The sequence below is a fragment of the Megascapheus bottae genome, chromosome 3 (assembly GCF_031878675.1).
Source record: "Megascapheus bottae isolate mThoBot1 chromosome 3, mThoBot2.hap1, whole genome shotgun sequence".
NCBI classification, from domain to species: Eukaryota; Metazoa; Chordata; class Mammalia; order Rodentia; family Geomyidae; genus Megascapheus; species Megascapheus bottae.
Genome location: NC_143511.1, coordinates 60,014,877 through 60,154,644, shown reverse-complemented (window position 1 = coordinate 60,154,644; position 139,768 = coordinate 60,014,877). Strand labels below are relative to the sequence as shown.

The following is a 139,768-nucleotide window of genomic DNA, read 5'->3' as shown; positions in this document are numbered from 1 at the left end:
TTGCACTGCTCAGCAAGATTCTACTCAGCCTTTAACAAAACAAACTCTTAGGTGAACTCTGCCGGCAGAGCCATTCCTACCTCCTGTTTCTTTAAAAGTCACCAAGTTTTGGAAAGTCTTACAGCTGTTTCCCAGAAGCACAAATACTTTCAAGCCGCACATTCCCCATGTCCCTCAATTCTGGCTGGAAGAAAACAGGACAGATGGGGGTTGCAGTGTCCCTACAGAGAAAGTCATCTGAGTCTCCCTGGCAGCCCAGCTCACTGTTCTCAGAGGAAAACCCTGTAAAAAGAGCTTATGAGTGGCTACATATCTCTGACCTGTCTTGCTGCAGAAAGGAAAGTTCAATGAAAACTTGCAAGCTTCCTCTGCTATTGTTTCCAAGTAAGGAATTTAGTGTAACAATGTTTTTACCCAATGACAGAGTCTACAAGAAGGAATATTTTGACTTATGAATTCAGACAGGGATACATTCATGGGACTATTTTTGGAACAGGAGTTTTTCTAGTCACAGGATATCATATGGTACAAATATGAAAGCCACAGATGGATGAATCTGAAACTCATTGTTAAGTCTGAGAAATAGAGAGGTCGGGAGTGCCTTCTAGAAACTTCTGTGGGCTTTTTATTTAAACAAGTTTTGACACACTCATAAATTTATATTTTCCCTACATGTATTTCTGTTTAGAATTATTGAAGGAAGTATAGTGGGAAAAAAACAATGTTTATTAAAAATGACCTGCTTGCATCTGTGACCTAGTCATAGATTGTCCTTCTTCCTTGAAAAGTAAGATAAACTGCATTATATTACTTATCTACTACACAAACTCTACTTTCTTTTTTGACCAAGATTGGAACTCAAATTTGATATCTAATGTTTTTATTCATTGGCTAGGGTTGAGCCACACCTCCAAACACTCCACTTTTTATGGTCATTCTTTTCTTCTTTTTTTCCTTTTTTATTTTTTGTCAGTCATAGGGCTTGAACTCGAGGTCTAGGCACTGTCCCTAGGCTCTTTTGCTCTAGGCTAGTGCTCTACCACTTTGAGCCACAGCACCATGTCTGGTTTTCTAGTGGTTTATTGGAGTTAAGAATTTTATAGATTTTCCTGCCTAGGCTGGCTTTGAACCATGATCCTCAGATCTCAGCCTCCTGAATAGCTAGGATTACAGGCATGAACGGATTTGAGCTCAGGGACTGAGCACTGTCTTTGGGTTTTCTTAAGGCTAGAGCTCTACCACTTGAGCCTCAGCACCACTTCTGGCTTTTTTCTATGTATGTGGTACAGAGGAATCGAACCCGGGTCTTTGTGCATGCTAGGCAAGCACTCTACCACTAGGCCAAACTCCCAGCCCCAGCCCCTGGCTTTTAATGGTTATTTCTTACATAACTTGTTTTCAAGTCCGTATCTTTTTTCCTTGTTCAACTTTTTCAGTCTGTATATTTTCTATTTGTGAGTGTTAGTATTTGGGTCAGAATGAAATTCATCATAAAATTTCTACTTTCCAAAAAAAGAAAGAAAGAAAGGCCATAAATAAATTAATCTTTTTTTACTCATGATTTTTTCCCCTCCTGAGAAACAGATTTGTCGGAAAGAATTAACATCTTTATGTAAACAAATGATCTATTTTTGAATTAGCAGTGTTTCCCCACAGAGTGAAATTTAAGCCATAGTGCTTTCATGGAGCTAGCTCACAGCAACTGTCTTAGGATCCAGCGGAAGCAGCTGGCAACTTTTACGTCTTTGGGATTCACTGGACCTGTCCCTATTCCTTGCTGTAGACAAAAGGAGCATTCTCAGCATTTTGCTTTGGGGAGGGGGGCAAAGTTTGACTTCTCATTACTAAGAGTAAAGGGCCTAGAAATCCCTCAATTAACAGCCATGAAGAGTCAAGTTAACCTAAAGGAAAATAACATAGCCTCACAGTAACACTCTTAAACATGATAGCTACAGGTCTAGTGTACCAATCTGGAGGAGAGAACCCTTGGCTGTCCTAGGAGCGCTATTCAACAAGGACCTCAGGGTCTCACACTGCTTCCTTTTGCGTTCTATGGTGCAGATCTTATCCACGCATGCCCAGTGTGGATCGCAGGCATCATATCTCAAGGAATGGAATGGAAAGAGTGACGAAGGAGGAAAGCAAAGCCATATGCTTGCCATCCATCACAAAAGGTTCTTAGAGCCAAGTTCAGATGAGTCAATCTGTAATCCTCGCTACAGGGGAGGCTGAGATAGAGTTCCAGGACCACCAAGGTAGAAGAAGTCTTGCCTGTGATCCTAATGATGATGGGAAAGCCTTGCTTAGACCCAGGGGCACACCAGACAGAAAGTGAAACCCAATGTCAAAAATAACCAAACAAAGCCGAGCCTGTTGGCTCACGCCTGTAAGCTTAGCTACTCAGGAGGCTGAGATCTGAGGATCACAGTTCAAAGCCAGCCTGGGCACTAAAGACTGTGAGACTTATCTCCAATTAACCACTGTAAAACAGGAAGTGCGGCTGTGGCTCAAGGGGTAGGGTGGTAGCTTTGAGCTGAAGAGCTCAGGGACAGTGCCCAGGCCCAGAGTTCAAGCCTCACAACTCACAAAAACAAAAAAAACAAAACAAAAACAGGGCTGGCAGTGTGGCCCAATGGTAAAATGCCAGCTTAGCAAGTATGAGGTTCTGAGGTCAAATTTTAATACCCGAAAAAAGAAAAGAAAAGATTCCTAGAAGATATCATCCTTTAGCTCTGCTTATGACCCATTAGCCTTAGCTTAATTGTATAGATATTAAGATTCAGGAATTGCTGAGAATACAGCCTTAACTCTGGGTAATAGCCTAAGCATAAGAGGTAGCCTAGGCTTAAACAACAGCCATTTATTTCTCACAGTTCTGCAGGCTGGGAAGTTCAACATCAAGATGGCAGCTGGGAGCAGGCAGTACTTCCTGACTTCCTGGCACATGGCGGCACTAGCCTTTTGGGTGTGAAGAGGGGTCAGATTTCCTGTTCTTATAAATCCCACTGAGGACCAAATCTTAAATTCATCACCTCGTATAGATTCCTCCCTCCAAATATCTACTGGAGGTGAGGCCATAACTATCTGGCTCACAGCACCTGTGACCTGGTTAATATTTGAAGAAAAGAATACCAGAGATTGAGAGGCAACCAGCAATTTGTATAACTCACGGTTCTGATTCTGCATTGAACTCAGGGCCTCACACTCTCACTTGGATTTTTCATTCAAGATTGGTATTCTACCATTTGAGTCGTGCCTCTACTTAGTCGTATTAAGAAGGATAATCTTACTGTGTGTGTGTGTGTGTGTGTGTGTGTGTGTGTGTGTGTGTGTGTACTTAAGCTTTTGTGCTAAAATGCTAGAGTCCTGCTACTTGAGCCAAGCTCCACTTTAGGCTTTTTGGTGGTTAATTGGAGGTAAGAGTCTCATGTATTTTTCTGCTTGGACTGGCTTTGAACTGTGGTCCTCAGATCTCAGCCTCCTGAGTAACTGGGATTACAGGTTTGGGCTACCAATACCCAAATTGTTCTTACTTTTTTTTCCAGTCCTGGGACTTGAACTTAGGGCCTGAACACTGTTCTTGGGCTTTCTCAAGGCTAGAGCTCTACCACTTGAACCACAGCACCACTTCTGGCTTTTTCTGTGTATGTGGTACTGAGGAATCAAACCCAGGTTTTCATGCATGCTAGGCAAGCACTCTACGACAAGAGCCAAACTCCCGGCCCCTGTTCTTAAATTCTTGATGTAAGAACTTCTATTTCTGAGCTAGGAATAGTGGTACATCCCTGTATTCTCACCACTCAGGAAGAGAAAGAAGGAAGATCTCAAGTTCGGGGTCAGTCTTGAGCGAACAGTGAGAGTTGGTCTCAAAAACAAGACTCAATGCTGAGAACTGTCTAGCATGTACATGTTTCATCCCCAGCACCAAAAACAAAAGCAAAGCAAAACAAAAATGAACAAACACCTGTTACCATACATATGGAAACTTACTCAACTACACTGATAGAAAAGTAAATAAAATAGATATTTCAAGTTTTTGGTTTCACCTGTACTTCCTCGTTTGTCTCACAGTAGTTGAAATTCATCTTCTCAAACACCTGTTAGCTCATGAAAAAAAATCGCTGTCATGTCTTTCAATTGTGGGCAGTAAACTTCCCATTTAGATAACATGAATTACAAATTTCTTGATAAAGTGAACAACCTTCTTTGCCTTTAAGTCTCACTTAGGTTCTGATGAAGCAGACAAGACAACTGCAATTTTCATTATGGGTACTAGTGCGAGTACTTTACTAGCGTATCTAGTACAAGTAAAATAACAAATAACAGGCTTGCATGTGAGATTGGGTTCCTTGGCTGTTTCCATCAATACAGCACATTGTGACATGCTTCTAAAGTGTATGGCAATGAAATATTCTCTTTCGTATCTCTCAGAGAGGTTGTGATGTATTTTGAATAGTTATTATAATCATCATTGCCATTCTGTGTACTAGCCATTGAGCTTCCTGAGATCCCACTGTGCTCTGTGCCACCTACGTAGCTATGCAATAGATGACTGACAGCCAAACAACAAAGGGAGGTGTTGACCTCCTCCCTCTCTGCAGGCCAGGGATCAACAGCTATAAGCATATGTCCAATTCTTAATTTGGGTCCCAAAGCAGAATCCACTCATTATTAATTCTATGAAGTCTGAAAAACAAAGTATTTCAAGGATATCAAATGAAAGACACTGGCTGTCATTTCACAGGGACACCTGACCAGCGCTCCACAAAGCCAAAGCCCACACATACACACACACACCCCGAGAGAGAGAGAGAGAGAGAGAGAGAGAGAGAGAGAGAGAGAGAGAGAGAGAGAGAGAGAGAGAGAGAGAGAGAGAGACCCACATATCACTAGGAATTGACTTTCCTCGTCATTGTTGGCTCATTCAAGGGCAGGCTGCCTAGAAGCCAATCACCAGGCTAAGGAGAGACAGTGGCAGGTTGCATATATTCTGTCTTAACTTTTCCCTAAGAAGATACATCTATGTAGTTTTTCTTCTCTGTACACAAGGACATCTTGCAGTATCTAATGAAACATCTCAGATTTATTCTTTGATTTTCTAATAATATATCTATTGATAGCAGCACCAAAACTAGTCCAGAAGAGAATCAAATCCTATGATTGTGAAGCCTTGGCCTCCTTCCACATTGGCAACTCTCAAAAATAGTCCTCAGAGTGCCTGTTGTAGCTCAACAGAATCTTCTGGTTGAAAATCTCAACTGTATTAAGTCCTGTGAAGTTGTTTGACAACTTCACAGGCAAGGTTGCTGCCAGAACTAAGTGGTGGTTCTGTTTGACTCATTCATGATCACCTACACGAGCCATTTCCATATTATTTAAATTACTTTGGCCCTGAACAGGAACGGTTTCAGTCTGGGACGTGAATGCCATCAATCTGGAACCCTATAACATTGAGTCAGATAGCTGTAGGTGGACAGAAGACACACAGTGGTATAAAATGACACTATCAATTTACAAATATGGAGTATTGTTTTGCTTTTTGCTTATCCCACAGATGCTGACCCACAGACCTTGACACAAGGCTCTTCCTTAGCATCTAGACCTATAATCCAGGTATTTGTGTGTGTGGGGGGGGGAGGTTATGGGGCAGAAACTCGGCCTGGGTGCTGACCCTGAGCAATTCAGCTCAAGGCTACCACCCTACCCTTGAGCCAAGCCACACTTCCCATTTTCTAGAAGTTAATTGGAGATAAGAGTCTTGGGTCCTTTTGTGCCTGGGCTGGCTTTGAACCTTGATCCTCAGATCTCAGCCTCCTGAGGAGCTAGGATTACAGGTGTGAGCCACCATACCCGGCCCACATTTAGTTTTAAAAGTTCATAAGCCTAAAGTACTTCCTTGGTCTCTCTTAAATCCTCACTTCTAAGGGAACTCAAAAGACCTCACCAAAGTTTAGGTGACTTCACTTCCCTGGACCTAACAAAGATACTTGAGAACCTAACTCTACTTCTTTAGGGTGACCCCAGGCTTTAATATCCAAGAGGTGAGCAGGATCATCCAAACCCCACCTGGATTAGCCACCCGTTTGAGGCTCACCTGTGGAACAGAACGATGCTATTGTGAATGTAATACAATGGCTCTGACTCTGGCCTACCTGCATCTGAGCCGATGATCTCGAGACTTCATCGCATCCTTGCTGCTGCCTTTATCAGAGCTGTTGGCACATCTCGCTTACAGGTTTTGTAAGGAGGTGCTCTACCACTTGAGTCATACTTCCAGTCTCTTTTTGCATTGGTGTGTGTGTGTGTGTGTGTGTTGGTCCTGAGGCTTGAACTCAGGGCTTGGGCACTGTCCCCGAATATTTTTGTTCAAGGCTAGCATTCTACCATTTGAACCACAGTTCCTCAGCTTCCCCCCCCCCAATGGACTTTTCTGCCTGGTCTGGCTTTAAACTTCACTCTTCAGAGCTCAGTCTCCTCACTAGCTAGAATTACAAGCATGAGCCACCAGTGCTCAGCTCTGAATTGGTTAATTTTCTGGAGGCACAGTCTGACTTGATGCCTGGGCAGACATAAGCTGCAATCCTCCTACATGCATTTCCTTGAGCTGCTGTGATGACAGGCAATGTACCACTGAGCGTTCCCATATTCAGTATCTGAGAGAACAGGTGCACACCAATATGCCCAGTCATTTGTTGAGATAAAGTTTCACAGATTTTTTTGAGGCCAGGCAGGACTGGCCTCAAACTGTAATCCTCTCATCTCTGCCTGCCGAGTAGCTAGGCTTACAGGATGCAACCACCACACCTGGCTGTTTGTTTTAAAAGAAGACAACTACTAGGATTTCAGACACTTCATGAAAAAAATGACTACTTTTTGGCTAAAATTAATTTTCTGACAGCTTAAAGCCTGTAATTTTGTGAGTTCGTTACAGTGGCCAAGGACGTTATTAGTTCTCCAAGTTATTTTGTTACTTTGTTTTTACATGGAAAGTTCTAGCCCAAAGAAGGAAGCTGACTTTAAAAAAAAAACAAAACAAAACAAAACAAAAAAAACCTATTTCTCATCTGGCCAAAATGTTCAAGCTCAGTGAAAGAAAACAAAATGAAAGGAAGAGGGGGAGAGAGAGAGAGAGAGAGAGAGAGAGAGAGAGAGAGAGAGAGAGAGAGAGAGAGAGAGAGAGAGAGAGAGAGAGAGAGAGAGAGAGAGAGAGATAGTCCAGAGCACCAAGGCTACATTGCTCCTCAAAGTGGCTCACAAACCCAGATCTTTTCTTTTATTTTGCTCTACTACTCCTCTCCATATTTTTCTTATTCCAGTGTATAAAGCTGATTCCATACTTTATGTCAAGTAGTCCAGCTCAAAGAAGAGAATAGAGAAGCTGATTTTGTTTGTTTGTTTATGCGTACCTGTGTTTTCAGAAGGACTTTACCTGGAAGTTGAACACATTGTTTTCATGGAACATCTTACGGGCCAGAACTTATTCAAAGTGCTATGCCCAGATACAAAGGATTGTGGGAAGTGTATCTTGATGAGAAGCCATTCACTCTGCTAAAACTACTGAAAAGAGGAAAGGGGGAAAAGATCTGGATATTGGTTTAGCAGCTTCTGCCCCATGATTTGTTTCATGAGTGATTGCTAGAGCATGGCTAAATTGTTAACCCAGGGCTTGGAAGTGTTTGGAGAAAGTGACATGATCAATTTGAATGCAATTGATTTTTAGGGAGTTAATTAGGTTTAGAGTTAGCAAGGAGAGACTGCTGAGTCTGGATTTGGAATTAATTGTTATATCAGATTATCTGATTATTATAAGGATTATATGATTACATAAGATTATGTAAGAATTATAACTTATGGTTTGATATCAAGGTACAACACAAAGGACTCACCTACAAATTTGGTCATTTTGAGAAGTGCCCTTTTTGTTTTTCCAAATACCAAAACATCTAAGTAGATATTGCTTACAATCAGGTGGGGTTTTTTAAAGTGTTCAATTCTCCTGCCTGTCTCTCTTTGTACATGGTACTCAGTGTCAATATCCATTCCATTTGGGTACCATTTGGTTATCTCCTGAAAAGCCAGTCACAAATAGTTCCCAATAACACCTCTGGGCTTACACCAAAGAAGTAAACCTGACTCTAAGTAAAATCTAATAGCTTGCCAATATTTTCACCAGTTAGGAATTATAGGAATTTAGCCATAGAATTTGAAAATAAATTCAAGTCTCTTTTTAGCCATTTTTTGTTTTTAGTAGAAACCAAGATCCCATTCATTGCAAAACGTTTTCCTAGGGATGAATGCCTGTGTTTGATCCAGGAATAATAAATGATTGAGTGGTACCAGCCGTAGGTGTGGTTGGATTCCTGGCACATTTTTTTTAAGGCAAAGGAAAAAACAACTGTGCTTTTAACAGCTTTTTGTGGAAATGTAGATTAAAGGGAATAGATTTTTTAAAAATCTCTTATTATGATAATTACAGATATGATTGTGTAAATCCAGTGGAAATGTTTTAAGTCAACATAAGTTATCAGACTAGAGACGTTGGTCTTAGGGGCATCAATTAACAAGGCATCTTTAGTCTGTTAACCTTTTTATCTAATGGATTCTGAATCCAAATGTTTTCTTTTCAAATATAAATATTTGCTTTTGCTAAAGTTATGTTGAAATTCTTGAATGTTGACTCAAGTATGAACAGAAAAGAGCAATTTTATTGGAGGTGGCTGCAAAATTCACTGTGGGAATTTAAAAAACAGTGAGTGTAGTATAAATCATTATATTTCCTTGCTATTTAGAATAAATTCTAAGTTCTTTTAAAATAAGACCTTGAAGCTAGTCCTCAGAAAGTTTGTCTCATCTAAAAAGTGTTCTAAACTACTGGTGCCTTATAAGCTAACAAAAATTAATAACTAACATTATTGATTTTGCTGAGGATTTGAGGAATAAAATTTCTGTTACATTCCATGCTAATGTAACTGGTACACGGTGTTCTCTCTCTCTCTCTCTCTCTCTCTCTCTCTCTCTCTCTCTCTCTCTCACACTTTCTATATTCATACACATACATATATACATATGTATACACACATATATTACATATATATATATATATATATATGCGCGCCCATTCCAGCAGACCTCACAGACACCGTCATGTATAGCAAAAGGAGTGTAGGAGTATATTGTCAGCAGGGGCTGACAAGGCCACCTCCCTAGAGAGGAGAGGGAGAAATGGTGCTTGTCTCTCTTTGGGGGAGGGTTGTAACCTAGATTAGCGTAGGGTAGGAATTCATGTGGGGTATTCCAGCAGAGGATTTCATTATAGTGGGCTAAGATTTATGGCAGCTGTCCAAATAGTAGATGAAGGAGTCCACTGTTACCATTTATAGCTGTGACTGATCAAATGAAATATTACTTCAAGGTGAGAGGGAGGGAGCTGGTTCTCAGCTGTCTGTTTCAAAAGGGCCCCCTGTCAGCCAATCTGGGGAAAGGAACATGTCAGGATAACAGTGTGTGTGTGTGTGTGTGTGTGTGTGTGTGTGTGTGTGATGTGTGTTATAACAGTATATATATATATAGAGAGAGAGAGAGAGAGATTATCCTACTATATATTATATATATATATGCCTACACGTAGAAATACATGGATATAATATAGGTAGTTATATAAGACATGCAACCTAAATGATGAAATCTTAATTGTCTTCTATGAGAGAAATTTAAGGAGCCCAAAGATGAAAGTAGAATCCCCATGCATTTAATGTAGGCTTGCCAGATTCCACAAATAAGAACATAAGATAGAGCCAAGACTGACAACAACAAAAATTGCCCTCCTCATTCATGTATTTCTTACCCAATTATACAGTTTTCAAAGTTTTCCTCATAGGAATTCTCTGTTAATTATCTTTATCTTTGGATCTTAAAACAACCTCTAATATCACTCATTTAATTGTTTCTTCTTTCTGTTTCATTCATAAGCTTTTTTTTTATTTTCAAATAACATTTGTCAGCTCCAAGCATATCTAAGACAATTCTTTTATCATCTCAAAACTACTACTGAGGGGCCAGGAGTTTGGCCTAGTGGTTGAGTGCTTGCCTAGCATGCATGAAGACCCAGGTTCAATTCCTTGGTACCACATACCACATAGTAGCAGAGCACTAGTCTTGAGAAAGCTCAAAGACAATGCCCAGGCCCTGAGTTCCAGGCCCCAAACTGGCAAAAACCAACAACAACAAAAACTACTACTGAAGTAAGGAGGCTGTCTCTAAGTAACTTCTTACAGCTGTTGTAGTGCCTTGTTGGGTGGAGGGGGTTTTCCACCCTGTGCTGAAAAAACCTAGAGGTGAAAGAGAGAATTCACTGATGTCAGGCTGTTTAGCCGTCGGGGAGAGCTTTGCTTAGAGAATTCTCTGATTTTGCCTTGACCTCCCTGAATGGTTTCATTCACTCACCTCTGAGGCTAGCTCTCTATATGGAGATAATGAAGTATATACCCCTAAATGGAGATTTCTGCTTGCACCTGAGATACTTCCCAAATAAAGTCTGCTTTGTTAGTCTCCACTGTGCATGTGGTTTTTGTCTTTAAAAGCTTTGTGTACTCTCTGTTCAGGATTGCTGGTCCTTGAGACAATAGTCCACCATGCACATGCTGGCTTTCCAAAAAGAGACTCCCAATTTGACCTCTCAAAATGTGGCTTCTTTTTCTCATGACTGAGATTTACCTTACAACACTATATCAACTGGGTGCTGGTGGCTCATGCCTGCAATCCTAACTACTCAGGAGACTAAGATCTGAAGCTCGAGGTTCAAAGCCAGCCTAAGCTGGACGATGTAGCTCAAGTTATAGTGAGGTCCTCAATCCTTAGTGCCACAAATAATTATTAATAATAATAGTAATAATTTGCCATCTATAACTCATGACTATAATCTCAACACTTGGGTGGCTCAGGCAGGAGAATAGTGAGTTCCAGGTGACATAGTGAGACCTTCCTCAAGATATATACATAGATTGACAGATAATATATACAATACCTGACATAATAAAATGTTAATAATTTGTTAATAAAATGCATTCACAAAACATTTATTACTGTTAGGCGCTGTAAGTGGTTTATAGTCCATATAAGAACATAGACTAGCTGGGCACTGGCGGCTCACTTGAGTCATGCCCTGAGTCTCCTTGGGCGTGTTGTAGAGACCCCAAAAACTCTAAGCCTAATTGCCTCCCAAAGCTTTCACGTGTGCAGACCACATGTCAGGATGTTGGTGGCATATGCCTGTAATTCTACGTCTTGAAGAGGTTGAGATCTGAGGATCACTATTCAAAGCCAGACGGGGTAGGAAAATCCATGATACCATTATCTCCAATTAACTATAGAAGAAACTGGAAGTGGCACTGAGGCTCAAGTGATAGAGTGCTAGCTCTGAGAAAAGAGCTCAAGGGCAGCACCCAGGCCCTGAATTCAAGCCTCATAATGGACCAAAATAAGCTATATGTAAAATATATGTCATTTTATGTAAGGGACTTGAGTATACTAAAATTTTGATATTGTGGTGGAGTCCCAGTCCCTGTATGTACTGAGAGACAAATAACTCTGTCTCGCAAATCCAAAATTCAGGTGCTTTCCCATAGAAAACAAATCCAGAATTAAGCAAATAAAATGACAAAATAGCCATCTTAAGCAATTCTCTGAAACTTACATTATAAGTTAGGCTCAAAATGTTATTTATTCATAAGGGTTAAATGTCTCGGGTTGGCATTCAATGTTTTTGTGAACATAATCTGATTTTTTCACTTTTTTTCATAATCTGATTCTTGATGTGTGCCCTAGTACCTACCCACCATGTATATATCTAACTCAAGCACAAGGCATTGTAGAGTAGGGACTCTGAGTCCTCTGGCTTGAGCATATTGAGGTTAGATGTCCTGTGACTGGGCATGTCCTGCTTTAGATGGATTGAGAAGAGGTGCAATCACATAGTTGCGAGACTACACTGATACAATTTTACAAAGAGTAACACTGTTGTACAGTATGTTAAAGGAGTTGTTACCTTATTGAGAAACATTTTATTTGGGTACAATGGTACAGTGTCTGGGACAGGCTTTGGGGACAAACATCACTCTGTTCAACTTCCAGCTTCAGCATTATTAAAGAAATCTAGACACATTGCTTGACCTTGGGACTATAGGCAATTTTAAACAAATTTTATTATTATTTAAAATAAATAACTGTCCTATTCATCACTTAGCCTCAACAATAACCAGCCTATGGCCAGTCTTCATTTATATCTTTATTTTGTCAGTTGTGGGGACTGAACTCAGGGCCTGGGCACTGTCTTTGCGCTTTCTCAAGGCTAAAACTCTACCGCTTGAGCCACAGCACCACTTCCAACTTTTTTCCATGTATGTGGTACCAGGGAATCGAACTGAGGTCTTTGAGCATATTAAGCAAACACTCTTACCACCAGGCCAAACTCCCAGCCCCTTCACTTATATCTTACTTAATTTCTCTGACTCCATCATCATTTTGAAGCATATCTCTGGCACTGTATTATTATCCTTTAACATGCCTGCCTCCTCCACTGAGGCCATCCCCTTGTTTACTACGACTGGCCCTGGCTAACACTCTTGATTTCCATCTTATTTTATTCTCGATACTGCCAGACAACTTCAAAGGGGTAAATATGAAGGAAATTGCCTTGAAGAATAGTCTCAAGGTCAAGCATCATGAGATACTGGTTCTTAACCTGGATGATTTCCTCTTAGCAAACCATGTATATATTATGCTGCAAGAGCCTCTTTCTGGGTTTCAAGCTAAGTAACAGAAAGAAGGGTGAACTTCTGTCATCCCAACTTGTAGTGAACTTGCCTTTCTGTTGGGAGCCAGAGTGTCGAGTCAGACTGTCCCATGAATCTGCATCACTGCGTAAGATAATCACACAAAGAAGTGAGCTGTCATGTGTGACACCATGCCTATAAATTCTGAGCTATACTGTCAGCATTGTCAACTTCCTGGCTTTATTGATTTATTGCTTTATCTTTCTGTTGAGACTTGATTACCATTTGGTACAAATGTGTTATTGCTTTATCACCTTCTGCTTAATTGATCTGAGATCTGATTACCATTTGGTGCTAATGTAACCCCTGGCAGTTCCCTGGTTTCAAGAAAGTATATAGGACTGGATTTAGAAATAAACGGGGCTACAGTCTTAAGCTCACAGTCTTCTTGGGCTTCTGACTTGGGCTGTAGTCCTCCAGACCCCATCTATTTGTTTCTTGCCTATTTCTTTTCCAAGTCCTCACCCCCTAAATCAGGAATCCCCACTCGCTGCCGGCTTTCCAAAAGGGAAGTTGATGACTCAGGCCCAGTGAAAGAGTAAGGTAGGGGGAAGTGCCACCACATAAAAGGATGGAGTAAAAGACATTAGTCCTGACACACTGAATTTTAAACAGATGATCACTGAGGTCTGTCCTGTCTGCCTGCTCTGAGGCATGGGAGGGCTGAATCCCGTCCAGGGAACACTGGAAGACCATTTCCTTGAGGCCCACAAGGGAGCTGCCCTGAGTCCACATTCCCCACAATACCGCATTCCCTGGGAAGTCAGGACATCGCACTGGTGCCTTGGAGACAATATCACAAATCAAACTTTGACTGACATCTGCCTCTAGTCCTTTTGCTGCTGGAACTGCTCTCACCAACCCGCAGAAGGAGACAGACCAGGATTCCTCCTCCTATTTTGCAGGTCAGAGACAGGAGGTTCAAAGAAAGAATAGAATACCTTGTGGTCAAGGGGGAGAGTGGGAACCAAGACCCTTGGATCAAAATCCTTGTCTATCTGACTCCCAAGGCAATAGCTATCTCTCCATCTTCCCACTTCTTCACTCCTGGGCCAGGCCAAATGATGATCTGGTTCCTGTCTTCATTCCCATCCATCCACACTGACATATTGCTGGCTCTTAAACAGCCACACGCCTTCCTGCCACAGGACCTGCAAGGTACTTCCTTTGCTAACCACACTGCTCTCTCATTCCCCTCGCTCAGGTCTTTGTATGGTAAGGAGCTTCTACCATAGCTGACATGACACCTGTAAGGTTAGGCTGAAAAGGAGACTGCCATACAATCGTTCAGGCAGAAAAGAGTTTACTAGAGGTATCTGAACTGCTGGCCCCCTACAAGGTATAGCTGTGTAGAGGCTAATGCATGGAAAGATTGGGGTTAATGTAGGGAGAAGGCAGGGAGGAGGAGTGGCCATGGCAGAAGTAGATGTGACCTCAAAGTCTGGAAACCTCCCATGGCCAAAGGAGGCGTGACTGGGGCGATCCAGGATGTGACCTCTGAAGAAAAGGAAGTTACTTCCAAGCCTGGGGGAACCTCTCACTGTCCCCAGGTGTGCCAGTCACCTGGGTTCCACAGCTGCTGGGTAGAGATTTCTAGGGAAGGACATGTGCAGTTCCACAGGGAAAACAAAGGAGGAGGAGGATCTGTGTGTAGCTTCACATGGAGAGAAGGAGCCACTTTCCCAGGCTGCCCTAACATTCCAGCCTGTTGATAATTATAAAGGAAAGCTGATTCTCTTTAGCTACATCCCACTGGCAAGGGGTGCAGACATTAGGGGTAAAAGGCAGACATTCTGATATGGTTCAAGAGATGGTCTTTGGTGTTGAACATGCGCATGTGTCTTTGCATTAAATCTGAAAGAAATCTTACAAGGCAGAGTCTGAACAGGAAAAAAAAAACATTAGAGGGTATACAAATAGCAGAAGGAAGTGTTCAGGACAGAAAACTAAAAATTGAATGACTTGGCTAGCTCCTATCGCATGCATTTCAGGCAGTCCTGGAGTTTGTGGAGATGTCCCTAGCTACTTCTGACTAATTAACAGTCAGAACTGGGTAGGGGAAAGCACGGTAGATTGGTTAAGAATAAGCAGTCAGAAACTGGGGCTGGATTGATTGGAGTGATTGAGGGCCCAGCAGGAGGCCTTGGTAAATATCTAGGTTACAGAGTATGTATGGGAGACCCAGTAAACTGCCAGGGCTAACTGTCCTGAGTCTAGGACTCACTGTAGGACAGATATGAACATTAGATAGGCATGGTTACTCTTTTCTTTTGATCTCCCAGCTTTGGTTAGTTTTGAAAGGGTAGGCACAAAGTGACTCCATTTAGGATATGACACCATTCCGCCCTACTCCTCTGCATGGTCCCTCAGTGCCAGGACTAGCTTTGTCCCAGGGTCTGGGTGCTCATTGCTAGGATGATCTGTCGCAGTAATGGGGCTTGAACTCAGGGTCTGAGTACTATCTCTGAGCTCTTTTGCTCAAGACTAGCACTCTACCACTTTGAGCCACAGCTCCATTTCCAGCATTCTGCTGGTTAATTAGAGATGAGTCTCAGAGTGACTTTTCTGCTTGGACTGGCTTCAAATTGTGATCCGCAGATCAAATGGGCCTTTATCCCTTTTCAACTTCCAATTGAAGCAACAAGGAGAGCAATAGAAATAGTTTTTAAGCAGGGATTACCTGGAACTTGTTAAGAATCGACCAATAAATACTTGCAAGAGTTATTTATTCCTCTGTGAATCTGGCTAAATGCTCTATAACATAAGATCTGCAATTAAAAAACTCAGTAGACATGATGAATTTTAACAATCTATTTAACTTTTAACTGAATGGCTCTGACATCCTTAGGAAATGCATATTAAAAACTTGACAAACTTAGTGCAAAAACAATTACTTTCATCATAGATTGACATAAAGAATGAGATGCTAGTTTTATATTAGTGTATTAATCTTGACCTTATTTAAATCACAGCTAACTTAATTACATACTAACTGTACTCCTAAACTCTCTTATACATTCAAGACATACTCCTACCATCTGTTACTTACTGGAACCTTCTGGCGTTTATCTTAATATTCTTCATTTTTCCATTTTGGAATAAACATTTAAAATAGCTTGTATTTTTCAAATCCTTTCTTATTCAAGGAAACCATTTTCCCTCAATTCTTTTCTCTTTCTTTATAATTTCTAATCATCCTTTGAACGCTTGCTAGTGGGTAGGGGCTGCATAAAAGCCCTCCATGTGACCAAGCTGGTGAATTTCTGGATCAGCATACAAATTGACCTTTGAACACTTGTTAGAGGAGTGGAGGTCACGAGAAAACCCACCACATGGTCAAGATGGAAAAAAAAAACCTAACTAAGTCAGCATGGTAAGAAAGCTTGGTAGAGCTTTATTAAGTAAGCAGACAAGCAGAAAGGCAGGGGCACACTCTAAAAGAATATGCTCTTGAGGAAAGAAAGAGAGAGACAGACAGTTTCAGAGAGGGAGAGAGAGAGAACTAGAAAGGGAGAAAGGAGATGGCTGTGTGGCTTATGAAACAAGAGAGACAGGAGTCAGACAGACAGAGACCTGGACTAATGAGGAGAGCCTGAATATATAGAACCTCTGGCCAATCACCATTGTGTTAGCTTAAACTGTGATAAAGATTTGGGGGGGCTTTATGAAGTCCTTTAGCGGTGTCTGGCGATGACATAGAAGGGAGAAGTCCCTGAGGATGAGAAGAGTAGATGGAAGTCATTCACTAGATGCAGACAGTGGATGCATAGCCAGAATAGAGCCCCTGGGGCAGTTCAGGTCCATAAACAGGTGGACAAGATGAGAATTAACCCTCAGGAGAAATAGAAGAGGAAGCTCCTGACACTAACTTCCCCCACACCCGGGTGATGGTACTATTATGTAAGGTTAGGCTCCACTTCCAGCTTGTTGGTTAATTGGTTAATTGAAGATGATTAAGATTAATTGGAAATAATAGAGTTAATTGGAGAGAATTAATTAAGGTTAATTGGAGATAAGAGTCTCACCAGTTTTCCTATCCAGGCTATCTTTTTAACATTATTTTTGTGGGTCGTGGGGCTTTAACACTGTACCTGGGCAGTTGTCTCTGAGCTCTTCAGCTCAAGGCTACTGCCCTGCCGCAGCCCAAGCTATCTTTGAACCATGATCCTCAGATCTCTATCTCCTAAGTAGTTGGGGTTACAAGAATGAGCCATAGGAGCCTGGCACGCGTACTGATGTTTTACCTGGACAGCTGGATGCTGACATCTGGGTGAGGTTGTTTCGAGATCTGTAGGTCTTCTGTCTCCAATTGTGTTTGGCTTTGCAAGTGTCACATCCTCAGGAATGAGGACTTGGTAAAGTACAATGACCCTTTCTTCTCTTTGGAACAAGTGGTTTCCTTTAAGGAAGATATTTCCGGAAAACATGTTATTTCAAGGCCTCCTGATTCCAGAAGGCATAATGACCTGGAGTGTAATATCACTTTGCTTTCAGAGCCCAGAATGGTGGGAAAAGGGCACTTCACTGTCAGACACTGCATAACCAGACTCTGTACAACCAGATCCAGGCCCCAGTGGGAGAGGCTGGGTGAGAACTAGTGTGTTCCATTGTCACTAGTTGTGACCACTGCACTGTCTCGGCACACACAAGGAAACAGACTCTGCTCTGAACCTGCCAATCCAGCATGAGATGCATGGCAAACAGCACGGTGTTTCCTCACTTATCTACAAAATGGAGATTATAGGGGTGGTATAAGTATTTCACAAGATGATGTATGTACAAAGTACAGGCTTGTTGGACACACAGTGAGGCCAAAGGAGAATGTCTTAGAAGAACGCAAAGGTGCCATGTCTGTGTGCATCTGATCATATAATAGAACGTTTATCCAAATAAACTCCAAGAGGTGGAAACAAAAGCTTTTGTCTTTGTTGCTGGTTTTGTTTTCTTTACTTTTTGCTTTGTTTATTTGCCTTTGGAAGGGTAAGGGAGAAGCACAGAAACGGACAGACGGAGGGCAGTGGTTCTCACTAGAAACTGTGTTGAACTTATAGGTAGGAGTGGGAGAGAAAAACTGGGAAAGAGCAAGGAAAGAATGACATTGTTCAAAAAGAAATGTATCTTTACCTGACTTATGTAACTAACCCCTCTATCACCTTTATATTAACAATAAATATATCTGTATAAAAGTATAATTGGAAAGTTAAAGTTTTTGAGAAACGAGTTGAAAATTGGATCTCTTTTAATACTCAAGTTTTTTTTTTTTTTTAAAGGCTTAAAAATTGAGCTTATTTAAAAGGGGGAGGAGGGTTGGGAATTTAGTTCAGTGGAAGAGCACTTGCCTGGCAAGTACAAGGCCCTGAGTTTGGTCCTCAGCTGGGGTAAGGGATGCCCCCCTCCACCGGTGGCACAGGAACCCAGCAGGGGAGATGAGTAGGGAAGCAGTTGCTCCAGGCCCCATGGAGCTTCTCAGCTCCGCTCCTGATTTCAGGGTGGCCCTGAGTTGCTGCTTCCCTCACTCCACCAGATAAACAATCTGGGCTGTGCTAATATTTTGGCACCAGAGGGTTTTTTGCACTGCTACTCTCCCAACTTAAGACTTGTGGGGAGAAGCCTCTCTTTCCCAGAGGGGCATCCAGTGGCCTGCTGGCCCCTCTTCTTACACAATGGACAGCATAGGGAGAAAGGTACACAACACAATACACAACACTCATTCACATACTAAGCACATGCCAGACACAGTCTACCACTTTATACACACCCCCCCACAGACTCACATATCACACACACATCATAATATACACACCTTACATACACCACACATGTGCACGCTCCATGGTGTAGTTATTCACTTTACTCACTCACCAAGGTCATTGTCAACCCCTATGTTGTAAACTTTTCAGGGACTTCAGTCAAACTTCAGTCACGTACACTGACCCAGTCATCCACTGACCCAGCCACTGGAAACCCCTCTGTCCCCCAAGCCTGCCAGGTAAAAACGCAGAGTGCCTAGTGACACTTCATGTCAGACAACAAATAATGCCTTAGTTTCTGTCTCAAATATTTTACATTAAAAATGAATCATCATGTTATCTGAAATACCAATTCGTGCGGACTTTTTGCTTTCTCATTTGTTCAATCTAGTGACCCTATTCCCATGATTCTCTGCCCCCATGTAATCCCCTATCCTTTCTCCTGGCTCTTCGTCCTCCTCTCCATTTGATCATCACAATCACCATCTCTTCTTAAACTCCTGTTCTTCAGGGTCAGCTCCTCCCTTCTCTGAGATCTCTAGTCTTCCATGGACCTCCTTCCACTTCTGCTGTGGAGCCAGCTCACCTGGGCATCAGCAGTAGGTGGCGATGCCCTTACATGGGTCTGGAAACTGCCCCTGCCCAGCTTGATAAGTAATGTGCCTACAGCACATATTGCTGGAAACATAGAAGCCAAATGCAGGAAGAAGTAACCTCCTCCAGAAGCTGTTTCTGTAGCCTACGATGGCTTCAAACTTGCCTCAGCTCTTGAGTGCTGGGATTATATATAAACATGTGCCATCACCCACTGACTCCTTCTCCCAGATTCTTCTTTTTGAAATTCCTTCTCTTCTTCCAGTCCAGCTCGAGAACTTCCTCCTCCCAGGTTTCCCTGCCCCCAGCTCTCCCTCCCTTGAGCCCCCAGAGCCTGTCACTGCTTCCTCACCCAGAGGTTCCCTGCGGGCTAAGACTGGGTCTGATTGACTCTCATCTTCCCTGGCAGGTCTTAGGACTCCATCAGTGCTTAGTCTGTGTTCTTTGGATGGAGGAGTGAAGAACAGAATAGATGAATGATGGAATACAGGTTGGATAGATGGGAAGGTGGGCATGTGAGTATGCACATAGATGGAGTCAGTGGATGAATGGTGGTAGATAGAGTGGGTTGGGGAAATGAACAAGTGAGCAAATGCACATTCTTTAAGACTCAACATATTGCATGCCCTTACCCCACAGGAGAAGGCCAGGCTCTGCCCACCACTCAACCTAGAGAGATTGTCTCAAGGGGGTGGTGACCTCACAGGACAGGGGTTCCAACTGAGTGCTTGGAGCAGAACTGATCCTGCCTGAGGTTAGGGGAGAAGGAGACGCACTCTCCTACTCTCTGAGACCCTTCACTGCTAACTCTCCCGACCCAGGCCTCCTGTTGTCTGAAGGCATTCATCCACCTCTGATCAGTCTAGATGTCTCTGGGATGAGAACCCCGCCCTTCCATCCCAAGTGTCTGTCTGTAGAGTTCCCTTTCTAGGAAGGACTCCAGAGCCTGCCCCAGGTCCAGAGGCCCACTTTGCTTGTCTGAGACCAAACCCTTAGCACAAGCAGCTCTCTGAGAAAAGGTGAGAGGATATTAAGCACCTGACTCACGATTTGATTTCTTGATCAACGCCCTCATAGGCATTCAGCTCTAATAGGCACCTGGCACTCGCTCAGACTTCAGTGTTCACCTGGAGAGGCTGCAACCATAGTGGTTCGCTTCCACTTCTAGCTGGCTGGAAAGCAGCCAGCTTATTTCCCTCCTAGCCCAGATCCCACACCCCTCTATCAGCCTCACTCCTTTCTGTGTAATTTTCCCTGGGTCCTTCTTGTGGCAGCCACGTAGTAGGGAAGCCCTTCTGAAGCCTCAGGCCCACTTGACTCCACTCAACAGACGATAGAGAGACTCATAATTTTGCACCCTCATAAAATATGGCACAGCATTTGTTCCATGGGCACAGAGAAAACAGATTTTTCTATTAATAAAAACTAAACGTCCCTTTATTTGTAGCAAAAACAAGCGCTTTGTTACATGCTCTGAATATAACATCACAGTTTAACTTGTTTTAGAATTATCTTTCAAAGAGTTCATGATTTTTCTATCATTCCAAGCTGACAGGAATCGCTAAGAATAGAAGTAACCTGTTTAGAATAGGGCACTATAAAGTCTCCATCCAAACATGCTGAAAAGCCTGCTTTTCCCCTTTGCTGTTAAGAAAAACATCTTGTACTTTCTAAGACTCTGATTTTTCTCTTCTGTTTCCCTTTTTGTGATTTTCCAAGCCAGATTTGGAAAAATTCATAAAAGGATATACCTTTTCAGAGATCAAATAAATCACTCGTTCCCAGGAAGCAGTGCTCTTTCTGGAAGGTCAGGGTTGATTTCAGGCAACTGGCAGAGGCCAGCAATCAGAGCTGGACATTGGTGATATGTTCAAAAAACACTCAGGGGAAGAAATAGATGGATCCTTATAGTATCTGCTAGAGGGTGTTCCTCTAGCAGATAAAACCAGTTCCAGCAGGCCTTGCTGTCAGTCAGTTCCAGTGTACATCCCCAGAGCTGGCTCACCATGCCATGCCACACTGGCTCTGTCCATTCCTCCTCAGGCACAGTCTGTGGGCCTCCCCCCACCTCCCTGTGGATGAAGCTCAGCTGAGCAATCAGGGCTTAGAACACCCACACCTCAGATCCTCAGGGCGGTGGGGGGGGGCACAACTAGCCAGGATAGGAGGAGATGGGAAGTTAGTGGTACAGGAGAGGAAGCATGGGAGGGCGGGCCTGCAAAGAGTGGGATACCAAGGAAGGCTGGTAGAGGGATAAGTGGTCCAACCCGTCAGCAGAGCAAGTCCTAGGGGGACTGTTCACCTCACATGATGGTCCAGAAGTCCCCAGCACTCAACACCTGGCGAGCAGGCACTGTGAAGAGAGAAGCCTCTTGGTGAAACGTGGCCACCGTGAAGCTGTGGCCAGGCCCCCCCTGGAGATCCTGTGTCTTTGAGTCATAGCTGAAGCAGCAGAGGATGCAGGTGATGGTCACAGTGACCGCAAACAGTACTGCCACCATCCCAATCACAGCCGTTTCCATGCTGTGTCCCCTACGGCAACTGAAGTTACAGCAACGTGGGTGATTTCAGAACCTTAGCTCTCCATTCAAAAATGAGGATGGGGTCCTTGAGCCCTTGCGCTGGACAGCTTCTCCCCCCTGGTCTTCTCAGATGCTAGTTCAAGGCCCTGAAATGAGCCCCTTAGGCCATCAGTCACCCCCCACCAATTCCTCCGGCGGGGATCTCAGATCAGCGCTGAACTGTTTTCTCCAGAGCTGTCACACTGGCGGCTTGTAGAAGAAGCACTGTCACGGCAGATGTAAACACAAGGTGCCCTGGACAAGGAGGGGGTGAGGAGAAGGGTACAGAAGACCTTGCTCAGACGGAACCAGCCAGCGCTGGCCTCTGTGATAATGCCAGATAAGAGCGATAGCGCATACTCCTAAGATCCCTCTGTGGGTGAGGGGGTAGAGCCTGGCTCCTCCCCTTGGGCCAGTCCTGGAACTGACCTCTGTGCTGTCTCCTCCGGGCCCTGGCCTGATGCTGAGGACAGGGACCAAGGTGCAGGGAAAGACAAGTAATCACTCTGGGCAAAGTAGAGGCAGAGGTTCGGGAATGGCCTCAGGTGGCCCTGTGTGCCAGGGGGCATAGGCAAGGGCTGAGGGGAGGGAGAACGTGTTACATTTGTCCTTTTCTCCCCCTTTTCAACATGGGGTGGAGCCTGTGGTTGATAGTGTGACAAGCTTGCTCTGGCCCTTTCAATAACAAGCAATGGGGTTCTCTCCCGCAGAGGTTCTGGAAGAAATGCATCTAGCCCCATTTCTTAGCAGTCTCGCACCACCCCTCACACTAAGGGCCCGGAAGACTTACCCGGGAGTCCCAGAACAGCCCTAGCTGTTCTGATACCGTGGCTTCTGACCTGAGGGCCTCTGTAGGGAGCCTGATGCTCCTCCCTGGATGCTGCAGCTGGTCCTGCCTGGAACTTGGCTCCAGCACGTCTGAGCAGCCGTGAGTACTTCCTGAATCCCTTCCTCCAATTGTGATGCAGGACCCATCACTCTCCCCACCAGCACACATGCTCCAAGGTCATTTCCACTTTGCCTCTTCTGGAGAGGGTTCAGGGAAGTGAGCCAAGGCAGGTCCCTGGAAACTACGGCCAGAAGGATCTCCATTTTGATTTTTCAACATGGCCACCCCTTCCAAGCCACCACTTCCATACAGGAGTCTGGGTGAGAATCAGTAATTGCAGTATCTGACACAGCCAGCACAGGCACATAGCTTCCTTGCAGCTCAAGATGGTGCCACCATTGTAAGGCCCCTCCCCACATGGGTACTTTTTAGAGTCATCGCCTGATTCTACAGCTTTGCTGCTCAGGATGCCAAGGCCCAGAGATGGCAGAAGTCTGGCTGGCCCCAATCATACAACCTTTCCAATTTCTCAAAGGACTAAGAGAACTTTAGTGCTGGTATTAGGAAACTAGCTACGCAGAGTGGGAAAAGCGATGCTCTATTAGCATACAGTCTCATACTTTCCCTTTTCTACCCCGCTTGGACAGTCTGGATTCACTGGGATCTCCCTTCCCCCAGGCACAGAAAGCCAGACACCTCAGATTTTCTCTTGTAACTGGGACAACCAGGACTGGAGAGAAGCTGACTTGATATACAAATCACGGTGCCTTACACTGTCCGATTCAGTCTTCAACAGAGCCTTGTGAATCTAGGTGATGGGGGCTGCTTTTTAAGCATGGTTGATTCTCTTTGCTTGCTCTTTGTTGGCACATGTGACACGGTAGGCACTGGCTTCTGGTAAGAGTTTCTCATTTTTAATTGGGAATCAATGACAACTGGCCAGCCTTGTACAGGCTTGCTTCTTCACCTCCGAGACTGGAGGAAAACTCTTTGCCTTCTTTGATTGATCTGGAAAATTCGAGGCAGGGCCTGCAGTAGGCAGACTGGAGGAGACTGGTATAGGAGCCAGGAGAAGGAAAAGGTGGATTTGAAGGATACTGCAGGGTGAAAACTCCGCATCTGTGGACCTACAGTCCACTTTCTCATCCCGGCCGTCTAGTGTGGCTGTCAATTTGAAGCTTCCATCCCCCACTTCACTCTTGCCCCAGTCCTCAAAAAAGAATCTACTAGGAAAGAGGACATTCTATTCTCGTGAGTCACCAGGCCCCTGGCTTGCTGGCTTGTTCTCCAGCCCCTCCCTGCTGAGCCTTGCCTGGTCTCCATTTCCTCCTGCTCCCAGGGGCAGGGTGAAGGCCTGAGAACATTTCCTTCCTCTCTGTGGACCCCGCCAGCTCTTCGGAGTGTCTGGGAGCATTACCTCCTGGCTTTGGCCAAATTACCCATTTCATTTTAGTGGGCAAGAAGTTGAGATCCAGAGGAGGGGTACAGTCTCCTACAGCCATCCTGCTCCCCAGCAGTTAAATAACCCCTCTCCTTCTTTCCTTCTAGATCCCATGATCATGTGCAGACATCTGGGGGCAGGCTGGTTGAATAAGAAATGGACACATTTATCAAAGAAACACTAAATTCAATGCAGCCTGTGGGTGGGCCCTAGAGAGTCCCGGTATTTAATCTGGCCTAGGCTGAAACTAGAAAGAGCACTGGAAGTAGAGCCCAGGAGACCAATCCCCAAGTGGCCTCAACCTTCCACAGCTCTGCTGAAGGAAAGGTTTGTTTTGTTTTGTGTTGTTGTTGACCCTGGGACTTGAACTCTGGGCCTGGGCCCTGTCCCTGAACTCTTCAGCTCAAGGCTACCACTCTACCCCTTGAGCCACAGGGCCACTTCCGGTTTTCTGGTGATTAATTAGAGATAAGAGTCTCACGTTCTTTAGTGCACTGGCTGGCTTTGAACCTCGATCCTCATATCTCAGCCCCCTGAGTAGGTAGAATTACAGGCATGAACCACGGCGCCCGGCTGAGGGGAAGAACAGCCTGACTCAGGCAGGACCCACCCACTTTCCCACTCATAGTCAGCCTTGAACCCCAGCTATAACTAGAGTCCTACTTTTAGGGGTTCCACCATGTCAGATCTGGCACTCCCAACAATATACCAAGCAAAGAGACAAGTAGTGGTGAAAGGCAGAGAAAGATTTATTCTGTGGCATAGGCTTGCTACAGAATGAGGCACAGGAAGAACCAGGGCAGGAACTATACACAGTTATTAAACAATCATAGTTACAGGTGTAATCCAGCGGTCAGAGATGCAATCTGGTTGGTCATCATCTCAGGACTGGTCAGGTAAGGTCTGGCCCTGACTAATAAGAAAGTCCTAGTGGCTGGGGAGTCATTTCTTCTCTTGTCATAAGAGAAGGTGGCTGCAGGAGAAAATGGCTGAGCAAAGACAAATACAAAATGGAGTCAAGGATTCCAAGCTTTCATCCTGTTTTTCCTTACCCTTTTGACATTTGCAGGCCCAAGAGATGAGTCAGTGCTTTTGGCAAAGTCTGTTTCCAAGGACCTGTGAGAGAGGTTGCCCTCCCACAAGGAGGCCCTCAGAGCCACACAGACGCCGATCTCATGGCTGCTGCTCTACCACCTGGCTGAATTCAGGGTGCTCTCCACACAAGCTTCGTAGATGCTTGTGTTTCTTGCAGCGAAGCACCAGTGATTCCGCCGTGCAGCCTCTCACTGCCTTCTCCACACCTGAAAGGCATTCTCCCAGTCTCTCCAACTCCCCACCTGCCAGACGCTTGTAGCCGAATGACGAAAGCCGGATGAGGCTGGGCACTGGTGGCTCATGTAGCTACTCAGGAGGCTGAGATGTGAGAATTGAGATTCAAAGTCAGCCTGGATAGACAACTTGGAGGGACATGAACTAACCTGCAAAACGCTGGGAGAGGAAATGTGGCTCAAGTGGTAGAGTGCTAATTATGAGCAGAGGATGAGGCCCTGAGTTCAAGCCCCAGTATTGACACACAGAAAGAAGGAAGAAAAAGAAAGAAAATTAAGAGAGAGAGAAGAGGGAAAAGGAAGGAAGGAAGTCAAATGAGCCATTCATATTCATCTCCATGCTGGCTCTGCCAGACATGCTGGTTACCTATGGAGCCACCAAGACCTGGACATCACAAGGTAGGACGTTCGGGCAACCCCGTTCCCCACTTCCGAACCCCAGTGTTCACAGAAGCATCCCAGGTGGTCTCAGCTCTGCTTTGCAGTAGGATGGTATAGTCTAAAAATGATCCATCTGATCAGGGCCCAATATCCATCACTCTCCCCAGAAACACACTTGTCTCCACCAACAACACGGTGCACCTGAGTGATGGACAGCGGGCAGAACAGAGGCAGCTGTCATCCATAGGTATCAGCGGCGGGCTTCATGAGCATGGTGATGGTGATGATGGTGGTGGAGGAGATGGTGATGCTGCAGATGGGGCTGGTGATGATGGAGGCCTGCTCTAGGCACATGAGACAAATGATTCAGATGAGAGTGGTAATGAAAGGTTCTTAAGGGACCCCGGCGCCGGCCCTGAAAGAGTCGAGGCTGGGCTTGCCGGACTTGGTTTCTCCCTGCAGCTGGGCGATTCCTCTCCACGTCATGGCCCCGTGGTCCATGGAAAAGACAGGTAGCCAGCAGAAGCAGCAACAGCAGTACAGCCACAGCAGCACAGGTGATCCAGCCCACGAGTGTCACGTTCCCTGGGAGGCCTAGCATCTGGAAGCTGGACAGTCCCTCTGGCTCAGTGGCTCCAAGCTGCTTCCTCCCCTTCTGCAGCCTCTTGTTCAGTCCTCAGTCACTGAACTGGGTCGTCTCAGCTCTTGCTGATTGGAGAGCAGCCAGGGAATATGGGTGAGGCCTGTTCAGATGGGAGCTGCTTGCCAAGGGCAAGGCCTAAGAGCTGTTAACTTTGAGAAGGCCAGGCAAGGAAGTTGGGTAGGGACAAAGAAGCCGTCAGACACTGTTCTTGAGGTGACAGCCTGAAGACTAGGGGTAAGAGGTCACAATCCATTTTACTCTTTTATTCTTTTTCTTTTATCTTCTTCTCCTGCTCCTCTTCCTCCTTTTATTCTTCTTTTCCTCCTTCTCCTCCTTCATCTCTTCCTCCTTCTCCTCCTTCATCTCTTCCTCCTCCTCCTCCTCCTCCTCCTCCTCCTCCTCCTCCTCCTCCTCCTCTTCCTTCTTCTTACCAGTCCTGGGCCTTGAATTCAGGCCTGATACTGTCCCTGAGCCTCAGGCTAGTGTTCTATCACTTGAACCACAGCACTACTTCCAGTTTTTTCTGAGTATTTATTGAAGATCAGAGTCTCACAGACTTTTCCTGTCCAGGCTGGCTTTGAACTGTGATCCTCAGATAGCCTCCTGAGTAGCTAGGATTACAGGCGTGAGCGACTGGCACCTGGCCTACTCCACTCTTAGCACCTGGGTGACAGAGGAGCCACTTCCTTCTCCAAATTTCAGCTTCCCCTTTTAGAGACAGTACCCACAGAGACAAAGGACAGGGGCTTTAGAACTGCTGTGTGATATGCACAAATTACTTAACCTTTCTGTGCCTTCATTTCTTCATCTGTAAACTGGCTATTGATAGCACCGATCTCATTGAGCTTTATGAGAATCAAAGAAGGTACAATAAAGAGTTTAAGCTGGGTGCTGGTGGCTCACAGAGGCTGAGATCTGAGGTCTGCAGTTCTAAGCCAGCCTGGGCCAGAAAGTTCATGAGACCCTAATCCCAATTAACCACCAGGAAAACAGAAGTGCAGCTGTGGCTCAGAATGGTAGAGCACTAGCCTAAAGGTTAGATTCTGTCAAGTAAGTCATTCGAAGTTCAAGTTATTTCAGGAGCTCAGAAAAATTGATGGCAGTCTTTCTCATCCAGAAAAGTTGTCCCTTTTCTGCAGAGTCTAGAAAGCTAGAAGGTCAGTGATCAGACAGGAAGAAGGCAGCTGAGCTCAGTCAGGCCAGAGGCCAGTCCAGCCTCTAGGATCCCAGGTCAGCAGTCTCAAGGGGCCATGAGCAGCAGCCTCCTTACTCTGTCCCTGCTTCCCTGTGAAATAAGGATACTGGGTTTAAGTAACATCCCCTAGTTCTCACAGCCACCCTGGCACCTTGCTGCATGGTGGTGGCTTTCTACTTAGCTTCAGAAGGCCTAGAGGTAAGATGGGCCATTCTTTGAATTGCATATATCATGCTCTTTAGCCCCAGGAAAGCTTTTCTACAGAGACTGTTTGCCCATGAGTATTTCCCTCAATGGTTTACTTTGCTCAGCCTCTGAGTTTTCCCCTATATGGTCTGCTTCTGTTGGGCTTGGGGCTCTACCCCAAACATGTGGCTTTTGTCTTTAAAAGCTTTGTGCAAGCTCCATTCTGGGCTGCAGGTCTTTGAGACAGGAGTCTACCTGCAGTTACCAGCTTTCTAATAAAGACTCCCCATTTGACCTCTCTAAATGTGTCCTCTGTGTCTTGTGATTGAATTCCCATATAACATCTGTCATGAAGCCTCAGCCATCAACTTGTTCCTTCCTGAGGAAGGAAGTAGGCAGAATCTGCATTGCCCTCAATTCTCTTCCCCTTCTAAATCCCCTCTGGTGACCAGTCAAGCCCTTCTCCTGTCCTATTCACAGATGGAGGAAGAGGTGCCTCCTGTACCCTTCTTGCTGCTGCTGGCTTATTGCTGTAAGTTTTACTGAAAGGAGATCTTCATACATGGTTCATGCAGAAGAGACTTTATTTGGGAGAGCCAAACTGCAGGCCCATCCCAGATGCTGGTGTGCAGAGACAGAATTTATGGGGGAGGGGGAGGGGGAGGGGGACTGTGGCTGCAGTGAATGTGGAAGTGAACTCAGAGCCTGGTGAACCTCTCACTGTCTGAAAGGGGTATAACCTGGGTGGATGAGGAAATGACCCAGGCAGATGAGGAAGTGACTTCAGAGCCTGGGGTCCTTTACTGATTGACAGTCAGGTGATGGACAGTTACAGGTGATTACCGGTTTCAGGCAGGTGATTTCTGCTATCCTTCACAAGGGGGCCTGTTCCCCTGGGCAGCTGGGCCGACCTCACAGCTGGGCCATGCCCAAAGCGTAGCAAGGCCTCCCCAAAGCACCAGCTCTGTCCCTGGATTCTGCAGAGGCCCTGCAGGCCGAGTCCCCAGACCCCTCCCCCAGGATTCTCCTGGAAATGCTCATCTTCCTGCTGCCCAAAGGAGGGCTTGCTAGAGCTACACAATTGGCTCTCAACTCTGCTTCAACTTGGCCATGACCTTTGCAGGGCCCTTCCTCTTTCCTAGACTGTTCCCTCTTCTATAAAGATCCCAGGGTAGAGGTGACCTCCGGAGACCCTTTCCCCTCTGACCTCTGGCTCAGCCACTTTCTCTGAGGGAGACCTCAGACTCTTACAAAATTCCTCATAGGCACAAAAGGCTAAACATTTCCTTCCACAAATTGGACTCAGGGGACAGGTCTAGTGAACCCTGGGGCTTCTCTGGCCCTTGGGAGAAGCCACTTGAACTTTTAATGATGCTTCAGTAAAGAACTTCTGCAGATCTCTGGGGCCCTGGGAGCCAAATGACTTTCCTATGAGGGAATTAAGGCAAAATCTGCTGGAGGTGGGAAGAGGGAGGGCTTTAGACTGGATGTTCCCCTTTTCTGAACTTTTTCAGGGAGCTTCCTTGCCACCTAGTCTGCATAACTAAAGAACTTTTGTAAGCACATAGGCCCTGGAAATCAACCAAGCTGCGCCCCAAGGCGAGTTATGCAAACCTGAAAACCGAGGCCAGAGAGGGAAGGGATTTGCTGGAATTCCCAGCTATAGGCTAGTGTAGCCCCACTAGTGTCATGAGGGACTGGCCAACCCTAATGGGCTGTGCACTCGTGGGGAAGCCTGAGAAGACGGGAATTAAGGAGGATCCTGTCACCTCTAACATCTAGACAGAAGATAGGACCATAAGGTGAGTGTTTTAGAAGATGCTCTAAGCTCTTGGGGATGGCAGACTTTAGAAGCAACTAGTAATTTCCCGTGTGGAATAGTATTTTTCCTTAAATTATTTGGACATTTTACGGATATTTTTGAATGGAGAGTAGTTAAATGGAGGTCTAGCTAAACGTAAAGGCTTGTGGGACTGGTGGCTATGTTTTAAGTAGTTCAGAAAAAACTGCCTTGTGGTTTTTTTTTTCCTCCCCCAAAGTTTTTCTCTTCTGCCCATTCCACACCCAGCCTTCTCCACTGAGGACCAGAGTTCCAGACCACATGGTTCATGGCTAAGCCTTTTGAAGCTCCTGTTATTCCACTTCAATCACACTTCCCAGCATGCCTGACCTACACATGTGCTGGCATGCACATGCATCATTGTAAGCCACCACATTTTCTAAGTACTTGTACACACTCATGTACATATTCACATGTACATGCATGTCTCAAACAAGCTCACAGGAGAGTGCTTACACTGGCTGGGGTTGCCCTTGGTGAGTCAGCGATGGCAACCCCATTGTTTTCACTAATTGGTGGCACCACCTAGTGGTGACACTGTAAATAAATCTCTTTTGTACTCAGACTTCGCAAAACTTCTAGTACCCACCCCGGCTCAGGTGGCTCATACCTGTAATCCTAGCTACCTAGAAGGCTGAGATCTAAGGACAGATATGCAAAGCTGACCCAGGCAGGAAAGTCTATGAGTCTCTTATCTCCAAGTAATTACCAAAAAGGCAGAAGTGGTGCAGTGGCTCAAGTAGGTAGAGCATAGAAGCTCAAGGATAACATCTAGATCCCGAGTTCAGGCCCCAGAACTGGAATTTTCTTTACAGAACTCAGTTTGAATCTATGCATTGAATCCCTCCAAAATGCCTCTGAAATGACCAAACAATTATAAGGAGAACAATATTGTATAACAGGTGTCAGCACAGTCACATTCCTAGCTCACAGGGGTCTCCAACAGGAAATGTCCAGTGCCCTTGAGAACTACTAGTATTTGTTTTCAAAGAAGCTGGCCATCTTTTGGCCTGAGACAAGGACATAAGCCCACAGATTGCTAACTCTGGCTCTCTTGCAACTACAGAAGGGGGAACCTCCTGGCATATTTTAAGAAGCTTACAACACAACAAATTTCTCTTCTCTGAAACTTGCCCCTATACTAGTGATGGCAAACAGGAAATTAATTTGGAAATGAAATCATGAACTTGTTCTCCATTATCTCAAATCAAATAATCTACACAATCTTGTATACAACCCACTTCAAACTCCCATCCCAAGCAAACATCTTAAGTCCCTCCATAAAGTGAGCAATAGAGAAAAACTATTAGACAAATGAAGATACAAGTAATTGTAATTTGTTCCTAGAGTTATATCTAAGAAACAGTAAAATCCTCACATTCCAAAGGTCAATCTATATATGAACATGGAGAAAGATATAAAAACAAACTCCTTTTTTATATTGAAAACACTCTAAAGACACACGACTTTAAGAAATTTCCTTGTAACTCAGTGGGGAAAATGATCTTAAAAGAGATGAAGGGAGGGCCAAGAGTTTGGCCTAGTGGTAGAGTGCTTGCCTAGCATGTACGAAGCACTAGGTTCAATTCCTTGGTACCACATACATAGAAAAAACCAGAAGTGGTGCTGTGGCTCAAGTGGTAGAGCTCCAGCCTTAAGAAAAGTCTAAGGACCCTGGACTGGCAAAGAGAGAGAGAGAGAGAGAGAGGAAGGGAGGTCAGGAGCATGGTCTAGTGGTACAGTGCTTGCCTAGCATGCATGAAGCCCTGAGTTTGATTCTTTGGTACCACATACACAGAAAAGGCCAGAAGGTGCTGTGGTTCAAGTGGTAGAGTGTTAGCCTTGAGAAAACCCAAGGACAGTGCTCAGGCCCTGAGTTTAAGTCCCAAGACTGGAGGGGGGGAAGGGGACTAGAAATGTAACTTGGTGGTGAGCACTTGCCTAGATACATATAGACAGACAGACAGACACGGAGAAAAGAAAGGGCCAGAATATACATACTTGGATAAACATACCAGAAATAGAGATTAGAGCCCATGCAAAAGCAATCATTAAAGGGAAAAAACGCCCGATCCCAAATGAAAGTACACTGAACACAAAGAAAACCATTAAAAAGTGATTAGGCCACCTAAGTAGGATCAGGTGAAAAATCATGTAACAATGCACTTATTAGAATTTACCCAAGTAAATTGGACACATATTAAAAAAAAACTTGCACACAGATGTATAGTGCAGCTTTACTCACAATTGCCAAAACTTAGAGGGGGCCAAGATACCCTTCGGTGGGTGAGTGGGAAATAAATTGTGCTACATCCAGACAATAGCATATAATTCAGCACTAAAGAAAAAGAAAGCTATCGATTCATGAGAAGTCACATGGAGGAAACTGAAATGTATTTTACTAAGTGTAAGAAGCCAATCTGCAAAGATTCCATACTGTATGATTCCAACCATATGACATCCTGACAAAGACCAAACTCTGGAAATAGTCCAAGAAGAGACTGGCAGTTGCCAGGCGTTTGAGGGAGAGAGGGATGGATAAATGGCATGCAGAAGGGGTCTCTGAGACAGTCTTACGATATAGTCTTACGATACATTGCTACGCAGCCCAGAATGATCTCAAACCTCCTACTGTGATATCATGTCTGAGACTATTTTTAATACATGTAATGGGAGATGCATATCATCAGACATTTGTAAAAAACAATAGAATGTACAGCACCACGAGTGAGCCCCGTGTAAACTATGGGCTCGGGTGAGAGAGACATGACAAAGTAGCTGTGACAAATGCTCCTCTCTGCTGAGGACTGCCGTTAGGAAATCTCTGTAGCTAGCATCCACTTGTGCTGCAAACCTAGTTTCACTCATTTAAAATAATCTCTTTTAAAAAATCCCACAAACAGTTATTTCAAAGACTAGAGGAAATAAACCTTATTTGTTAACTTGAATCATTTAACATTTCAAGCGGAGAAAACTGTGATACCAAATCTGACAACTATAGCACAAAACACTCGTACCAAATCTCACAGCTCTTAACAGATGTGACACGCATAGCTCAGCAGCATACGTTATAAACAAGCCAAGTTTATCCTAGGAATGTGAGGCTGCTTCAGTGTGTGTGTGTGTGTGTGTGTGTGTGTGTGTGTGTGTGTGTGTGTGTAATCTATTGATGGAATTGTGTAAGTATAAGAAAAAAAAGTACAGCCATATGATCAGCCCAACAGGTGGGAAAGACATTTGATAAAATTCACTATGCATTCCTGACAAATATGGATCATGTGATGCTACCAAACAACTTGCCACGAACATCTGTTGAAAGACATATTACATGTGGTAGGAAGTTGGGCCTAGTGGTAGAGTTTTTGCCTAGCATGCATGAAGATCCGGGTTCAATTCCTTGGTACCACATATATAGAAAAAAAAGCTGGAAGTGGTGCTGTGGCTCAAGTGGCAGAGCTCTAGCCTTCAGGGGGAAAAAAGCCCAAGGGCAGTGCTCAGGCCCTGAATGCAAGCCCCAGGACTGGCAAAAAAAAAAAAAAAAGAATGAAAGACATACTACATGTGATAGAGGAGATTATGTACTTTTAATTATTTTGCTTTTCCAGATATGAGTTTCATCATAATTGGTCCAAAGCATCTGTCTTAAGAGTGGCTTGAATTCTTACAGAAAGAATGCCCTGTAAGTCAAGCCATTTAACTGATTTTGTTCTTTGTTATTATTTTTAAGAATTATACAAAGGGATTATAGTTTTATGTCAGATTTTGAATACAATGCTTCTTGGTCAATATTTCCCCCTCCTTCATTCTTCTTCTCATTTCCCCTCTCCTGTTCCTAATCTCAAATTTGATAGTTCAGTTTTTAACATAACATACACTGAGTTTCTACATATGGAATACAGAATCAAGCTGAGGCCCCAGTCCCATAGCATTGTCTCATAATACAGAAAGCAGCCTAAGGTAGAGGGAGGCCATGATATTTTTCTGGCCCCAAAGGATGATGGGAAAGGCAAAAGAAAGAGGAATGGAGGGCAGTTTGGAATCTTTCAAGAAGGGTCTTCTAGGCAGATGGGATGTGGTTTGTGTACTGTTGGACCATTCAAAAGCACTTGTTCTGGGTCACGGGGTAAGAAATGCCTGAGCTGGGCTCAAGCTGAAGTCTAGGCCTACTGATGTACAAGCCTACCTCTGGCCCAGCACGATGTTGTGCTAGGCTGGGCTAGAAAAAGAAGCAGTGTCTTATGAATCTACAGGAGAGACAAATGCGGCTAGGGGCATGAGAAAGGAATAAAGAAGGAAAGACCTTTGCTTTAAAAGGTGAAACACTCCTCAATAGGCTTTCGTAGAACAAAGTTCGAAGACATCCATTTCCTGGGAGACTTCTCAATTTACCATACGCACACAAAAACACACGCATACACACATTGCCTATAAAGTAGGCAATAATAAAAAAAATAATGTGGGCCAATAAGACTGATGTATGATTTTAAAAAACATATGTGTTAGATGGTGACTAGTTGTCAGGACTAGATGTTAAACATATGGTAACCATGATAAAATTCTTTCAGTCTTTCTATATGTTTGAAGATTTTCATGCACACTAACTTTGGGAAAAAAGAGGCAGTATTTGAGAATATTGGGAATGTATATTTGAGAATTTAGGATTATAAATAATCTTCTAGTGTTTTCCAATATGGCTACTACTGGTCATGTACTACTGAGCATCTGAAATGTGGCTAGTCTGAGTTGAGATAGTCTGTGTTACATAAAAGAAGAGAAAATATGTCATTATATGAGGCTTCAACTCACAGTCTGGGCACTGGTCCTGAGGTGTTTTTGTTTTTTTTTAACTCAAGGATAGCACTCTATCTCTTAAACCAAGCTCCACTTCTGTTTTTTTGATAGTTTACTAGAGATAAGAGTCTCACAGACTTTTCTGCCCAGGTTGGCTTTGAACTTGTAATCCTCATATCTTAGATCTCCTGAGTAGCTAGGATTACAAGATTATTAATTTTTCAAAATACTTTATACACAGCAAATTAATAGTATATTGGTTGAAATAAATGCATGGTTGAAATTCATTCCCATCTTTCATTTGACTTCTTTAATGCAGCCACTAGAACATATTAAATTACATATGTAGCTTGCATTTCTACTGGACATCTCTCGCCTAGTCTTAGAGCAGGCCTTGGGCTGGGGAAAACACCTGGGACCATCAGGAACACCCAAGGGCTCGGCTATCAGCAGAAAAACTGCCTAATTAAGAAAACTGCCAGCACAATTAGCACAGTCTAATTGATTTATCCCAGGGCTCCAGCATACCAGGTACCAACATCAGGCACTGAAGTGCCACAGCAACAGAGCACTCCAGATCAACCTCGGGGATTGGAGAGATTCAATCTAGGGACTGTGAATAGGTTCTATTCAAACACAGTGCAATAGGCCTAGCCATCCTTAAACTCAACTGATCCTAGAAAGCTGAGGAACATGTAAGGTTGGTTCTCAGAGAAAAGAAAAGATCACTGCTTGTTCACAGAGGGACTTCTATGTAAAAAACAAACAAACAAATAAGCAAACAAAATGGCTCACACCTGTAAATCCTAGCTACTCAAGAGGCTGAGATCTCAGGATCATGGTTCAAAGCCAGCCCGTGCAGGAAAGTCTGTGGGACTCTTATCTCTGATTACCCACCAGAAGCTCAAGTGGTAGAGTGCTAGCCTTTGAGTGGAAAGGCAAAGGGATAGTGCCAGGCCCTGTGTTTAAGCCCAGTACTAGCACTAAAATAAAAAATAAAAACAAAACTTATCCATGAAGAGATGAGAACAGTAGGTAAAGGACAACACTATGTTTAAGAAGGTTTTAGAGTAAATGTTTGAGAAGAATGAGTTTTCTATTCATAGGGGAGTGAGCAAGGGAGAAGGTCATGACTCATGGATGGAGGTCTCTGAAGAAGAAAGAAGGATTAAGGCCAAGGACAGAGGGGGGAGGAGGTGTTTTGAGAGTGACTCTGTCTCAGTACCTGGTGTCATAAGCCTCATCGTGGTCACTAGAACTTTGAAGTGACTACCCTTGGGCTTCCTTTCTCTTCATGCCTGCATTAAAAAAACTATAATAATAAAATGTCTAAAATATAAGACTACAAAAATGTTGAAAGTGAAAGAATACAAAAGATCTATGAGCCAAATACTAAGTAATAAACAAAATCTTAAGCCAAACACATTACTAAAAACAAAGAGGAAAACAAAAGGATAGAAGATTAGATTACTAGAATCATAAATGAAAGAAGAGACATTACTACCAATTTTACAAAACTCAAAAGGATCATAAAGGAATATTATAATATTTATGTGCCTGCCATACCAATGAATAAAATTCTGCAATCTGAAGCAATATGTTTATGTACATGTGTAAAAATGAAATAATAAAACTTGTTGAGGTTGGTTTAGGAAGAGGAGTAATGTCAAATCATGTTCAATGATTTGATGAGTTTTAGCAAGAGTTACCAAACACTTAAAAGTAATACCAATTCTTCAACAAAAAAAAAGACAAGAAAGTACAAGAATACTCAGTGGAAAAGAATAATCTTTTCAACAAACTGAGATAACTGGATACATGCTTGCAAAGTACAAAGTTGAAGTCTTCTTTTACATCAAACACAAAAACAGATCAAAGGCCTAAACTTCAGAGCTAAAACTATAAAATTCTGAGAATAAAACATAGGCATAAATCTTTGTGTCCTTGGATTTAGCAATGGAGTCTTCAATGTGACCCAAATGCCCAACAAGCAAAGAAAAACTAAACTGTACTTCATCACCCAAGTAAAGTTTTCTACTTCAAAGACACATTTTCAAAGTGAAAAGACAACTACAGAATGGAAGAATATAGCGGGGCCTGGTGGCCTGTAATCCTAGCTTCTCAGGAGGCTGAGATCTGAGGATCAAGTTTCAAAGCCAGCCTGGGCACTAAAGAATGAGAGACCTTTAATCTCCAGTTAATCACTAGAAAATGGGAAGTGGGGCTGTGGCTCAGGGGTAGGGTGGTAGCCTTGAGCTGAAGACAGCTGAAGAGAAGAGGAGGCAGCCGATTCATCACATGATCTGTTGGCAGAGCCAGTAAGACTAGTCAGTGGAGCAGCTGGATTGGTCAGGGGGTGGGTGGTGGTTAAGTACTAGAAATGGCGCTGGAAAAGTACCCTGAGATGGAGAAGTGGAGGACTGGGGAGAACACATAGTTCAGTTCTAGCCAAGATAAACGTCAGGTCCATTAGATATCTACGTAGATACCTGATTAAAAGCGTGAAGTTGATATGATAATTGATTCTCTTCTGGAGAGAGAGATACACAGACAGAGACAGAGACAGAGACAGAGATGCTAGGAATGGTGGTTCACACCTGTAATCCCAGGACTTGGGAGAGTACAGCAGGAAGAATGTAAGTTCAAGGCCAGAATGAGCTATAAAGCAAGACCCTGTTTCAATCAGGGAGAAGGAGGAAGAGGAGGAGGAAGAGGAGGAGGAGGAGGAGGAGGCACCACCAGGTGCGAGTGGCTCATGCCTGTAGCTACTCAGGAGGCTGAGATCTAAGGATAGCTATTTGAAACCAGCCCAGGCAGAAAAGTCCCTGTGAGGCTCCTATCTCCAATTAACTACTCAAAAACTGGAAGTGGCAGTGTGGCTCAAAGTGGTAGAGCGTTAGCCTTGATCAAAAAGAGCTTAGGAAACAGCACCCAGGCCTAGAGTTCAAGCACACAAAGAGAAAAAAGTAATGTACTTATAATTCTTTCTACCTGATATTCTTGTTACCTGAATTGGAAATCGTGGGTCTAATATGTCACCTGGAATATGTTCTGGCAGGACATTTGAAAGAATTCTTCAACTGGATCTTCTGGCCTGATAGATAATCCATGCTTCAAATATGGCCATGCTCTCAGCTATTCTGCTTTTCTTCTTTTTTTTTGTAGTGATGGTATTTAGTTTTGTTTTAATTTGTCTTTCATCTTTTGGCAATCAACAAAATCTTTCATTGATTCTGATTTCTTATTAACTCAAAATTATTGCTCTATGAATGAAAAGTCTATTCTTGTTCCTCTGAAGTCTTCTGTTTTGTTTATTTTCATGTTAGTTTCTCTTTGCTGGGTTTCTTTTTTCTTTCTCTCTTTCTTTTTGGTAGTATTGATTTTCCATAAGTGTGTGCTGCTTTTTACTAGAAGCTTTGTCTTCCTACCCCTACCCTAAGATTCCCATTGGCTCGTCTGTGCCTGTGGTATCCATAGACTGTCTCTGAGAATGATGAGGAACTGGAGAGCTAATGAGAGAATCATGTGTGGTCCACCCTTGTCCAGAGACTTCTCTGGGCCATAGAAGGCACCGATGACTGACGTGTTTAAGGACAAATGTCTCTGGTGCACACTGCTTTCACCTGCCCACTTGCTGTGAATTAAATCATAATCTGTTAACCTAACCACTACCAGATGTTTTTCTTGTCCCTCATCACTATTGCCCTGAGCCAAGGAAACCTCCAGAACGCCTCCCCACTCTATAACAGTGTCCTGCCCTAGTTTGGCTGGGGTCTCTCCCCACAATCGAATCTCATCTGCTTACCATTTTTCAGGAATTCATCAACATTTCTAACTGGCTGATAGTACTTCCTCATGTTTTTCAGTCCTGTTAAGCATATACAAGTTCTGTCCTTTCCAGCTTTTCAGAAAGCTCTCCTGAAAACCATGAAGCCTCCACCCTAAGCTGGTGCCAAGATCTTATTTTCTGGAACAAAGATAGGACATAGTTTTCTCATTTGTAAGTTGGCTAATATGAAAATCCATTGAGATTCATAAATGTGAAACTATATTTGAGGGCTCATTTTCATTATAACCATACAAAGTGAGATTGGGATTTTTCCCAATGATAAAGTACTTGCCTAGCATGCCCCATGCCCTGATTCAATACCAAGAAACACCCCCCCCAAAAAAGAAATCAAATAACATAGCATCATTACAAAGCTTAGGGGAAAGGATCAAAGGACATGTTAGAGCATAGATTCTGAAAATATTGGGAGAGGGAGGTTGATACAGGTCAAATAAGAAATTAGCAAAGCCCAAAGATGCAATATTGACTGTGACATATCTACAGTGTAGACACTTTTTATGTCTACCAGATTTCTAGATCTATGTTCCTGCTGCTATTTTGATCCCTTGAAGTCTGAGCCCTGAAGTGCAGGACTTCCCAGCTGTCCATCCCAAAGGTCATGGAGATGGCTCAGTGGCCACCAGGGGGAGCCAGGGAGCTGTCAGCTTTCTGCCAATCAATCCTGCACTGCTGGCAAGAATAAAACAATAGGAGGAAGCCAGTTACCCCAGAAATACAAAGAGATTTCAACATTAGGCAAAATATATATGTTAATGTAAATCATTTCATTAATATATTAGAAAGCAATGCGATATCAGGAGACAGTAAAAAAAATACTTGGCTAGGCAATGTTCTCAAATGAGAAAAATTTGATTTAATAGAAACATTAAATCTGCCCTCGATTAGCCAGTTGATTGAAGGCAAACGATGCCAGAAGTTTTGTGAAGTATGACAAACTGCAAAATTTATCTGGAAAAGAAAATGGGCAAGAATAGCCAAGATATTGCTGATAAGACAGGATTTGAATTCCCAGATAGCAATATAAAGCACACTGAAGTAATCATAGTAATTAAAACAGTGTGGGAGATAGCATGAGAAAATAACATTTCTCTAAGACATAGGAGAGAAAATCCAAAAAATTATAATGTATATGAAAAATAACTTTTTGAGACAAGTTCTCAGTATATAGCCCAGCTCTTTGAATACAGGCATATATTACAACACCTGCCACAAAAGTGGCATTTGAAATCAGGAAGACAAAGGTGGCTTTTATAGTAAATACCAGATAATAGTCAATTTTTTTAAAAAAGACTTTACCCTATTTGCAGATAACATGATCCTCTACTTGAGTGACCCAACAAACTCCACTCCCAAACTCCTAGAATTAATAATCCACTTTAGCAAAGTGGCAGAATACAAAATTAACCTTCAGAAGTCAGTAGCCTTCTTGTACACCAACAATACAGAAACAGAAGGCCAAATCAAGAAAATGATCCCATTCTCAATAGCCCCCAAAAGAATAAAATACTTAGGAATTAACTTAACCAAAGATGTAAAGGAATTATTTAATGAAAACTATAAAAGCCTAATGAAAGAAATTAAAGAGGACACTAGGAAATGGAAAGACATCCTATGCTCATGGCTAGGGAGAACCAACATAGTGAAAATGGCTATACTGTCAAAATTGATATACAAATTCAATGCAATCCCCATCAAAATCCCAAAGACATTGTTTACTGAAATAGAAGATATAATCCAAAATTTCATATGGAACAAGAAAAGACCTAGAATAGCCCAAACAATTCTAGGCAAAAAGAGCAATGCTGGTGGTATTACAATACCAGACTTCAAACTCTACTATAGAGCCATAATTACAAAAACCCGCTTGGTATTGGCACAAAAATAGATGAGGAAATCAGTGGAACCAAATAGAAGACCCAGAAATAGAACCATATACCTATAGGCAACTTGTATTTGATAAAGGAGCCAAAGATATACAGTGGAACAAAGATAGTCTATTCAATTATTGGTGCTGGCAAAACTGGGCAGCCATATGCAGAAAACTAAAAATTGACCCTAGCCTTTCACCACGCATTAACTCAAGCATTAACTCAAAGTGGATCAAAAACCTCAATGTCAGGCTGGAAACCGTGAAACTGCTACATGATAGAGCAGGAGAGACACTGGAACTCATAGGCACAGGCAAAAGATTCCTGAACAGAATCCCAGGGTCACAACAGATTGGAGAGAGACTCGATAAAAGGGACTACCTAAAAATAAAAAGTTTCTGCACAGATAAAAGCATAGTCGCAAAAGTAGAGAGACAGCCAACCAACTGGGAAAAGATATTTACCAATAATACATCTGACAAGTGCTTAATATCCAGTATCTACAGGGAACTCAAAAAACTAATCCCCCCCAAACCCAACAAACCATTCACTAAATGGACAAGGGAACTAAAGAGAGATTATCAGAAGAAGAGATTAAAATGGCAGAAAAACATATGAGAAAATGTTCATAATCCATGGTCATAAAGGAAATGCAAATAAAAACAACCCTAAGATACCACCTTTCCCCAACAAGAATGGCCAAGATTTTGAACTCAGACAATGACAGTTGCTGGCGGGCTTGTGGAGAAAAAGGAACCCTACTGCACTGCTGGTGGGACTGTAAACTAGTTTAGCCAGTCTGGAAAGCGGTGTGGAGGTTTCTTAAAGAACTGAAAATACACCTTCCCTACGATCCCGCCATACCACTTCTGGGCATCTATCCTGAACAGCATGACCCAAGATATGATAAGGACACCTGCTCAGCTATGTTTATCTCTGCACTATTCACAATAGCCAGGCGATGGAAACAATCCAGATGCCCTACTGCAGATGAATGGATACAGAAAATGTGATATATATATATATATATATATATATATGTACAATGGAATTCTACATAGCCAACAGACAAGATAAAATAATGGCATTCGCAGGGAAGTGGATGAATCTAGAGCAAATCATGTTGACTGAGACAAGTCAAGACCAAAGGAACAGAAGGTGCATGGTATCCTTAATATGTGGCTACTAGATCCAAACAGTACAAGAGCGAGGACTCAATATTTGCATACCCAATGCTATGGACATGGTATTGGAAATATAAACACAACTACATAGACATAAAAACATATGACTCTATAGATATAATGTTTTATTTCATAAATTAATATGTACCTATGATATACAAATCCTTAGCCTAATTTTGATTATGTTCTAAAAACTAAGTGCCAGTGAATGTATATAGAGATTCCCTTCTTGAACACTTATTTGTTGAACATATCATTTGAAATATGATGTAAAAATCAATGTTAATAAATTCTTTAATAAAAAAGACTTTAAGAGTATCAGGAAAGTAGAATATTGTTAAAAACCTTTGGGACAGGAAGCAAAAATCAAGAGACAACAAAGAAACAATAAACTTCTACATAATAATACCCTTAAAAGCAGAAAATATGAGTGACATAAAATGTTGCTATACATGTAATAGACAAAAGAACACTATACAGAATAAAGGGCTCCTGGAAGTCAATACTTCTAAAATTAGAAAACTATGAAAGACAATTAAGAAAAGGAAATTTTCATAGCAAATAAAAAGAGAAATTCAAGGCCAGATGGCCTACATGAGATTTTTTTTTTTAAGTGAGGGCTGGAAATGTGGTAGAGTGTTTACCTACCGTGCACTCTAGACCTGGGTCCAATTCCTTGATACCACACACTGTGGTTCAAGTCATAGAGCTGTAGCCTTGAGAAAGTCCAAGGACAGTGCTCAGGCCCTGAGTTCAAGCCCAGTTATTGGCAAAAAAAAATTTTTTTAAGTGTAAAGAATCCAAAAGTCCATCAGCTGATAGATTTTTTTAATGTGGTGGATCTACTCAATGGAATATTACTTAGCAGTGAATAAGTGGCCAAAGGACACGTATCATAAGATTCTATTTATAAAAACAAATGTCCATAAAAAGCAGTTAAGAAGAGATAGAAAGTAGATTTGTGGTTTCCTAGGACTGGAAGAACTTTGTGGGGCAAAAGGGGAAGACTGGAGTTTATTTTAGAAGGATAAAAATGTCCTAACATTGATTGTGGTGATAGTTACACAACTCTCAATATACTAAAATGTATTGAATGATGCACTTTATTTATTATTTATTTATTTAATTTTAGGGGGTATTTTTTAGGTGTTTCCTGCACAGGAAAGAAGAAATGTTTCTTTGTTCTCCATTTTTCTTTATTTTAAGTTGTTATACTTACAATAAACTCTTGCTAAATCTTTTTTTTGCCAGTCTTGGGGCTTGAATTCAGGGCCTGAGTACTTTCTCTGGGCTTTCTCAAGGCTAGAGCTCTACGACTTGAGCCACAGCACCACTTTCAGCTTTTTCTGTGTATGTGGTACTGAGGAATTGAATCTTAGTGCATGCTAGGCAAGCACTCTACCACTAGGCCAAACTCCTGGCCCCAAATTCTTGCTAAATCTTAAGAAAAATCCAGGTGATCTATAGTTACAGAAAGTGGATCAGTAGACTTCTGGTTGGGGTAGAAGGAAAGGGTTATCAGGAGCATGAGAAAAACTGGGGAGGAGGATGATAGACAAATTCACTTGACAGTAATGTCATGACTGCAGACATTAAAATTCATCAACCTAACTTAATTAGGTGCAGTTATACATTAATTATCCTTTGATAAAGCTGTAGCCAATAGGCATATTAAAAAGCTATATAGACACACTGTCACTAAATCTATTTCTGCAGATAGTGTGAGCTTTGCCTCAAGATGTTGGGAAGTCACATAGGAATAAGAACCCCAACTTGAAAGAAACTTGGCAAGGCAAAGTTTATTTTTTCAGAAGGATACACTAACAACCAAAAATCTGGCAGGCAGGCGAGCAAGCAGGCAGGTGCACAGACACAATAGGCTGCTCTCTTTTAATCCCTAACCCAGCAGGTCCCACCCCTCTGCACAGATTGGCTGGTCTCAGGTTCACAGCCTGTGAAGGGTTGTGGCTTAAGTTAAGTAATAGGATGTAACTAAAATTCAAGGAGCTGGAAATAGGATGTGTTCATGAAAATATAGCCTGAAAACAGAAAACGTTGTAACTAAAATGCCATCAACAAGGGCCAAGCTACATGAGCCAAAGCAGGAACTTTTCAGAAAAACAATTTTCACAAGATGGACAGAAAGGAAGCAAGCTCCTTCGATAGAAAAGACAGCTTTTCTCACAATAGACACACATGTGCTGTAACCAGAAGAGTATCTATAGATGACTGTAGATTATAATCAAACTTGCAGCACTCGTCATATCTGAGGAAGGCGTGGCTTGGGATAGTTGCAAGGGAATGAAGAGGGAGTGTCACTTTTGCTGCAAATGCTTCAGTACTATTTAGACTTTTTGCAAGAATGTTTTCCGTACGTTACTTTTATAAATTAATAAAAAGCTAACCTGTAGCTCATGCCTGTAACCCTCGCTACTTAGGAGGCTAAGGATCTAGGTTCAAAACTAGCCTGGGCAGGAAAGTCTATGAGACTCTTATTTCCAAATAACTACCAAGAAAACTGAAGTGGAGCTATGGCTAAAGTAGTAGAGTGCTAACCCTGGAATGATAAATCTCAGGGACCAATGCCCAGATCCTCCATTACTGGCACACACAAAAAAAGAAGAAAAAGAAAGATGGGAGGAAGGAAGGAAAGAAGGAAGGAAAAGAAAGAAGAAAGAGAAAGGAGGGAGGAAGGGAGAGAGAGGGAGGGAGAGAGGGAAGGAAGGAGGGAGGGAGGAAGCAAGCAAGCAAGCAAGCAAGCAAATCAAATTACTTATGATTTAAAAATTGTTACATAAAACTCTAACAATAATACTTACTCCAAAACTTTGATTTCTTTTGGCAATGCTGGAGATAACCCAAGATCCTCGTGCATGCTAGGCAAGTACTCTAGCTTGAGCTATCCCCTCCAGTCCTCAGAGACTGTTCTAATGATGTCCTTAAGGTTATTGAGCTCTGGGCTCTGAAAACTAGAAGGAACCTCAAGGAGGAAGTAGCGGGGTGGATATTCTGAGCACTTAGAAAGAGGGACAAGGGGAAACAGGAAGCAAGCCTGGCCAAGGAAAACCAGCTCTGCACTGAGTGAGGACCCATCGTCAGAAAACAAGGACTGTGATTCACCAGGTGATACAGAGCTGACTTTGAACCTCTTTGGAGCCATTTGTCTTCTGTTTGCACAATGAAGATTGGCCAGAATGGCCTGCTCTAATATTCTAGGATTTTGTCTTATCTTCTTTCATAAGATCCCCACAAGAACTGAGCCAGGACCCCTTGCTTTCCACCTGGAAAGCAGCTCTACCTATCCACTCATTGGTTTATTTTTAAATGTAGTCATTGAACACGGCCTTCGCAGTCATTTAACTGATTGACCACCCAATTATTTATTCATTCCACAAATACTACTGGGCCAGCTCTGCTTGGAGACTGACCCGGGAGGTTGGCTCCCTGCCCCTGAGCTTCTTTCTCCAACTTTTCCATGCCAATTAAGATGTCTAAATAGACTCTGTGTAATTGGGTCTTTGGGACCATCGTCCCTAAAGCACACCCAAAGTTTCTAAACTGGGTGTGCTTCCTCTCCTTGTTCTAAATTGCCTTAGGGGATTTCAAAGTCCCCTAGAACACAGAGAACTTTCAAAAGTGCCACCTCTCCTTGGCTGCCCACTTTCCCTGACCCTGGAGGCTGTCGTTAAGGATGGTGTAGGAACAGCCGAGGCTGTGGAGACCCTGCTGTCCAGAGTAAATTGCTACAGATTCTCCTCAGCCTTCAGCACACTCCTAGTTCTTCCCAGTCCAACACACGAATAATCCTGCCAAATTCTAAAAGCTGCACTTAATTCGATCACATTTCAAAGTCTTCATGAATCCACAGTAGTCTAGGCATCTTTCCAGTTTGGAAAGTGAGGCTGGAGAAATGCCCCGGGTCCTACTTCCCAGAATTCTCTGCATAGGAGGCCCAGGGGTGCTTTTGACCTGTATCTCCCTACTTCCAGCCAGAAAAGGTCCATCTCCTCAGACCCTCTGAAATAGCATCCAGGAAGCAAGAGATCAGAAGAGCCTGAAAGTAAGTGGGAACTGGGGATGAAATTTACTGTGCTATGTTAAGTTAGTCCCTGCCCCAGAATGGATCTCAATTTCCAAATAAATAAATATGGAAACTGAGATATGTATGTGTATATATACAACTGTGTATATATAACTGATGTGTGTGTATGAAGACAGTGGTTTCCCTGAGCTGTGAGACCCCTCCCACTTCTCCCAGAGTGTCATCTAGGCTAGGATCTGCCTGTGCTTAGCAGCTGCCCATTCAAATTACCTGGTCCCAGGAAGTGACAGTTAGGATAGAAGAAGTTAGCTGGGGTCTCACCTGGGCCTTCAGAATCTGAGGGACCAGGACAAGGAAATGACATCCTGTGACATGTGCAGCAGGCAGGAGGTGAGTAAAGAGATGAGCACCAGACACAGCATGCAAAGGAGTAAGGTTCAGGACGGAGGCCTGGAGAGGGGGAGGAAGCTCCCTACAGCAGGGACCACTGAACTGGGCTTTAGGTAGCATTCGGCTGGGAGAGAGGGAAAGGCAGAAAGGACACTGTGGGCTCTGCAGATGAAGTTCCCTGTCCCAGCATCCCTCTACATCCCCTCCTCCTCTTCTCTTTCCTTAGCCTCTTCCCTCAGCTTATGAAGACATGGTACAGGTGAGATCCATCCTTTCCAAGCAGCACTGGAGACCAAACTGAGCCAGTTTTGTGATCTTGTCTCTACTTGGAGTCTCCTTTGTTCTTCTGGTTCCATTCCAAACAACCTTCCCCCTCTACCCTTGGGTCTATTCCTTTCCTACTGATTCCTGCAGTCTCCTGCCTGGCTTCGGTCTCCACCCATAAATTAAACGATTCTGTCTTGCTCTTGAAACACCCAGCCACAACACAAGAGTTTGCTGTGTTCTGGTGGTGGGAGGAAAGGAGCCCTAGGCACATACACTCATGTGAATAGCACACACAAACCTATGTGTGGCATAGACACTCGCAGGCATGTATGTGAGTGTGCTTGTGTATTTACCAGGAGTTTATACCTTCAGTGTAGGTGAATGTGTGTGGTGGATCAAAGGCTGTAGATTCTGCCATTCCCTGGTCACTGCAGGGGATGAATTGTAGTTACAGAGCCACATGAACAAGTGGCTGTAGCCTCAGTCACTGGGACTGCAAGGAAATACTGTGTCACTGCTTAATAGTGTTTGTGTCTGTTAGTGCTGTTAGAAGAGGATACCCTCCCCCAAAATCCCACCCCCAAGTTTCCCTGCTGAATCTCGGAGGGAACTTAGACCTTCCATTGCCCCGAAACCCATGGTGTCCCTAACCACAGTGAAGTTGAGGCCACACCTTCATCTGAGGGCCCAGGATGAGGTCAGCGGTTTCCTTGCTGCAGAAATGGCCTTTGAGTTTCAGATGTAGGGCTCAGGTGGGGGGCTTAGCTCTGAACCCTATATTTATACTGTATGAGAGGAAGGAATATCCACAGAGGCCACTCAGCCTGAACATGCAAAAGATAGACATGAGAAATTTGGATGCACGTAGGAGGGCTTCCCGGCACTAGGGAAGTGCAGAGAGCAGCAGAGTGGAGCCAGAAATGAAAAGGTAAAAATGGGACCGGGAATGTGGCCAAGTGGTAGCGTGTCTACCTAGCATGCAGGAAGCCCTGGGTTCAATTTCTCAGTACCACATACACAGAAAATGCTGGAAGTGGGGCTGTGGCTCAAGTGGTTGAGAAACCTCAAGGACAATTCCCAGGCCATAAGTTCAAGCCCCAGGACTGCTCTTCCTGCCCTCCCCCCCTCCACACACACACACAAAAGAAAAGAGGAAGAGGAAAAGGTTGGTATTCAATGGCCAATAATCACTTCTATCCTTACTTGTTCCCCAAGCACCATGCCTGGCATGTAGGGAATCCTCAATCACTTCTTCATTTTGGAATAAGATAAAAAGGAAGAGGAGGGAATAAAAGAAGGAAATGGGCCGAAGTGAGTAGCTAAGGGATACCCAATGATGCAGGTCCAAGCTCTAGCACTGTGTCCCACAAAGTCGGTGGCACTGCCACCGGTGCCTTGAAACTCTGAAGAGTGGTTGGCTTCTGCTCCTTGAGGAAGGACACATAAGGATGTCTCTAGAGCAGTGGGCCTTGGTGGATATGCTTGGGATATGTGTCACATGCTGAAAGCAGGGCAATGAGACTCTCCTTCCAGAGACTATCATGGGACCTCTGTTTTCCCACCTTCACCTTGGGATAGCCAACAAATGGAACTCTCAGAGTCAATGCAGCTAAAGCAGTCCTGGCTCTGGCTGGGAAAAAAGTAGGCTCACAGCTCTGTCACCAGATCTGACAGATAGATTCTAACTGGAAAGCCTCCAGTTGAAGGCAGATTTTGGAGATTCAACCCACATATAACATATCTGCTAGAGCAGGCCCTGTAGGGGTAGAAGGTCTCGCCACTCATAGGCTTAGAGGCCAGCAGCTCCTCTGACACTAGGCACAGTGTGTTTTGTACACAGACACCAGAGCTAGCCTGAAGATGCTTCCACAGCTGAGGGTTAAATAACATTCTAAATGAAGTAAATACTCTAAGCAACAGCTCAGAGGATTCCTCAAGCCAGGGCCACCAGTAGAGACTTCTAGCCCAAGAGTTCTCAGTGCACAGTACCTGGGCTGCCAGCGGCAGCAGCAGCAGCAACAGCCAAACCTGAGTTGGAAACAGGATGGAACAATCTGTATTTAACAGGTCATCGCTTGTGTGTGTTCAAGTTAGAAGCCTTCTGGTCTATCTCACTGGAACCTAACTAGGTTCGCAGACCATTCATCTGCAGTAGGTTAATGGGTATTCTGTGAAGGAGGGACCAAGGTTTGATCTATTCTGATTTTGGAGAATCGTAAATCAACTAGCCTAGGAAAGGCCCCCAAAAATCTTGTAGTAAATGCCCTCGTTCATGTAAAGACCTTTACTTATTTTTTTTATTTATTCAGTATTGCCTCCAAAGTGATTTTTCAGGTGGTCTATTCATATTCTTTCAGGGAAATGCTAAGCTAAAGTGACCTTCCTTCTTTGCATGGATCAACTATGGCCAAAGGAGGGCAAAAGGATTCCCTTTCCCCAAATCCTCTCTCCTTCCATTCCAGAGGTGTTCCTCTGCAGAGATTGCAGCATGGAGCCCATCAACAGAACAGGAGTCTCTGAGTTCTTCCTGAAAGGGTTTTCGGGCTACCCAGTCCTGGAGCTTCTGCTCTTTCCTCTGTGCTCAGCTATGTACCTGGTGACCCTGATGGGAAACACAGCCATCGTGCTGGTAAGTGTGCTAGACTCCCGCCTGCACACACCCATGTACTTCTTCCTGGGCAATCTCTCCATCCTGGACATCTGCTACACATCCTCCTTCGTGCCCCTGATGCTGGTCCACCTTCTGTCATCCCAGAAGACTATCTCCTTCACTGCCTGTGCCATCCAGATGTGTCTGAGCCTAGCCACAGGCTCCACAGAGTGCCTGCTGCTCACCATCATGGCCTACGACCGCTTCCTAGCCATTTGCCGGCCACTCAGGTATCCTGTGCTCATGAACCGCCACCTCTGCTTCTTGCTGGCAGGAAGTGCCTGGGTGCTCTGCCTCCTCAAGTCCGTGACTGAGACAGTCATTGCCATGAGATTGCCCTTCTGCAGCCAGCACATCGTCAGACACTTCACCTGTGAGATCCTGGCAGTGCTGAAGCTGGCCTGTGGTGACACATCCATCAGTGAGGCCTTCCTGCTGGTGGGCTCCATCCTGCTGGTGCCCCTGCCCCTGGCTCTCATCTGCTTGTCCTATGTGCGGATCCTGGCCACTATCCTGAGGGTTCCCTCTGCTGCTGGGCGCCGCAAAGCCTTCTCCACCTGCTCTGCACATCTCGCTGTGGTGCTGCTTTTCTACGGCACTGTCACCTTCATGTATATGAAACCCAAGAGTAAGGAGGCCCACATCTCTGACGAGGTCTGCACAGTCCTCTACGCCATTGTGACACCCATGTTGAACCCCGTCATCTATAGTCTGAGGAATAAGGAGGTAAAGAACGCAGCCAGGAAGGTATGGGGCAGCAGACAAGCCTGTAGGTAAGACCACATCTTAGCACTAGGTCAGGCCATCAGATGCCAGCATGGAGCAGGGCAGGGGGCGAGTGACAGTACTTCAGCCCTGAAAGGTGGCACCAATTCTACTAATCTGTTCACAGCTTCCGCTCTGCTTCTGCGCTGCCACGGTCCAGGCCCACACCCCTCATCCTTCCCTGGGTCTCCACCGCAGCTTCCGGCCTCAAGACTTGAGTCTTGCTCCTCTTCCCAGTCTCTTCCCCAGGAGGCATCCAGATGGCTGGTGTGGAAAAGCACATGTGGTTGTGTCACTCTTCTGTCAGAAATCTGTAAATGGCCTTGTGCACATGGACAAGGAATTAGGCAGGAGGTTTGGAAGATGAACTGAAGGCTCTTATGGGTCTGTGCTTCACCAGCAGCCAGTGGGCAGTGTCCTACTGCCCTTAGGACAAAGTAACTGTTCTTTAGCAGAGCGTTCAAGGCCTCACAGTTGGCAACACAACCTTCTCCCCCCCCCCCCACCCCATCCCAGTTCCCATCTCACAGCCATGCACCAAATGCCTGGCCCTTCCTAGCACTGCTTGGCTCTGAGCTCTCCTTGAATTTTTCCCACAAGGCGGCGCCTCCCAGCACACACGGCCTGTGTAAATGGACTGTCTAGACTTTCAGGCCTAGCCCCATACCACCTTCAACAGGAAGTCTCTCTCTCACCCCTCCCAGCCTCCCTCCCCCCACCCCGGTCTGCCACCCTGGCTTTGGAAGCGCTTGTTCAGTCCCTCCTCTCCCCATCTCTGGGATGGTACTGCAGCCACTCCTGCCTGGTGCTCTGCCTCCTCTCTGAGAACTCAGGAGCACACAGTGGAAAGGGACTCACCCAGTCACAGAGCACTTCCACTCCCTGACCTGCTCTGGTCTCAGGAGTATCATGTGTATGATGAGAAAGCGGGGCTTGGCCCCCAAGAGCAGCCCAGCCCTCCTGCCCACCGGCTGCTGGTGAAGCACAGACCCGTAGGAGCCCTCAGTTCATCTTCTAAAACTTCCGCCTAACTCCTTGTCCAGCTCCACAAGGCCCCAGAAAGCACCATGACTTAGACCATGTCCAAGTGAAGGCTGGACGAAGCTGAGCTCTCCTGCTTGCGTTCCCAAGCAAAAGTGTGGACTTTAACCTGGGGCAATGGGGAGAAGGGTATGGGTCATTGATTACATATGATTCTTCCTCTAAATACTTGAAGGTTTGTCCCCACTACTGAGAACAAACAATATCATATACGGCTGATGGCGATGGGAATAAATGAACTTCCTGTACAGAAAATTGGAACTAGGAATCAAGAGCCTTGAAAACTCAACCTTTCATCCCACACTGCTATTTCTAAGTATATAGTCTAAGAAAATCACTAGAGGCACAACCAAAGATTTATATATAAGGATATTAACCACAGCATGATTTATAGCAACAAAAATATACAGATCTTGGGCCGGGAGTTTGGCCTAGTGGTAGAGTGCTTGCCTAGCATGCATGAAGACCCGGGTTCGATTCCTCGGTACCATATACATAGAAAAAAGCCGGAAGTAGTGCTGAGGCTCAAGTGGTAGAGCTCTAGCCTTGAGAAAGTCCAAGGACAGCGCTCAGGCCCTGAGCTCAAGCCCAGGACTGGCACAAAAAAAAAATATATATATATATATATATATATATACAGATCTTGAGTCCAGTGACTAAAGAATGCATAAATAAATCTGGTGGAGTCCACTGATAGAATGTTATATTGCTACTAGAAATCTTATTTTTGTGAAGAGTATCTGATGATGGGAAATGTTCATAATTTAACTTTTTCACAAAAACAGAATACAGAACATTGTGTTCAGAACCTTCCTTATTTTAAAAAGTATCTTAACAGATATATGAATAAATGTGTGGGAAACTATGAGAAAATATACTAACAACCATTGTTTACTGTGTGATTGGATAAAAAATGTTTTATTAATCATTCCTGTCAATATCATCCAATATTTCTAAGATGAATATGACTGAACTTTAAAATGTCATGTTGTCCTAGGCTATGTCCCAAGGCAGGGCCTTGCCTGTGATGCGTGAGGCTAGGAGTTCAAGCTCCAGTTTATAAAAAAGTGATGTTTATTCACTTTAAGAAAGGAAACCATGGGCCGGGAGTTTGGCCTAGTGGTAGAGTGCTTGCCTAGCATGCATGAAGACCTGGGTTTAATTCCTCGGTACCACATACATAGAAAAAGCCAGAAGTGGTGCTGAGGCTCAAGTGGTAGAGTTCTAACCTTGAGAAAATCCAAGGAGAGTGCTCAGCCCTGAGTTCGAGCCCAGGACTGGCAAAAAAATAAAATAAAGAAAGGAAACCACCTTGTTTCAGAGGCCAAGAAGGGCTCCAGCCTGAGGTTGAAATGAGGAAGCTGGCACCATAGCCAGGCACTTAGTGAGGTAGAGAAGGTAGAGCTGAGAAACACTGGGAGATTTTGGCATTTAGTATAATCTGAGGGATAGTACATATTATTGGCTTATAATATTTGGGATTGCAGGAGTAGGTGAAGGAAAGGGGGGGGTCTGAGGACTAATGCTCAATTTTCAGAATCATGTGAATGGACAGAAATGCTACCCACAGACACTGGGATGGGAAAACGATCATAGCAGCTGGGAATGGGGTGGAGATGCCGACTTGCTGCAGGCCTGTCTCAGGAATCCGCAGAGCACTAAAGGGCCCTCACTGTTCTAACCCAGATAGAAAGAGAAAAGCTAGCAACCTCCTACTTTGGGGGCTTTGACCGCTGTTCGTGGATAAAATTGCAGAAGAAGCATAGTAGGAAAAACTCAGGTGCCTGAGGAGATTCCTGGTTTTACCTGGCTCCTCACCTGTGCTCCAGGTCTCATATCCTATCAAGCAACTAAGCTTTCTTTACACCATAGCTGAGATGCAGGTCCTCCCACAGTTCTGGAAAGAGATAATCCATCCCACCATCTAGACACCCAGGGAAGTGCTGGGGCTGAGCCCGAGGCACCTGGGGTATACCAGGCCAGTCTTCCTTTTCTCTGTCCAGCCTCTTTTCTGTGCCCACATCACCCCTGTAGCTGCCTCCTGGGATAAGATGAGAAACCTGGAGTCCCCAAAGCCCATGTCCCACAGCTTCCAAAGCTGCAACTTTGCGTAGTTGTAAAGTTTGAACTTTAAATTGGGAAGGGACTTCAAGGTCCCTGAAAGCTAGGAGCAAGCAGGCTATGTGGCAGGGGAATCCGGAGGCTGGTCCTTGGGGCCCCTTGGCCTGGCCCACGCTAGCACAGTGAACTCTCTCCTAAGAAACACAACGCCTCCCCTACAGCTCCCCTAAGCCTCAGGCCAGCTCAGCTGGTTGCAGTGCCCCTGCAGAACACGTACGCCAACAGGTAGAAGATATGGAATGTTAGTTAGGCTGGCATGTTAGTCTACAAAAACTTTTTTTAAATACTTAAAAGCTGAAGGTTTTTTTCCCCCTTGGGGAAAAGGGATGGAGGATAATATCATCATCCACCACACAGTGAAATAGCCACTGTGTGCCAGGCTCTGTTCTAAGAGCTTTGCCTCATCTCATATTGCATTGTCTAAACAACTCTCTCTCTCTCTGCCAGGAAAACACCAAGACTCTTGTTATAGGTGAGGAAACAGAGGTGGAAAAAACTGTTAGCAAGTGGCAGGACTGGTGAGGATCCTGGCTGGTCTGATTCCAAAGCCCACATTCAAGTCTCCTGCCATGCATGCAGAGAGTGATGATATGGGGACTCCAAAGCCAGGCATTTCATGGAAGCTGTATCTGAAACCCTCGGCCTCCTAGGCTCCTTCCTTTAGAATGTGTGAAGCTTGTCGGGGGTTTGGCCTAGTGGTAGCATGCTTGCCTAGCATGCATGAAGACCCGGGTTCAATTCCTTGGTACCACATACATAGAAAAAAGCCGGAAGTGGTGCTGAGGCGCAAGTGGTAGAGCTCTAGCCTTGAGAAAGTCCAAGGACAGTGCTCAGGCCCTGAGCTCAAGCCCAGGACTGGCAAAAAAAAAAAAAAAAAAAAAAAAGAATGTGTGAAGCTTAAAAGAAATATTAAATGTTTGAAATTAGATTTTGTCAATCAATGTGATTGATAGTATTTACTGTTATATTTACCTGGCCTGACAGACTTTAGGGTTAGAAGTGTCTAGAAAGATGTGGGGGAATGATTTGGTAAAGAATTCTAGAAATCATGTATTTGAATACCTGAACAAGGTCACATAGCTGAATAGAAACAAAAATCAAGAGTCAAACTCAGGACCAAGGCTCATTTCATACACCATCCTGCTTCTTAGGAGGTATAAAAAGCAGAGCATGAAACTAGAAACGTTACCCTCAGATATATCTCATATCTTATCATTCTGTATATCTCGTTTTCTGAAACATGACAGTGTTGGGGCTTGAACATAGGGGCTGGGCACTATCCCTGAGCTTCTTTTGCTCAAGGCTCTACCACTGAACTATATTCCCTCTCCAATCCTCAGGTTTCAAATTGACATTGTCTTTTCATCCCAGGCTCACATTCTTGGAGACCAAGAGACCAGAGGGTGGAGGGTTATGTGTGAGATCACTGAGAGGAAGAGAATAAGTGAAGGACGGAAATGCCCCCTTTATAACAGAGAGGGGGAGGACATGCAAAGATATAGAACTGGGAGAAGATAGGATTTGTTTTTTTAAACACTTAAAAGCTGGGGTGGATCTGGAAGAATGGAATTTGGCCACCACACATGTTAAATATAATATAGCAGGAGACATAAGAAGGGGACAAAAAAGTCCAGTCTAGTTGGAGCCAAAGTTGCTTGCTCTTCTGGGACTTTGGCAATCCCGATTGAGGTGGGGGAAAGGTACATCCTAGCTTCCAAATAATAAAAGTTCTGGCTCTACTATTGGGCATCTGAGCCATATGCTTTTCTGGCCTAACAAGACTATTGTGCTAGTACACTTGACCCTAGCCTTTCCTAAGGAGACAGGGAAACCAGCTCAGCAGAACATGGAGGCTGCCCAGAGCATGGGGAGAGGGGTACAGCTTTTCCCCACCCTTCCCTTTCAGAGCTAGCCAGTGACTACTCTGCCAGGTTAGTGCCTGGTTTCCCTCCTCACAAACCTCATTTATGTTAAGAAGCAATATGCAAGCCAAGAAGTAAATCACTGGCTTTCGTGGCAGGAATCAAATCCTGTCACCAGGAGCTCTTACATGTCCAGAATTCATCTCACCTCAAACAAAGGCGGGGGCCAGCAACCATTACGGTAGGAAGTCTTTATATCTACGCATTTTTCTTGCTAGGGTTACTGCGCTAGCACCTGAGATGCCTAGCACAGAGTAGGTGCTATGAACAGATCAGAAATTCTATGGCCACAAGTCAGCTCGATGAAGTAGCAACCAAGAGAAGATGCTTTCTTTGAACAGCCAAGGACATTTTGAAAGTCAGGCATTGTAGTGCTCACTGTATACCCAGCAATTGGAAGGATCTTGAGTTCAAAGCGAACCTGGGCTACATCACAAGACCCTATCTCTAAACCAACCAAACAAAGTGAATCCTCTCAGTGAGTCCTGTGAGTGTCCCCTTGAGAGCACAGCAAGGAACCTAGGGGACCAAAATGTGCCGCCTGCTCCCTGCAGTTCTATTACTAGATCTGCAGAGCTGAGGAAGTTTGCTACAGACCGGAAGTCCACCTTTCCTATTAAACAGATGGTGAAACTAAGTGCTAGACCAGGAGGCTGAGCTGCTGCAGCTCACACATTCAGCCTGCTTGGCCCTCCAACCGGATGAAAAAGGAGAGCGTGTGAGATGAATGGGACAAACCATATTGCTGTGGTGGAATATGTCCTGCTGGGACTCCATAAGCACCATCATCTAGAAATGGCCCTGTTTGTGGTTTGCCTGAGCATCTACTGCATGACTCTGCTGGGAAACGCCCTTCTTATGGGGCTGATTGCATTGGACAATCCGCCTGCATAACCCCACGCACCTTCTCCTTTATGCCTGTCATGCTAATCAACTTCTTGACAGCCCAGAGGCCGTCTTTTTCCCCAGCTGTTCCCTGCAAACGTACTTGACCTTGGCATTGGGTGCTACAGAGTGTCTTCTCCTGGCTGGGATGGCATATGACCGTTATGTGGCTATCTGCCAGCCACTCAGATACCCCAAGCTCATGAGTGGATGGATGTGTAAATGGATGGCAGCATTGAGCTGGGGGACAGGATTTGCCAACTCTCTGCTACAGTCCATTCTTGTCTGGCATCTCCCCTCCTGTGGCCATAATGTCATCAATCATTTCTTCTGTGAGATCTTGGCAATGCTGAAATTGGCCTGTGGGGACATCTCCCTCCGTGTCCTGACAGTCACCATGGCCACAACGGTCCTGACACTGACTCCACTCCTGCTCGTCTGCCTCTCCTACATTTTCATCCTGGCTGTCATTCTCAGGGTGCCCTCCGCTGCAGGCTGCACAAAGCCTTCTCCACCTGCAATGCTCACCTCACAGTCGTGGTGGTTTCGTATGGGACCATCTCCTTCATGTACCTCAAACCCAAGGCCAAGGACCCGGATATGGATAAGATCATCACATTATTCTACGGGGTTGTGGCACCCTCACGGAACCCCCTCATCTACAGTCAGGAACTCCGAGGTGAAAGCTGCTTTTGCAGCTCTGCTGAGGGGGATGTCACCAGGAAATGGCCCACTTTTACTGTTGCGGTCCAGCTCTATCAGTCAGCATGGGCTAGGTTAGGTGATGGAAATAAAAGCAACTTTTCAATAGCCTAAAACCATTGAGGTTGGTTTCTTGCTCATGTTTCAGATCCATTAATGCTTGGCTAGGGTTCTGCTCTGCATCACCAACTTCCTTCCTCTGGGACTTAGGATGACGAAGCAAGCACCATCCATTGCAGGTCACCATGCCAACAGGAAATGGAAGTTAACAGAGCCTGTGTGGACTCATAGCCTCTACTCAGAAGTGAGGCCTAGAGAGCTACTGGTGGCTCATGCCTGTCATCCTCGCTGAGATCTGCGGATCATGGCTCGAAGCCAGCCTAGGCAAGAAAGTCTGTGAAACTCTTATCACCAATTAATCACCAGGAATCAAAAGTAGACCTGTGGCTCAAAGTAGTAAAGCACTAGCCTTGAGCAAAATTACTCCAGCCCCACAACAGACAAAAAAGAAAAAAGAAAAAAAGAAGTGGCATCTGCTACTTCCACAAATATTTCACTGCCAACCCAAGGCACGAGACCACTTCTAACACAAAGAGGGAGTATACGCCTGGAAGGAAAGAGGACTGAGGGGTTTCTGAATACCTAACGACTTCACATCACTCACACTAAGCCCAAGACCCTGTGCTCCCTCTGTCCACCCCTCCATTGGCTGCAGGGTGTCGGGTACTCATCCCAGAAAGCTCTGGTTAGTTTACTTGTGGTAGCTTTGCACTGTCCACCAAACCAGTCTGGAAGTATGCTTCTTCCCCAAACTTCCTTCCGGTGTGGGTCACTTTTTAGGGTTTTCCACAAGAGACGGGCACATGAAGTTGGAAGGCAAAGGTGAACAGCAAGAGCCTTCCTGACTTCTGGTTGCTTATCAGTGCAGTCCATCCTGCTTCAACCTGCTCAGTCCCAGTTTTGTTTGGGCCAAGTTCAACTCCATGCTAAAACGTGTCAGCTTTTCTTGCGGGCCGTCTTGATCACTGAGCTTGAGGGCAGTGAGAGCTGTACACAGGTTCAAGTCTATTGTCCTGAGCTTTTATTCTCCCTCTCTCACCCACTTTTCTTTCTTGACTGCCATCCCTGCAGGCCTGTAGCACCTCCAAGACCAAAGCCAAATGCAGAGGTTCTGCATAGAAGTCCCTAACTGCTCCTGTGTAAATCTAATCTCTATAGTAATAAAGTCCTTATATCCCTCAGAGTGTTTCTCCCTCTTTGGTCAAATTCCAATTGATTCACTACTCTTCTGATCCAGGAACTTTCCTGGCATATTAGCAAAGCATTAAGTCCAAATTCTTGGCTGGGTCCTCCAGAGTCTGTCTCTGCCTGCTTTTTCACTCTGACTTTCCACTAAGCTGTTCATATGGGCTGGTCACGCATCATCTGTGCTGTCTGCATCCATATCTGCTTATGCTACTCTCAAATAACACTGAAGACATCAGCTCTTCATGCATTCCTCCCTGATACACTTTTGCATGAACCTCTTTACGTCCTATATCACTTTGCCATGACATTTTACTTGGAATCCTGTCCAGAGGCATCCGTGACATTTCACAAGAAAGCTCCTTCAACAGCCCAAAGTAGGCAGCGCTGGTTTGAATCTTGAGCTCTTCACAGTGAGACAAGTGAGGAGATATGCAAGGGTTCAAAGCCCACTTCTGCCACCATGCCCAGCCCAGACTCGTTGTTAATCCCTCTCTCTCTCATAGTGTGACAGCTTTGTTACTCCTTGCTCATTCTTCCAACACTCCTTAAAACTTATACCCTGAACCAGCTACCAAAACCCCAGTCTGTTCGTTTTATTCTGTCTAAATCCTCCAGTAGATCTTCATTTCCCATGGGATAAAGACCAGATGCCACCACATCTTTGGCTACTGACTTACTCCATACCCACTCCCCTGCCGCCCAGACCCAGAGCTTTCTTCACAGTTGCCTGGGTAAAGGAAGAGTCTTTTGTGCCTCTGCATCTTCTCCTTACTCTTGCTCCCATGTTCAAAACCCTATGACCTTTGGCTAGCACCTAATGAATACATTCCACATACCAAAAGATGGCACACATAACTACAGAGAACGCCTTCTTGTCTTGGCATTATAGCAATTTGTTGACTTCTCACTCAAGGTCCCTTTTTCAGAAGCCCCTGCCAACCTCTCCTAGCTGGGAGTGGGGAATCCCAGTGCTTTGCCTCTTTGAGACTGTACTCTGCTGATTCAGACCTGAATTCAAGGTGTGTAATTCAAGGGTCTTAGTGACCTGTTCTATCTCTGACTGTGAAAGAATAACATTTACTATAGAGAAAATGATCCCTAGCCCACCCATCCTCATTTCTTGCCACTCATTTGGCCCTGTTATTCTCTACTTGGTATCCCAAGGAAGACATGTGAACATAGTAAGCTATCCTGTTTTTTTCTTTCTTTCTTTTCCTCCCTTCCTTTTTTTTGGGGGGGAGGGGTGTGAAGCTTGAACTCTGCCCCTGGGTGTTGTACCTGAGGTCTTCAGCTCAAGGCTACCACCCTACCCTTGGGCCAAGCCCCACTCTCCATTTTCTAGAGGTTAATTGGAGATAAGAATCTCAGGCCTTTTTATACCTGGGCTGGCTTTGAACCTTGATCCTCAGATCTCAGCCTCCTGTGTGGCTAGGATTACAAGCATAAGACACCACATCCGGCTTCTTTTTCTTTTCTTTTTGCCAGTCCCAGGGCTTGAACTCAGGGCCTGAGCACTGTCCTTGGGCTCAAGGCTAACACTCTACCACTTGAGCCACAGCACACTTCCAGCTTTTTCTATGCATGTGGTACTGAGGAACCGAACCCAGGTCTTCATGCATGCTAGGCAAGTACTCTTATCTCTAGGCCAAACTCCCAGCCCACAATTCTGGGTTTTGAGCTTAAGCCTAAACCCTGAAGAAAACAGAAAGAACTTGAGGCCCAGACAAGATTTGAGAAAGAAGTTTCCCCATCTCCAGATTAACCAATGTGGGGAACAGATAGGAGGGGGGATGCAGAGTGAGCACTGGCACAGATGGCTCCCCAAGAAGAGGCATCATGAACTAAGACCCCAGATATGACTGCAGAATTTAAATGATGGAGCAGTTCATGTTTTGTTTGTTAAATGAAACCCAGAGCTGGACTCCAGCATAGAAATGAGTTTGAATAGTGTCTGAATAGTAGAGGTGTCTGGAACTTCTGAGGGGTTATGCTGACAGGAACAAGAAACCTTCTGACAAGATGATGGAAATCTCAGGAGATAGGTGATGCATGCATGACCACAGAGAATGTTCTCCTAACATCTTGACATTCTGTAAGGCCATTAAAACTCAGCTAAAACCCCCATGGAAACAGAAGAAATTCCAACTGACAAAATATTTCTGGCATTTAGGGGAAAATGGAGGCTCAAAATAGAAACATTCTGGTGGGTATTTTTTTTTTGCCAGTCCTGGGCTTGAACTCAGGGCCTGAGCGCTTGGGCTTTTCTCAAGGCTAGCACTCTGCCACTTGAGCCATAGCATCACTTCCAGCCTTTTTCTATGTATGTGGTACCGAGGAATCGAATCTGGGTCTTCATGCATGCTAGGCAGGCACTCTACCACTAGGCCAAACTCCCGGCCCTCTGGTGGGTATTTTTGTGCAACCTAATTTTTTTACTCCAATGTTCGAGTACTTTGGCTTCTTTTTCTGGGGGTGTGAGTGTCCTAGGGGATATGCATCTGATTTCAACTTGTCTCAATATACATGCACCCATGCACACTCACACCACTTACACACATGCACACATGCTCTTAGCAAGGAGGCTGGAATCCATAGGAATTGAGAAACAGCCAGCAGGAGGTATTAGAAAGGAGAGCAAGAACCAGATGAGAGGGCTGCACAACGGGGAAGTAATTTCATCTTCAGACTGGTCTCCCATCATCCCTGCTTTTTCCTCAGGGGCTCTCTTTCCTTTCCTTCCCTTCCCCTTCCCCTCAACCCTCAGAAAGAAACAAGGCAGCACAGAACCAACATAGACTTCATTGGAGACAAATCAGACTCCATCTACTTCCCTGTCCCACCACCACCATCCCTGTCCCAGCTCCATCTGTCCTGCAACACCCCTTTCCAAGTCCAGCCCAGCCCAGCCTACGTACACTGACTTTAGGAAGGAAATCTGAAGTCAGAGTTACTGAGTCTCTTGCAAAAATCTAGAGACTCAGTTTCCCCCAAGATGGACTCCACGGGAAACAATTCACGTCTGTGGGTGGCTCCAGAGGGCTGGGAGGGGCTTCACATCCTGAGGAGGGATTCCTTTGTCCTGAGTAGGCTCTGCGCCCTGCATAGCTCCAGTCCTTAAGAAGGACTCCATGGACTCGGGAGGACTCCAGGCCCTCCAGAAGCCCCCATGTCCTGGGAAAGCCTCCAGGTCCCTGAAAGAATTCAATGTTCTTGAGAAAGATTCCATGTCCTCAAGAAATACAGCTTGTCTCTCATTCCCAAGAGGGCTCCACGCCCCTAGGAGGAGCCCTAGGAAGGGCTCGAAGCCCCTCTCAGCTAGCACAGATGCTGCTGACAGTGGCCCCACCAGAGCCCACAAGGCCCAACTCCTCCTGCTCATTGATGCACAGCTGGTAACCACAGCCCCGGGTCCGGGCTCCAGATGGGCCCCGGCGGTCAGTCTTGGCACGAGGAGGCAGCAGGAAGCCCACACTGCCAGCGATGAGCATATGCCAGATGCTATGAATGTAGAAGTAGTTGTCCCGCGTTTCCACAAAAGCGTAGAGTAGGACAGCGCTGCCTGCGATGAGGCTCCCTGGGCACAGGTAGAAGAGCCAGCGGCGCCACGTGGGTGGGTAGCAGTGACGGCGACGGACACTACGTACTGTCTGGGGGAAGCAGAGAGGTGGGGCTCAGAACCTAAGCCTCAGCTCATCACTCTCAGGCGTCCCTTGAGTCCTGGCTGTGACCTAAAGGCTTCTGCCCACTAATGAAGCAGGTGCTGGGGCAGATGACACCTCATAGTCCATGGTGCAGACGCCTGGCTGGGCACGGGGATGACAGGCCAAACCCTCCCCCAAATTGGAGACTATGCAGTCAGGACCCTTCACCCAAGTCCTCCACCCTCCTCCTCAGCACTCCCCACCCTTACCCAGGCTGTGGCCAAGATTCCCAGGGCGAAGAGACTGGGCCCAAGAAGGTTCCAGAGTCCATGTCGGTCAAGCTGCAGAGCCATGGACAGCAGCATAGCCCCCAGTAGATACAGCACCTAGGGAAAGAGAACTCCAGGAGCTGGGCTAGAGCCCAGCAACCGCGTTCCCCGAGCGGGACCAGCCTGGTGAGAAGCCCTTCTCCGATGCCCCAGGCAGGAGTGAATTTCAATTTCAAGTAGACTTTGGCTATGGTTATCCCCAGGGCCCACTCTGCACTGACCTGCTTGACCACAGGCTGTAAACGAGCCATAGCAATGACAGTGACCCACACCGACATCAAGGAGCCCAGGAAATCACAGAACTGCAGCACATCATAGTCCATGATGCAGAAAACCACAATGCCTGGCTGGTCACAGGCATGATAGAACTGGAGAAAGAAATGACAGGTGTTAAAAGGGCCTGAAGCATGCGTCCAGGTCTATAGAACAAGAGCAAGAAGCCATAGAGAAAGGTGTTTATTGGAAATATAGAGGTCAGAGGTCACAGGTAAGTGGAATGAGGACATGACTGACACCCCCACTCCTAGAAAGCATGCAGTATAGAGGCCTAGCTGGCTTCATACTCTGTATCTGGCATCTCTGACCCTGGTCCTCACCACCCTAATCTTCCTGCTTCTAGAATGTGCCATGGTAAGTGACAGGCCAAAGGGCCCAGAACTCTCAGGCTGAGGTCAATCCCTTTCAGCTCTCCTCACGCCCACTGTGGGTCCCAGCAGCAATCCCCAACCCTGGCCCAAGCTTTGAAATCTGGCCGTAGCTGCTCTGCTAATCAATACCCCACACCTCCCTTGTGTGTTCTAGTTTTCCCCGAGAGCAGAGTCTGAATTGGCTTCACTCTCATGACTTCCACTAACTGCCCTCTTCATCCTCTCTACCCAATGCCAAGGAGGCAGGGAGCGCAGTACTCAGGAAGGCTGTTGCCATGTAGTATAGCAGGGTTGGGACAGGGTCTGCTATGCCTAGAAGCTTTCTTTATATTTTAGTGCTTTCTCTCAGCTAGTTGAGGGTTAATTTGTTTTCTTAATGCATCAATATTTTGGTCTTTTTCTAGCTTACCTACAGGACATTGGCTATTCTCTACCCCCAAGACTAGACATAAGTACAGGTCACTAGATCACTTTTAATATACATTTATGATTTGGATTTTCAAGCATTACTCTTACATTTCAGGCTTAACCGAGTACTTGTTCCATATGACTGACTTTCAAGTATATGGAAAGAAATGCCCAAAAATTTCTGGAAGAGGGACTTGTAATAGACCCTTCAATCTAAGATAAGAATACAGGCCAGGAGTTTGGCCTAGTGGTAGAGTGCTTGCCTAGCATGCATGAAGACCAGGGTTCAATACCACATAACATAGAATAAGCCAGAAGTGGGACCGGGAGTTTGGCCTGGTGGTAGAGTGCTTGCCTAGCATGCACAAAGACCCGGGTTCAATTCCTTGGTACCACATGCAAAGAAAAAACCTGGAAGTGGTGTTGAGGCTCAAGTGGTAGAGCTCTAACCTTGAGAAAGTCCAAGGGCAGTGCTCAGGCCCTGAGCTAAAGCCCAAGATTGGCAAAAAAAAAAAAAAAAAAAAAAAGAAAAGAAAAGAAAAAGCCAGAGTGGTTCTGTGGCTCTAGTAGCAGCGCTCTAGCCTTGAGAAAAGCCAAGGACAATATTCAGCCCCAGGACTGGCAAAAAAAAAAAAAAAAAGAATACAGAGCAGCAGAATAAAAGGCAAAGCTGAATCTCTAAGAATTAAGTACATATCTAGAGGGATAACAGACCTGACTTTCTTCTCAGAAATTGTCTGCACTTAAAAAAAAAAAAGTGGAAGGAATGGATCTCGTGTCTCTGCAGTAAGGGGTTTTAGAGAGATCTTCTCACTAATGTTCAGTGGCTGACTGTTTTCTTTAAAAAAAAAAAAAGTCAAAGCAATTGCTTAAGGTGGTAGAAAATCCAGATTAAGGTTATTGTTGATTTATGATAACCCCTCTGTACATCACCTAAATAATAACAATATAAAAAATTTTAAAGATTGCTGTGGGAGGGAATGGTTCCACTAAATCTTATGGGCTGATTTTTATATTGGTATTTTTTTTGCCACTCCTGGGACTAGAACTCAGAGCTTGAGCATTGTCCTTGGGCTTTCCTCAAGGCTAGCACTCTGCCACTTGAGCCACAGCACCACTTCCAGCTTTTTTCAGTGTATGTGATACTGAGGAATCAAACCCACAGCATTGTATATGCTAGGTAAGCACTCTACCACTAGGCCAAACTCCCAGCCCCTATATTGGTGTTTTTAAATTGGTATTCCTTTTATCAAAAGCAATAGAAGTATTAGAAATGAAAGGGGGGAAAAAGCTGTGGCTTACACCTATAATCCTAGCTACTTAAGAGATCTGAGGACTGTCGTTCAAAACCAGCCTGGGCAGGAAAGTCTATGAGACTCTTATCTCCAATATACTACCAAGAAATCCAGAATTAGAGCTGTGTCTCAAGTGATAAAGCCCTAGCCTTAAGCAAAAGCAGCTCAGGAACAGTTCCCAGGCCCTGAATTCAAATCCTAGAACTAACAAAGTTAATTAATTGGGAATTATAGGGCTGGGAGTTTGGCCTAGTGGTAGAGAGCTTGCTTAGCATGAACCAAGACTGGGGTTCGATTCCTCGGTACCACATACATAGAAAAAGCCAGAAGTGGTGCTGTGGTTCAAGTGGTAGAGCTCTAGCCTTCAGAAAGTCCAAGAACAGTGCTCAGGCCCTGAGTTTAAGCCCCAGGACTGACAAAATAAAAAAAAAGGAAATTAAAGATACTAAGACTAGAAACTAGATTCTTTCTGTTGTTGGTGGTGGTCATGTGGCTTGAACTCTGGACCCGGGCGCTGTCTCTGAGCTCTTCAGCTCAGAATTAGCACTCTCCCTCTTTGAACCACAGCATCACTTAGGTTTTCTGGTGGTTAATTGGAAATAAAAGTCTCACAGACTTTCCTTCCTGGGCTGGCTTTGAACCAGGATTTTCGGATCTCATCCTCCTGAGTAGCTAGGGTTACAGACATGAGCCATCACAGCCAGGTAATTCCAATCTAAATTGGTCACTTCCCCAGCTCTGAACACTATATCTGAGGTGATTATCTGGGACAAGCATAGGATCATTACCTTGGGCTGGGTACAGAGGCTCACAACTATTACCCAGCTGTTTAGTGGAAGAGATTGGAGGACCAAGGTTCAAGACCACATAAAAAGAGAACAAGAACCCATCTCATAGAAGCTAGGCATGGTAGTATGCATTTGTTATCTCAGTTACATAGAATGCCAACGATAAGAAGATCAAAACATCATAGACAGAAGGATCACAATCTGAGGCTGGCTGGGCAAACACGAGATTTTATGTGAAAATAAGTAAAGCAAAAGAAAGCTAGGTATATCTTATGTGATAGAGTGCCTGTCTAGCAAGCATGAGACTCTGCATTCAAACTTCCATACCTCCCCCAACTACAAAAAAATCCTTATGTGCAATTTTACATTTTTATTACTAAACAGTCCATCTAATGTTCAAAAATGGCATAACCGAATATCAAACAGGAAATGAAAGCATATTTAATCCATGCAAAGAGTGCAATATTTGCAGTCAGGATATAATGAAACTTACTATTGCTCTATTATTTTTGTTTCCTAATTATGTTTTCTGTTAAAAGCAGTTATGTGATTTTGCCAAGAGCCATGGAAAATTACCTATGATGACTGAGGAACCAAAAAAGTAATGAGAAAATAGGCTTGTAGCCAGTGTAGCAGCAATCACCAAGAAAAGCTGAATAGTCTCAGGATGTGGGCTCTACCTGGGTTCTAGGAATCTAATTACAGGACTCAAATACCATTAAGAAAGATCTGTGGATTAGAGTTGTGTCACTGAAGTGCTTTATATATTCTGGGATTTTTTTAAATTTTTGTTTTGTTTTAATTTTTGTTTAGTTTAGTTTTGCTGATTTTGTTTCTGTTTTGGTTTGGTGTTACCAGTGTTGTTTTTTGTTTGTTTGTTTGTTTTGCCAGTCCTGGGCTTGAGCTCAAGACCTGAGCACTGTCCTTGGACTTTCCTCAAGGCTAGTGTTCTATCCTGAGCCACCGCACCACTTCTGGCTTTTTCTATGTATGTGGTACCGAGGAATTGAACCTGGGTCTTCGTGCATGCTAGGCAGGCACTCTACCACTAGGCCAAACTCCCTGCCCAGTGTTACCAGTGTTTTTAAACTCAGGGCCTTGAACTTTTGAGACGGGCACTTTACCACTTAAGCAATGTCTCTAGCCCTTCTTTGCTTTAGTTATTTTTTCAGATAGGTTCTGGTGCTTTTGCGCAGGGCTGGCATTCGATCACGATCCTGCTACCTATGCTTCCTATGTAGCTGGGATTACAGGTATGCGCCCTCATTCCTGCTTCAACTGACTGTGGTTTGGCTCTATTTTATTATCTCCTGACTGGTTCTTATAAATTAGGGAGGGCTAGGATGTGGTTCGGTGACGGAGCACTAGTCTGGTATACATAAGACTCTGGGTTTGATCCCTAGCATCAAAATGAAAGGAGGAACTATGGTAAGAGTTTGAGCAGAGGCCAGGCACTAGTGGCTCACCTGTCATCCTAGCTACTCAAGAAGCTGAGATCTAAAGAACCTAGTTGGAAGCCAGCCCAAAATCTGATTCTTATTTCCAATTAACCAGGGAAAAAGGGGGTGGGGAGAAAGCTGACAGTGGAGGTGTGGCTCAAAGTGGTAGAGCACCAACTTTGAGTGAAAAAGCTAAGCAAGAGCATGAGGCTCTGAGTCTGGTAACACACACACACACACACACACACACACACACACACACACACATCTGAAGCACAGTGCAAGTGGCTCATACCTGGAATCTTAGCAATTCAGGAGGCTAAGATCTGAGGATAGAGCTTCAAAGCCAGCCCATGCAGGGAAGTCCATAAGACTTTCATCTCCAATTAACCACCAGAAAACCAGAAGTGGTACTGTGGTTCAAAGTGGTAGAGTGCTTGAGCAAATGAGCTCAGGGACAGTGCCCAGGCCCTAAGTTCAAACCCACAACCAACCAAAAGAAAAAAAAAGAGGAAAACTACTAAGTTGAAATCATGTATTTCTCTATAATACTTGAGGACTTTTGAAGAACTGAAGTTAGTTTAGAAATTACCAACCCATGTTCACTGACATGTATAACACAGTGATTACATGTGAGGAACCTGGAACCAAGCTGAGTATATAGACTCTTATCATACATGTTCTTAGGCAAAGAATTCAAATTTCAGTCATTTAAAAAATGAGGTTGGAGGCAAGGCTCAGGTGGTAGAGTGTTTGAGTCTTGTCTTAGCCAAAAACAAACAAAAGTGACGAGTAAAAGTGAAGCTGGGTATCAGTGGTTCACACCACTAGTTCTTGCTTCTTAGTAGGCTGAGACCTAGATAATCATGGTTTGAAGCCAGCCCTGGTAGAAAAGTCTATAAGACTTTGTCTCCAGTTAGCCAGCAAAATCCTGGACTGGAGGCATGGCTCAGTGCTTTGTGAGGAACAATGTAAAGGTCTGAGTTCAAGCTCCATTTTCTTGTCCCCAACATAAACACAAATAAAGGCAAGCTGGAGCTCAAGGCTATGAGTTTAAGTGGTGACACCAGCACACATACACACACAAAAATAATAATAAAAGCGACTACCTATATGAAAATGTGTTGAGAGGATTAAATTGGTAGTGTCTAACATAGCACCTATTTAATACGTATCACTTTGCTGCTATTATTAGCTAAACTATTTGGTTACGTACAAAATCAAATGTCAGGTGATAGCCTATTTGTCTATTTTTTTTGCCAGTCATGGGCTTGAGCTCAGGGCCTGAGCACTGTCTGTGAACTTTCTCAAGGCTATAGCTCTACCAATTGAACCTCAGCACTACTTCAGGCTTTTTTCTATGTTTGTGGTACCGAGGAATTGAACCTGAGTCTTCCTGCATGCTAGGCAAGCAATCTACCACTAGACCAAACTCCCAGCCCGTCTTTTTTTTTTTTTTAACATGTTATATGTGTAAATTTCTAAATTACTAGCCTGCTATCTGTTCCTATGCCCAAATATAAACTATTCTGAATTTTAAGACAGGAGAAAAAAAAAACAACCATCTTCTTCTGTCATGGTAGTGTCAACTGCAGTATCACCACTGGTTTCCTTAAATGGGCACTGCTGCGGAAATAAGTCTAACCTAAGGAAAGAACAGGAAGGAGGAGCAATGGAATCTTCCCCTGGAAAACTGGGTACCATCAGCTCTGTTCTGAATCACGTGGAAAAAGAACTAGAATTATAGCATAACTTTAGTCAAAGCCTCAGGACAGCAGCTCTTCATTATTTTCTTGCTTATTTGCCTTCCTTGCGAAAGAACAGATGCTGGGTGCAGTGGCTCGTGCCTGTAATTCTAAATACGTGGGAGGCAACAATTGGGAAGATCATAGTTCCAGGTCATTCCTTGAAAAGAAGTTCTTGAAACCGCCCCTCAACCAATAAAAAGCTAGATGCAATGATACAAGTCTGTCACACCAGCTATATGGGATACGTAAATAGGAGAGCTGTGTTTCAGGCCATCATAAAAAAAAAAGTGAAACTCTATTTGAAAAATAACAAAAGCAAAAAAAGGACTGGAAGTGAGACTCTGAATTTAAACCCCAGCACTGAAAAAAAAAAAGTAATCTTACTAATTGTGAGTTGCATTAGATCAGCCTTGAGCCAGGAGTAGGTTGGTGGAACAGCTGTTGCTAGAGGATTTGGTAAGCAGCAGTATAAAGGGCATCTGACGACAAAATAAATAAATAAATAAATAGTGTCTGATACAAAAATAGAATGAGGCACTATCAGGGCAGGCCTGCAGAGGGGCCCAGTCGAGCAAAACTGGAATGCGTTCTTACCCTGCCAAAAGAGCCATGGTGTCTCTAGAGACTTGGTTATAAGCCTATTCTGTCTCATTCGTGAATGAGCACTCAGGAGCATGCTATGACCTTTACTTTCAGCACAGTTGTCCCCTACTTTTCTCCCAAGGAAATGCAGATGAATTTTTGTGATATCATTATTGCCCAGAAATCAGGAGAGTGTGAATCTCTCTAAGATTTATTTTTTTAGGGCTCATAGATAGGCACTGTGTCACAAGATGCCAAAAATCCACAGATGAGATAACAAGATCCCTAGATGCAGAATTTTGGCAGAAAAAAATACTCAGGGGTGAAGTCCAGCAGATCCTCTTCTCTGCCTTTCCTGACAGTATCTGAGACTTCTGCTTAGAACAGGAATCTTTCCAGTTATGAAGAAAAGAATTGTGGAGCTTCTGTAATGGAATGGAGGGCTTTAAAATACTGTCTTTTCCCCTAATGCCTCAGGACTCTGAGAGCCAGACTTTTCCTACCTCAACTGTCGATACAGAGATTCCCTCTACCTACGAGGCCTTGCCATGGTTAATTAAGGAGGTCATGGTGGCTGGTGGGGTGGGAGGGGCAGGCTTTTAGCCCAGTGAACACTCTAAAGAGTAGAAATCCCCAGTATAGTAGAAGCCATGGCAGAGAGTAGCTAGCCCTTCACACCACACAAGAACAGGAAGAAGGCAGAGGCCCATGCCTGTCTGCATTCCACACAGGGGGGTCAAGGTGAAGGAAGGCAGACACACTTTCACATCCCGGGACAGTTCTTAGCCAAGGTGTTTTCAGTCAAGGTGTCTGTCCTTCACCCTCCAGAGGCAGGGTGTGGAGTGGCTGGATCCACACACTGGTTAGTTATGGTAAGTGGCAAACTGCTTTGGTCATCAACTCAAAGTACCTTGCAAAAAGGAAAGCAGTGCTAGGGAGACCTGGTGAAGACAGAGGTCCCCGCCCCGTGGAGAAGGGGTGGAAATTCAGAACCCCCCCCCCCCCCACACACACACACCAGCGCTGCCAGCCTGACCACCCGCTGACCACCCGCATACCGTGGAGAAGAACATCGTGAAGGCGTAGACAGCCGCTTCCAGCACGTACCGACTCCGGATGGCCAGGACCACGGGTGGCAAGAACATGAGGTTGCTGAGGCAGAGCAAGAGCGTGGACAGCAGCTGGAATCCATAGGTGAGCGCGTCCGCGCTGTCGGTGCAGCCCCAGCCCCGCCACCCTGCGTGTGGGGAGGGCGAGGAGTGGAAGCGGAAGGAAGGCAGCCATGGGCTCGGCCCCCACCCCACCCCGGGCCCGGCCCTGGAGCCCAGGCAGCCCGGCACGCTCACCAGCCTTGCACTCGCAGGCCGCGTACAGGTAGTTGTGCGTGCGCAGCAGCTTGCACTGGCCGTAGGGCCCGCAGTCGTCCACGCACGGGGACAGGAAGGTGCGCAGCCGCACTTCAGCCGTTGCGTTGCGGCACCGCACAAACCTGCGAGTGTGTGCACACACACTAACCATCACCTTGTGCGCATGTGCCACACCCACCCATCCCTGAACCAGCCTGGCCATCTCTTACCGAGGCCCCGCCCCGCATAGAGAGCGGAGGGTCAGGAACCAAGTCCCTGTCTGTGGGAATGGGATTCGAAGCCTGGCCACTCTGGAGGTGGCACTGACGGAGAGCAGGAAGCCGGCTAGAGACTCTGAAGGGAGAAGAGAGGATCCTCCATCAGCATGGAGTACCCAAGCACCCAAGCACCTTCACCCACCCACCTTTACTTCCCAGAGGCCCTAAGGCGGCCTGCCTCCATCCCCTGCCCTGTGGAAACTTCTGGCCTCCTCTCCTTCCCTGTTCCTCACCCCACCTTTGGAACAGGTCACTGCAGCATCACCCAGGCTCAAGGGCACCTCGTGGGTCAAGCATCCGAACACTGTCACATTTTCTTGATGCAGGGAACTCTGGGGAAAACAGGTGTGGACAGCCTTGTGTTAGACTGCTTCCGGACCCATCACACATCTCCATCTGTCAGCCCCTCAGCTCTCACTGGAAAGCTTATTCCCCCACCTCTAAGGCATCCCACACACGCCAAAGCTGCTCTGCTCTGCTCTGCTCTCTTGCCTTGGTTCTCAGAAAGCATCAGCTCCTCCACAGCAGGGATCTTTCACAGAAGACTGATGAAAGGGTTCCCTTCAAAAGGCAGCACACCCTCTTTTCTTCTATCCCATCTAGTTTATTGGGGGACAGGGCAGCTGTGCCAGAGGTTGAACTAGTTGTGGACCAAGGCAATTTAAGGTTCTCTGTCATCTTGCCTTGAGGCTCACTTCTCAGGTAGAGCAATCCTGAATTCTGAATGGTGCTAATGGAATGCCAGAGGGATCAAATGTAGCAAGCTAGTTGGGATTCAAAGAAGTCTGATCTTCTGCCTGATCCTGACACACCCCTGAGTAAATGCAAGCATACAAGTAACAGAATATCATAATCTCACCTGATTCAAGAAGGGTTTAGGGCAGCTTATGAAACACAGAGAACTGAATAAGCATAGACCATGAAAAAAATATTTAAGTCTGAAAAAGGAAAGTAAATGTATCCCTGGAAGTGAGCCATATGTTTGATACCGACTTGTAAGTAAAGAAAGCAGCATGGTAAGTTTCCATATTTGTACATGTATAAGATAAAAGTTAATCAGTCCTTAAGGTTCGGGGAGCTCAAGCTATCTAGCTCCTTGGGCAGCAGAGATGAGAGAGGCAGCTGGCACCTGTCTTTCCAGCAACAGGAAAGGACAGGTAGGATGATCACAGCCCAGGTCACCCAGAGAAGCACAGGCAGAGACTGGGGGCATGGCTAAAGTGGCAAAGACCTTGCATAACAAGCAAGAGGGCCTGAGTTCAATCCTCAGAGAAGCAATACATCCAGAGAAATGTTCACCAAAGAAGCTGTGTGTTGTCATGCTTCCTTGTCCTTAATCCTAAAAGTGAGTTTCTTACAACCTGCCTATCATTCTCCCAGAGTAATATGCTCAAGTGTATTATTCATTGAAAGTCATTTTAGGGAAGCGAGAGTTGAGAAAAATGTAGAGGGAAACAAAGTAGAAATGCTGATATACCTTTCCAAATACATTAAGCAGGCTGTAAAAATGCATACAAATGGACAAATGGAAGCAGATGCTCATTACAATGAGTGGACAGGAATGAAGAGGGAGAGGGTAAAGAGCTGTGGTAGCTTGGGAAGGAATCTGGACTATTCTTCTCGAGATACTCAGGAAAAAGAACAATATGGTGAGGTTGATCTGAGAAGGACTCTAAAAGTTACAGGTCAAATCAAGATCTCTGTCTTTGCCCCCCAGTAGGGCAGTAAGCAAATATAAATAATACAATCTTAGCCAGAAACAGAGTCAGAGAGAAAGAATATGGATATAAGGCATATCTTCTGGCTGAAGAACCAACTCTGTTCTAGAAAGTTCTTGACCATGTTCCATAAATACACAGACACACACACACACACACACACACACCACATCAAGCTATAGTACAATCCTCCAGTTGCCTAATGGGGAGATGTCTCTGGCCTCAGAGATAAGGGATAATATACTTGGCTAGGGGTTAGTACATAAATTATTGGATCAAAGCCTAAAGGAGATTATCAAAGCAGATAATTTCCAAGGGCCTACCACAGGGTTCTGCCCTCATCCTAGTCTTAATGACTCAGACATGAAGAAGCACAGACTTCATAAGTATATGAGTTACACAACGTGGACAAGGCCCACAGCTCTAACCAATCTCAGGCAATGCCCAAAGTATAGACATAAATTTTTCTATTCAGGTTAAAACTCACTGTGAAAACACATAACAGGAATTGGCAGCAGTTCACAATCTCAGGGGACCAAATGTATATGCCCCTGGATTACAGCTAGCTAAACAAAGCCATTAACATGGAGAAGAGCTGTGAGGCAGCATGCCAAAAAGGTGAATAGTTTGGTTAGGAGAATGTTTTCCTCTGTGTCCGAAGTTTTTATATGATTTTGTTACTTTTATTATAGAAATTAGTATATACAACTGATCTAAAAAAAAAGAAAGTAAGCCTTGAGAAAGTCCAAGGACAGTGCTCAGGCCCTGAGCTCAAGCCCAGGACTGGCAAAAAAAAAAAAAAAGTAAAAAGATAAAGACTGGCCCAGATGATCTGATGATAAGATACAGCAAATCACAGATCACTTGGTCTAACCGTACAAATGCAAGGATTGCCTGCCACTCTTGTCAGATTACCTCAGATCATCTACTCCAGATAGACAATGACCAAAAGTATGACCAGAAGAGGTAGTGACAGATGGGGGGCATTCTGAACACTAGAGCCCCAAGATACCAAGGTTAATGTTTTAGCTTTGGAGAGGTAGGGATGATGTATCTGAAAGGCTGTTGGAGGAAGGCTGGACACAGTGGTACATGCCTGTAATCTCAGCATTTGGGAGGCAGGGGGAGAAGGACTACCAGGTCTTGACCAAACCTAGGCTACATAGAGAGACCCTGTCTCAAAAAGCAAATAAAGATTGATACCAGCTGCACACCAGTGGCTCATGTCTATAATCCTAGCTAATCAGGAGGGTGAGATCTGAGGATCATGATTCAAAGCCAGGCAAGGCATGAAAGTCTGTAAGACTCTTATCTCCAATTAACCACCAGAAAACTAAAAGTGGCGCTATGGCTCAAGTGGTAAAGCACTAGCCTTGAGTTGGAGAGCTCAGGGACAGTGCACGGGCCCAAAGTTCAAGCCCCCCAAAAAATGTTAATTATTTTTAAAGAAGAGGATTTATTAGACATAAATCAGTGGGTAAAAGTTTATGGAAGCAGACAATGGCACTTCAAAAATACCATTAGCAATATCAGCAATAGGAACTGTCCAAATACAAACTTGATGGCCTCATGGAGTAATGACCCCTTATTGCAGAAGAGAGACAAGAAAAAGTGAGCAACCACCCCTAAGAGAAGCCTTCCCATGTGGTCAGTCGACAAACCCTGGAACACCAAGGCCACTCTGAATTGCTCTGAATGGCGCCATTCCACTCACAGCAAGCACTCCGTATGCTTATCCACCAAAACTGGGCTGAGACAAACGGAGAGGAACCACCTAGACAGGATTCCTGGAGGAGATAAGACCCCTCGTGCCCTGACATCTTCTCCGTGAGGCTCCCCCACAAGGCAAGCACCCCACTCTTCACAGAGTACCTCATTGAGCTGGAGCTCCAGGCTGAGGACGCCTCCGCTGTCGAGCACTGGCAGCAGCCGCAGGGCGAACACAGCGGGGCGCGCGGGTGGAAGAGTCACGGTGGGGCCGAAGAAGATGTAGAAGTGGACAGAGAAGGTGTCTAGCTCATTGCGTAGAGTCGGGCGCACCGGCCAGCAGTGTTCTGATGGAGATGTGGTCCCAGGTCCCTCCACAGGGGGCCCCAGGGATGGCAGCTCCAGGGGCAGTTGCTGGTTGCCCAGAGACTGAGGCATGTTCATGGCAGCTCCAGGGACCAGGGCTCGGGACAGGCTGGGCTGTGGGCATGCTGTGAAGCAGAGGAAACCAGAACAAAGTGAGATGGGATACAACAACGTGCAGAGAGCAAGAACTCATGTGCCATGTTCCTTGGGAACGCGGGGCATCTAGGGTCGCAGGATAAGGTACAAGGGTTTCCTCATGTCCCCAACTAATAGCATGTCATACTGGAAGAAATCAGGATCACATGTCCCTCCTGAAGGGCAGTGACAATGCTGGCGAAACAGATAAAACTAACTGTGACAGACTGTCTCATGGATTCCCAGGGGTTTTAGCAAGGACTGTATCCAAAGGTCCTGGATACTACCCCTAACTACCCCAGGAAACAGAGAGATTAAATCAAGAAAAATATGCACAATACAGATGCAGTGTATACAGGGGGTGGAGTGGGAGGTGGATAATGAGAGCTTCTCTCATTAGAGTCAGACTTGGAACTGTAAGAGGGGGGACTTCCCCCCTCCAGGGGGGCCTGGAGGGAAATAGCAGAGGGTCTCCTGGCTCACCTCCCAGCTACAGACATCTGCACAGTCTAGGTGACTAGGGAAGTGGAAGGGTTCTGACCTTGCAACCGCACCACCAGCTGGAAGCGGATAGTCCTGCTAGGGCCATGGGATGGCGCCTCCACACGCACATAGACCCAGTGCCCCCAGGGAGGCAGTGCCAGCTCCAGCTGGCATACTGAGGAACCGCCACAGGCCACAGAGCTTGAGTTGTGCAGAGGTGGGGCCTTGGGACGTAGACGCAGTGTCAGAGGACAGGCAGACACCCCTCGGCTCCCGACACACACCAGCTGTGCTGAAACCCTGTAGGTAAAGCTGGGCACAAAGACCCTGGGGCCAAGGAGAGGTTGGGGGCAAGAAAGGGTAGAGAAATGAGAAGGATACCATAGAGAAGAAAACAAAAGGAAGAAGGAACAGAGAAGGGCTAGAGGACATAGAGGAACATGGGGCCTTTTCAGGTCTTTTCTATGTTGGGAATCCAACCCACCCGAGGGCTCTGGATCACCCAAGAAACTCAATTTGACTGCAGAGAGAGCAGAACCAGGCAGGTGGCTAAGAAGCCAAAAGAGACCCTTACCAGCTGTTTACAAACAGAGGAGCCAGATTTGCGGTGGTGGGTGGGGTTCAACTTACTTGTACAGAGCTGAGTGATTGTGGAGAGAAAGCGTTTGCTCTGAGGGGCGGCCAGGAACCAACACAGCAACATCCAGCAAGCGCCGGATGATCAGCTGTGGCTGGAGAAGGTACTGACATTCATCCTGGAGACCCTGAGACAAAAGCAAGGGTGGCAGGAGGTCGGAGGACAGTGAGGGTGCTACTACACCAGGGATGAATCCAGAAGAAAGCTCTCTGGCCTCTTCTAATCCCAGGACTTGGACTATGGTCTCTGAGTTCTGAGCAGTCCTTCTGATCATCTCCACCCACCTGGGTCTGCAAGATCTGCTGGGATCCTCAGTACCGGATGACCAGACCCAGATGACCATCAAGCCCTGCTCATCATACTCGACCTACGGAGCCTGTCTGGCCAGCCCTACACCAAATTAATCTCTAATCCCCCACCAGAACACTGGCTTTATTGTGGACACTGGAAAGCCCCTTCATGACCTCTAGTACAGCTCTTCCAACCACTAGCTAATCTGAGTCCTCGTCTTGATTCCTCACCTTGCCCCTTCCCATGTATTTGTCTAGCCTCTGTTCCAACACACCAGCTACTAATTGGCTCTCAGGCAACTGCCAGATGATTAGCAACTTGCAAATAAGAACGCTGTCTTATTTTATTTTTGTTCCTCCTGATACAAGCCTAACATAGTATGTACAACTCACAATGACTGTTTGCCAAATAAATGAATCAATAATGATTCAGTCCAGCCGAGAATTATTCTGTACCTTGTGAAGTCGTTTTTACTGTCATCTTTACTCCCCTCCCACTACTCTGCCCTTCATGTCCACAGATACAGCTTGTGCCTCCGCTGCACACTATGGCTTCTGCCAGTAGAGGACAACTTCACATCTTTTGTTTTCTCTCCATTTCCCTGGCCCCTTCTGATCTGTTAGGCTGCTACTGCCTCCAGCCTACAGAGACTCATCATTCTTCCTTGAGCACAATTCCTTTTGTTATCATTCCTGTATCATTGTATTTGCAGCCAAAGAAGTCCCATGAAACTTACAGTCAGGGGCACCAGGAACTAATTAGGTTTTCTAACTTTTTGGACAAAATAACCTTTTCCTGGCCCAATATAAATTAGGGGGTATGACTCACTTTTGTTGTTATTCTTCGCAAGATATAATATCCAAGCCTTGTTCTGGGACAAAAGCTCCAAGCCCTGACATCCCACTGCATTCCATGCCAAGAACAACCAGCCCACAGCACTGACTTCCAGCAAAGCTCTAGGAGGTTGGAAGGAGGCTTTGACAGAGTCCAGGCCAGAAGCTCTCCTTGCCATCTGTGTGGAATTTTTCTGCCTTTTCATCAAGGCATCCTCAATGCTTTAGTACACCACGTAGCATAGAGTGGGAGTGGCTGATGATATAGATGGTATATGATGGTACAGATCCTTCAGTGAGCCCTTGAACCAATGGAGATGCTCAGAAATTTCTCTTTGATACCCAACACAGATGTCCCTCATCTTTGGTGGCAACCCCTAAGGATCAGAACTATTCCCACAATGCATGTCAGTGACACCCCCCCCATCTCCTAAGTCAGAACTGTAAAATAATCACAGTAAATAAGTCCCAAGGGTAGAAATTCATGCTTAGAAGATGACCTATTTCCTTGTCAGACAGTTCAGAGGAAAAAAAAACCACTACTCTGTATTTTGGTTTTGGCTGGTTTCAGTAAAAGATCAGGACATGTGACCTCTCTGACAAACGTGTGCTCCTATCTTCAACTGTACAATACACACAGCCAGCCCCCTCAATATGGAGGGAGGACCAGGGAAGTGAAGAAGTGCAGTGAGGGTGGTGGAGCTGAGAAAAGTAAATAGAAATCAGGTCTTTAAGAGCCACTAACACAGAATCCAAACTGAGTGTACACTCTGAAAGATCCTGAAATGGAGAGCCAAGGTAAATAGATTCTGGACATCTCATATGGGTGGGCTGAGTTTCTTTAAAAAGTGTCAGGGCCTGGGTAGGGCCTGAAAAATAAAAGATGCCCCCAAAATACTTAGTCTCCTCTCTGTGAATCACCTAGTACCCAACAAGCCCACAGTTAGCAGCAAGGAAGGTGCTGAAAATGGAAAGACCGTATGGGACAGGAGTGGAAGCAGGAAGATCATTTAGGAGGTTACTGTGGTGGCCCAGGAGAAAGCTGAAGAAATATGTGCTGAAAGTGGAAGGAGAGAGGAGCAGCCACATTTGGGGTATGCTTTAGACTTTCTCTTTAGAGACTGGTTGTAGGGAAATAACATGATAATAGGAATCAAGGATGACACCTAAATTTGAGGCTTGAACAGCTTGGTGGATGATAATGACATTTACTAGAAGAAGAGAATTAGAGAAAGAAGCTTAGACTAGAGGAAGTAAAATGAGAATCAGATTTTTTTAACTTAGTTATTTGATTTGCAAATACCAAGCTTGGGACATTTCTTAGACAGTCAATTGGCGATAACAAATAAGCAGAAAGTTTGGATAGAAAGTTTGAGACTGAATGAAATTAGGCCTAGTTGACTACTCTGAGAAGGCATTAACTCACAGACAGTATTTAAAACCAGTTGTGCTAGACACAACAAGAGATTGGAAAAACACAGAGGAATTTTTCCAGGACCTAATATCACCATAATAGATAAAGACAGAGAAGAGGATAATAGGTAAAAGAGAGGCAAGATATGATACACTATCACAAAAGACAAGAGGATAAAGGTCAAGAAGTGAAAATTAATATAAAGATCTGGCTGGGCAGGGGACATTGTTCAAGTGATAGAATATTTGCCTAGTAAGAATGAGACCCTGGGTTCAATTCCCAGTACCAAATAAATGAATTTTAAAAGCCAGTTACTAGATAACTCTGGGGAGAGGAATTGGGAACTGGAAGGAGAAGGGAAGAGGAAGACTTACTTTTTACTGCATGCCTTTTGTACCTTTCGAATGTTGTACCAGGTGCATATATTACCTATTTGAAATATAAATAAAATAACTTAGGAGGAGGAAAAGCAGAAGAGGCACTGTTAGCAGATTTTAACCACTTCAGCTTCATTACCATTGACTCATGCTTGGTCCTAGTTAACAGACTGAATACAGTCCAGTCTTCTATACCATCTGCTTCTTTGCTTTCCTTCCAAACATTTTCACCATTTTACCTGCTTTATTTACATTCAAATCTTAGACTGGAAAGAAGAAGCCTTCGAGGAGAACCTGTGCCCAGCCATCTGGGTGCCAGCTGGTATTCACAACCCAACAGCCAGTCACTCAAGGATGGCTGGCAACCGGGAACTATCCAATGAACACATGTTCTAAGAGGCAGGAAAGGAAATGGAGGATGGGAGGATAAGAAAGAAGCAGTTGATAGGAAAGAAGGGACAAGAACAAGAGGATAAATGGGATCAGTTTGAGACACTATGAGTTTGAAGAGGTGACAAAAGAGGCAAAAATCTGCCAAGCCCTACCATGTACTATGCTCTGTGCTGAATGCTAGGAATATGTAGTGAATAACGCAGACATGGATTGGAGTTCCGGGGATTGGCCCAGACCAAGAAAGTTGCTTCCTCTTTATAGTCTTCCCAGGCTATTTGTGTCTGGACAGTTCAAATTTCAAGGCCTTTCATGACCTGGGTACTGTTCATTCCAACTCCTTTACTACCTAACATATATCAATCCAGTTCTGCATTCTGAGCTTTAGCTACTCTCACCTCGTAACATACCTTTCCCTGTGACCCTTATGCCTTACCTCCTAAACAAGCTGATTAGCCATCTCTTGATTGTCCTCTTCAAATACCCTGTATACAACTTATTCACTTCAGCTTTTTCTAGCACCCAACCTGGGAACTAGTGCAAAATAGGTACTAAAAGACAAAAGGCTAAGGGAATATCTGAGTTCATCCCCCAAACTGAGAAGTTTCCCAGAAACCAAACTCTTTTTTTTTTTTTTGCCAGTCCTAGGGACTGAACTCAGGGCCTGAATGCTGTCTTTGGGCTTTCTTCAAGGCCAGTCACTTGAGCCACAGCAGCACTTCTGGCTTTACTACATATGTGGTACTGAGGTATCGAACCCAGGTCTTCATGCATTCTAGGCAAGCACTCTACCACTAGGCTGAACTCCTGCCCACCCCCAGACTCTTGGACTTCTTCATACCCTGGAACCCATATAACTTCTTTTTTTTTTTTTTTGCCAGTCCTGGGCCATGAACTCAGGGCCTGAGCACTGTCCTTGGACTTTCTCAAGGCTAGAGCTCTACCACTTGAGTCTCAGCACCACTTCTGGCTTTTTTTCTATGTATGTGGTACCAAGAAATTGAACCTGGGGCCTCGTGCATGCTAGGCAAGCATTCTACCACTAGGCTGAACTCCTGCCCACCCCCAAACTCTTTTCTTATCATTGGACTTCTTCATACCCTTTCAAGGCTATCCTGGAACCCATGTAACTTCTTATGTTTTCAAACCTCACAGGAAAGTATGACTATGATTCACAGAAGATACAAGTGGACAAGATGAAGAAATGTCCTGAACAATGAACCTGTAGGTTTGAATGTGGGAAACTGGCCAGCATCTGGAGACCTTAAGAATCCTTACATGCTCACATCAGATTCCAGAAGGTAACCAAATTCTTAGAGAAGCCATACACAAGATCCTTGCCCCAATCAGTCAGCCTCTAGAACAAGTCTACGTGATATCCAGACCTGCTGCCACTCACGGACAAGATAGAACTGTGTCCTCTTCTCCCTGTCTCGCCACGTCCCAGGGAGCAATACTGGCAGAGGCACTAGTTGCAGTATCAAGTACAATAGGCCTCACTTGCTATGCCCAGATGCAAGTAGGCATGTCAGACCTTGTTCTTTTCTTGCTAACTCCCTTCTGTCTGGGCACTTCAAATCATGCTCTGAGCTTTAGGGCTACCTCTGATTTCTCATTGTCTCAATCTGGCAGCCTAGGCTGTACGTACTTCTTGCTTACCTAGAAAGACTATGACTAAATGGAGATGGGCTGAAGGATTCTCTGTCAGGTCTCACAAAGTACATCAAGGATCAGGGGCAGAACCTTTGAAACTTGGCCAAAGACCTATGAAGAGATTCATTGCAGTAGATGAACACTTAGTTCTAATGCAAGTCAAAGCCTCCCTATAACCTAGACCTGCTTCCAAGTAAGCTCCCAGCATATCTCATTCAGAGGACTGCCGGGCTTTGTTATACATTACTCTCAAGACATGCAGTTTAAGCTGGGCACCGGTGACTCATACCTGTAATCCTAGCTACTCAAGAGACTGAGATCTGACGATCATGATTCAAGGCCAGACTGGGCAGAAAAGTCCCCATGAGACTCATCTCCAATTAGCAACTCAAAACCTCTAAATGGAGCTATGGCTCAAAGAGGTAGAGTGCTAGCTTTGAGCAAAAGAGCTCAGGGACAGCACCTAGGCCCTGAGCTCAATCCCCACAACTGACCAAAAAAAAAAAAAAAAAAAGCAAGCCTATCCCTGAGGTTACCTCAGCCCTCATTTATATCTCTACCAACTGTAGGGCCAAAGAATTGGTTTCTCTGTGATTTTCAGCTCATTATTAATACCTGCTTTGAACACTGGGCTCCAACAAAAGAAGATGAGTCTGTCACAAACAGTCCCATACTTCAAGGGACTCTTCAAAGATATATTTGAATTCAATTTCCACCTGGTAGGAAATTTCTGCCCCTTTCAATTCTCAATGCCCAAAACCCACTACCTTCTTACTCTATAATGTCCTGTTCTTTCAGCCTTATTCTGCTCATGCTCCATCCCTTTACCCTCAGGGCCCACATATATGGCCACCTCATCGCATCCTCCCTCTCTTCAGTGAACCAGAGAAGGGAGCTTACAGGAGGAAGTCAAACCTATATAATATACAATAGTAACAGGAAAATATTTGGCATTTCCTGTCCTCTAAACCATAATAAGCACCTTGACCCCTGAACCTGTCTTTTATAGACTTCAGCAGTCTTTGCTCTTTGAGTTTAGTGCTGATATTCAAAAAAAGAAGGCAACAATCAGAAAGGACATCAGCTGCCTACAGCTTCCTATTAACAGGCATTCCAGAGTTGAAGGAACTGTCTGAAACTATTGACAGAAAAAGAATACACTTCCACATGGATAAGACTGGGCTGTAGCCTGTAATTATTAATCAAAATGTAGAATCAGACCAGTTCTGGGCCTGTGCAGAAGATTCAACCAATCCCTGGTTAGTTTCTAACCACCTAAAGTAACCCCGGTGCCCTCCAGCAGGGCGGGATACTCCTTTCCAGTGCCAGAGCCTGATTCTAGACTCTGGTTCTCCTCTGGTTCCAAGGCTGTCCACTGCGGACCATTCACCAGGTGACTTGCTGAGCTCAACCCTGCCCCACCCAGGCATTCTTATAATGTTGCCCGCCCTGGTACTGATATACCAGGTAACCTGTGCAAGAAATCCAGCAGATGGAGAAGCAGCTTTGACCCCTCCTGCCCCACACAGCATTAACCTACCTTGACAGAGATGTGACCATGGGCCTGAGGAAGGTGGGCAGCCAAGAACCAGTCCCCAGGTAAAGGGCTGCTGACATTAAAGATGCCTGAGGTGCGGTTGGGCAGTGTCCAACTGAGGGTCAGTGAGAAAACCCCGGGCACAGCTGTGTCCCCTGGGAAGTGTGTGTGCAGGGGATTGATGACTGGGGGAGCTCCTGACCGGAAATACCTGGGAGACAAGAATTAGGAGAAGAGGAAAACAGGCAGTAGGATGGGAGAATTGTTACTCAACAGTAGTAAAATAAGTCAAGTAATCCTAGCTACTCAGAAGGCTGAAATGTGAGGATCAAAGTTTGAAGCCAACTCAGACAGAAAAATCTGCAATACTCTTCTCTCCAATTAACCAGCAAAAATTTGGAAATAGGGTGCGGTTCAAGGGGTAGAACACAAACCTAGAGTGGAAAAAGTTGAGAGCTTAAAGCCTTAGTACTGGCATACATACACATTAAAAAAAAAAAAAAAAAAAAAAAAAGGTGGGCACAGTGGCTCGCGCCCGTAATCCTAACTACTCAGGAGGCTGAGATCTGAGGACCAACATTCAAAGTCAGCCCAGGCACAAAAAGACCTGAGACTCTTATCTCCAATTAACCTCTAGAAAACAAGAAGTGGGGCTTGGCTCAAGGGTAGGGCAGTAGCCTTGAGCTGAAGAGCTCAGGGACAGTGCCCAGGCTGAGTACAAGCCCCATGACCCACAAAAAAAAAAAAAAAAATCCAGAAGAGTCAAGAGGTTAGCTCAGACATATTGTTAAACAGTGGTCAGGAAGTGGTCATAGGACAGAAGTCATGGTCCCACTCTGTTCTCAGTCACATTTCATGCCAATTAAACAAGTAAGGGTCAAAGTTGGGGTCAGAAGATAGAGGGCCGGGAGTTTGGCCTAGTGGTAGAGTGCTTGCCTAGCGTGCACAAAGACCCAGGTTCCATTCCCCGGTACCACATACATAGAAAAAAGCCAGAAATGGTGCTGAGGCTCAAGTGGTAGAGCTCTAGCCTTGAGAAAGTCCAAGGATAGTGTTCAGGCCCTAAGCTCAAGCCTAGGACTGGAAGAAAAAAAAAAAAAGAAGAAGAAGATAGAAGATAGATAGATAGATAGATAGATCGATCGATCCAGATATTGATAGATATATAATGCCACAATTTAGTTTTGGTGTTTATTTTTTGCCAGTCCTGGAGCTTGAACTCAGGGACTGTCCTTGGGCTTTCTCAAGGCTAGAGCTCTACCACTTGAGCCATAGCACCAATTCCGGCTTTTTTCTATGTATGTGGTATCGAGGAATCAAACCCGGGTCTTCAAGCATGCTAGGCAAGCACTCTACCACTAGGCCAAATTCCCAGCCCCCCATAATTCAATTTTGAAAGTGGCTGGGATTAGAAATGGGGCTAGACAGGTAACTTAGACACTCACACAGTCACACTTTGGTCTGGGCAGTGGTCCCCAAAGGTCCCCCCCTGCTCCTTAAAGATGATGAGGTTCCAAACTGCCAGGAACGTGTCCTCTGGAACATGGAAGTGGAAGAGCTCAGTGCTGGCAAAGGAGCGGAAAGGACTCAGCTTTCGAGGTGAGCAGGTGGAGTAATCCGTCAGGAAAAGGCCTCCTGGGACGCAGGAGAAAGAGGAAGAAGGGCAGGACAGAGGGCATTTCATTAGGCACCAGGAATGCCAATCTCCCAACAGCATGAATTCACAGCACTCCTCTACAAGCCAGCAACTTGGTCTAATGCTGCCCTAGGCATAGCTTAGTCCTTAGTGAGACTGTTTAAAAAAACAACAACAACAAAAAATAATAACAGGGCCAGGAGTTTGGCCTAATGGTAGAGTACTTGCCTAGCATGCATGAAGACCTGCGTTTGATTCTATGTATGTACCACATACATTGAAAAAGCTGGAAGTGGTGCTGTGGCTCAAATGATAGAGCACTAGCCTTGAAAAAGCCCAAGGATAGTGCTCAGGCCCTGAGTTCAAGCCCCAGGACTGGCAACAAAACAAAAAAAAACTAAACTGGTCCTACAGATATGGTAACTGAGGCAGAAACCTAGACTAAACTGAGAAATCAAAGCCAAGACCTTGGGGCTGGGAGTTTGGGAGTGGTAGAGTGCTTGCCTAGCAATTCCACTTAAGTTGGCCCTTCACTTAAGTGCTATTGTTCTCTTATTGTCAAGCCTAACAGAAACAAAGGAGAGTTGTGTGTGTGTGTGTGTGTGTGTGTGTGTGTGTGTGTGTGTGTTGGCATGGGCCCTTAAGCCATTGGACAGGCTAGAACTCCACCTGTGGAGCCTGGAAAGTAACATAGAACTGTGTAACTTCCTTGTTTATTTTCTCCCCTTTATGTTCCTGGGTGGTCAGAAGCAGTTTAAACACACACACACACACACACACACACACACACACTCAGAAACTTAACAAGAGCTGTCTGTATACTGACTTAGGCCAGGAGAGGGAGGGGAGGTGTGGTAAGGCCTGTAAGGGGCCTGCTTGGGCAAGAGCAGGACCGGCAGGCTACCATTAGCGTGCTCAGGAAAAGAATCAACAGAACCTCTAGGGTCAAAATGAACATCTAGGGTATTTCCCCAGAGGAAGGCCCAGTGAGGCAGACATATGGTGACCCAATGGAACCTCAGATCACTTGAGAACATTCAGAGGTTAGGAGGAGGGGAGGAGGAAATGGTCCCTTCTCACTGAAATGTCAAGATACCTGATTATAATTGTCAGGACATTAAGCCAGGCAAACACATAGAGACCAGGATTACTGTGGTAATGAGGGAAACCCAATAGTTCAGCTGAATAGATCTCTCAAAGCAGGCAAGGTCTTCCAGAATAAAGCCCCAGGGACTTCAGATCAGCCCCAGAGGATCCCAGAAGCATGCCTGCAAGGACAGGTGAGAAGGTGGGGACTTGGGCATCTTCAGGTCAGAACAGGAAGGGAAGGCTGGAAAGTAGAGGCTGAATGGAGAGTTTTCAGCCAAGCAAGAAATATATATATATATAAAGGCTTGCCTAGTCTGATAAGCACTCTCTTGAGATAAAGAGACATAACATGCAAAGTACAATGCTTGACATTCAACTGAAAGAAGCATCTAGAATGGCTCAACAGCTAACAGTAAGAATGCTGAGTTAAGGATGGTCCCACTGAATTGAGGCAACTTCAGGACTCATGCTCAAGAGAGATACCCCATACAGTGGACTAGCTCTAGATTGGCTCATCCTGAAAGGCCATAGTTAAACCAACAACTAGTCTTTCTAGTGCCAAACACATCAATCTCAACTCTCAGCCCTGCTCCCTTCAAAGCTAAGGGAACACTGCCTAGGAATCCAGAAAGACTCAGCATAGCAGAGAGCAATGGAGATGTAACTGGGAAAGCTCAGAGGGCAAGGGACTACCTGATATGACAGATGAGGCAGCAGGGAACCTAAGAGCCCTGGCTTTGATCATTGGAAGCAGGCCAACAGCTGAACAATCTTGAATACTATTGTTATAGGGAAATAAGAGCTCTGGGGTGCCCTCTGCTGGATTTACAGAAGGGCTGTTCCCTCTGAAAGCTGGTATCAGGGATGGGTTATCTCATCAGCTATTGCTGCTGTTAAGAAAATATCAGGGGCCAGGAGTTTGGCCTAGTGGTAGAGTGCCTGCTTAGCATGCATGAAGCCCTGGGTTCAATTTCTCGGTACCACATACACAGAAAATGCCAGAAGAGGTGTTCTGGCTAGCCTTGAGCTGAAGAGCTCAGAAACAGAACCCAGACCCAGAGTTCAAGCCCTACTACTGACCAAAAAAAAAAGAAAGAAAAGAAAATATCAGCTGTTCCCTGCAGATCTAGACAGTAAATGTGAACAGAAGCTACCAATGCTTGGAAAACAGTGACTGAAAAAAACACCTTAGGATTCAAAGACCATGGCATGATATGGAAATCTGGGAAATTGGCTAAGCCATTCCCCAAGTGGCCAGAGGCTATGGAGATCACAGAATAGATTGGGGGGGGGGGGAAGGAGTGAGTTAATAGCTGGGGATGCTGGGAGGAACCTAGGAGTTCAAAGGGGAGGGACATAGGCTTGGTGAAAGTGTCCACAGCCCTACCCATATCAAGTATTGATTTGCAGTTTGAATAAGGCAGTGTCTTAGAGGAAGCATGAGCCAGGCCCTAGCCAGGCTCATATTAACCTGTCCTCCTGTCCCTTCTATGACAAAGCTCAGGTGATTCACCACCACCACCACCACCACGCATGCATACGCGCACACACACAGATGCTGAGACTGGCCCTGCTCCTGGTGACACTAAAAGTTAACTTCTAGGAAAGGTAAAACATGCTTAGGTGATTAACCACAGTTAAATAGGCCCAAGAGGAAAACCCAAAATCAGGGTGGAGACCAAGAGACCCAGAAAGTAACTTCTGTTTCTGAAATGAGATTGAAGCAAACTCTAAGCACGTGTGAAGCTTTATGCTAGGATAGTTCTACGGCGCTGCCAGTTTCTCCTCAGATAAAATTCTCCATCATCACGAGGTCACAGAGAATTCAAATGCCAGGCCACAGTTGCCAAGGCATTGGCTATAAACAGCAATAAGGGCAGCCCCCCTGCAGTTAGTTTTATATGATTATCTTTCCTAATTTCATTATAGCTCTTCACAAAATGCCAAACCTGCTTCTGTGAGATTCTATTTTTATCCCCAACTTCCAGCTTTGTTTGCCCTGAGGCTTTCAGTTATGCATTTCTACAAGCCAGGCCAAAGCTTGCTCCAATGGGCTCATAAAAAAGAAAAACTGGGAGAAGCAAGGAGAAAAGGGTGACATTGTCCAAAAAGAAATATACTCTTTGCCTAAAAACCATAATTTTTTAATAAACAAACAAAATTCAAAGAAAAAAGCTATGCTGATAGGGATGAAAGCCATTAATTGGGCTAATGTAAACTCCTCTTACCCAAAATAAAAACCTTGCTTATTGGTTTACCTGCTTCCTCTGCTGAGTCCCAACTTGCCAGTGGCTGCAACCAACACAGAATCCACCCCAAGGAGATGGACAGATTACTTGGGTATTATGATCAGCCCTCAACACTGCTTTCAAACTATGAACCACCACTCTGAAGATAACATTTCAGTGACCTGTCTGTAAAAGGAGCAGGGCAGAGCTGAATGAGGAACATTTATGGGCTATAATATGTCCCCTGATTCTCACAAAATAACATAGGTACTCAGGACACACCAGCTCGCAGGTACCCCATACAGTATACATGTGCCTATACCCACTAATACCTATTCGGGTCCACATATTACACATGCCAACATTCCCCTGGACACCTATTATACACATAGGTAGAGAAGCACTCACACATCTCTGCAGGAGTTGTGACCTCTAGGATGGGAAGATCTCAAGCTTGTGCAGTCAAGCATAGCCCACTAAGCTCAATCGATCCATTCCACCCCCACATGCTCTATTAGCTGTTATTGTCATCCTAGTTGGAATGACACCTAACAAAGATAGAGGGGGTGGAGGAGGCTGGAATAGGCTATTGTACCACGGGGCCATCTGCATGACACATCCCCTAAACACTTCCACATTCCACACATTAAAAAGTTAGGCCTTTCTTGGTCAGGTGATTCCCTAAGCTGCACGGTGATCCTAGACTGAAGCCTGGAAAATGAGAAACAATTTAAGCAGAAAGTTTCTTGCAGGAAGACTGAGTGATAGACAAGTTGGGCTATGAGACTTTACCCACTTGAGTCTGGTTTTCTATGAAGCATAAATTACCCTGGGGAAGTGATACGGGATGGGAATCAGGAAACTTCTTTTTTCTAACCCCAGCACTGCCATTTATAAATAATATGACCTTGAACAAATTTCTCCCTCACTGAACTTCATTTTCTCTATCTGTAACATGGACTCTTGAACCCTATTTGGAAAGTATCAAGAATTAGTCCTAAGCCAATCAAGATCTTGGGGGAAAAGCTTCACCTTAAGAATCTATGTCCAGCTGGGGTGCTGGCTGGTGGCATGCACCTATAATTCTAGCTACTCAGAAGGCTGAAATCTGACAATACAGGTTCAAAGCTAGCTTGAAGAAGGAAAGCCTGTGAGACTCATTTCCAATAAACCACCAAAAAGCTGGAAATGGGGGTGTGGTTCAAGCAGCAGAGTGCTAACCTTAAGCTAACAAGTTCTGCCTTGAGTTTAAGACCTAGCTAGTACTGTGGGTGTGCTTGTGTGTGTGTGTGTGCATGTATGCATGTGTGTACACACACACAATCCATGTCTGTCTGTGCGCAATATGTTACCTTCAGAACCATTTCCTTAACCATATTTGAGTGCATGGGCAATATCCCAAAGGGTTTAAACAATATTTTCTAATGTCCTCCCCTACCAAACTTTCCAAGCAGGAAAAGCAAAGCTTTAAAGACTCCCCTGAAAAAATTAGAGTCAACTGAGGTTAGGATGGACACAGGGAAAGAAAACGTTGAGAACAGTCTTAAGGACAATACCACCTGCTGAGCCTCAGACCCAGTACCACTCTTTCCACAACGACAATTCCTGTGTTGTGTAAGATCTCTCTGCTCCCTACCTCTCCCTCACTTCTTCCCCAGGTCCCACCTTTCCTGAACCTCTCTGTAGCCCACACCTCCCCTCCTAGAACCCCAGCTTTATCTCCGCCTTTACTGTTTCTGCACTCACCAGCCCCGGGGCCAAGGACAGAGAACAGCAACAGCAGCAATAGGACTGATGGCAGCTGGAGCCCAGACCTGAGTCGAGGCTGGGAGAGGGGCAGAGTATGAGAGAGGCGGGGGGCCAGTGGGAGAGATTTGGGTAAACACAGAGAGGAGGGCAAGGGTTGAGATGATGAGTAGGGCTGGCCTGAGTACTCAGGCTTGAACCAGGGCAGGGAGTGTGATGGAGGCAGGGGCTCTGGTAACGATTCAAGTGAGGGCCGGCATTGGGCCAGAGGCTTAGGCAACCGCTGAGAATGGGGTAAGGACAAAGAATGGACTGGGATTTGCGACAGTGGGTGGAACGAGGGCCGAGACGAGGATGGGGGCCCAGTCTGGGGCAGGGATTGGGACCGGAGGGGGGGGCCGGATTGGGACCTGGACTTTGGCATTCCCTGGGGCCCAGGCCGGGGCTGAGGCCAATTTGGGAAGCGGGACGAGGGCGGAGCCGGAGGCCAAGGCTGGGAAAGGGATAGGACCAGTGGCCGGGACGAGGGCTGGGCCATGGCCCGGGGCGGGGGCGGGGCCGGGCCGGCCAGCCGGGGGCGCTCGCCGAGCTGACCCGCCGCTCCACTCCCCACCCCTCCCCGGGGGTGGCGTCCCGCGTCCTCGAGGGCCTGGGGCCGGGGGCCGGGACCTGGGGAGGAGTTCAGGCCTGGGCGACTCCGGGCTGCGCTGAACCGGCGATAACCAGGCCCCGCGGCGGCGGCGGCCTCTGCCTGACGTCCTATGGCGTCCCGCCCCCCGCTCCATTCTATTGGTCTCTCCCGGCAAGGCCCGCCCCCTGCCCTATTCTATTGGTCCTAACTTAGTCCTGCGGGGCTTCGAGGAGAGACTCCGCCCCAGTCCCAGCTGAGACCCCGGTCCTACTCATCCAGACCTCGGAGTCCCGAGGCCGCTGTGGTCCTCACCACCCCCACTGAGTGCTCCCCCCATATATCTTAGAGGAACCCCGCAGAGACCTCCGCAAAACCAGACTCCCCACGGAAGTACCCACAGTGTCCACAAATCCCACCCAGAGACTCACTCAACACCCCCACAGACTCCATGCGCCCCCCCCCCAAGCTCACTCACTTGGGAGGGGAGTGGACTGCTGTTGCCATGGAGACTTCTGAGCGTGCGGGTTGCCCTGGTGACCGCTCGCTCCTTTCGTGGCCAGAATTCTAGAAGCTTCAGTAAACCCCTTCCACCATCAGCCCTGGACCCCTCTTATCCTTCTCCCTTACCGCTCTCCTTCCTCCCCCATCCCTTACCTTCCACCCCCCCACTCCCCACCCCAGGGCAGGCCAGATTTCCGGGGCCAAAGCCTAGGGATATCCAACTCTTCGGCATTACTTCCAAGCAAGGCCCTTCACTCCATGGTTTGCAGTGGGGCTCATCCACATCAAGAGCATTTCCTCCCCTGGGACCAATATTTCGTCCCCTCCAACCTATGGAAAGATCTTGACCTGACCTAAGAATTTGGAACAGCCAAGCCAAGACCTGAGGTATGAAGTCTCTCCAGTGACCCTCCCTCTCCAAATCTTCCACTCATTCTTCTTCCCATCACTTTCTGACCAGCCCCCACTCTCCACTTTCCATCCTTTGCCTCACCCTCACCTAATTCTCTCCTCCTTTCCCTTTTCTCTCCTCCCAACCTCTCCTCTGCCTTTTAGGTCACATTTTCCCTTTACTGTCTCTGGTTGATTTTCCTGTTGTCGCTTTCCTTTGGAAAGGTTCTAAAGGGTTGAAGAAGTGACATATGTAGTGTCTCTAGAGAGTGAGGGCAGAGGCTGTAGGGACTAGAGAACGTTAAGGAACAGGTAGTGTTGCAAATGATGACAAACCTTGTGTTTGTCACATGCAGTCCCAGCACTCAGAAGATAGAGGTAAGGAGGATCTTGAGTTCAAGTCCTGTCTGGGCTTGAGACCTTGTCTTGACCTTTGTTCTTGTCTCAGAAAAGAACAAAGGCTAGAACACAGGTCAGTGGTAGAGTGCTTGGTAAGGGTGGGGAATGACAAACTGTAAATGTCAAGGCCAAGAGATTTGGACTTAATCATTTAATTTGAGTCACTGGCATTTTGCATTTTGAAAACAAAACAGCTGGAACCCTGCTTCTCTCATCCCTTGACTGGGTCAGGAAGAAATAACTTTTGGGACATTTGTGCAATATAAATTTGGCATGCGTCTTCACCCTCAGCATCCTGGATTTCTAGCACCACATCAACTCATTTTTATTGTCCCTGTTAGTTAACTTCTCTCCCTTTCAAACTCAGCATGGCCTAGCTCTTACCATATAAATGAATAATAGTACTGGTGAACAGATTAATGTATTTGATATCATAGTGGAAGGGCTGTTAGGAAACAACTAGGCAGGAGATAATGAAAACTTAAACAAAATTGGAGGGAAGGAAGAGAAGAGAATGCATTTGATGAGTACTTAGGAAGACTGGAGATACAGACCTTGTGTACAGAAGAAGGATTAGACTAGGATAATTCCCAGAGTTCATTTTTGATGCTTGTGGTATATCCAGTTAGAAATGTCTAGCAGGAAGCTAGTATGCAAGTATGCAAAGTATGAGGTTTTACAGAGAGCTGAGTTAGAAATACGGATTTAGAAGTGAGCAGCATCTAACTGGAAGTAGTTGGGGCCTTGAACATGGATGAGATCATCAAGGGAGGGTATATGTAGTTCCTAGACAAAATTCAACTATAGGTAAGGTCCTGCCTTATTTACTGTGACATTCTCTCACACTCTCCAAAAACAACCCCAGCTTGAGCCTGGTATTCCCAGTCTCTGGATTCCATAGTCTGGCTTTCAAGGTCCTAAATTATGCTCAGGACCCCTGCACTAGGGACTGCGCAAGCAGCTGTGTTTGAGCTGCCTCCGGGATGTGGTCCTCTGCTTCCATCTACAGATGGGATTCTACTTCAGCCTTTTAATGTGTCTGGTCCAATGCCCTCACAGCCCCCTGCAGCCTACCACATGAGGTCTGAGCAGCCCTCCCGCATCACACCCACACTCAGAACTTTTCTTGCTTCCCCCTTTTGCCTTGGGTGCACTAAACCATTTATCCTAATCCTGCAACCCCCTGTTCAATCCTGGGCTCTGCCCTGACTTGCTGACAGACCCTCCAAATCCCAATCTAATGCAGCCTATACCCTATTTTACCACTAGATGGAAGCAGCCAAGGTCCCAGAAGAACCTCATATCACTATGGATGCAGAGGAACACCCCACTTCAAAGGATTCCTGTGCTGAAGAATCACAGGAGCTCCCTAACTCTGAACACCCTTTGGAGACTTCCTCTTCCCAGACACCCACAGCACCTGAGACCTCTGAAGCCCCTTTTACACCATCTTCTCAGACTCATTTGGGGAAATATGTCTCTGAGAGTTCCTTGGGGGCTTCTGTCTTTGAAACTTCTTTAGAGAATCCCACGTCTGAGATCCCTATGTCTGAGCCCCCCACTTCTGAGCCCCCCACGTCTGAGGCCCCAGTGGTGTCATCTACTTCCCAGGTCTTCTCAGAGACCTATGGTCATAAATTTCCTTTAAAGAAATCTACTTCCAAGAGCCTGGTAACACCCCAGGCCTCTAAAAGCTTTTCGAAGCACTCTGTCTCCGAAATTGCTTTGGTACCATACACTTACCAGTTCCCCTTAGAGACTTTTGTTTCTGACTCACCTGCGGTGCCATCTACTTCACAGACACAGTTAACATCCCAAACCTCTCAAAATCTTCTGAAGTCCTTCCTCTCTGATACCACTGTAGAACTAAGGTCCACCTCTGAGATCTCTCTGGAGGCCCCCACCAGTGAGACTCGCACCTCCAGGGTCCCCAAAAAGCGCCAACCTTCTCAGTCCACATCAGCGGGCAGTGTTTCGATGTTTTCCATTGATCTTTGGAAGAAAGACTTCTTTTCTGAGATTCCTCCTGATGAAGTCTCACAAACAAGGAGGTCCAGCTGGACCTCTGAATTTGAGCTTCTTGCAAAGGACTCCGTTTCAGAACTTTCAGCTGTGGTCCACACAAACATAGCTTCAACGCAGAAGAAAGAGGCCACCGAAGAGGAGCGAAGTGTGGATATCAGTGACATCATTTCTTACACATCTCAGCCTGAACCCCATCTAGACAGGAAGAAGGGGAAGAAAGGAACTAACCGTAATTACTCCTACCTTTCCCCTTATTCTCTTTGCCCTTGCCTTGGCTTCTCCTCTTAGTTTTAGGGTCTCCTCATTTCCCCATGGTTACTCAGCCCCTCCCTTCCCAGGTTATACAAGCTTTCCAGTAATCCCTACTAATCGAGAAGAGCTTATGGAAATTGTTAAGGCAAGAGAGCAGTTTGGTGCTCAGTTGAACCATCTTTTCCGATGGGAGAAGAGTGAAGCTCTGAATGCCATTCAGACAGGTGAGCCCACATGGCCTTTCAGAGGCCTGTAGTAGGCTCATGGCTATCTTTCAATCCAACAGAATCTGGGAACCTGTCCCTTCAATAGAGAGCTTCCCATTAGGAAAATAATGATGCCATTTGCCTGGAATCTACAAGGGGAGCAGCCAGTCCCACCAAGAAATATCGGGATAGGTCTGGGGGAAAAACAAGTAGGTACATTCAGATAAAGCCCAGGTAGATAAAGATAATTACACTAAAATTGTTTTCAAAATAATAAGGGTTTGGGAATATAGCCTAGTGGTAGAGTGCTTGCCTAGCATGCATGAAGCCCTGGGTTTGATCCCTCCATACTACATACAGCTGGAAGTGACAGTGTGGCTCAAGTGGCAGAGCACTAGCCTTAAGCAAAAAATACTCAAGTACAGTGCCCACGACCTGAGTTCAAATCCCAGGACTGGCAAAAACAAACAAAAGGGTCAACCTCAGATCTAGAACCTCAGCGGACTGACACAAGACAGATATGTCTAAAGTTCTCTAAGGGGTTTGTTCTGATATTTCATAGATGTTGGTCCTTTTGATAGAATTTCACTCAAGGTTAGCACTCTACATTTGAGCTACATCTCCACTTCTAGGTTTTAGTGGGTTAATTGGAGATAAGAGCTTGTCTGAATTTTCTGCCTGGTCTAGCTTTAGAACTCAGCCTCCTGAGTAGCTAGGAATGCAGACATGAGCCATTAGGACCAGATTCCATTAAAAACCAAACACATACCATGCTATATTAGAGCATGTCTGCCCTTATTATTGGATTTCTTATCTACAGATTACCAACCTCAGTAAGAAGGCCACTCTGACTTGTGAGCAATTCTGGAAATTCTTAGATTGAGTTCAGTAGACAATGCTACATTTATTTTGGTCTTTCATACTTTCTTTCTCTTTATGATAGGACTACAGCTATGTCAGAAAACCTAGAATATGAAGAAAGACAGCTTATCATTCCTCTAAGTAATTTACTTTCCCCATTCCTTCCTTTTTTCCGCTATATGCCAGGAAAGTCTGATCTTGTTTCCCAATTTTTTTGGTAGTCCTAGGGCTTGAACTCTGGGCCTGGGCAATATTCCTGTGCTCCTTTTGCTCAAGGCTAACACTAGCATTTTAGCTACAGTGCCACTTCTAGCTTTTTATGTGATTGATTGGAGATAAGAATCTTAGATTTTCTTGCCTGGACTGGCTTTGAACCACGATTCTCTGATCTCAGTCTCTTGAGTAGTTAGGATTACAGGCATGAGTCACAAGTGTCCCCGACTAAGTCCAATACTGAAATGACTTTTTTTTTTTGCCAGTCCTGGGGCTTCAACTCAAGGCCTAAGCACTGTCCTCGGGCTTTCTCAAAGCTAAGGCTCTACCATTTCAGCCACAGCACCACTTCTGGCTTTTTCTTTTTATTTTCTTTTTCTTTTTTTGCCAGTCCTGGGGACTGAACTCAAGGCCTGCACACTGTCCTTGAGCTTTCCTCAAGGCTAGAACTCGTACCACTTGAGCCACAGCACCACTTCTGGCTTTTCTCCATATATGGTACTGAGGAATCAAACCCGGGTCTTTGTGCATGCTAGACAAGCACTCTACTACTAGGCTAAACTCCCTGCTCCACTTCTAGCTTTTTCTATGTATGTTGTACCAAGGAATTGAACTCAGGTCTTCGTGCATGCTAGGCAAGCACTGTATCACTAGGTCAAACTCCTGACCCCTTTTTTTTGCTTATTTTTATATCTTTTACTCTTGGAAAGGCAAGGTCTGTCCAGTCCTCTCATTATTTTTCTTGACCCTTCTGTCTACTCCTGTACTCTTCAAGATTTCGGTATTTTTTTTCTTTGAATTGAAATGCCTTCATTTTCCTAGTTAAATGGGTAGTTTATACAGAAATACCAATGTCTGTTAGTCTGAAACAAAGACATTTAGGGTTTCTCGGAATCTGATACCCCTAGAGATTTAAGACTCCCAAACAGCATATGAGATATGTAATGCCCAATGTAAGTTTTTCTTAATAACTAAACTTTCAGCAAACTTTTATTATTTTGTACTGACAATGTGCCAAACACTGAGTTAGTTATGGAGGTACTAGGGTGGGTACAATTTCAAAGACAAAAACCCTTCAAGTACTTCACACTATCATAAGAAACACAATTAAGAACAATCACAATTCATTTTAATAATTGCTATACTCAGAGGGCTGCAGGGGTGGAGAAGAAGGAGCATAAGAAAAAGTCTATGGCTAGATAAGCCTTGGAAAGATTGACTTCTCAGCTGATATCTGTAAAATGGTAAGAAGAGAGGAACAACTCAAGAGTAAAGTAAAGTGAGACATGACATGAAAAAGCACTTTAGGAAAGTATGGTAATGTATTGGGAAGGGGAGAGTGGCCCAAACCTCTCAAAGTACAGAATGCTACAGGCAAGTTTGTGCCAAGCTAAAGAGTTGAAATTATATCCTGAGTGCAAGTGAGAATTGCCGAAAGACACAAATAGAAGAATAATAGGTTTATACTTTTGAAAGATAATTCTGGCAATATAATAAACTGCAGAAAGGCAAGATTGGACACAGGAAGGCTGTACTGTCAGGTACTAGTGATAATCCAGGTAAGATATAGATGGGTAGAGATAAGCATAAGTAGAGAAATTCATGAAATGCTAACTATTGGGTGACTAGAATAAGAATGGAAAAATGCCTAGGCACTGATAGCTCATGCTTATAGTCCTAGCTATTTAAGTGGCTGAGATCTGAGGATCACAGTTCGAAGACAGAAAGGTCAGGAAAGTCCATGAGACTCTTAACTCCAGTAAACTACTTCGAAAAAGCCAGAAGCGGCACAGTGGCTCAAGTGGTAGAGCACTATCCTTGAATACAGAGAGGCTCAGGGACAGAGCCCAGGCCTTAAGTTCAAGCCCCAGAACCAGAGGGGGAAAAAAGCCTGGTATGACATGTAGGTTATTAGCTTACATAGCTGATTGAATGCCTAAGGCAGAATGGATGCAAAATAAATTTGCATTTTATACAGAAGAGAAAGGTAGAGGATAGGTTTGGAGAGAATAATTAGATATAACACATTTGATGTGCTTAAGGAACCTGATGGTAAAAGAATCTAGTTGACAGCTGGCTACATAGGTTAGGTCTGTAGCTCAGGAGAAAGATCCAGGCTGGAAATATTCTTCATACACAGATAGTTGTATGATGCATGAGGAAATTCTAAGCATAGATATTACATGCAAGTGTAATTATATGATCACAGAATTGGACTATGTTATATAGAGTCAGAATGGTATAGCAGGCAATGGCTCCTCCCCCTGCCAGCCCTTGTCCTTTCATAATAGGAAGGGGTTTTGGAATTATAGCTGAGTATGGAATTCACAGTCAGATGTCAACTTAACAGCACTGAACAGAATAAAACCTGAGGTGGTGTTTTAGCTGTCCCTATTTAAACTCTTCTGAGCTCTAGGCACCAATTCCTATACTACTTCTTAGAATTAACTCCCCCAGGAATCAGACCAAGCCTCAGTCTGTAGGCATAGACCCTTATTCTTGCGCTTCACCTAGTCATTCACTGCTTTGCTACTGTGGACGGTTTAGAATGGCTCTAGTGGAGTCCTGGTCATGCCAACCCACACTGTGACTTTGTCTATGCCCTGGGCTCTCCCAAGTTTAATAGGCTCTGCCAATATAGCACCTGTCAGTATTAAGACAGAAGCAGCCAAGCCATAAGTCACATCTGAATAGACTTTATTTAGCTCCTGGAAAACTATGGGTAAGACAAGAAAACTTGCATCATAGAATTGGACATTTTGGCCCTGGCCAGCATCAAACATCAAAACATCAATTCTTTCTCATTCTCTTTATGAAATTTCAGTTTAAGCTTGGAATGATGGATCTTTCATCCCTCTTAAAGGGATTTGTTCAATCACCAGTCAGGTAGTCTTACGTTCTCTAAGCAACTATTTTGTGCTAGGCCTGGAACTTGGATTAGAGAATCTGGATACAAATATAAATCCTTACCCAAAGAAACTCACAAACTAATGGAAATAGAAGTAATGCATCATAATGCACTACATATGTTAGGAGCATCACAAGGAAGGCAAGACAAAAGGATCCTATATCCCAACAGAAATTACAGGCAACCTTGGCAAGAGATGACGGAGCCTGAGTCCCATTGCGTGGGGACTCAATTTTCTTGGCTAGAAGTTGGGATACTTTCTGCTCTCATGGAGAATAAGAAACTCTAAGTGGTATCTACTGTCTGGTTTTCTTGCGGCATTTACATAGCATACCCTTTCCTCCAGGGGACATTGGCCACAATGATGGACAGCTTTAGACCCCACGGCTAAACCTGGGCTCCCTGGGCTCCGGGATACTTTTCCTCAAGTACCTACCTCTGTTTCCCTTCTATGAGTCTTTTTTTTTTATTTTGCCTACTCGTCTGACCTTTGGAGTCCTGCAGGCAGCCTTTCTCAGGTTCATACAGGGCCTTAAGTCTGAAACACTGGAAACAGAGAGCGTGTACAAAGGTGTGAACATGCAGTAAGGGAAAGAATTCCTTCTACTTCTTGGCAACAGAGTTACCCAACATCCTCCTCCTCTTTTGAGTTCTTCTCTTAGGCACAGAACCCCATCTCTACTACATATCAGACCAGTCAGCTTTGCTCTTCCTTACCATAGAGTCACCTCAAGGAAAATTGGAGAATATGAGAAACCCCAAAGTTAGAACTCAGATCATCTTCAAATATTTAACCTGTACTCTTCCTGATTAGACACTAAAGAATACCTTTGGCCATCTCTGACAAGCTGACAAAGAATGGATTCTGGAATGGAAAGGGAAATGCAGACACATAAGAATTGAGCTCATGCCTGTAATTATAGCAACTCAGGAGTCTGAGACCTGAGGATTATGGTTTGAAGCCAGCCTGAGCAGGAAAAGTCCATGAAACTCTTAAATCCATTTAACCAGTAAAAGAGCCAGAAATGGAACCATGACTCAAGTGGTAGAGCACTAGGCATGAACAAAAAAAGCTCAGGGACATTACCCTGGCCCTGAATTCAAGCCCCAGAACTGGTATAAGGAAAAAAAAGAAAGAAGAAAAAAAAGAAAGAAAGAAAGAAAGAAAGAAAGAAAGAAAGAAAGAAAGAAAGAAAGAAAGATGAGGCTGGGAGTTTGGTAGAGTGCTTCCCTAGCATGCACAAAGACCTGGGTTTGATTCCTTGGTACCACATATCTAGGAAAAGCCAGAAGTAGTGCTGAGGCTCAAGTGGTAGAGCTCTAACCTTGAGAAAGCCGACGGACAGTGCTCAGACCCTGAGCTCAAGACAGAGACTGACAAAAAAAAATAGATATAGGAGAAAAAATCCTAAGGGATAGGACTAAGGACTCTAATGTAGTGACAGCTGTCCCTGAGTATAAAGGTGTGTTCCCTCACCCCACGGAGAGGTCAGAACACTTGCAAGGGAGCTTAAGATCTTTCTCTTTGTCACTTCTCCCTGTTACTCAATTCCTTTGTACCTAGGAGTTTATATTGGCTGGCGCTGCCCCCACTACCTATGGGACTGTTTCAGGATTGGTGAAGAGTCTAAGTGCTTTTGTGGGCACCTGTTGAAAGAACACCGGATCCTCTCAGGTAGATGATGAAAGATCAGCTTTGATTGTGGAGTGACAACTCTACAAGGGTTATGTGGGACCAGGTGTACGGTTGATGAGGTGGAATGTGTATATTTGAGTCGGTATGAGAGAGGGGCAGCATAGGAAGGTTGGGCTCTACCAAGTGCTAGTCTAATTTCTACCACTCATCCCCACTTCCTAGACATGTTTGTGCCCTGCTCTGGGAGCCAATGCCGCTGTCTCATGTTTTGCTTCATCCCATCACGCCCAGAAGAGGTGGGTGAATTCTGGCTCAAGAGACGGGCTGCCTTTGACCCCAATTCCTGGAGAGCCCAGTGTCGTTGTAAACATAGCCATGAAGAGCATGCAGCCACTGGGATCCATACCTGCAAATATCGTGGTAATTTCTAGTGAAAGGAGAGTATTGGGTGAGAGGAGGTTGGGGAGCACTTGGGCAGGTGGTATGTGAGGAGAAAGGAGAATGGTGGCAGCCCTGTGGATGTCCCAATTCTCTCCATTCTTGTTGGGTGCACTTTTGTCTCAGGATGTGGCTGCAAAAGTTTTGAATCTAATTTCCTCTGTGCGGCCTGTGACCGGCGCTGGGAAGAACACGAGACTTTCTTTGAAATGCAGGGGAACAAGCGACGGAAAAAAAAGTGTCCTGGTGAGAGAACATGAGGCGGGACTACCTCCCCATCCGTAGTCAGAAGGCCACGCAGAGGCATGCTAACCTATCCCTTCCAGTCCTATACATTCCCTCCAGCCCACGTCGCATGCCTGTACTACTGTTTATTCCTTGAAACACACTTTATGCTTGTCCTCCATGAAGTCATCCTCAGAAACTAGCTTTGAAGCCCTTCAGATGCAAAGGCTCTCTGGTCACCCCACTTCCCATTTCTCATGTGCTCCCTGATCCCTGCAGCCTCCAGCGAGGCCCCACATCTAACCCCACACCTAATCCTTTCACCTCTGTTCTTCCCTCCTTCAGGGTCACAGAGCAGCAGCAGCTGGCACAGGGCTTTCTGAGCCTGCCCCAGATCAGTACTTAAGTGGAAAGGCACTGGCTCTGTATGGGTCAAGAAGAGAAAAGACTCACCCGTAAGACTTCATAGTCTGCACTTATTGGGGACAAGTCACAGCACCAAGCAGAATAATAGCTGGATTCAGCCACCTGCTTCCATCCTAGCCACTTTCAAGCTGCTAGCCCTGACATCAGAAGAGTGACTTCAAGAAAGAGCAGGGCATGATAACACACTCTTGTAATCTGAGCACTTGAGAGGCTAAGACAGGAAGATTGTGAATTCAAAGCCAGTCTCGGGCACATTTCAGAACAGCCTAGGTTATATAATGAAACACTCTCTTAAATAAAAATAAAAAAAACAAAGAAAGCCAAAGAGGGAGGTTGTTTCAAGAAAGATGGAGGATTAGGTCAAATGGAGGTCAAATGTAACTGGTCTTCTAGCAAAATAAAGACCTTTAAGCTCTTTTGAATTTTTCTATTGGAATGTCTTTGGGAGCTGGGTGCCAGTGACTCATGCCTGCATTCCTAGCTTCTTGGGAGACAAGAGATCAGGAGGATCCCTATTTGAGGCTAGCCCAGGCAAAATGTTCACAAAACCCTATGTCAACTAGCAGCTGGGTGCAGTGGTTCATGCCTGTCATCCAAGCTGTAGGGAAAGTTGAAACTGAGAGGATCACAGTTCTAAGCCAGCCTGGGAAAAAAATATTCACAAGACTTTTTTAAAAAGGCAAAACACAACAAAGCTGAGTGTGGTGGTATGCTTGCTTGTCATCCTAGTTACAGAAGGAAACATAAGTAAGTGGATCATTAGCCAGGCGAGCCTGTGCAAAAAGCAAACCAGAACAAGTGGTCAAGTGCCTACCTACATGCACAAAGTTCTGAGTTCAAACCCCAGAACAAAAACAGGTCTTTATGGACTTCAAAGAGTACAGTTTCACACTGGTACAGCAGAGGCAAAAGCCAACCCTAGTGAGAAGGAATCCTTTCAAGAAATATGGGTGGGAGAATGTAGAGGTGAAACTTTTTAAGGAATGAAGAAGGGAAGATCCTCATGCACAGAAGGACCTTGAGAAATGCAATAGAGAAAAGCTGCCTTGGTGATGGGGAAAGAGATGAGGACAAGGTAGTAGAGGTGGGGAGGTAACAGGAAAAGGTGAAAGTTTGGGAAGGCTAATGAAGGAAACTGGAGACAAATCCTAACTCTGGGTAGTTTAGGATTCGAGTACAGTTAGAGGTAAGACTCTAGAGAAGAGAAGCAAAATAGATGAATGCTTGTTGAGAAATGGGTGTCCATATACTCTGCAAAAGAAAAAGTGAAAGTGGACAACACAAGGTGGGGGGGGGGCAAAGAGGGAAGGCTGTTGCCCCAAAACAAAGGAGCTGTCAAAGCAGCCCATGGAGTGGTCCTGACTGTCACACAGGAAACAGGAGCCAGCACCTGCATTCAGATGAGCACAGGTACAAGTGACAACAAGTACTTGAAACAGAAAAGGCAAAACCTGGCCGGGCGGGGTGGCTCATGCCTGTAATCCTAGCTACTCAAGAGGCTGTGATCTGAGGAGCAAGGTTCAAAGCCAGCCTGGGCACTAAAGACTGAGAGACTCTTATCTCCAATTAACCACTAGACAACCATAAGTGGCACTGTGGCTCAAGCAGAAAAGTGGTAGCCTTGAGCTGAAGAGCTCAGGGACAGTGACTAGGCCGAGTTGAAGCCCCCCCCCCATGACTGTCCAAAAAACAAAAAAAAAAACAAAGCCTAGGATGGAAATTATGAAGCAGTGACAAGAAAGTCCATAGGTGATTCCTATAGGAACAGGAAAGAGAGTCTTAACACTAAAGGGCTATGTGACTCTAGGGAAGAACTTTCTCTCTTTGGGCCTCAGTTATGGGATGTATAAAATGGATAACCCATGTTTCCTGCTCTCAATGAGAACCCAGGAAGTAATTTCAGTAGGACTCCAGTGGCTTACACCTGTAATTCTAGCTCTTCAGAAAGCTGAGATCTGAGGATCATGGTTTGAAGTCAGCATAGGCATGAAAGTCTATGAGACTCTTATCTCCAGTTAACTACCAGAAAAGCCTAAGTAGTGCTGTGGTAGAGCCCTAGCCTTCAGCTAAAGAGCTCAGGGACAGCATCTAGGCCCAGAGTTCAAGCCCCAAAACTGACAAAAAGAAAAGAAAAGAAAGGAAAAAGAAAAGGGAAGAAATGAAGAAAGATAACGAAAGAAAGAAAAGAGAAAAAGAGACAAAGAAAGGAAAGAAAGAAAGAGAAAGAAAGAAAGAGAAAGAGCAGCTAACTTTGACTCATTAATCCTCCAGATTTCCTTCCACATCTTTTGGGGGGGTCAGTCGTGGTGCTTGAATTAGGCCTGGGTGCTGTCTCGAGCTCTTCAGCTCAAGGCTAGTGTTCTACCACGTTGATCCATGGACCACTTCCAGTTTTCAAATGGTTAACTGGAGATGAATCTCACAGACTTTTGTGCCGTGGCTGGCCTTGAACCACGATCCTCAGATCACAGCCTCCTAAGTAGCTAGGATTACAGGTGCCCAGTTGTGAGCCACCGGTGCCCAGCTTCTTTCCATTTCTTGATTCCAGTTCCACTTGTCTTTTGTCTTCCAGAGAAGCATTAGTGGTGTCTCAAACAGAGAATTGCAACCTCTGGGGCATGGAGAAAAGGCTCCCTCTATATCTGCTCACATTTAGGGAGGCTCTTCTTTCAGGAGAAGGTAAGTAATGAGAATTTTCAGAATCTCTGGGCAAAACTGCAGGATCTATTGTCTGTCCTTTAAAGGAATTTTTAAACAGTAATATAGCTATATAACAAGATTATACTAATTCTAGAAGCAAAGAGCTTCTCAATACCAGTTATAGGCACTGTGAAAATCATCCAACTAAACTAGTCAACAGCAGATGCTACTATGATGAAACTCTTTCAAAGAAATAGTACACAGCCATTACAAAGTGTGTGTGTGTGTGTGTGTGTGTGTGTGTGTGTGTATTCCATGGAATTGTAGGTAAATATATATTCTATACATAGTGCTATATATCATGAAAGGAAATGAAACAAACACCAAATATTAGGTCATGAGAGGAAGGAGGAGGAGGAGGAGGAGGAGGAGGAGGAGGGAAGGGGGAGGAGGAGGAAGAAGAAAATACCGACAAGATACAGTGGTGACATTGTGTTAAAGGTCAGACTAAAGCCTGGTGTCGAAGTGTTTTCATGAGACTTTGTTTCGAGGATATAAATTCCAGCAAAGCACTCACTGAAAGTGCCAGACGCTGAGCAGTAACCTTATCACAGACCTTTTTTGATTAGAAAAGAACATGGGATATATACTCCTTTGCTTATTTGAAGAGTAGCAACATAGGGGACTTTCATCATACATTTTTTAAAATCTATCCTGAAAACATATTCTATGAAGTGAACATGTTAAAGAGAAAATTAGTTAAGGAGGAATTGCCCTTTAAAATCTTTGAAATGGTCAAGCGGCTGAAATTGTCCCTGGGGAGAAGGGGAGAGAGGTATAGTTGTGGATACTACCAATTGAAAGCTCCAAGCTTGTACCGGTATCTCACGACTGTACTCCTATCCAGGAAGCTGGGATATAAAGGATTGAGGTTTGCCAGCCTGGGAGGAAAAAACAATTCTAAGACATTCCATCTCTGAAAGAACAAGACTAGAGACTTGGCTCAAGAATTAGGCAGCCAAAGCCTGGTGTGGTGGCTCATGCCAGTAATCCTAGCTACCCAGGAGGCTGAGATCTGAGGGTCAAGGTTCAAAGCCAGCCTGGGCACTGAAGATTGAGAGACTCCAATTAATCACTAGAAGAGGGGAAGTGGGACTGTGACTCAAGGGGTAGGGCCGTAGCCTTGAGCTGAAGAGCTCAGGGACAGTACCCAGGTCCAGAGTTCAAGCCCCATGACCCCCCCATCCCCCAGAAAAGACGACCAAGCAAAAGAGGCCCCCTGAGTTCATCCCCCAGATAACAACCCACCACCATCACCCCCCAAAAATAAAAACAAAACATGTTATCAGCAGGCGAAGTAATTCACCAATAGGCAGATAATATAATGCAACATAGTTTATTGATTTAACATAGCTTAGTAGAGTTGACATTGTAGTCTAGTTCCTATATTCTAGTCCTAACTTGCCTAATCCTAATCTGCCTATCCAGCTCACCCGCTGGACTCACCTCTCTGGCATCTCTTAGTTCCGAAGTGGAACAGGGCCTGCCCGTCAGGTGTTAGACGCAGCCCCCAGTCCTGCCCCAGTGTGAGCTCCCGGGCTGCAGGACTTGTCGGTCTTCTCAGCCAAGGAGCAGCTTCTGCAGGCCAAAGGTCCTCGAACTGCAGTCTCGGTTACGGCCAGCAGAAGTGCTGCTCCTCCTTCTGGTTCCTTGGTTTATCTTGGTCCTTGGCCTGCTCTTCTCCTGCCCAAACTCCTTTGTGCTTGATTTGGATTGGTTACGTCTTGGTCCTTGCTGGGTCTGGATTGGTTACACCCTTTGGTCAGTGGTGCCCAGAGAGGTGCTGGTTGCTTGCTCTATCTATTATGCCAAGGTGTCTGGGCTCCTATGATATTTCATCTTGTGAGCCAGGCTCCTGATCGTTCCTATGGTTACGGTCATAGTTTATCTCCCATGTCCATAAGCCTTTAGGTACAAGTTTGTTTTGGCAATATATTTCTTAGTTTCATTTCATTACTGTATTTCATTTAATGACTCTACTCTTCTCGTATTATTATATCACTATTTTATACCATATTCATTTAGCATTCCACAATATGTTCATCATATACCATTTTCATATTATATTTATTATATCCATCATGCTAATACTTTTACCCTACTAAATGCTCACAACAACAGAAAACCGCCATTCGGCTCTCATTTAACCCCATCCAGGTGGCTCCTGGAGCCAGTAAGGGCCCATGGCCCTCAGAAACCCGCTCACCGCAGTGAATCTCTAAAACCACATCTGGCCCTCCGGGCAGCAGGTGACAGAACCCCACCCTCTTCCTTCCTCCCGCCCACCAACACGCGAGCTCAGGAGGCACAGCCGAGAACCTGGAAGCCCCACCCACTGGGTGGATCCCAGCCCACTCAGAGGAAAAGCCAATCTCCAGGTTTCATCCAATGGCGTGGCTAGAAGTATGGAGTACCTAGAAGAAAAAGAACCTCGGCTGCCCCGACCCCGGAGCCAATGGAAGAAGACGTTAGTCCTGCGTGGACCGGGACAGCCAATGAGAGTAAAACACCCGCCTCCTAGAGGGAGCAGTGAGTGAATGACATCCCGCGGCCCCCAGGGACAGCCTGGCAGGCCCCGCCCCCTGCCGCGGCCAGACCAATGGCCACCACGCTCCCTCGGGCGGGGCGGGGCGGCAGAGCTGTGGGTGCTGCCCAGGAGAACTGTGCCCGCAGCTCCAAGAAGATGGCTGCAGCTGTGGTGCTGGCCGCGGGTTTGCGCGCGGTGCGCAGAGCCGTGACCACGGCTGCAGGGTCCCGGGGGGCACAGGTGAGACGAGGCCACGGGAGCAAGGAAAGGGTCCCGAGGCTGTGATGCGCTCGGAGGCCCAGGGCTGCGCTCTCCTCCCCGTGGCTGGCGAAGGCGCGCGCCGCCCTGCAGGCCCTCGGAGCCGCCCCTCCTTCCGAGGACATGGCTCTGGGACTGCGCGGTGAGGTCGGATTGGTGGTGGCGGGAGGAAAAAAAAAAAAAAAAGCCAACCAGCGGTGACCTCCGCCATGGCCCGGGCGCCGAGCCTGGCCCTGGATCTTAGAAAGCACTGCTGCCCTCGTCTGCCTGAAGGTGTGCTAGCTCAGTGCCTGTTCTGGGCAGTCTCCTCCGTGCCCGCTGTGGGAAGCAGGCGTGCCCTTCTCCAGCCAGTCCTCTGCCTCCCCTACCCTCCTCCTCCCCCATCCCACCTCACCCCTATCTTCTAATGAACACTAGTGTTAATCTACCCTTTCCAGAAGTGACTTGGAGATCCAGAGAACTCTTAATTTATTCTGTCCTCATTCCTCGAATGTCTCATGCATTGATCTCAACCTTCTCTGAACATTTGTGAACCTGGGACGTCCCTATCTCCACCTAGAGTTTGCTGAGTTCATTTAGCTGAACTCTTACATAACACTGATTCGAGGTCCTAGATTAAAATTGCAGTAGGAAGCCAAACAAGGCCTTCAGAGGAGGGCAAACGAGCTAAGAACTTAAGTAAAACAGGTAGCCAGCCTTGAAGATCAGAAAACAAGTGATGAAAACAGGTAAGTTTAACCAAAAGAACTTCCAGCCCTCCAAGAGATGATGCAACCCATTCTTTTATATTTGAAGCCAACAGAAAGGTTTTGTCTTAGGTTATTCAGTAGTGGCATAGGAACTGAAACTTCAGTCTTGAGACTCCTCCCATAGTGGATTTTTTCCCCCTGAACACTACAAGATTTTATAGGCACATTAGCAGGACTACTGCATCCTGTGATTGCCTATTTATTGCCTATTACCTAACCAGGCCCCGGACCATCTGGCCTACTCCTTACTGGAGATGGCTCTAAAGTTCAGGAACTGTTCCCTAGGGTGAAAACTAATAGTTTCTTTCTCCTTCCCTCACTCCCTTTGTGGTAGTTCTAAGCTTTAAACTCAGTGTCTTGTGCAAACACTCTACCATTTGAGTCACACCTCACAGCCCTTTTCTGATTTTTTGGCCATTTCTCAGGTAGGATCTAGAGCTTTTTTGCCCATCTAGTCCTCAAACCCAGAGCCTCCCAAGTAGCTGGAAGTACAGGCATGAACTCCGGCACACACAGTAATAGGTTTGTAGATGGATGAAGTTAATAACATAGATCACAGCATCTGCTAGTCCCATGTAAGGACACTGCCAACTCTCCCCATTGGGTGTGTCTGACTCATCTTTAGATCCGAGAAGCTGCAAGTTTGACTAATGGAAACGAAGTGGCTAAGGCCCAGAAGGCAGCTCCTGGAGGAGCAGCACCAACCATCTTCTCCCGGATTCTGGACCGAAGCCTCCCAGCTGACATACTATATGAGGACCCGCAGGTGGGATTCCCCATAGGGCCCATTAGCCTTAGGAATTGTACAGATGGTGTCTGGCTTGATGAAGTAACCAGATGGTCTTTGGCCTGTCACTGCTTTCAGTGTCTCGTATTCCGTGATGTGGCCCCTCAGGCTCCTGTGCATTTCCTTGTGATTCCTAAGAAGCCTATTCCTCGGATTAGTCAGGCTGAAGAAGAAGACCAGCAGGTGAACACGACCAGGGAGTGTCTGGACATATCCCTAGACTAAGCTAAGCTAGAAGTTATGCTCCTTATGAATGGAATTACCTATGTCCCCTCTTCCGATAGCTTCTAGGGCATCTGTTCCTTGTGGCCAAAAAGATAGCACAAATTGAGGGCCTGCAAGATGGATACCGACTTGGTGAGTGACTTTTTGACCCTCTGTTCTTCACCTACGAATTCCTATTCCCTTCCTCTCCTACTTCTCTTCCTTCCTTGACCTTGCCCCATGACCCTTACTTCCTAACCTCTAATTCTATTTCAGTGATCAATGATGGGAAGCTGGGTGCACAGTCTGTATATCACCTACACATTCATGTACTTGGGGGCCGACAGCTCCAGTGGCCTCCAGGCTAAACCTGCCAACTGACCAACGACTCCTGATGTTTGGATGGGGAAGGGAAAAGGGAACCCTGTGATGATGATAATAAATCCAGTGTATCACAATTTTTCACATTTGTCTTAATTATATAGACGATTTATACCACAAAGGGGAAAAATGAATTCAGAGTTATGATCAACTTTGATCATGATCAGAGTAAGTCATTGAAACTTAGGGGCCAAAGGAGTACTTATAGATCTGCTTCATGTCTAATAGCCCACCCTGGATCAAACTTCTAGAACAATGGCTCAAGCGGTAGACTGTTAGCCATGAGGGGAAAACACTTCACTAAATGAATAGGAACAGACAAACTTATGTGTACTGCTTGTTCAATATTTTCCTCATTTAGAGGCCAAGCCGGTTTCCAAAGGGGCTTGGGAAGAGAGTGTCAATATAAGGGCCTTCAATTACCAGAGCACTAAGTACATCACACACCCTTATGCTGCCCTGTTTATCTCACTTTTATTTCGTGTATTTTTATCCTTAATCTATTAAAGACACTCAACTTTTTTTTTTTTTTTTGCCAATCCTGAGGCTTGAACTCAGGGCCTGGGTACTGTCCTTAAGCTTTCTCAAAGCTAGCGCTCTACCATTTGAACACCACTTGGGGCTTTTTCTGTGTAGGGACCTGCCTGCTAGGCAAGCGCTCCGCCCCTAAGCCGCACTCCCTGCCCCCAACGGTTTTTAAAGATGTTCCAGCTTTGAGAATGAACTAAAGAAAAACTACTGTTGCTCCGCCACGAACACACCCAAGAAGGTGTTTGATGCCAGTCCTATCTATATCCCATTAAAAACGACGCCTTGGCCACAAGGACTGGCTGGGGGTGGGCTCGTTCCCAGGCCAGCGGAACCTAAACACTGCACTCGCGGCAGGACAGGGACGGAACAGAAAGTGGAACTCCCCAGCACGCACCGGGCTCCACTTCCGCCCGGCGGAGAATTCCGCCTCCACTTCCGCCCAGCTCTCGTTCCGCGCAGCCTCCGGGAGTTACTTGCCGTCTCTATGGCAACCGGGTCGTTGAAGTCTAACCATGGAGTCCAAGGAGTCTACGTTGGGGACGTCGGAGTCGCCGGGATCGCAGTCGCAGTGAGAACCGCAGGCTTAAGGGGACCGGGAGGGTCAGCGTACTTCCTTTGCTGCTGTGCCTTGAGTGCACTGAGGCCTTCGTTTTCTTTCAGATCTTTAGAACGACACCCCAGCTCCGATGGGATAGGGACTACTTCAGACCCGGTTTCTTCAGATGGCAGTCCTGGGTCTGTCCTGGCGTCAAGCGCAGCCGCTGCACATTTTGCAGCCTCTGCAGCCGCCTCGTCCACCGCCGCCAGAGCAGCCGTGTTATGTGCGAAGCCCTCGGTCCCCTTGGCCGAGTTCGGATTGCCCTCCTCTGACAGTCTTGAGTCGACCTGCGCTGCACCTCACCAGATGGGACACGGCGGTCTTGGCTTCTCACCTACCTATGTTGCCTGCCTCGCTCAGGATCCCTGTACTACAACTGATCATAGCTCCAGCCTTGTCCTTGGAACTACGTCCAGCTCTGGTCCTGGACCCTGCTCTGGCCCAGACACTATTCCTTGTGCCACTGTTCCAATCTGTGGCCCTGCTCATGGCCCCATCTGTGTCCCTGCCCCTGCCCCTGTGTGTATCCCTACTCCTGCCCCTGTGTGTGTCTCTCCCCCTGCCACTGTGTGTGTCTCTCCCTCTGCCCCTGTGTGTGTCCCTGCTCCTGCCCCAGTGTGTGACCCTGCTCCTGCCTCTGTGGGTGCCCCTCCCCCGGCCCCTGTGTCCGCTCCTGCCCTTGCTCCTGCCCCTGTGTCTGCTCCTGCTCCTGCTCCTGCCCCTGTGTCTGCTCCTGCTCCTGGCTCTAGCTCTGAATCTGCTCCTGGCCCTAGCTCTGACTCTGCTCCTGGCCCTGCCTCTAGCTTTGTTCCTGACTCTGATTCTGGTCCAGGTCTTATCTCTAGACCAGCTCTTACCTCTAGACCAGCTCTTACCTCTAGACCTGAACCAGAATCTAGTCCTGCCCCTGAGCCCTGCACCCCTCCTTCGAAGCCCATCCTCCGGGCCCCAGATAGGCCTCCTGAGTGTACCACCTGGTACCACCAAGGCTACCAGGAACCTAAGAAACCACCCTGGGAATTTTTGCAAGTTTCAGAACCTGGAGCCCGAGGGCTACAGGATCACACATACGTGGAAGGGAAGCCGAAGCTTCTTAGTAAAACACTGCCAAGAAGCAGGTGTCTCCTCTATAACTGGGAAGAAGAGGTATTAACATTTTGGCTTAATTCCTTTCGAACTCTAATTTCCTAGAGAAACTAATTGTTTGTGATAAAGGTAGGTATCAAAAGGAAATTAAGAGTCACTTGGTTTGGGGTCCACAGAGAGCCACTAATCACCTGGATCAAGTCCCATGCTTCCAGGATGGCTATGAGAGTTACTTCTTCCGGCATGGACACCAAGGACTGCTGACCTTGGATGTACAATCACCCATGTCCTCCATTACCACCCAGAAAGACTCATACCGGCCCCCTGGAAAACCATGCCAGCCACTTCGAGGTGGGACACTCTAGGGGATCAGAATAGATCCATTAGACACAGAAAAGGAAAGAATGTTTCATGGCTTTGTGGATTGTTTGATAGCTATAAAGGCAAAACCCCAAGATACCACTTCTTTTTTCTCAACTTCATTTTTTCTTGGCCTGATGCTTAACCAGACTTCTATTCTTCCCTCCCACAGGGAAGCGTGAAGCCATACTGGAGATGTACTTGTACCACCATATCTGGTGAGAAAGTGGGAAAGGGAATGGGCGGGGAAAGAGAAAAACTATGGAGATGGCCTTGACATCTCCAGGGTTGTACAGTAATGAACTTCAGGCGGAACAGGAACCCAAGAGGCAGTTCTCTGAGATGGAGTCAGTAACACACCATGACTACAGAGTGAAGTGTGTCCAAGCAAGGCCTTCTGCCACAGCAAGGGTGAGAAGCCATCCCACCCCACTTGCACAGATAGGCTCCTTAAAGCTTTAGAGAAAATGCAGACCCAGAAGATGTGAGAAAGGGCTGAAGGCCGGTAGTTATTTCACTATCTCTTCCTCACAGCCTCATAACTACTGCAAGGAGCAGCCTGAAACTTTCTGGTTGCAGAGGGCATCAAGGATACCGGTATGTGAAGGTGACTGGGGGAGGGGGGTGGAGATGCAGGGAAGAGACTGTTCTGTTCTGGCTTGGTGGAGGGCAGGATCCGTCCTTATCCTGGCATTCTTCCAGGGTGTCAGTAACATCAGGACATTGGACACCCCATTCCGGAAGAACTGCAGCTTCTCAACACCAGTACCCTTATCTCTGGGAGAGCCTTTACCCTGTGAACCTGAAAATTACCCCCAGAAATTGGGAACAGTGTCTTCCCTTGCCTGTCAGGAAAGTGAGCTGGAGTGTCAAAATGGGAAAACAACTCCCTAAAGGTTGAAGAAGGAAATTAATATAAAATTTGGAATCTATATTTGGTGAGAGATTTTACATAAAGGGTCCTCTCTCATCCTGAATCTGCTAAATGATTGATTCTGTGAGTTACCATAGCTATACCCAGTTTTATTTCCTCAGAGTTATCTCTACCCTACGACATCTCTACACTATGACACCATGGCTGGTTGTTGATATTTTATACTTGGCCAAAATATTCTGGACTAGATACACATATTTACAGAAGGTAGAGGAAAGGGACCAAGCCAGAGAGAGGCTGGTATATGTACAAGGCTGAGCTACAAGGGATACACTTCCAGATAAAGCAGGATTTTTGTTCCATCTCATGTGACAAAGTCTTGTATGTGAAGAGATGATGACCACTGCCCACCCAGTACCAGCAGCAAGAAGTGGGAAGAAGTGCGGTTTACAGGAGTCCAGGAGGTCCTTTCCGCTCTCCTAGGAGCCAGTAAGTTCGCATCTTTCCTTTCCCCTGGAATCAGAGGAGTGGACAACATTCAGATTCCTCTATGTCCAGCCCATCATCTCCCTCTCTTACCCAGTGATCTCCACCATCACTGTCATCCTCCTTTCCCATGACAGCCTCCCCATGGCCTGCCATTACCTTCATCTCCACATCCCCCCGAAGCTCTAGATGGAAACATCCTAACTCATCTAGGGCATCTTTGGTGGTAGAGGAGACATGGATCTTCAGAGCTGGAGTGACATGGGGACAGGAATCAGTCAAGAAGTGACAATACTAGAGAGTATTTTCCTCAACCACCCACCTCTCAGGAGGCTCTCCGTCCTCCTGACACTCATTTACAGAACACAAACATGTCCAAGGATAGGACACGAAGGAACTGTAATCTCCCAGGCTGAGACTTGGAGGAACTCTGAAGCTAGATAGATTCAGGCTCAGGTGGAGGTTGAAGGCTAATGTCTCACCTTGACCATTAGACTCCATTCGAGAAGCAGTGTTGACAGTATCTCCAAAAAGACAATAGCGGGGCATCTTCAGACCAACAACACCTGCACAGACTGGCCCTATGAAAGGAAATAGGTTGGGAGAGCCCAGGAAAGGTGGGTCCTAGGGCTAAGTGAGAGTCAGCCTTACCTGTGTGAACACCTATGCGAAGCCTCAGCTGGTCATGGGGGCGGTGGCGGATACGGAAAGAAGAGACTGCGTCTAGCAATGCTAGGGCCATCCGAGCAATTTCAGGTGCATGACGTTGACCATTTCGCCCTGGGAGGCCAGAAACCACCATATAGGCATCTCCAATCGTCTCCACCTGATTTAGAGGGAGGAGGGTTGAAAGATCATCTCTAGCTGTATCCATAGGAATGAGTTGAATGACACCAGCTAGACTCCACTAGGAGTTGTGCTGATATCTCTGGTTCTGGGCCAGGGAGGGTAAATAGTAAAAACATATTCAAATGGTTTAGAAAATAGTCCAGACAAGCCTTGAATTTGCAATCCTCCAGCCTGAATCACTTAAGTGCTAGGATTGCAGGTTCCTTGCCTTGCAGAAATTTGTTTGATGTCTGCCATGTGCCACACACAATGTTAGACTCTTTCCATATTCAAGATGGAACAACTGAGGCTCAGGACAACCCTGTTATTTACCTGGGCCCACACAATTAGCTACAAAGTCAATACTCAAAACTCAGTACATCTTTGTTGTCAAGAACAATAAAGCTAGCCCTTTTCCAACTCAATAATATCAACCAAGAAATTTCCATTTTTCATATATTGCCCCCTACCCAACTAAATCAATCTGTATCTACATCCTTTGTGGTTCTTTCATGTCTAGAGGTGAAAGAAGAAAACTGGATATACTGTATTTAAACCCTCAAGGAGATGGGGGCTATTTGTGATGGTTCTGATTAGGAAAGTAGAAGGATTCTAATTAGACATGTGTAAACTACATGTTGAAGACATCTTGAAGCTACATCTAATTATAAAATGCACTCCAGTACTAGGATGGCAGAGGCCCTGGAGGGAAACCTGACCAGGAGACTTGATCGTAAAGTAGTATCAGGAGAAATGCTCTTACCTTGTAGACGTCAAAGTTGTCAATTATGGCATCAAAGCAGGTATATAAGTCATTAAGGAGTGTCACCACCTAATGGGACAGGAAAGCAGAAGTCCTGAAATTTACGGCCAACTTTCTAAGAATTTTCAATGACTCAGAAAGAGATAGGAACTCTAGAAGAAACTAGCCTTTCCCTTGATCGATGCCCAGGTCCCAGTCCCACCCCTCTTCTCACCTGCATGGGAGTGCTCTCAGCTGACAATGCTGTGAAGCCAACGATGTCACTGAAATAGATGGTGACACTGTCAAAAGCCTCTGCTTGTACGGTCTCTCCCCGTTTTAACTGCTCTGCCACTGAACTAGGAAGCAAGAAGGTAGTGTGAACACAACTCCAAAAAAGAGGATGGGAGAGAGGGAAGAAAGAACATGGAACTGCAGGAGAGCAGAAGCAGTAATGGGAAAGTCAGGCTTGGTGAAGGAAAAGGAAATGGGCTGAGAAACATTACTTGGCTTAAGGCCAGGTGCACGAGGGATGGTGGACGGCACAGGGAGCTAGGGGTGGGAGCTGAATGTCTCATGTGCTGCAGCAATAATAAGAGAGTAGTATCCTAAAGAGGAAGGAGGAGAAGCCAAAAAGAAGGGGAGCACAGCTCATTTGGGGAAAAAGAATTGAGCCAATAGCCAGGAGGGCCCACTGTGGCAAGAAGTAACAAAGCAGGGTCTTAGGGTTTGGAAGTGAGTTCTCAGGAGGCTGATGAGACAACGCAACAGAGCTAGACTCTGAAGGAAAAGTGGAAGGAAGGTCTGTCTCACTGGGGTAGAATTTGGTAGAGCAGTGCCTCAGCCTTGCGTTTTTCCTCTAGATAGGCCTGTGTGCGTTCCTCCACCAGCTTCTCCAGGTTATTGGCATACTGTTCCATGCGCAACAACAGGTTGTCCAATATGCTGGTGCCACCCTCCCTGCAGAAAGACCAACATATGACACCTGCTCCAACATCTCAAGACTCCTAAGCCTTCTTATCCAGCCCTCCTGCCCCACCTTATCCACTAAGATGAGTCCCTAGGCAGTCCTTTCCCCTCGAGGGCCTCTCACTTGTTAAAGCGGCGGATGAAACCTTTGATCTGTCCAAAGTCTGGTCGGTCAGCTGGGTCCTGGGCCCAACATCGCTCCATCAGCAAAACCAGCTCTTCATTCAATTGGGTGCGGTCAATGCTTGGCCGGAAGTATGGCCGCTGACCATTTCGGACCTTCTGAACAATCTCTGAAGATGATAAAAGGTTTGGATGAAGAAGGGGGTCCCCCAGGAAAAGAGGCTGTGGGTGGGTAATGGATGGACTCTCACCTTTGGGGCTGAGGTCCAAACCCTCTAAGTAGAAAGGACCACTTCGAAGTGCTATCTCCTGCAGGATGATTCCAAAGCTATAAACATCTGCTTTCTGCATGCCTGTGGTTGGCAAGGGGTTCCCACTGAGCAGTTCTGGGGAAGTCCACAGCTTCTCTGAAAAGAGGGAACCGAGCTGGCCAGATCCCCAAAACAGAGTACCAACCCCTCCCCCAGCAAAGCTCATACAGGTTCAGCTCCATATTACTACTATATCTCCCTCTCCTACCCTAGCCAAGAGAAATGATCAAGGCTAGAGGAACTATAAGAAGTGGGTTGTGGGGCAAGCCTCACTGGCATAGAGGGCATGGCTGTCATCAGGTTCAGCGGTTGACCGGAAACTGGCCAGGCCATAGTCTGTGATTTTGAGCACAAAACGACTATCCACGACGCAGTTGGAGGACTTGAGACTTCCATGAGATGAAATAATGCTGTTGTGGAGAAAGGCCATGCCCTGTAGGATACAGATTAGCAATCCATCATATCTGGATTACACCACCTACTCACCAGGACATGGACACCAGCTAGCTACCTAAAAGCCCTAGGGCCATAAAAACAAGAAACCAATCTTAGAAGACATCCCTTGCACAGTTTCCACCCATGGAACTGGTAGAATAGGAGTCATCACTTCCTGGTACCACAAATACTATACATGTACCCAGGTACCAAAGGAAAAAAACATTGCTTAAGACTAGGTAGGGAGAAGGAGAACTAGCAATAATTATCTTGGGGGGGAGGGAAGAACAGATCTATGAGGATGAGCTCCAAAAATAATACAATACCCACAGTAACTTGACTGATATTCAGGAAGACAGAGCTTGAGATACAGGTACAAAAAAATAGCTGGAAGCACCAAAGAAGATTAGTTGTAAACTTCAGTACACAACCATGTGCGAGCAGACAAGACAGGAAGAAGGAAGAATGTGTTCTAAGAAAGTTATGCTAAACAAGAAGTGCAGACAACTGTATATTAGAAAAATAAATTGCAAAATAGACAAAAATAGGAGACAACAGCCAGGCCAATGTAGAAACCTGGAACTTTGGATTCCAGAGGCCAGTGATGAGAGAACTTTTGTCTCCAAAGGTCTAAATGACCATGAACAGGGTAATGCTATTCCCCCCCCCGCACCCCAAATCCTGAGGCCTCTCCTAAGTCAGTGCAGGTGGGATAGGAAAAGGAAAGGAAGTTCTACGGGCTAGGCTAAAAACACCAGTGTCAGCTGTGGCCTTGAACAATTCATAGCCAGTTTTGGTGACCTCTTCCTGTATTTTGGTATGAACAAAACCTTTGAGAATCTTCAAACTAGTGGATTCATCGTAAGGATACTTTCCAAAAACATTTTTCTATCAAAGACATTGTTCTCTCAAGAGTCATGTTTTTTGGTGTTGTTTTGTTTTGATTAATCATCACACCATTAGTTGAGCACATTACTTAATATGTTTCTCTTGTTTGATCGCAAACTTTTGCTTTTGAATTAGCAAAATAACCACAGCTAGCTTCAGATATAGTGTAGGGTAAGCCACTAGCCTTGTTCACTGACTTTTAGGCTTGCTTCTAAATACCCAATTTATGGACATCAAGGTCATTTAAAAGTAACTGAAACTTTGAACACTGAAAAATATATAATACAATTTTCCTTGATTTCTCTTACTTTTTTAAATTTAGTTTCTGGACAAAAGATCATAGTAGACATGCCAAATAGAGGGAAAATGGGAGATAAATGGAGACTTCACTCATCTTTTCCTTACTAAGAGATTTTAATATGACTTCTTGAGGGAAAAGAGATGTTGTAGAGACATCTGAGCTATCTAGCTCAGGAAGACAAACTTTCTCTAGATGCTGGACTCCTCTGTGTCAGATAAACCTTTCCCTTCAAATATAAATTCCAGAACCCTTGTTTACCATGATTCCTACCTAAGGAACCATGGGAGATAGAGAAACCAGGGTGTTCAGGGAAGTAGAAGGAGAGAAATTATAGACAAGACTAAACAGAGGCATTTTAAAGTGAATAAACTATCTGAGCAAGGTGACACACACCTGTTATCCTAGAACTCACAAGGCTGAAGAAAAAGTATTATGAGTTCAAGGACAGCCTGGACTACAGACTACATAGTGGTTTCCAGACGAACCAGCTTAGGCTACACAGCAAGAATCTGTTCCCACCCCCTAAAAAAAAAATTAAGTGAAAAATGAATGGACTTTTAAGACTCACCTTAACAAGGTCATTAATGAGTGAATAACGAAACATCCAGTCCAAGTTGATGCTGTCATTTTCTAGAATATCCTGGCGACATGGAAGAGATTATATGTCTGTCCCAGTCCCATTGGCTATGTCATTTGGCAAAGCCAATGTACCTTTGGGGAGCAGATGTTCCCCACTCCAACCCCACCATAATCTCCACCCATAATCCCTCACTTGTAAACTTCCACGAGGACAATACTCCGTAACAATGCAAATGTTGGGAGGGTCTATGCAGGCTCCAATGAAGCGAGTAAGGTGATTGAATTGAACGTCTCTCATCTAGCAGAAAAACAATGGACAAAGCTAAAAATAAATCGATTCAGAAACCTACCCCTACAAGAGAGGCCCTTTCTCTTAGTTATATGACCACCCTAAAATCAATTAAAAAATAAACCCTGGCCTTTCCAGCCAATGTTACTGTCCCATATCCCCATCCCTTACTATCCCATATCCCTTGCCTCCTCACCTCCCATCCACCCCCACCTTCCCTCCATACCCCATTACATACATGCTTGAGTTCAAACAGAACCTGCCGGGTCAGCTCAATACGCTTCTTATTTACATGTTTGATAGCGACAACATTTCCCTGAAGGGGTGGGGTGAAAGGAAGAGAAAACATGAGTATCAGAAGGAGTTTCTGGAGGCTGAGAAACACTGGAGAATTGTGGGAGTATCTGGGAGCTCAGCTGGGCATGGGGGGGGGGGTCGCTAAGGGGTAGAGGTTCAGGGGCATGTATAGCAAATGGGGATGAGACAGGATGAAATGGTGGGGACCAGAACAAGCAGATGACTGTTCACCTTGAAGTGACCGGTGTTGGCAAAGATCTGGTATTTCCCATGGGCTGTCATGAGCGAGCCGTAACTGGATCCCCGCTGGGGCCAAGGGCAACATGGAGGCGGAAGGATGAAAGGAACGTTAGATGATGGTGGTAGTGGCAGGGGCTGTCATTACAGGCCAGTGTGCTGGGAAAGGTCCAGGGTAAGAAAGGACAGGAACTCAGAGGGAAGTGGAGGAAACAGCTGAGACAAGGGCTCACCAGGGACAGCGTGAGGCGACTGCCTGCACCTTTATGATAGCGTTCTGAGTTGCCAAACTGTAGTTCTTCCCAGCGGATACGCCACAGCATGCTAGCCAGCTCCTTCTCCAGCATCAGTTTTCTGTAAGGACTGCAAACTTCAGTTGACTGGCAAGCTCAATCCCGCCACCCCCTAAGCTGGAGGCATCCCTGAAGCTCCTGAATCTACAGAACCCAGGAAACAGACTGGAAGATTAGGACACACTTACTACATGCCTGGCACATGCTTAGGAACACTCACCAACACAGATGTTGGAAGTGAAAGGATTTTTGTTTTGGTTTTGTTTCAAAACAGGATCTTGCTATGTAGCTCAGGCTGGTCTTGAACTTTAGATCCTCTTGCCTCAGCCTCCTGAGGTCTGGGATTATAGACATGTACCACCAAGCCAGGAAGTAGCTGTTTTTCAATGGTTATTATGGTATTTCTTTTTCTTTATTGTTACTATTTTCCCCCCAGTGCTAGGATCCAGCTCAGGAGCACGCCTGTGCTAAACGGCATTCTACCACTGAGCTACGTTCTCCAGCGTGTAGTTCTTCCTGAAAATGGGAAAATTCTCCTTTGGCCTTAACCATATCCAAAGCAAAATGACATATTCATAGAGTCCAGCACACAAGAGGATCTCAAATTTGAGGTTAGCCTATGCTATATAAGGAGACACTGTCTCAAAAAAAAAAATATCAGTACTTTGTGTATCTAGGCTAGAATCAAAAGTAGAACAAAGAAAAGAAAAAGGCTATATAGGAAGAGCCAACTTCCAGATGAGTAAATCAGTTACCCCTACCTTGGATTACAGGAACCTTCTAGCTACCCCCTGGGGAATGGGGAAATACACAGTGAAAAGCCCTGAACTCACCGGAAAATTAGGAAGCTGGAAACACCAAACATGATGAAGGTGATTCCTGTGCCCAGAGCCACAATTGCCAGGGTGGAAAGTGGAGCTGAAGGGGAGAGAGAGACCCTGAGAAAGACTGTAGGGGGTAGAAAAATGGGGAGGGGGAGGAGAAAGTATAGGGAGTAGACAGCTTTCTTGAGGGAAAGAGGAAGGAGGGAGGGCAGTAGACAGAGATAAGAGCACAGCTGAGAATTGGGAGTCAGTGAGGGTGGAGGAGAAGGGAGGAGGGATTGCTCCCAGTGCCTGCACACACCCACTTTTATCACAGGATGGGTCGTCCAAATCAAAGGCACAGGGGGGATTGTCCAAGGGCGGGGCCCCCTTCACCCAGGGAATAGGTCGTCCTGTCCACCAAATCTGCTTCTCAGCTCCTGAGTAGTGGGCTGCAGGCTGTGAGGAAGCAGAACACTGGGCCCCACAGGCCTGCCTGCCCAAGCCTCCTCCCCAAACCCCAGACATTGTCCTGCTCTTCTTCCCAAGCTGCCACCTGGCCACACGATACAGATCCAGCCCAGGACACAAGTCCCTGCCTCTAGAGCCTGTGATTATGCCCCCACGGAACCCTTCAAAGCTGGATCTTACATGGTCAACTCAATTCTTTTCCCTGACCCCTCCCCCATCACCTGAAAGTCTCCAGACTCCAAGTCTCCCATGGCCCACAGGACAAAATCCGTCTCCCGGTCATTATTCTTGTCCATAACAACCAGTCCAGTGACACCTAGGGTAGAGAAGAGTGCCCTACCTATTTAAAGACCTTCCTTATGTCTTCCTCCAATCCCCACCATGTCCCCAGCTGTCTGAGTCTGTCCCAGCCCCATTCCCAAAGTATGTCCACCTCTACCCGAATGACTCTCCCTGCTGCCTTGGCATGTTTCTTTTCTTTTTCACTCATGAGCCTGTGATCAGCCCTTAGGCAGACATCTGTTGCTCTCCAGTACCATGGTATCTTCGTCCCTGCATCTTCTCCACTATGCGAAGCCCATCTTCCCGGGTGCCTCCTTCCTGTAGTGTCTCGTTCAGGACTTCAGCGTAGAGCAGGATCCCATCATAAAAGCAGCCAGCGATGAGGTTCATCTGGGGATGGCAATTTTGGCAATGCTCTCTAATGTCCTGTGAGGTTCCTTCCCCCTTTCCTTTTCCCCATCCCTGTAGTCCTCTACTTATTCTCTCTTCTGACTTGCTTTCTTCCCTTCTCTGACTCCTAATTGTACCACCCCTTTCTGCTGGGGGAGAAAGAAATAAAGTGAAAAACCCCTAACAGGCTTGCTCCATAGCTAAGACTTGTTGCTGAGTTAATGGTGGGGAGCCATTCTTAACCGTCTGGACTGACAGGAGAGGAAGGGAGGGAGAGAAAGAGAGAGAGATCTACTCACCAGGGATGGGGCCAGCTCCACACCAAAATCTTCCCTAGCTCTTATCAGCAGACGATTCTGGAATTCTTGATACTCAGGATTTGGGGGTTCTCTGTATGTGATCACCAATACAGTCTGTACCCGCAGTACATGGGGAAAAGGGAGAGAAATCAAGATGAACCGGAGGAGAAATCAGGACAGAGAAACTCGTTCATATGTGTATGATGTAAAACATCCACAGTGGAATCTGAAGATTCAAGGGGTATTGAGGTACATGTAGGGAATGGGAGTGGGGAGATGGACTAGTTGACTAATTGCACTCTTTTGGGAAAGGCAGATAGGGCTGGCTCTGGAAGGTGAGATGGGGAAGTAACAGATGACTGTCAACTCCACATCCAAAGCTCCTCCACTTCCTCACCTCTGACCATCACCAGGCCTCCTGCTAGGCCTCCAGCTCCTAGAAGTTCCTCCTTCCCATCCTTTCTGGGTACCTGTCACTATCACAACCCTGATCAACAGCTCCTCTCCAAAGTATTAAATTAGTCCTAATGCTGGACTTAAAAGAGATTTCAGGACCTGTGACAACTGAGGGAAATACCTGTGGAAAGCTGCTCCATATTCATTTCACATGTCTGGAACACCTGCCATGATCTGCACTATCCAATTTACTAGGCAGAGATGTCACACACCCTCACACATTGCTTAGACAAGTAAATCATACATGTTGCAGCCTTGCACACATTTCACTGGCACAAGTTGGCCTGCCTCTGTCCCTGGCCATTGTACCTGCGTGGCTCCAAGGCCTCATGCTCCCCTGCTTTAGCTGCTGGACGCTAAGTCTCAGGTCACACAGTCACTGAAACCAGCCTCTGTTCAGTGGTGTATATGTATTGGGCAATATGACTTTGTGTAATGATACACTAAAAAAAACCCTAGTTATTTCCACCAGGTTTGTTCATTCTTGTCATGTGTTCCATAATCAATTAACTAGAAATTAGGAAATAATGATGTTAACTTCTAATATGCATTCATTATGTGAGAGCAGAGTCTTCTTCAAGATGTAATTTGTTTGTTTCTTTATGACAGAGGCTCACTAAGAAGCCCAAGCTAGCTTCAAACATGACATTCTTGCTAGGTACCTAAGGCTCCTGCTCCTTAGCTACCCAGGAATCTGAGATCTGAAAATCATTGTTCAAAGCCAGCCAGAGCAGGAAAGTCTGTGAGAACCTTCTCTCCAATCCGTGGCTAAAAAAGCCACAACTGGAGCTATGGCTCACATGACATAGCACCAGCCTTGAGTGAAAAAGTTAAAGGACAGCACCCAGGCCCTGAATTCAAGCATCAGGACCAGCACAGACAGACACACAGACAGACACACACACACACACACACACACACGCACAAAGATTCCCCTGCCTCAGTCTGTGATTACAAGCATTAGCCTGTAAAGATTTAATTATTTTTGTGGGGTATTTGCATGTTTGATTATATACTTCTAATATCCTTCTACTCTCAGGCAAAAAAGAAAAAAGCAGTAGGTACTAGGGGCTAGACTTAGGGCAGGAAGGGTTCATGAGTTCATTCAGTAACACTCTTCTAAGAATTAAAAAAAAAATCCCAGAAAGATAGGATATTGTTGGCAAATAATGTAAAAGGTCAGCAAAAGAAAATGGAAAGATCAATTTATATTTCAATAAAGATTCATAATAACTTTTTTTTTTGCCAGTCCTGGGGCTTGCACTGAGGGCCTGGCCACTGTCCTTGGACACTTTTGGCTTAAGGCTAACACTCTGCCACTTGAGCTACAGCACCACTTCAGATCTTTCTGTATATGTAGTTCTGGGGAATTGAACCCAGGGCTTCATGCTTGCTACCATTAGGCACACTCCCAGCCATCATGATAACTTTTAAACAATTGCTCACTCTTGTTGCTAAGCTAGAAGTACTAAAACTTTAACATACAATCCTCTTGCCATAGCCTCTCACTCCCAGGCATTAGGTTTACAGGTATCAGCTCTACTCTAAATGAATTCCTAGTTTCACATCCTCTCCCCCACATGCTTTAATTCAACAAATAGGTTTTGAACACTCACGCATGCTAGGCACATAGAATATAAAGATAAACCTGATCCTTGCTTTCAAGCAAAGATGGCTGTGTGTGAAAGAAAAAAAACAATCATAGCACTAGACTTAATTTTAAAGCCTGCCCAGGCTAGCTTTGAACCACAATCCTCGTATCTCCACCTCCTGACAAGCTAGGATTACAGTGTGAGCCACTAGTTCCTGGTTTGTTTGTTTGTTTAAGATAGCCTAGGGTGGCCTCAAACACAATCCTCTTGTCATAGACTCCCACTCCCAGGTGCTAGGATTACAGGTGTCAGCTCCACATCTCTCTAAATGAATTCCTATTCTCAACTTCTCTACTCCCCACACACAAACACATTTTAATTCAACAAATATGTTTTGAATACCCATCACACATGGTAGATACCTAGAATATAACGATGGAACCTGATCCCTGCCCTCAAGCAAATATGGCTGAGTAGAAGAGAAAAATCATAGCAATAGACTTAATTTTAGAGCCTGTCTCCCTCCTCTCCATCTTGCCACCAACCCCCCCCCACATACCCATAACTGGCATATAGCCTGTGCTGGCACCTTTGCGTTCAGTTGACACTCTCCTAAAAAGGCTTTGGACATCTATGCCAAGGCCTTTTCACCTCACTATTTTTTCTAGGCTAACAAGGTCTAGTGCCCTCCTCCCCAGGGGCTGGTGTCTTTTCTGAAGGAAGCGTCTTTCTGCTCTTTTAATTGGCTGGAGCTGACCACTCACTTCCTGGTGAAGAATGACAGAAGCTTTGCCAGAAAACACCTCAGTACCCCTCACACTCACCTGACCCACCCTAGGCCTTGGTTGTTCTCCCCTACACTTGGCATACTTGACTGCTTCTAGTGAAACCTCTATTTTCCTGTCTGAACAAGGCCCAAAGTGATAAAAGACCTAAAAATTCACAGAATTGATGATCAACTCAAACTCCCTCTTCTGCCTGCTCTAAGTGCTGGAGACCCTTAGCAAAGAGAAATTCTCCCACAAAACAGAAGTTTCTCTTCTACAAAAAGAGTGCTGCCCTGAGGGCTACAGAATCTTATCCAGAAAGTCATGGACCGTCCTTAAGCTTATTAGCAAACATTTTCTTCTCCTGTCAGTTCCTTTACTTTTTCTTTCAGGCACAATATGTGTCTATATTTGTATTCATTACTGTCAATCTCTCCTAATAAATAGGCACTCCAAAAAGGACCACATCTATTGTATTCTCTACTACATTACTAGTACCTAGCACAAAGGCAGGAACACAATAGGTGCTCAGTAAATCCACCAATGAAATGAGTCTGTGTACAAATAAACCAAATATGAAATAATACCATGTTCTATAGTAGACAGAACTGAGTATGAGCGTGGGAGACTCAGCCCAACCTGGAATTCAGAGATTATTTCCTAGAAGGAGAAGTAACAGCCCGAGTCTCAAAGAATATGAAAGCAGTATCCAGACACAAAAGGAAAGAAGTTATTTTAGGAAGAAATTATGACATCAACAAAACCTGTCCTACCACCACCCGTGTTCAAATGTGACACTCACAGACTCATACTCAGGCAAACAGATACGTCATTCACAGCCAGGAACCCTCGTCACTCACAACCAAATATATAATCACAGCCACATAAAACCTTACTCAATGGAGAAGAATAGCCACCTAGGTCTGGCTGGCCCTTGTACTCATCTACTTAGGATGAAGAAAGAAAGAAAGAAAGAAAGAAAGAAAGAAAGAAAGAAAGAAAGAAAGAAAGAGAGAAAGAAAGAGAGAAAGAAAGAGAGAAAGAAAGAGAGAAAGAAAGAGAGAAAGAAAGAGAGAAAGAAAGAGAGAAAGAAAGAGAGAAAGAAAGAGAGAAAGAAAGAGAGAAAGAAAGAGAGAAAGAAAGAACAAACCTTAAGTTCATCCCATAAGCCACTTCAGCTCCTTTGTGGAAAAAGTGAGAGATGTGGATAAATAAATAGGAAACATGGGCATCAAAGAAAAATTGAGAGAGCCAGAAAAAAATTCAAGGGTATGATTTTGTGAGGCAAAAATGGGTACCGCAGACAAAAGGAGCAAAGGAGACTAACCAAGTGCTAGGGCACCTGAGGAAAATGTAGTTAGCCGGAATTCTATGCATAAGCACATGGGGAGCTGAGACCACATGGTGGACTGAGAACAGTAGACAGATGCTCTTAAACAGCATGGGAAAGAGTTGCAGAAAGCAACTCATCAGAAGTTTAGAGCACAGGGGCTGGGGCCAGGGGGCCATAGTTCACATGTAACGAGATCCTGAATTCAAACTCCAGTACTAAGTTTATGACATAACACTTCACTCCTTTCTAATCAATCAACTGGTCTCACTTTTCTTCTAATCTAACTTGATTTCCATCACTATATTTACGCCCACAGACACACACACACACACACACACACACACACACACACACACACACACTCACACACAGACACACACACATCAAGGACTCCTAGTGCCTTAAGTTTTAGAGCTCTCTTTAATCTACCCTTGCCATTTTCTTTCCAACGTGTGCTTCAAGTGTACACTTCTTTCTTACCAGGCCAGTATCTTCTTAATCTCTCAAATAAGTCCACCTTTCTTTTCTCATTACATAGGCTTCCTGGATCCCTTTATCCATGCTGTGAATCTGGAATCTACCACAATAGTCAAAATAATCTCACTTCCTTCACAAAAGTATCCTTTCAACCCACCCATACCAACACTTCATCTTCTGAACCACTGGAGTTCTCAGTGACTGTTCCAGGCACACAATCACCTTTCCTGGGCTTTACCTAACTATACCAACAGTGAAGTCTTCCTTATCGCTCTAAAATGGGTGATACCCTGGCTGAGGATAAGGCTCAGATTTTATTCCCTGAACTTTTCCCTGCACAGTCTAGTCTATGTAGGAAAGCCAGTGTCAGAGGGTTTTGGAGGAGGCCAAAGTCAGCCTTGGCAGCAGATACACAAAGAGACACAAAGCTTGGGAAGGAAGGGTGATAGCACTCTAGGAAAGTTCCTGTAGCTCACAACTCTCACCTTATTCTTGGGGTTTCCTTGGGGTGGGGGAGGGGAAATGGAGTCTCATGAAAGATGGAAATTCTAGCCAAGTACCACTCCTTTCAAATGATACCTGAAAGGCCTCTCTAAGGGCTTGGGCCTGTTCCTGGGTGCGATTGTCTTGCCATGGCCGGCCTGTAGAGCGTGTAGGCCCTGCCCGGAGACTCTCTCCAAAGACATCCAGGTAAAAGAAGACATAGTCTCCGTTGGTCAGGTTCTCCCTCTGGGCCTGGAGCAAGATCTCATGCAGCATCTCCAGAGGGCCGCAGATATACACAACTGGGAACAGGTACATGACAGAGGAGCACCCTGAGAAGGTATCCAGGACCCCAGAGGCCCCATCTTTGAGTCATCTGCATGCCCCCTCCTTAGCAAGAGTGCCCCACCTACTGACACCTAACAGATGCATTTTTCCCTAGAAGCCCCCACTATGAGTGCCCTGAGGCCAGATGGACCATCTGGCAGAAGTCAGAGCCTGACTGCAGGCCCCAGAGGAAGACAGTGATGATTCACGCCTTCCCTTTCCCCAGAGCCTTCACTGCTGCTCCCCCCCTCCAGCCCTCCCCACTCCCCACTCTTCTTTGCCTTTCCCTAGGCTCATAGGCACTGGCTACTGACCGTTTCCCCCTGCCAGCTTTAGCTCCCCTTTCCCAGCCAAATCTGTTGAGTTCTGAACCAATTCAGGATGTCCTTTCTTTTCATGCTACAAAAGGGTCTTGGTTCCCCCCCTCCCAGGGTGGGGAGGGTCTCTGCAGGCAGACAGGTACACACTTCAGAGGGGCCACCCCTCTCCCCCACATTCACTACTCTCGGGCACTCACATTTCTTTCCAAAAACGCAGCATCCTCACACTGCCCCAGTGCCACCTTCTCCTTCCGCTGTCCATAATACCCACAAGCCAGGGTCCCCATCCTGGGTCCTCTCACAGGTGTTAGGTCCACACGTCCTCTCCATCCCAACCACCACACGGATGACTGTCTAGAGTCCCCCTACTGAGCTCTGGGGACACGGCCCACCCCACCTCCCTTGGCCCTCACACGGCCCGGGCCACACTCACTGCGCCCGTTGGCCCGGATGAAGTGGGTGGCCTGCTCGGGCCCCCCTGGCTCCCGGGCGTACACTTGGTGCTGCACACTGAGGTTGCTGCCCTGCAGGGCCTCAAAGACTCCCTCGATGGTGAAGTAGTGCGGCCGGTCATCCATGCGGGCATCCAGATAGATCAAGGCAGCGCGCGCAGTCCAGTTGAAGTGCCCGTGTAAGGTCACGACAAACTCACCCAGCTTGGGAGCCGAGGGGCCAGTGCGCACCAGGGTTCGGTAATGCTCATTCTTAGCGGCAAAACCCGAGGCCACGGCACCGGCCGTCAGCAGGGGAAGGTGCCAGTGGGAAGCAAAGCGGGCCACCGAGGCTGCCGGGTACACACAACCCGGGCCCAACAGCAGGTCGGGGTCGTGATACAGCTTGAGGTCCACCGCGCGCAGGGGAGCCAGGTACTCAGAGCAGGCGCCATCGAGTTCAGAGCTGACAAACCGCAGATCCACGGGCAGTGCCCGGCCCAGAGCCTCCACGGCCAGCGCCACGGCAGGACCCACCCGTGGCCAGGCCCAGGCATAGCTCAGATTGTGTTCTGGCAGCACCACCGCTAGTGTCAAGTTCCGCGCCCCCGGAGGACGCGCCCCACCTGCCAGGGCTGCCACCACCAGCAGCAGCAGCGACGGCAGTGCCATGGCCCCCCACCCTGGGGCCGCTCTGGCCTACCAGGCAGGCACAAGCACCACCCAGCCTGGAGCCCGGGGAAGAGGGCCAGCAAGAGAAGTGGAGGACAAGCCAAGGCGACCGGCTAAGATAGAGACAGAGGCCGGGGGCGCGCCAGGAGAGGATGGTAGGAAGCGTGGGGTGGGCAAGGAGTGGGCAACCGGCCTGGGGCCAAGGCTAAGGACAGGGTGGCAGGAGGAGGGAGGGATCCGGCGGCCCCCGCGACCAGCCGGGATGGGGGACAGTGCTGGGGAAAGTGGCCGGACAATCCAGAGCTGAGAAGGAGGGGGTTTGAGCCTGGGGCGGGCTGGGGTGGGTGTGGGGGGGTGGCTGGAGGCCCCCCACAGCTGCAGGGTCTGGGAGCGCAGGGAGCGGCGACCAACGGGACCCCGGGGCCGAGGCGACGGAAGGACGGGGACCTGGGCAGGCGGGGAGCGAAGCGAGGCCTGGGCCGGGAGGGGAGGGGAAGGCAGGGGTCACTCTCCCGGTGAAGGCTTCTCCCGAAGCTCCGGCTTGGACTAACGGGCCCAGGCGCCGGTCCCATCCGGAGCTGCGGCGGCCCCGCCCGTGTCCCCCCCGCTCCGCTCGGCTCCGCTCCTCCCCGGGCCCCGGCGGCCCGGGCCGCCCCGCCGCCTCCCGCCCCCCGCCTAGGCCCCCTGCGCGCGCGCGCGCGCCGCTCGCTCGTCCGGGTCAGGTCGCCTTGGCCCCGGCGGCGCGTCTCTGCTCGCTGCGCCCGGTGGTGGCGGCTGAGTGTGACTTCCCGGGCAGGCCGCCCGCCCCCCGCCCCGCCCTCCCCCGCCGCCCCTCCCCCTCCCCCGCCCGGCCCCACCCTCCGGCGCCTGCTGTCTCCCCCCCACACTCTCCACCGTCCGGGGACCTTCCTGCCACCCTGCCGGTGCGCGCCCCGGGGCTCTGCCACAGGGCCTGGCAGGCCCCACGGGGTTCCTGGGGGTCCCCAACACTTGAAGGGCCTCCTCCACCCTCAGCTTGCCGCAAGCCCAGGGTCCACCAGGCCTGTCTTCCTCCTCACTTATTCCAGACACCCCAGGGGCCTGCCTTCTCCCCTCCCGTTGATCCTGTGCTCCTTCTCTCGGCCCCTTAAGTCCCTCCATGGCTCCCGTCTCCAAACATTTGGTCTCCATTTAGGTATGGTGTCCTTGGTCTAGGAAACCATACTAACTCTCCTAAATGCCGGGAACCCCTCACTCCTCTCGCCAGGAGCCCAGGGGCCCCTTCCTCACCCGGGCTCCTGTGCGCCCCTTAACCCCGAAGAAGCCCGGAGCCTTCTCCTCCCCGGGGACTCAGCGTCCACTCCTGCGCTTCCTGGCTCCCTGGCCTCTCGTACCCGCTTCCACCGGCCTCCAGCTCCAGGGCCTTGTCTCTCCTTTGTCCTTCAGTGCAGCCCAGGCCCGGTTCAGGTGAAGGCTTATAGACCAAGCGCAATTGGCCCCCAGCGGTGGAAGCCCGCTGCACCCCACCTTAGTTTCCATCCCATCCCCTGGCTTTTAGCCTGGGAAGTTTACCAACGCCCCCCACATTGGGAGTGCTGATCCCATCCTGAGGAACAGCTTGTGAGATGACATCATGATTGTACTGGGGACTGCTAGGGGACCCTGGGGAGTTCTCCGAATCGGTCATAAAAGACAGGCACACGAGCCCCTATTTCTCCCTGCTGAGATCCAGTTTCTCTCCCCCTTCCAACCACTTCTCCAGAGATCTCAGAGCCGAGAGGCTGAGAGCTCCCCAAACACAGGGAGGAATGCGCGTGGACTGAGGGACCGTTTTCCTAAGGTGAAGGCGACACCCGGTGGTGATCAGGGGAAATTAAGGACAATGCCGATTTATTATTAGTGAGTATGTTTATTGAACCCGGACTATAGAGCACAAGCTGTAAGGATGTATTCAAAGAAAACTAAATGATAGAGCCCTTACCTTTGAGGAGAATACGGTTGAAATCCCTAGGGCACAAAGGCCATAGGCAAGACTCCAATGACAGTAACATCTCCAGCTTCAAGCCCTTAAGATAGTGTGTGTGTGTGTGTGTGTGTGTGTGTGTGTGTGTGTGTGTGAGAGAGAGAGAGAGAGAGAGAGAGAGAGAGAGAGAGAGAGAGAGAGAGAGAGGGAGAGAGAGAGAGAGAGCAAGCTATGGGGCTTGAACTCAGGGCCCTGCGTGCTTTCCCTGTGCTCTTTTGCTCAAGACTAGCATACTATCACTTTGAGCCACAGCTCCACTTACAGGTTTGTTGTTGTTGTTGTTGTTGTTTGTTTTGGTTTTGGTTTGGTTGTTTGGGGTTTTTTTGCCAGTCATGGGCCTGAACTCAGGGCCTGAGCACTGTCCTTGGGCTTTCTCAAGGCTAGAACTCTATCACTTGAGGTCCCACTTACAGTTTTTGAGTGGTTAATTGGAGATAAAGAGTCTCATGGGGACTTTTCTGCCTGGACTGACTTTGAACTGTGATCCTCAGATCTCAGCCTCCTGAGTAGCTAGCATTACAGACATAAGCCACCAGTGATGGGCAGGACAACTTCAACACCAGAAAAATGGTAAACTCTGCTTCCAGGCTCCCAATAATGTTTATGAAAAGGAATTCTGGCCTATCTGGGCAGTAAAAAGGACAGAAAAACCAGAGGGGTGAGGTGGGCCATCTGAAGAAAAAAAAATTTAAAAGACATATGGCTCTGTAACTCTAAACCAATGAATAAAATGATTGTTTTTCATGAAAGAAGTAAATCCAAAATGACATAATCTCAAAGAACCACAAAAGTTCAGGAAAAAGATAAATATAAATATGCTATAAAATCTTTACATTTAATGATAGCTGAAAATAGTTGCAGAGTGAGAACTCCCAGCTTTTCCTTCCCCTTGCCTTTCAACTAAATCCAAATGCCTCTGAGTGTTTGTGTGTGTGTACTTGAGGCCTGGGTGCTATGCCTGAGCTATTTTGCTCAAGACACATACAGTTCTACCATATCTCTACTTTCAGCTTTTTGATGATTGAAGGTAAGATTCTCATGGACTTTACTGCCCAAGCTCACTCTGAACTGTGATCCTCTGCTCTGCTTAGAATTTTCTAGAAGAAAAAAAAAGACTGGGAAGAAGAAGAAAAGTCTAAAGCAAAATTTGACTAAACTTGGCTCTTTTTGTATGTGCTGTAATACATCATGTGAAGCTAAAAGAACAGCTATGCTGGGTAACTGGTAGCTCACACAGGCTAGGATTCTAGCTACTTAAGGTTGGATCTGAGGACTGAGGTTCAAAGCCAGCCCAGGCAGGACAAGAAAGTCTGTGAGACTGTTAGCTCCAATTAACCACAAAAAACCAGAAGTAGAGCTGTGGCTCAAATGGTAGACAGCTAGTCTCATGCACAAAAGCTCACACAATGCCCAGGCTCCCAGAGTTCAAGCCCCAGAACCAGCAAAAAAAAAGTGTAATTAATCGAAGTAAAGCAGTGGTAATGAAAGATCGATTGACCGAGAGACTCAAAGCAAGAAGACCACTTTAAGAGATTTCTGGACAAATCCAATCACAAAATGGTACATGTCTAATGTAAGATGATGGAAGAGGAATAGAGAGAGAAATGAATCTAAAATAATTTGAATAATGCACCAACAGAACTTGGTAGTTGAGGGAGTGCCAAACTCAAGTGGAAAGAATGAAGATTATACAGTAAGACAGGGGTTGCAAAGGCAAACGTACTAAGGCACTAAACAGGAACTGCAAATGGAGAGACTATTATGGGGAAATTAGCACTCCAGAAAGCCCCTACCTACTCCATGTAAAATGTGATGAAGTCACATTGCCAGTTCTGAAGATCGTTCCCTTGGAAAAGTTTCAAGATTCTGGGTCTCCATCTTGCCTCCTTCTATCTAGTTTCCAGCATGTGTTCTGGTGCCAAAGTGATCTTTTGAAACAAAAGCCTAATTCTGTCACTTTCCTGCTTAAAAATCCTTAAATAGTTTCCCCATGGAAGCTGTTTTTCAGAAGTTATTTTTAGTTTAAAAAACATCCTTCCTTCAGTTGAGAGTTTGTGCTAGAGTGCTTGCCTAGCATGCACGAAGACCACAGTTCGATTCCTCAGTACCACATACATAGAAAAAAGCCGGAAATGGTGCTGAGGCTCAAGTGGTAGAGCTCTAGCCTTGTGAAAATCCAAGGACAGTGCTCAGGCCCTGAGCTCAAGCCCAGGACTGGCAAAAAAAAATCCTTCCTTGAAATAGAAGTAAATGTAAAACAGGGGATGATTTTTTTTTTTTTGCCAGCCCTGGGGCTTGAACTCAGGACTTGGGCACTATCCTTGGGTTTTCTCAAAGTTAGTACTTTACCACTTGAGCTACAGCACCATTTCTGGCTTTTTCTGTGTATGTGGTGCCACGGAATCAATCCCAGGGCTTCATGTATACTAGAACACACTGTACCACTAGGCCATGCTCCTGGCCAAAAAAAAAAATGTGTGTGTGTATGTGTGTGTGTGTGTGTTTAAAATGCCAAGGATGAGTCATGTGAAGTGGCTCACGCCTGTAATCCTAGCTACTCAGGAGGCTGAAACCTGAGGATCAAGGTTCAAAGCCAGTCCGGGCACTAAAAAAGTCCGTGAGACACTTATCTCCAATGAATCACCAGAAAAACAGAAGTAGCACTGTGATTCAAGGGGTAGGGTGGTAGCCTTGAGTTGAAGAGCTCAGGGACAACACCAAGGCCCAGGGTTCAAGTCCCATGACAGACCAAGGACAAAAAAATGCCAACAATGACCTCCAGATAAAGACAGTGATGGTCCCAGAAATCCTCCTCCCCCTAATCAGGATTATTTAATGATAACCACTGTGGATGGCAGGCTACCCCAGACCATTGTTTAGTAGATGCCAAAATGCTGGTTCTTTTCTTTCTTTAGATGGTTCTATAGGGCCTCTCTACGAGTCTACATCAAGCACATCCTAATGTAGGTAATTCTGCCCCAATATTTATTTCTGTTCCTCCATTTCTTTCTCTTTCTCTTCTGTGTGTTTGTGTCTCTGTCTCTCTCCACAGCTCTCTCAAACTGGGTCTCATTATGTAGCCACAACTGGCCTAAAAGTGACGATCCCCAGGCCGGGAGTTTGGCCTAGTGGTAGAGTGCTTGCCTAGCATGCACAAAGACCCGGCTTCGATTCCTCAGTACCACATACATCGGAAAAAGCTGGAAGTGGTGCTGAGGCTCAAGTGGTAGAGCTCTAGCCTTGAGAAAAGTCCAAGGACAGTGCTCAGGCCCTGACTTCAAGCCCCACAACTGGCAAAAAAAAAAAAGGCACGATCCCCCTCTCTCAGTTTCTATTTCTGGAGTGCTGGGATTGCAGGCATGGACCACCATGCCCGCTTCCCTCCTGTCCAGCAGGCAGTCTTTTAGATGGTCACCAACAAGATGGCCTAAATACAGCTACCTTCTTCAATATCATTTTCATCAGGAAAAGTTTTATCTCCTTGCTCAGGCAAGCAGAAGGAATTCAGTCAACTCCCTCACCTCCTCTGCCATTCCACATCTCTAAATTGTCTTTCCTCTTCTCAGATAGGGACAGCTACTCAAGCCCACTGTGCCCACTGCACCACTAGATAATCTCACTAGGGAATGACAAATTTCTTTCTCCTTCACATAAACTCTTTGCTACTCTCTTGCTTGTTTTACGAGGATAAGAGGGGAGTATGTCAAGTAGGCTCATGACTCCCTTTGTGTGTGTGTGTGTGTGTGTGTGTGTGTGTGTGTGTGTGTGTGTGTGTGTGTGAGTCCTGGAGCTTGAACTCTTTTGTACAAGGCTAGCACTCTCCCACTTGAGCCGCAGTTCTACTTCCAGTTTTCTGGTGGAGGTAACAGACTCAGACTTTCCTGGCAAGCTGGCTTTGGACCACAACCCTCAAATCTCAGCTTCCTGAGTAGTGAGGAATGAACCACTGGCAGCCATTTCACAACGCCCTTTCTTCACTTGTCTCTTACATTGCCTGGGGTACAGTCAAGGTGTGGGGTTTGTGGTTGTAAATGCAGGGCCAGTCCGACTACTTCTTTGTAAGCTGGTGAGACAGTACCTGACTCCCATTTATTAGCAACTCTCTAAATTGTGTGCTACTTAGTGCTTTCTTATTCCCATATTCAGGCCTTGGCCTCCAATTCCAGGGCAATAGGAAAAATTTTACCCAATATCTTCTACTGGATAGTCAAGTGAAGGATGGCTAGATGATATATGAAGCTCAGGAGGCTGAGATCTGAGGGTCACAGTTCAAAGCCAGCCCTGAGCACCAGAAAACCTGAAGTGTCACTGTGGCTTAAAATAGTAAAGCACTAGCCCTGAGCAAAAAGCTAAGTGCCAGAGTTCAAGCACAGCTGAAAAAGAAAAAGAAAAAGTGATGTAACTCAAAGGTGTAAAGCCTCTGTGCCTCTGGTCACATAAAATAACATTTATCAAAATGAGTTCCAGGAAATGAAAATAAGAGGTTTTCTCCTTTGGCTGGAAGCTGATAGCTCACAAATACAATCCTAGCTACTCAAGAGGCTGAGACCTGAGTGCTGAGGTTCAAAGCCAGTCAGGGCATGGAAGTCCATGAAACTCTTATCTCCAATTAGCCTCTAGAAAACTGGAAGTGGTGTTGTAGTTCAACATGGTAGAATACTAGTCTTGAGCTGAAGAGCTCAGGGACAGCACCCAGGCCCAGAGTTCAAAGCCTACAACAACCTCCCACCAAAAAAAAAAGAGGTTTTCTCCTTTGTTGCTATTTTTGTCTTCTTTTCTTTTTGTCTTGTTTGTTTCTATATCTGCCTTTGTGAGGAATCAAGGATGAACAAATAAAGCAGTGGTAGTCACCAAATGCTATGTTGAAAATGAACTATACAACTTGTAGATGGGGATGGGAGAGAAAAATTGGGGAAAAAAATGAGGTTAGGGGTGACACTGTCCAAAAATAAATGTTCTCATCACCTGACCTACATAACTGTAACCCCTCTATACATCAACTTTATAACAATTAATCTATTTATAGAATTATATACTTTAATTAAAATATGAATTTTAAAAAACTTAAAGAGCTGAGAATTTGGCCTAGTGGTAGAGTACTTGTTTTGCACGCACAAAGACCCGGGTTCAATTTTTCGGTACCATATACATAGAAAAAGCTGGAAGTGGTGCTGTGGCTCAAGTGGTAGAGCTCTAGCCTTGAGAAAGTCCAAGGACAATGCTTAGGCTCTGAGTTCAAGCCCCAGGACTGGCAAACACACACACACACACACACACACACAACTTAAGGCTCTTTTCTACAACTCCACCACAGTTTGTGTTCAACTCAAGAAGTCCATTTATTGAATGGAATTGAAGAGTGCAAGATAAAAGTTTTAGAAATGATCTAGATGAGGGAGAACACTGTGAGGACAGTAATTGACAGACTATACATACCTCCAGTGTCACAGCAATTATATTTGACACTGTTGATAGTCATTTCCTTCCTCAAACACTCCCACCATGGCCTCCACAACAGCTCACAGTCCTACTCATCCTTTCAGGATGTCCACCTGATCTCTCACCAGGTGGCTCCTCTTCCTCCTTCCAACTGTGGGCTTTCCCACTAGCCTCTGCCATTGGGATTCTAGATTCTTCTCCTCAGACTTTATTTCCTTGATGAGCTCATTCACAATCATGGCATCACTTATCTTCTCCCAATACCTTCTGTAAGCAATGACCTTGTTTCACTGGGTGTGGGCATGTGTGCAGCTATTGCCACATATATATTATTACATATATTATATATGTGGTATTTAGAGATTGCATAATAATCCTAGTTAAAATTTTATAGTGTATACACTATAGTGTATAGTGTATTTTTCCCCCAGGGAAAAGATTGCTTGGAGGATTTAAAGATTTGACATCAATGACAGCAACTATCTCCCCTTTCTTTCTCTCTATTAACAACAAAAAGAAAATATAAATAGAATAAGAAAAGACAGCCAAATGTTTTAAAAATTCTTCCATTCAAGGGATCCTACATTGAGGAAGATGTAATAAATTAGACCATTGTGAAACTACTGCTCATCACAACATTCAATAAAGGATGTGTATTGGAGGGAAAAAAGGGGAGGGAGCAAGGGAAGTGGTGACCTTGTCTAAAAGGAAGTGTTCTTTAGCCTGGCACTGGTGGCTCACTGCTCCAATAATCTTAGCTACTCAGGGGGCTGAGATCTGAGAATCAAGGTTCAAAGACGGCTTAGACAGAAAAGTCTCCAGGAGACTCTTATTGCCAATTAACTACTCAAAAATCAGAAGTGGAGTTGTAGCTCAAAGTGGTGGAGTACTAGAGTTTTGAGCAAAAGAACTGAGAAACAGCGCCTAGGCTCTGAGTTCAAGCCCCACAACCACCACCACCACCAACAACAAAAATCTCACTAAATCACACATTTTAAAAATGGGTGCAGGCCCAGAGATCAAGCCCCATGACCAACAAAAAAAAAAATGGGTGCACCTTCTTGTGTTTCTTGTGTAATTATATTTTAATAAAGTTAAAAATAATGATTGGAAACATAAGAAATATATATTGAGTGGGGAAGATGGTACTAGAGATTAAACTTGGGGCCTTCTGCTTGCTAGGTAAGCAGTCTACCACTTGAACATGCCCCAGCACTTTTTGATTTAGTTTTTTTTTTTTTTCTTTCAGTGTCTCCCATTAGATTTAAGGGGAGCTGGAAATGAAGGCTCAATTACTTGGGTGGCAGAGATCAGGGAATCTAGGAGGACAGCCAAGGTATCAAAGTTTATGAGACTCCATGAACAATACTGGATGCAGTGGCATGTATCTGTTATGGGCTCAGAGGCAGGCATCTGTCATCCCCAATGCACAATATAAAAGGATCACAACCCAGGTTGGCCCGGCTACCAAATGAGACACTATCTCAAAAATAAGCAACTCAAAAGGGGGTGGGGATGTATGGTTCAAGTGGTAGATCCTTATCAAGTATGAGGTCCTAAATTCAATCACCACTACCTTCCTCAGAAGCTAGAGAGAGGGAGGCAATTTCAGTGAAATGAATGTCATTTGTGGCCCTTACATTCTGATACCTGTTCAAGCAATTTACTCTCACCCCATGTACAGCCTTTGTGAGAAGACTAAAATCAAGGATTTGCTCTTCTCTGACAGACATCAAGGGGCTTCCTGAGATTTTGTCCCCTCAGATCCTTTCCCCTCTGTACCCAGATAGTGACATGGATGACACTTGACCAAACTACTTTACTTTTTTTTTTTTTTGGTCAGCCCTGGGGCTTTAACTCAGGACCTAGGCACGGTCCATGAGCTCTTCTGCTCAAGGTTAGTGCTCTATCACTTTGAGCCACAGCTCCAATTTCAGATTTCTGGTGGTTAATTGGAATTAGGAATCTCACAGACTTTCCCACCCATGATGTCTCAGCCTCCTGAGTTGCTAGGATTACAGGCATGAGCCACTAGCACCCAGCTCATTACTTACTTCTTGAGTAGTAATATAAGAACCAAAGAAATAGTTAGCAGTGTGGCTAGTTCAGCCTAGGCGCTTATGTTTCCCTTCTGTGGAAAGCTTCTCCTTGGTGAAGAAATAAGCATTTCAAGATGTCCCTTTTTTTTAATTTTTATTTTTTGCCAGTCCTGGGCTTAAGCTGAAGGCCTGAGCACTGTCCTTGGATTTTTCTCAAGGCTAGAGCTCTACCACTTGAGCCTCAGCACCACTTCCGGCTTTTTCCAAGTATGTGGTACCAAGGAATTGAACCCAGGTCTTTGTGCATGCTAGGCAAGCACCCTATCACTAGACCAAACTCCCCAGCCCCAAGATGCCCCTTCTTTATCTGCTCATTTGCCTCCTTCTCAGTCTCTTAACAGTTTGATATGTTTTTTTTTTCCAGATAATTGTATGTTTCATGCCTTTTTTAAAAAATGCATGTATTGGGGCCGGGAGTTTGGCCCAGTGGTTAAAGTGCTTGCCTACCATGCATGAAGACCCGGGTTCGATTCCTCGGTACCACATACATAGAAAAAAGCCGGAAATGGTGCTGAGGCTCAAGTGGTAGAGCTCTAGCCTTGAGAAAGTCCAAGGACAGTGCTCAGGCCCTGAGCTCAAGCCCAGGACTGGCAAAAAAAAAACGCATGTATATGTACTATAAATAATATTACAATAGGATACATATTATGCAATTTGCTTTTGTGAACTATGACTCTATTTTGCAGCTTCTCATTATGCCTGGTTAAAACTGTACATGAAAAGTCTGCCAAAGGGCTAGGCTAGGAGGTACAACGTCCTGGGTTCGATCCCCAGTACCAAAAAAGAAAAGACCAAAAAAGAAAAAAATGTCTGCCAAAGTTGGAGCCTAGCAGTAGGGAGGGACTCAGTTAATCTCACTATTATGTCACCTTTAATGACTCTTACTAAGGTGGATTTGGGTTTACAATAAGGGGAGAATCCTAAAGAATTGAATTCAGTGTGAAGCTGAATTTCTTCTTATACATAACAGAAGGAAGGTTCTTGACAGGAGAAATCATACAACGTAGACAATGTTTCAAGAAGATGAAAATGGCAACAGAATATATTATACAGGTCAGAAGGAGAGACTGGGTAGCAAGGAGAATAAGTAGCTAACAGAAAAACAGTAGTCCTCTGTCATCTTACAACTCTCACTTCCTGTATGGGGAACAGGAAACGTTTCTGTTCTTCTATTTCTCCCTACTTTAACCCTGTTACATCAAAATATATCCTACTAGACCTAAAAAACGTAATAGTAGATCTGAAGAAATAAAATTCTAAATTACACTGGTAATAAGCAAAATGGAGTGAAACATTTACTGACTTATAAAGGCAGACTGGTAAAGTGGGAAAAACAAAACAAAACAAAACAAAAAAACCTTTTTAATCAGAAGAGCTAGGGGCTGGCCTGGGCAGAACACTTGTCTAGCATTCACAAGGCCCTGAGGTCAATTCCTAGCACACCAAGTATGAGCATATGTGGGGTGGGGTGAGGGTGGGCAGACGAGCTAGATTTGAATCCCAGTTCTGAAATTTACCAGTGTGGCCTTTGGCAGGACAGTCCCTGCTCCACATCTCCAATCTCTCTGTCAGTAAAATGTAGATCATTGACTATCACAGCTTTTAAACTTAACTTTTTACTGAGTACTGGTGGCTCATGTCTATAATCCTAGCTACTCAGGACGTTGAGATCTGAGGATCATGGAGCAGAGCCACCCCAGGCAGGAAAGTCCATGAGACTCTTACCTCCAACAAACTACTCAGAAAAAAGCCCCAAGTTGTGCTGTGGTACAAGTGGTATGATGTTAGCTTTGAGCAAAAAAGGCTCAGGGACCGGGGTCTAGGCCAAAAAGTTAAATTTCAGGACTGGCAAAAATAACAAAACAAAAAATATTTTTCTGAGAAAAAAGAAAAGGTTGAAAGAAAATTTGTAAAACAAAATCAAGATTGTTCTGATGGAGGTATAGGTAAAGGGCTCAGCCCTCAGAACTCTGGCCCTCCCAAGCCACTTTAGAAGCATTCTTGAGCAATCTCCAGAGGGCTAAGGAACTAAATCTGAGAAGTGGCTAAAGGCCTCATTATTAATTCTACTATTTAATGACTCAAGGGGGTGAATTTAGCAGAAGTGGCTAGAAAAGTAGTAATAATCTGAAGAGTTGCCATAAAATCATATAAAAGGTAAATTGACCTTTGCTAAATTTAACTGTCTCTCCTTAGAGGTTAAATCCCTCATTCAGATCCCAATCTCTCCTTTTGGCTTGTGAAAATGTTACTCTAACTTCTTTACTGAAAAAGGGGGTGGATGGAAATGTGGCTTAGTGGTAGAGTGATTGCCTAGCATGCATGAAAGTCTAGATGCAATTCCTCAGTACCACATAAACAGAAAAAGCCAGAGGTGGTGCTGTGGCTCAAGTGGTAGAGTGCTAGCCTTGAGAAAGCTCAAGGACAGTGCCCAGGCCCTGAGTTAAGGGCCCAGGACTGGCAAAACAAACCAACCAAACAAACAAACAAAAAAAAACCCTAATCTAACCTCTATGTGAGGCATAAATAATTCACAGGCTAACAATTTAGATCATTTCAATTTGGGGGTCCTTAATTTTGGGGCGTGGGTTTTTTTTTTAATTATTCAAGCCAAAATTTCTCTTCCATCAAAAGTGAAGGTTCTTACTTCACTTTCTGAAGCTAAACCACATAAATCTAATCCCTCCTGCACAAGACTGTCCTTCAACTCTTGAAGAGAACTAGCAAGTCTGCCTTAATTGCTCATTATTTCCCTTGCTCTTGCCTGCCTTGAAAGCTCCACAGACACGGTCTACTCATTTTGGATCATTCACCATTGCAAGGATCTAAGTGAAAATAGATTTTCATTTATTCGTGACTTTAAAGGGAGTTAAAGAGAGGGAGTGTGAAGAGAAGGTGACACAGAGGCAAAGTGTGATTTGAAGACTAGCATCCGGATGTATGAATAGCATTGTGAAGCCTGGCACTAGTGACACACCTGTAATCCTAGCTACTAAACTGAGATCTAAGGATGACCATTCTAAGCCAGCTCAGGCAAGAAAGTCCATAAAGTCTCGAAGATAAAAACAAAAACAAAAACAACCACCCGGCATAGAGGTATGGCTCTAGTGGTATAGCACTAGCCTTAAGTGAAATAGCTGAAGGATAATGCTCAGGCCTTGACGTCATAGATGAATGAAACCCATTACAGCTAGCTGAAAGATAGGGGAGGAGCCAGGCGTGGGGTAGCTCACTTCTGTCATTCTAGCTACTCAAGAGACTGAGATCTGAGGATCAAGGTTCAAAACCAGCCAGAGGGGCCAGGAGTTTGGCCTGGTGGTAGAATGCTTGCCTAGCATGCACGAAGGCCTGGGTTCGATTCCTCGGTACCACATACATAGAAAAAAGCCAGAAGTGGTGCTAAGGCTCAAGTGGTAGAGCTCTAGCCTTGAGAAAGTCCAAGGACAGTGCTCAGGCTCTGAGCTCAAGTCCAAGACTGGCAAAAAAAAAAAAACAGCCAGGGTACTAATAAGTCTGTAAGTCTGTGAGGTTCTTGTCTCCAATTAATCACCAGAACACTGGAAGTGGCACTGTGGCTCAAGGGGCAGGGTGGTAGCCTTGAGCCTAGGAGGCTCAGCGACAATGCCCAGGCTCAGAGCCCAGAGTTCAAGTCCCGTGACCAAAAAAAAAAAAAAAGGTAGGAGAGAGACTAAGGAAGTCTAACAAGAAGGAGGGGTGTGTCTGATCTAAGTCAAGTACATTTTATGCATATGTAGAAATACCACAGTGGAAATTAGCATATGTTAATTAAAAACTAAAAGAGACAAGTTAGATGAACTCCCTTAAGTAATAACTTGCTTTTGGGGCCCTGAGTTTGGCCTACTGATAGAGTGCTTGCCTAGCACGCATGAAGACTCAAGGTTTAATTCCTCGGTACCACATACATAGAAAAAGCCAGAAACGGTTCTGTGGCTCAAGTGGTAGAACGATACCCTTGAGAAAGCCCAAGGACAGCACTGATGCAATAAATAAAATAATAACTTGCTTTAGATGTCAATAGATCCCAAATCTATTGTTTAGCAACTGTTCTTTTCTGGCTAAATATGAGCTGCTTTCAGTCAATCAAACCTTTTGGCACAAAGAAAATTATGAAGACA

The 139,768-nt window shown here is 45.6% G+C and overlaps 9 protein-coding genes and 1 pseudogene across 18 annotated transcripts in view; 6 read left to right on the top strand and 4 right to left on the bottom strand.

Moving 5' to 3' along the window:
• LOC150065617 (olfactory receptor 13C7) overlaps positions 1-388 on the top strand; it is a 7,931-nt gene extending 7,543 nt beyond the window's left edge. The window contains exon 3 of the mRNA XM_090329373.1: positions 335-388. Within this exon, the coding sequence (XP_090185499.1) occupies positions 335-388 (54 nt within the window). The remainder of the gene's footprint in view (positions 1-334) is intronic.
• Positions 389-20,593: 20,205 nt separating this feature from the next.
• Spaar (small regulatory polypeptide of amino acid response) lies at positions 20,594-22,661 on the bottom strand. Its single transcript, XM_090329139.1, has 2 exons — positions 22,526-22,661; positions 20,594-21,990 (listed from the first exon to the last, which is right to left on the bottom strand). The coding sequence occupies exon 2, from the start codon at positions 21,694-21,696 to the stop codon at positions 21,478-21,480; it is 219 nt and encodes a 72-aa protein (XP_090185265.1). The 5' UTR covers positions 21,697-21,990; positions 22,526-22,661; the 3' UTR covers positions 20,594-21,477.
• A 2,072-nt stretch (positions 22,662-24,733) lies between these two features.
• Hrct1 (histidine rich carboxyl terminus 1) lies at positions 24,734-26,680 on the bottom strand. Its single transcript, XM_090330245.1, has one exon. It carries the CDS (start codon positions 26,313-26,315, stop codon positions 25,965-25,967), a length of 351 nt encoding a protein of 116 aa, XP_090186371.1. The 5' UTR covers positions 26,316-26,680; the 3' UTR covers positions 24,734-25,964.
• Positions 26,681-48,405: 21,725 nt separating this feature from the next.
• Positions 48,406-49,431, top strand: LOC150065614 (olfactory receptor 13J1-like). Its single transcript, XM_090329138.1, has one exon. It carries the CDS (start codon positions 48,459-48,461, stop codon positions 49,395-49,397), a length of 939 nt encoding a protein of 312 aa, XP_090185264.1. The 5' UTR covers positions 48,406-48,458; the 3' UTR covers positions 49,398-49,431.
• Positions 49,432-55,192: 5,761 nt separating this feature from the next.
• On the top strand, positions 55,193-56,135 carry LOC150065613 (olfactory receptor 13C7-like; annotated as a pseudogene).
• A 4,402-nt stretch (positions 56,136-60,537) lies between these two features.
• Positions 60,538-88,583, bottom strand: Tmem8b (transmembrane protein 8B). Of its 7 annotated transcripts, XM_090330238.1 has the most exons (13): positions 88,046-88,583; positions 82,792-82,981; positions 81,350-81,557; positions 74,845-74,978; positions 74,273-74,541; positions 73,396-73,721; positions 70,044-70,137; positions 69,758-69,881; positions 69,528-69,670; positions 69,240-69,418; positions 61,496-61,642; positions 61,215-61,331; positions 60,538-60,951 (listed from the first exon to the last, which is right to left on the bottom strand). In XM_090330238.1, exons 1-13 carry the CDS (start codon positions 88,581-88,583, stop codon positions 60,616-60,618), a joined length of 2,805 nt encoding a protein of 934 aa, XP_090186364.1. In that variant the 3' UTR covers positions 60,538-60,615. The 7 variants fall into 7 exon arrangements, with proteins under 7 accessions (XP_090186364.1, XP_090186367.1, XP_090186368.1 ...); XM_090330241.1 differs by lacking the exons at positions 82,792-82,981; positions 88,046-88,583 and adding an exon at positions 77,764-77,818 and having other exon boundaries at positions 74,273-74,438; positions 81,350-81,379; XM_090330242.1 differs by lacking the exons at positions 81,350-81,557; positions 82,792-82,981; positions 88,046-88,583 and adding exons at positions 77,764-77,818; positions 79,816-79,862 and having other exon boundaries at positions 74,273-74,438.
• Positions 88,584-88,955: 372 nt separating this feature from the next.
• Fam221b (family with sequence similarity 221 member B) lies at positions 88,956-99,578 on the top strand. 2 transcript variants are annotated; one of them, XM_090330236.1, is made up of 7 exons: positions 88,956-89,564; positions 91,236-92,220; positions 92,330-92,467; positions 97,996-98,106; positions 98,290-98,487; positions 98,632-98,751; positions 99,076-99,578. In XM_090330236.1, the coding sequence occupies exons 2-7, from the start codon at positions 91,236-91,238 to the stop codon at positions 99,111-99,113; spliced, it is 1,590 nt and encodes a 529-aa protein (XP_090186362.1). In that variant the 5' UTR covers positions 88,956-89,564; the 3' UTR covers positions 99,114-99,578. The 2 variants fall into 2 exon arrangements, with proteins under 2 accessions (XP_090186362.1, XP_090186363.1); XM_090330237.1 differs by lacking the exon at positions 92,330-92,467 and having other exon boundaries at positions 88,957-89,564.
• Positions 99,579-104,487: 4,909 nt separating this feature from the next.
• Positions 104,488-106,839, top strand: Hint2 (histidine triad nucleotide binding protein 2). The gene is made up of 5 exons (XM_090329136.1): positions 104,488-104,623; positions 106,016-106,156; positions 106,256-106,360; positions 106,462-106,534; positions 106,658-106,839. Exons 1-5 carry the CDS (start codon positions 104,540-104,542, stop codon positions 106,747-106,749), a joined length of 495 nt encoding a protein of 164 aa, XP_090185262.1. The 5' UTR covers positions 104,488-104,539; the 3' UTR covers positions 106,750-106,839.
• An 883-nt stretch (positions 106,840-107,722) lies between these two features.
• Positions 107,723-110,314, top strand: Spag8 (sperm associated antigen 8). 2 transcript variants are annotated; one of them, XM_090330234.1, is made up of 7 exons: positions 107,726-107,861; positions 107,954-109,037; positions 109,154-109,328; positions 109,510-109,555; positions 109,634-109,748; positions 109,872-109,934; positions 110,040-110,314. In XM_090330234.1, the coding sequence occupies exons 1-7, from the start codon at positions 107,806-107,808 to the stop codon at positions 110,229-110,231; spliced, it is 1,731 nt and encodes a 576-aa protein (XP_090186360.1). In that variant the 5' UTR covers positions 107,726-107,805; the 3' UTR covers positions 110,232-110,314. The 2 variants fall into 2 exon arrangements, with proteins under 2 accessions (XP_090186361.1, XP_090186360.1); XM_090330235.1 differs by lacking the exon at positions 109,634-109,748 and having other exon boundaries at positions 107,723-107,861.
• A 29-nt stretch (positions 110,315-110,343) lies between these two features.
• On the bottom strand, positions 110,344-126,669 carry Npr2 (natriuretic peptide receptor 2). 2 transcript variants are annotated; one of them, XM_090330232.1, is made up of 22 exons: positions 125,423-126,669; positions 124,439-124,644; positions 119,235-119,348; positions 118,800-118,935; positions 118,485-118,579; positions 118,119-118,251; positions 117,823-117,907; positions 116,930-117,050; positions 116,691-116,765; positions 116,401-116,478; positions 116,067-116,171; positions 115,863-115,934; positions 113,944-114,103; positions 113,611-113,766; positions 113,361-113,529; positions 113,081-113,227; positions 112,503-112,626; positions 112,289-112,357; positions 111,349-111,523; positions 111,180-111,278; positions 110,857-110,948; positions 110,345-110,724 (listed from the first exon to the last, which is right to left on the bottom strand). In XM_090330232.1, the coding sequence occupies exons 1-22, from the start codon at positions 126,090-126,092 to the stop codon at positions 110,659-110,661; spliced, it is 3,147 nt and encodes a 1,048-aa protein (XP_090186358.1). In that variant the 5' UTR covers positions 126,093-126,669; the 3' UTR covers positions 110,345-110,658. The 2 variants fall into 2 exon arrangements, with proteins under 2 accessions (XP_090186359.1, XP_090186358.1); XM_090330233.1 differs by lacking the exon at positions 116,691-116,765 and having other exon boundaries at positions 110,344-110,724.
• Between the last annotated feature and the right edge of the window lie 13,099 nt (positions 126,670-139,768).

What these genes read in the sequence shown, in the direction of transcription:
- Spaar (XM_090329139.1), bottom strand. Translation starts at nt 21,696, where the DNA reads ATGGAAACGGCTGTGATTGGGATGGTGGCAGTACTGTTTGCGGTCACT.
- Hrct1 (XM_090330245.1), bottom strand. Translation starts at nt 26,315, where the DNA reads ATGCTAGGCCTCCCAGGGAACGTGACACTCGTGGGCTGGATCACCTGT.
- LOC150065614 (XM_090329138.1), top strand. Translation starts at nt 48,459, where the DNA reads ATGGAGCCCATCAACAGAACAGGAGTCTCTGAGTTCTTCCTGAAAGGG.
- Tmem8b (XM_090330238.1), bottom strand. Translation starts at nt 88,583, where the DNA reads ATGGCCCAGCCCTCGTCCCGGCCACTGGTCCTATCCCTTTCCCAGCCT. An exon ending in ATGGTCACATCTCTGTCAAG is followed by an intron (nt 74,979 to 81,349) that starts GTAGGTTAATGC and finishes CTTTTGTCTCAG; the next exon opens with GGTCTCCAGGATGAATGTCA. An exon ending in TACAGCCTGTGGTCAAGCAG is followed by an intron (nt 61,332 to 61,495) that starts GTCAGTGCAGAG and finishes CTCTTTCCCTAG; the next exon opens with GTGCTGTATCTACTGGGGGC.
- Fam221b (XM_090330236.1), top strand. Translation starts at nt 91,236, where the DNA reads ATGGAAGCAGCCAAGGTCCCAGAAGAACCTCATATCACTATGGATGCA. An exon ending in CCATACCTGCAAATATCGTG is followed by an intron (nt 98,488 to 98,631) that starts GTAATTTCTAGT and finishes CTTTTGTCTCAG; the next exon opens with GATGTGGCTGCAAAAGTTTT. An exon ending in ACGGAAAAAAAAGTGTCCTG is followed by an intron (nt 98,752 to 99,075) that starts GTGAGAGAACAT and finishes TCCCTCCTTCAG; the next exon opens with GGTCACAGAGCAGCAGCAGC.
- Hint2 (XM_090329136.1), top strand. Translation starts at nt 104,540, where the DNA reads ATGGCTGCAGCTGTGGTGCTGGCCGCGGGTTTGCGCGCGGTGCGCAGA. An exon ending in CTGAAGAAGAAGACCAGCAG is followed by an intron (nt 106,361 to 106,461) that starts GTGAACACGACC and finishes CTCTTCCGATAG; the next exon opens with CTTCTAGGGCATCTGTTCCT. An exon ending in GCAAGATGGATACCGACTTG is followed by an intron (nt 106,535 to 106,657) that starts GTGAGTGACTTT and finishes ATTCTATTTCAG; the next exon opens with TGATCAATGATGGGAAGCTG.
- Spag8 (XM_090330234.1), top strand. Translation starts at nt 107,806, where the DNA reads ATGGAGTCCAAGGAGTCTACGTTGGGGACGTCGGAGTCGCCGGGATCG. An exon ending in TACTTGTACCACCATATCTG is followed by an intron (nt 109,556 to 109,633) that starts GTGAGAAAGTGG and finishes AGGGTTGTACAG; the next exon opens with TAATGAACTTCAGGCGGAAC. An exon ending in GGCCTTCTGCCACAGCAAGG is followed by an intron (nt 109,749 to 109,871) that starts GTGAGAAGCCAT and finishes TCTTCCTCACAG; the next exon opens with CCTCATAACTACTGCAAGGA.
- Npr2 (XM_090330232.1), bottom strand. Translation starts at nt 126,092, where the DNA reads ATGGCACTGCCGTCGCTGCTGCTGCTGGTGGTGGCAGCCCTGGCAGGT. An exon ending in CATCCGGGCCAACGGGCGCA is followed by an intron (nt 124,645 to 125,422) that starts GTGAGTGTGGCC and finishes ACCTGTTCCCAG; the next exon opens with TTGTGTATATCTGCGGCCCT. An exon ending in CTCTACCAAATTCTACCCCA is followed by an intron (nt 112,627 to 113,080) that starts GTGAGACAGACC and finishes CTTGCTTCCTAG; the next exon opens with TTCAGTGGCAGAGCAGTTAA.